The sequence below is a fragment of the Taudactylus pleione genome, unplaced genomic scaffold (assembly GCF_031769625.1).
Source record: "Taudactylus pleione unplaced genomic scaffold, aTauple2 ptg000140l, whole genome shotgun sequence".
Classification (NCBI taxonomy): Eukaryota; Metazoa; Chordata; class Amphibia; order Anura; family Myobatrachidae; genus Taudactylus; species Taudactylus pleione.
The window spans coordinates 2505651-2649829 of NW_028284542.1; the positions used below are offsets into that span (position 1 = coordinate 2505651).

The following is a 144179-nucleotide window of genomic DNA, read 5'->3' on the forward strand; positions in this document are numbered from 1 at the left end:
ATTATGATGAGTACCCACGAGATGAAGCACAATGCACAGGAGCAGACAGCGCCTTAGTCAGTAACCCTCCCATGGCAGTGTAAGCTGTGTGGCGGCTACACAGCAGATGATGTCACTGAGCAGTGAGACAACGCTGGACCTCTCCGGTCTCGGTCGGACAGGAAAGTGATGGTAAATACAGGCAGCATATTCAGAAGGATCACAGTGATACTCAATAGAATCTATATAGCCAGCAATTAGTGTCATCATTATATTGCGCCCTGTATAGTGTAGGCATGCATCCGGTGACACTATTCCGCATATTCAGTTGTGTGCGAGAATAACCAAAAACCTCCACCTGCGAGGTTTTTCCTGCAGGTGCGGTTTTTTTGCTATTCTATTAGGTGCGTGGTTTTTTAAAAAACATGCACCGGGAGTTTTTTTTTCCACGCACCTCCTGAGCAAGTGTGATTTTTCCTAAAACCGATAATTTAAGGAAAAATCACCGGGACTTGCTCTGACACCCCCGTGGCACCCCCCCCCCCCCCCTGAGGACTAATTAAGCAATTGGAAGTATCCAATTAGTCCTTAATTACTTCTCAGCGCTGTCTTCTGCATCTTCTTCTGCATCCAGCGACGGGAGCCGGGTCTTCTGCAGCAGGGTGAGTATGTCAGTGTGTGCGCTGTATGTGTGTGTGTGTGACCCCCGGTGCAGTGTGTGTGGTCCCCCCGGAATGGGCGCTGGGAGAACTACATCTCCCAGCAGCCCTTGCTCCTCCCATCAGCCCCCAGGACTCCCAGCAGGCCCCTCTCCAGTAAGAAGAGAGAGGGGAAGCCACTTGGAGCCGCGGAGACCCTGGCAGGTAAGTGACTTTTTTTTTTTTTTTTTAAATTTACGCAGCTCGGATTTTCCATTGATGAAAACCCCGCGTCCACTGTTTTTTTAATTGAATCCCGCGGGAATCGGAAGCGCACATACCCGTGGGATTCCGAAATTGGCCGCGAGGCTTTAGCCTCGCTAAACGTCGCGCCCAATTGAGTATACCCCTATATATTTACCCCTATAGGGTAAGTTGGATGCTCAATTGCCTCTGCTATTTATAGTTTTTACATATTTATAGTAAATATAGATAATTACATATTAGCAGCTGGGGGAGGGGATTTTATATTGAAACAAATATGAAAACATGAATTTATTTTAATAGATAAACCCTACAGTTTACAAAATCAATCTGTCTATATCATAATTTCCGGAGATCTGTTCCAGTCACCTCAATTTGTGAGGGAGATAGGACGGATGAATGCTGAGTACACACTGGGCCTGATTCAGAGCCGGACGCTCTGACCAGAGCGCTCGCTCTGAATCAGGGACCTCCTACCTAAACTTGGAGCGGCCTCTTGTACGCTCGCATAGCTGTGGGTTACCACCCACAGCTTATGCGAGCGTCCATGATGATGGTCGCGATGGTCAAGAAGACCATCGGGCTTGCGACGAGACCCTGCGGTAGGGTCTCGTTGCCGCAAGCCCTGGAGTGATTTTGGCTCTATCAGAGCCAAAATCACTCCCACTGACATCACTAGTTCCCATGGGAACGCCTCCGTCTGGCAGCCACGCCCACCAAAGGGGGCGTGCTGTCACTCACCATCGACAGCACGCCCCCTTTGGTGCGAGACCCGGAGCGACGGCTACCCCGTCGCTCGCCGGGTCTCGCGCATGTGCATGATGGAGCTCCCTCCGTCGTGCGCATGCGCATTTGGGTACCATCGACCCACTTGCGGGCGTCCTGCGCTCACGAGTGGGTCTGAATGAGACCCACTGTACGATATGCCATTCAGTGTATCTGCACTTGACATATCTGTTCACAGATATATTACGTCGTTCATAGCAGGACGCCAGATGTGATATAGCCAGGCGCGCCAAGAGCCGCGACGGGCCCCAGTAAAAAAGGGGCGTGGCCTAATCGCGGGAGGCGTGGTCACACCCCCTACGTAAAAAAAAATATAGTTTTGCGCCTCTGCTGTGTGCTGGCGAGGTGGACGCAGTGAGCCCCTTCAGCCCGGCGCATAACCAGTGGGGGGCACGATCAGCTTGTTCGCTCCCATCACAGGCATAGGAGACTGCTGTGGCTACTGCTTAGCAGCCGCGAGCAGTCTCGCAGTGCAGCCCAGCACACAGCAGCGCGTGCTGGGCTGCTGCGATGTAAGAGGGGGTACCCACTCCCCCCCCCCCCCCCTCTCGGCACCCCTGGATATAGCTAGCAGATTTATTGTGCGCATCTGCCAGTGTGTACGGGTGATCGACCCATTATAGCTGTAGGAACCACTGACAAGAATATCACAACTGGGCGGGCAAATTGATATGCCCGCCCAGTTGTAACATCTACCCAGACATACCGATTGGTAAGTGTGTATGCTTGCTAAATCGGTTGCTGGGTTGGCCAGCCGCTGGAAGAGAGGAGGACCGGCCGTTGGGGTAAGTATGGGAGCCGGGGGAAGGGGGGTCCGGATGGAGCCACAATAGAGCGAGGAACAGCAGGGAGGGGACAGGCCAGGCAGGGAGGGGGTGGGCCAGAGCAGGTCCGTTATGCTAGTATAATAATAAAGGAGATTGGGCGTCCTGTCTCCGACATGCTCAGTAGGTGTCAGAACTCTCAGGCAATGACATCACTGATGCTCTTGAGAGCAGTCAGATTTCAGACCCAGTGTCAGTCACTGTAATGTAGCTGTATTATGTTCTACGGCGCTCTGCTGGCGCTGATCAAAAACGCAGATCCGCAAACATCAATAATCAGCGATCCGTCAGCAGATCAGGGGAAAAGCAGCTTGTTAAAAATCCCCGACTCGCCGATTCCGACCATTTTCGGTTTGTAATCGGGGAAACGAGACAACATTTTGGATTTCCTTGATTCCCCAGCGTTGCCAGAACGGGGAATCGGGGCAATCCATTGTAGATGTATTCTGTAATTGTCATAATTATATAAGGAAAAAAAAATTACTGTGAGAATGAATGAATAAAACCCTCTACACAATTTTTTTTCAAATTAAAGCAGCGAAAACGTCTGATGTCACAGACTAAACAGTCTAAAAAATGACATTAGGTTACACTGTGCAATAAAATATACTGTATTATTGCTCTAAGCAGCAGCTTCCCCAAGAGCTGGCCGTAGACATTAAACAAAAGAACAATTAAAAGAAACAAGAGGAAATGAAAAGCGCATAAATATTTTACAAATAACAAAAACAATACATTTTATGTAAATTTTACATACACCCCCCTTCACGTATATTACACAAGTACACAATTCCCCCGTCTACATAAAAATATAACAAAGAAAAAAAAATTAAAACTTTATCTGGCATTGGAATCAAATGTTCTCTATGGTAGATCTAGGCAGCATGTTGCTTGGAGAACTACAAGTACCAGCCAGACATTACCTAAATATGCTTTAAACTGAAAAAAAAAATGAATATAAATAGAACAAATTTCTTTTAAAGGGCTACATACATACATAGAGTGGAAATACAAAAAAATATTAAAGCTTGTATTTAAGACCAGTAGTTGGGATCAAAAATAAAATTTCACCAGAATTAAAGAGGACATTATATGTAAATAGTGGTTGTTATAAATTAAAAAAAAAAAAAAAAAAGGAATATACTAAATAAAACAATTGATAATATCCTTTTTCTCCAATCCCAAATGAGGACCGGGAGTAATTCATAGCAGCAGCATCTTTTGTTCAATTAATATTAATCAGAAAATGAAAGTTAGAAAAGGCTCATTCACCAAGTGCGAAATCCGTGGCCTCCCATTGTTTATTTTTTATGGGTGGGGGGAGTAAATGCATTTAATTGTCTGTCAAAGCAATGTCAAACACATGCTTACTTTCTGGTCATTGATAACTAAGGATGATGCGTTTGGCACTGCGCTTCGGGGTGGCAAACGCCGAGTTGGACGCAAACTGGACATATATGATAGAAAATAAAAGGGCAAGTTAAATGTCGGCATTCTGTGCTTGTAGACCAGGGGTTCCCAACCACGGTCCTCAAGCTACACTAACAGTCCAGGTTTTAGGGATAGCCACACTTGAGCACAAGTGACTTAATTAGAACCTCCGTTATTTTGATTTAACCATCTGTGCACAATCATGGATATCACTAAAACCAGGACTGTTAGTGTGCCTTGAGGACCGAGGTTGGGAATCACTGTTGTAGACATTACAGCAGGGATGGGGAACCTCTGGCTCGCGGGCCGTACGATCAGTTTATCAGGCCCGCTCGCTCCTACCTGTAGCCGGGATCGGTATGAAATACCGCCGGACCTATGTCCGGCAGTTCAAATCCCAACGCTGGAAGACCGGCAGCAGTGAAGATCCTGACAGCTAAAAAGCTAAGTGTAACTAACCCTACCCCTACAGTGTGGGTGACATGTGGGAAGGGGGAGCACAGTGTGGGTGACATGTGGGAAGGAGGAGCACAGTGTGGGTGAGATGAGGGAAGAGGGGAGCACAGTGTGATATGTGGGAAGGGGGAGCACGGTGTGAGTGACATGTGGGAAGGGGGAGCACAGTGTGAGTGACATGTGGGAAGGGGGAGCACGGTGTGGGTGACATGTGGGAAGGGGGAGCACAGTGTGAGTGACATGTGGGAAGGAGGAGCACAGTGTGGGTGACATGTGGGAAGGGGGAGCACAGTGTGAGTGACATGTGGGAAGGGGGAGCACGGTGTGGGTGACATGTGGGAAGGGGGAGCACGGTGTGGGTGAGATGAGGGAAGAGGGGAGCACAGTGTGGGTGACGTGGGAAGGGGGAGCACGGTGTGGGTGACATGTGGGAAGGGGGAGCACAGTGTGGGTGACGTGGGCAGGGGGAGCACAGTGTGGGTGACATGTGGGAAGGGGGAGCACAGTGTGACATGTGGGAAGGGGGAGCACAGAGTGGGTGACATGTGGGAAGGGGGAGCACAGTGTGGGTGACATGTGGGAAGGGGGAGCACAGTGTGGGTGACATGTGGGAAGGGGGAGCACAGTGTGAGTGACATGTGGGAAGGGGGAGCACAGTGTGGGTGACATGCGGGAAGTGGGAGCACAGTGTGAGTGACATGTGGGAAGGGGGAGCACAGTGTGGGTGACATGCGGGAAGTGGGAGCACAGTGTGAGTGACATGTGGGAAGAGGGAGCACAGTGTGAGTGACATGTGGGAAGAGGGTGAACAGTGTGGGTGACATGTGGGAAGGGGGAGCACAGTGTGAGTGACATGTGGGAAGAGGGTGAACAGTGTGATATGTGGGAAGGGGGAGCACGGTGTGGGTGACATGTGGGAAGGGGGAGCACGGTGTGAGTGACATGTGGGAAGGGGGAGCACGGTGTGAGTGACATGTGGGAAGAGGGTGAACAGTGTGGGTGACATGTGGGAAGGGGGAGCACAGTGTGAGTGACATGTGGGAAGGGGGAGCACAGTGTGACATGTGGGAAGGGGGAGCACAGTGTGAGTGACATGTGGGAAGAGGGTGAACAGTGTGACATGTGGGAAGGGGGAGCACGGTGTGGGTGACATGTGGGAAAGGGATGCACGGTGTGACATGTGGGAAGGGGATGCACGGTGTGACATGTGGGAAGGGGGAGCACGGTGTGAGTGACATGTGGGAAGAGGGTGAACAGTGTGGGTGACATGTGGGAAGGGGGAGCACAGTGTGAGTGACATGTGGGAAGGGGGAGCACAGTGTGACATGTGGGAAGGGGGAGCACGGTGTGGGTGACATGTGGGAAGGGGGAGCACGGTGTGAGTGACATGTGGGAAGGGGGAGCACGGTGTGAGTGACATGTGGGAAGAGGGTGAACAGTGTGGGTGACATGTGGGAAGGGGGAGCACAGTGTGAGTGATATGTGGGAAGGGGGAGCACAGTGTGACATGTGGGAAGGGGGAGCACGGTGTGGGTGACGTGGGTTTGGGGAGCACGGTGTGAGTGACATGTGGGAAGGGGGAGCACAGTGTGGGTGACGTGGGAAGGGGGAGCACAGTGTGAGTGACATGTGGGAAGGGGGGAGCACAGTGTGGGTGAAATGTGGGAAAGGGGGACCACAGTATGGGTGACATGAGGGAAGGGGGAGCACAGTGTGGGTGACATGAGGGAAGGGGGAGCATTAGATACATATGAAACATAAAATACATAATCATATAATTAGCAACAAAGAGAATCTCCCATCCTATTGGTTATCCCAATTGAAGATAATTCTTTTATAGCTCTTGCAAATGGATAGAATGATAGATACTTTTCTATATTTGATATAGTTGCTCCTTTATTGTAATGAGCTTTAAAAGGTTCTCTTGATCCAGACCAGGGCCGGCTCTAGGGGTGTTCGACCAGTGCGGTCGCACAAGGGCGCCACCCCTAGAGGGACGGCACCCCTCCCCAGCATCCCGATTTCAGCGGGACAGCACTGTCCCGCTGTTCCACCCGCAGGCCGAAGTGGCCCGCGGGTGGTCAAATCGGGAGGCTGGGGACCCCCACCGCCGCAGCTGTGCGGCGGTGCCGGACCGCCGGAGAGTGAATTGTTGCAAACATTCACTGACAGGAGAGGGCTGGGGGAAGCCCAGCCAGTGACGGAGTGCTGGGCTTTACCCCCAGCCTGCCGTTATTTGAAGGCGTGCCATGCGGGCACGCCTCCAAATAACGTCACATAGGGGGCGTGGCCTATGGTAATTAGGCCACGCCCCCAAATTATTTGCCGCGTGCGATCTTAGGGCGCTCTCTCAGGGTCCGGCACAGGGTGCTCAGAACCCTGGAGCCGGCCCTGATCCAGACGGTATAATGTATTCAGTCCAGCCTTTATTAATCCCTCCAAGATTAATAATATTTTATATGTTTCATATGTATCTAATGTTTTTATGATATTAATGCTATAATTTAGTAAAGATTTTAAAAGATTATTGCGCTCCTTACTACTTGTATCATTTATGCAAATCTATTCTTTGTACATTTTTAAGTTGATAAATGTTATGGCCTGCGAATGATTTTATAAATATCCAAATGGCCCTTGGCAGAAAATAGGTTCCCCACCCCTGGATTACAGTGTCCACATTTTCTAAATTTTAACATTCTGACGACATCCCCGTAAAAAATAGCGTATTCATGCCCATATGCTGAGGGGTACGCATCACAAGATGCGGGCACATCTGCTTCGGCAGCTTATGCGCCCATACATACTGTACGTCAGATACACCTACATACATATTATAAAAGGATTGCTATGTATAATGCTTATGTATTAGCTGATAGATTCGAAATGACATTAAAAACATTTTTTTTCCTAGAATACAGCAGGTAAAATTCTCCATCTTGGTTCCGAAATATAAAAAATTGCTAAAATACGATCCCAAAACCAGTCCAAAGCGCTGGGAACCGCCATCTTCATTGCCCACTGGTACCAGTAATCAGGTAGCCGCAACCGAAATAGCGCTTAGTTGTTTTTGCTGTAATACTTCGGTATTTAGAGTTAAATTGATGCCCAATAGCGAATTTGTTTGTTGAGCATAAAATGGTGCACAACATGGACGTCCGTGTCTGTGAGGTGCCCCTGGCGTGAACCAAGCGTATTATTGCCGGATAGAACGCATCTCGAGTTCTGATTATTGTCGGGAAAACATTATTAATAGGACTGATGAGTTTAGACATGATCAAAGCTGGGCACATCTCTTTTCATGGATGCAAATAGCGAGATTTATCATACAGCGTCTGCGCAGAAGCAAATGTACGCAACGGGTGATTCAGAGTTGGACAGATCATTGCCGGATCTTGCTTTGCGTGGAATGGGAGTTTCGCGGAGGGAACTGGTCATGCATCACGTGACGCATGGAACTGCATGTAGTGGGCGTGTAGCTGGAGTTCAGTGCGATTGTGAGTCATACATACGGAGAAGGGCAGTCCGTCTCTGACGGATCTCTTGCACCTGGCATTGGGCTGGCGCACGTGGCAATACTAGTGATGATGGTTGAAGCTGTCGATGAAAAGCTAGTGGATGGAATGGCTTCTTTAGAGATACTTGTGATAGCCCTAAGGAAACTGGCATTAGTATAAGATAATAATTCAGGCTTCCGTGGCATCATGCAAAAATGGCCACTTTGCGTCCGACTCAAATTATATTCTGCTCATTTTTGAGGCCAACTAAGACATAAGCCCTAAAGTGGGATAAAAGAACCTGGCCTCAATCAGACCATCACTATGGTCAGGGAGTGGGCTGAGGAGAAATACAAGGTCCTCGGCAATATTCAAACAAGCATCGTTGATGGTCATCCTTCAAGTCTAAGGTATGCAGAGCATGACAAGGGACAAGAACGGAGCCAGAAGACCACGAACAGACTGTTTCCTCTTAATGGAGCTCATTGGTATAGGACAGGACTTTTTTGCTCCAATGTGAAGCACTATAGAGACCGCTTTAGTGAAACAATGAAAAGGAAAGCTAAAATCCTGTTTCCAAGATGGATAGAAGGACAACAAGGGAGCCGCTGCAGGGCTGTAAGTAAAATGGGCGAAAAAGGAACGTGTTTGGAAAAACAGTGTATATAGCACTCATACACATAGCTGTACGCATCTTGAGGTCTTGTGCCTGCCTTATGCCTTATACTAGGTTCAAAAGTTAGGCCTCTTACCACTTACACAGTGGTCTCCAAGGGCCACATTTAAGTGAAAGCACCCTCATTGAACGTTGCCTACAGTACGTAGAACGCCCCTTCGCACACCCGTTACGCCTCCCAGGCTGTACATATAGATGCGATCAGTGGGTGCGCTCCTTTTCTGAGCATACACACTGTGAATCCACACAAGGTCAATTACGCAAACGGGCACCTGATCAACTCCACATCAGCCATAAAGTTTCCATCTTGATTAATCTACTGCGATGTGACTAAAAGCTCATACAAGTACTATGTAGCACCTTAGAAACATGACGTTTGGCCACCTCACATACGGGGAAATTTATCTAACTTCATAAAGAGGACAAGGGGAGATGTTTCCCATAGCAACCAATCGTATCCTAGCTATAATTTTAGAGAATGTGCTACAAGACCATAGGAGATCTCACACTGTCATATTACTTGAGTGCTTCATTATTCCAAGGTGTAGGTCTTCTCATCCGTGTTGCTTATAAGGTGTCAACTTCCTCCTGCTCCAGCACTGACATTCATTACCACTGTTGCCCAGTGTGAGCCATTTTGAATTGCCAACACCTTATATGGTGGTTACTGAGCAAAGAGGAGCAGAGAGACTTAACATTGTAGAACCCCGGCAACACTGCAGTGTTGCAGGTCTAGGAATTTTCACACATGCAAAATATCTTCAGGAGATTATAAGGGAACTGGTAAAGTAAATCAAATATTCAGGATACCGTGAAGGTAAAAAAAGTGGCGGAGTCTTAGCATCACTGGCTACCTTAGGAAAACACTGATTACACTTTTGAATTTGGCCAAGGAACTAGGATAGATACTAGCAGCAACACATCAATCAAGATAAGACAGCCAAGCAAAACATTGGTTCAAGTGACACAGAGTGTAAACACAGCAGCCATTTTGTAGGCTAAACCAATCATCATGAGAATGATGAGTTCCTAGTAAAGGGATGGGCCATATTCTCATGAATATTGGTTTGGCTCCAACGATGTGCGAGCAACACGCTAAAATAACAGAATGTCTGTAGTTCAAGTTCCAGGCTCCTATCACAGCAATGAGAGTTGCAGTCCCGCATGGACCTAGTGTGAACGTAGCCACAGGTTGATCATTAGTGGAGCATGGAGTGGAGTATCCGGAAAATCTCTATCTCGGGCAATCACTATATCAAGCAATCTCGGCAGAATCCATATTTTCAGCGTCAGATCTTGCATTTGGGGTGGTTGGGGCACTCCTGTCTTCAGAGACTGACATATCCAGCTCTGTAAAAGAAGAACCAGTCAATGTGCATTCCATTTTATCAGAAAGAATGCCAATATATATATATATACACACACACACTCACTCTAAAAAAAAACAACACATATTATATATATAATACAGTACCTATATTGCGCTACATCGACCAATTTAACTTATAATGCAAATATAAAAAACATTCAGTACGATTCGTTAAAAAGTCTTTTTAATAGAGGCCGCTTCCCCAAGTGTGGACGCTTGCCAGTATGGACCAGAAGGGTTCTAGGGAATGGTGATCTTGCGGAGCGCCAAACTCTAGTTATGCAGGTTAAAATTTTCCCTTGATATTTTCTGTTTTAATGTCCTTTCAAGGGATGAAGATGAAGACAAAGAAGGAATCCACTTTCACTTTCTACAATGATACCCTCAACCAGAGTACCCCCAATGACAATCAATTAGTTTCTGTCTGCTTCGTTTGGTTTTATTTAAAACAAATAAATTGAAAATCTCTAAAAACCTTACATCACACATACAGTATATTGTGGCCATTGTGGGTTAGATGTTGTTAATAAATTCCTGTCACCCCTTAATGTGGGCGAGCTCACTGACAGTTCGCTGAGCCCACTTTTTGGTCACTGAAACAATTTTCTCAACGCGTTTCACCAATAATTACTTCATTCATTCAGTTTAATTCACAGGTTCTCAAACTCGGTCCTCAGGACCCCCAACAGTAAATGTTTTCCAGGTCTCCTCACAGAATCACAAGTGAAAAAATTAGCTCCACCTGTGGATCTTTTAAAATGTGTCAGTGAGTAATTAATTCACCTGTGCACCAATTAGGTGACCTGGAAAAAGTGAACTGTGTGGGGTCCTGTTTTACCCATGCGCAGTAGGAAATCACTGGGAAAATGGCTGCCTTCGCCATTTTCCCTGTGATCTGCGCTTGTGCAGTAGACTCCGGGCACACTCTAGTGCCCGGAGTCTACCATTGCTGTGAGTTCGCTGACGGCAGCCGGGGAGAGAGGAGGGTGCCCCGGACGGGGAGTGAACACGGGCCCTCTCCTCTCTTAATTACGCCTCTGAACCAAAATGTTAACAAAGCAGACAGAAACTGATTGATTGTCATTGAGTGTACTCTGGATGAGGATATCATTGTAGAAACTGAAAGTGCTTCCGCTTACAGTGCATCCGGAAAGTATTCACAGCGCTTCACTTTTTCCACATTTGAAAAAATCTCAAAAAAACTTTTTACAAGTTGTCATTATGGGTTATGGGACCTCATTCAGAGTCGGTCGCGAGCACCGATGCGCTTGTAACCGACTCAATGGTTTGGCCTGCATGTGCGCAAGCCCCGGAGCAACAGAGAAACTCTGTCGCTCCGGAGCTCGTTAACAAAGGGGCGGCTGTTGAAGTCGATCGACAGCTGCCCCCGTTTGGTAGGCGGGCTGGGGGGGGGGGTGGTTTTCCAAAACGGAGGCGTTGAGGAACGCTTGCCGTTTTGTGGGTGGCCGCACTGTCATCATCAGTGAGGTCAGTGGGGAGCTTCCTGCTCCATCAGAGCAAAAAGCTCCCTGGGGCTTACGAGTGCCCAGACCCTACCCTAGGGTCTGGTCATAAGCCCTGATGGTCGCGATGGTGATCACCATCGCGACAATCAACCTGGTCGGTCGTTAAGCTGTGGGTGGTAACCCACAGCTTAACGATCGACAAGGAGGCGGCCATTCGGGATGCAAGCGGCCGCCCTGATTCTGTGCGACCGCTTGCATCTAAGGACCGCTTCTGAATGGGGTCCATTGTGTGTAGAAGTTTGAGGACAAAAATGAATTTATTCCATTTTGGAATAAGGTTGCAACATAACAAAATGTGGAAAAAGTGAAGCGCTGTGAATACTTTCCGGATGCACTGTACAAGGACATTAAAACAGAAAATGTCAAGGGAAAATTTGAACCTGCATAATAGGAGTTTAGCGCTCCCCAAGATCACCAATATATATATATATATATATATATATATATATACACACACACACACACATATATATACACATACATATACACACACACACACAGCGCCTTGCAAAAGTATTCAACCCCCTTTGCATTTTTCATGCTTTCTTGCCTCGCCACCTGCAATTAAAATGGCTTGTGTGAAGGTGTGCATCATTTCATTCACAGAACATGCCTACAACTGTGAAGTTGTTTTTTTTATATATTGTGAAACAAACAACATGTAGGACAACCTAACAGAAAACTTCAACGTGCATAACTTCACCCCCTTAAAGTCAGTACTTTGTCGAGCCACCTTTTGCGGCAATTACAGCTGCAAGTCGCTTTGGATAAGTCTCTATGAGCTTGTCACATCTTGCCACAGGGATTTTTGCCCATTCCTCAAAGCAAAACTGCTCCAGCTCCTTCATGTTGGATGGTTTCCGCTTGTGAACAGCAATCTTCTAGTCTGACCACAGATTCTCAATTGGATTGAGATCTGGTCTTTGACTAGGCCATTCCAACACATTTAAATGTTTCCCGTTAAACCACTCGAGTGTTGCTTTAACAGTATGCTTCAGGTCATTGTCCTGCTGGAAGGTGAACCTCCGTCCCTGTCTCAAATCACAGGCAGACTGAAACAGGTTTTGCTCACGAATATCCCTGTATTTAGCACCATCCATCTTTCCCTCGACTCGAATCAGTTTCCCAGTCCCTGCTGCTGAAAAACATCCCCACAGCTTTATGCTGCCACCACCATGTTTCACTGTGGGGATGGTGTTCTTGGGGTGATGGGATGTGTTGGGTTTGCGCCAGACATAGCGTTTTCCTTGGTGGCCGAAAAGTTAAATTTTAGTCTCATCTGACCAGAGCACCTTCCTCCATACAGTTGGAGAATCGCCCACATGCCTTTTGACAAACTCAAATCGTGACTTCTTATTTTTATCATTACTATTTTTAAGCCCAGCTCTATGGAGTGTACGGCTTATTGTGGTCACATGCACAGATACACCAGTCTCTGCTGTGGAACTCTGCGGCTCCTTCAGGGTTACCTTTGGTCTCTGTGCTGCCTCTCTGATTAATGCCTTCCTTGCCCAGTCTGTGAGTTTTGGTGGGTGGCCCTCTCTTGGCTGGTTTGTCGTGGTACCATGTTCTTTCCATTTGATGATGATGGATTTGATGGTGCTCCGGGGGATCATCAAAGATTTGGATATTTTTTTATAACCCAACCCAGAATTGTACTTCTCAACAACTTTGTCCCTGACCTGTTTGGAGAGCTCCTTGGTCTTCATGGTGTGATGCCTCTTGCCTAGTGGTGTTGCAGCCTCTGGGGCCTCTCAGAAAAGGTGTGTTTATACTGACAGATCATGTGACACTTAGATGTCACACAGGTGGACTTCATTTCACTAATTATGTGACTTCTGAAGGTAATTTTTGAGGGGCTTCATAGCAAAGGGGGGTGAATACTTTAGCAAGGCACTGTATATATATACGCATATATAAGTATGGAGTCTATTTACTAAGCCTTCGATAGAGATAAAGTCAATGGAGATAAGATACCAGCCAACCAGCTCCTAAAGGTGGGCACACACTATACAGATATATCTGCAGATGATGGTCATTCATACACACTGAACGGCCATCATCTGCGTCTGGCTGCGTGTCCCGGCGACCAGGGGGCGTGTCCCAGCGGGCGCGGGGGGGGGATAGTGTGTCTCGTCCCCCTCCTCGCGACTGCCGCTGTGTGTGTACGGGCGGTCTGCAGACATATTTGTCCATCGGCTGCGCGGCACAGCCAATGTGATATGTCGGTGAACGCCGGCGTTCACCGACTTATCGTGAGTACACGCTGGCCAACGGGCAGCAGATATATTGGCCGATCAATTGATTGGCCAATGTATCTGTCAGTGTGTACCCAGCATAACTGTCATTTTTCAAACACAGCCTGTGACATGGCAGTTAGGAGCTGATTGGCTGGTACTTTATCTCCTTCCAAGGCTTTGTAAATAGACCCCTATATCTTTGAAAGGCCATTTTTTGACACTGCGCATGCGTAAAGGTACTCGCAGTGAGATGAACAGGCAGGGAGCGTGGGCTAATAAAGCAGGCGTATCTCCACCGTTTCGAAAGCGGGGTATTTCCCACGCCTGCGATCCCATACGCGGTATACATGACATCTCAGTTAAACCACTGATGGTTTCACCCATTGATGGGCATTCATACTGTGGTCGGCAGCCCAATCGGGAAGGAGGGTGGGACTAAGCAGGGGAGGGCCTGACTGGTGGGACAATCATAAAAGGAGATGGTATTGAGCAGGCCACTGCGTTTGATAAGAAAAAAAAAAAGCTCTTGCATCCTCCTCTGCTATCAATTGCTGAGAACAATCGGCTCTTCGCCACTGATGGCAAAACCATCGACCATCGGTGGCCAACCATCGATGGTCGATTGCCCTTCCCTAGCCTGTTCCAGTCTTTTCTTTTCTCTCCATGTGTAGAGCAGCCAGTTAGGATTGCAGTATGTTACTCATCCTGTTTCTTCATCAATAAAATATTCCTGTCTGTTACCACCACCTCTTGGTGCGTTTCTGCTGAAAAACGTAAGCACCAATGTATGCAGCACAAAATGCAGCAAGTCCTGTCTAGCTGCCTCAACAACAACTGTTTTAATCAGTTTTCTTCTGCAGGGCAAACGACCTTTGCAAATGGTGTTAAAAATAAACACTGGAAAGTACTGTACTGGCGTGCGACAGACCTGTAATTACATCAGCACAGAGTGTACGCTTCCTGCCAGGCACTCGGCAGTCTCCAGATCCAAGCGGACAAGTGAATATTCACCGCGTCCCTACTGAATCCGCTCTGCGGGGCGCAGCATAGCGACTAATAACCAGCCCGCCACTGATGATTGCCCTTTCAAGTGAAAATACTGACACGGCAAGTGCCTCGTCTTTTATAGAAGAAAATATACTTGAGTAAAATGCAGCCAGCATGAATACCTGCTAGGGTTAGGGCCTATTACAGAGGTCACCGAACAACAGCGCACCTAGGGGGGGAGAGTGTTTGTGAGGAATCATCAGAAACATAATTTACTCCCCACCAGCCAGAAAAAGCCAAACTGGCATATGGATGACATACACTTTCTGCAGTTGTCAGTGGGGCTCATTACTCAGTGAACTATAGATGCCATGTTGTTACAGCAGGGCAGGCCCCATGCTCTACGAAGACACCAGTAGGTGTGCCTCGGATTGCGAGGAGGTATACCGGGGTGTAGAACGTTAGGATGTCGCTGTCATGTGACTACCACATGACCTATAATATCATTAGCTAATTACTCCTTGTGGCTACCACTTTCGTGCCTTTCTTATAATCAGGTTCCCAAAACTGTACCCCATATTTAAAATACAATAGTATCTGACTTCTACCATAGTAAAACTGATTACTTATCTTGCATCTGTGCCCCTTTTGTAATGAAACCAGGAGCTTCCACATTTACACTATAAAATTAGATCTCGAGTGCACTAGAGGGGAGAGAGTTTACACGTGTATGATCATGCATTTATATCACTCACCAGTTTTAAATGTGTTGTAAAATCCGCTATCGGGAATCTCGTTACTTTCTGAGCAACACGAGAAGCCTCTCTCTCTCCACCTAGGAGACAAGGAAACAGTCACCCACACAAAGAGAGTGATCCTCCATACGCTTACACCAATCACCTGGTATTTTATTGGGCCTCGCGTGAAGATATAAATGTACATATCACAGGTGTCATAATAGTGCAACTTTAAAATCAGGCCAATCTGCATTTATTTAAAACAAATTGAGACTGACAGATATGTTACACTGACATCAATACAAATTAAATTTTGCTTCCGAACAAATCCAGCTGACATGGCTCCATCTCAGCCATGCAATAATATTCTGCTCTCATTTCCCTTCTCATTTATTTTTTAATTGCATCCACTTGTGATTATGATTATCCTATGTATTTATTCAATATTAATGGAATTATGTTATTATTAAAAATAAATTATTTTAGTATTGATACTTTTAATAACTAAAAGGAGAACTTCCACCACCTTAATATTTAATAATGTCCCCCTCCCATTGCCATACTTAATAATCCAAAGTACACAAACACTGTAATTCTGCGTTCTCAGGCCCTGATTCAGAGGCGCTCGCTAATTGCGAGCGCTCGCTCTGATTCAGGGCAGGACGTTTTTTTTTTTCCCCAGCCTCCAGGCCGCTCGCTAAGCTGTGGGTGACCACCCACAGCTTTAGCGGGCGGCCTGGCGATGGTCGCGACCATCGGGCTTGCGACGAGACCCTTGAGGTAGGGTCTCGTCCACCGCAAGCCCCAGTGAACTTCCTGCTCTAATAGAGCAGGAAGTTCACTACTGACATCACGTGTGATGTCAGTAGGGCCGCCCCCAAACGGCAGGCGGTCCATTCGGGAACGCCTCCGTTTGGCCAGCCACCCCCCCCGACCCGCCTACAAAACGAGGCGAGCTGTCGATCAACATCGACAGCCGCCCCGTTTTGCTGCGAGCCCCGAGCGAGTGAAGTTCTCACTCGCTCAGAGGCTCGCGCATGCGCACTGCCCGGCCATCGACACGCTTGCGAGCACTATTCGCTCACGAGCGGGTCTGAATCAGGCCTTCAGTACCCACCTCCCCTACAGATATGGCCTTATAGACTGCGGCTTCAGTCACTCCCACCAGCCCCCCTTGGCGCGCAAGTTCTGGGTGACTCGGTCGCGCCAAGCGTTTTTCTTGCTGAGAATGTGCATTTCATTCGTATAACTAAAACTGGGAACAACAAAACTGCACTGCTAGCGTACACTGATCAATTTCATGTGCGACACTTGTACTGTGTGCGAATGAGCCCCTAATCTGTAAGCGAAGTGCTACGACGCAGAGGCCGCAACTTTTTCTCACACCAAGTTTCGTTGTGCTTCACCTGCGACTTTGTACGTGTGTAATACCAATTACCGTGCGATTAAAGCCGCACCCTGTCGTCTGGTACACCGTAAGCGGTTTTATCGCTGCGTCTGTTTTTGCGTATAAGATGGAAAATGTAAAGAAAAGTACAATACGCAATTCAGATTGCCTCAGTTTCGCCTGGGCTTCTTGCGCAGTATGGTGTATAGATGCTAGCTGTATGGGGGCACATCTGTACTCTCAGCGCATCGCTTTACACATTTATCCAATTTAAAACACGCAACGCGTCATTTGTTCTTCCCACAATAATCGGTAGTGAGTTTAGCGTCGCTCGCATCAGCTCTGACAAATATATACAGGTTTGCAGCAGAGTAATTAGCTGCCTGCAGATCCCCTCAGCGCGCACAGGGCCGCCGTCAGGCAGGTTACAGATCAGCCGAACTCACCAGTGCAGGAGAAAGATGTTAGCGATCAGCACAGCGGAGACGATATCTGTGAGAATCCACATTAAGCTGTACTGAGCTGGAGTCTGAAAGACAATACAGAGAGGGAACATGTGACTGGACTCGGTGAGAAAGAGCCCCACAGATGACTGATGGGACGCATATCAGTGAGCAGACAGACAGATCAGGACAATCACAGTTCTGTAATGTAATGCAGCGGAGAGAGGTGGCACATTGAGGCGCCAGGGGTACTGTACCAATGATAAGAGCCAGGAGACAAAGGCATATATGTCAGATGGATTGCAGCCGTGAGAAAGGAGAATTTAATACAAAAGAGATATATACAGTCAGGTGCATAAATATTGGGACATTGACAGAATTTTCATATTTTGACCTCTATTCACCACCACAATGGCTTTGAAATGAAACAAACAAGATGTGCTTTAACTGCAGACTTTCAGATTTAATTTGAGGGTAATTATATCCAAATCAGGTGAACGGTGTAGGAATTACAACGGTTTCTATATGTGCCTCCCACTTTTTAAGGGGCCAAAAGTAATGGGACAAACTAAACAATCCTAAATCTAACTTTCACTTTTTAATACTTTGTTGCAAATCCTTTGCAGGCAATTACAGCCTGAAGTCTGGAACGCATAGACATCACAAGACGCTGGGTTTCATCCCTGGTGATGCTCTGCCAGGCCTCTACTGCAAATGTCTTCAGTTCCTACTTGTTTTTGGGGCATTTTCCCTTCAGTTTTGTCTTCATCAAGTGAAATGCATGCTCAATCGGATTCAGGTCAGGGGATTGACTTGGCCATTGCATAGCATTCCACTTTTTAGCCTTAAAAAACTCTTTGGTTGCTTTTACAGTATGCTTCGGGTCATTGTCCATCTGCACTGTGAAGCGCCGTCCAATGAGTTCTGAAGCATTTGACTGAATATGAGCATATAATATTGCCCGAAACACTTCAGAATTCATTCTGCTGCTTTTGTCAGCAGTCACATCATCAATAAATACAAGGGAACCAGTTCCATTGGCAGCCATACATGCCCACGCCATGACACTACCACCACCATGCTTTACTGATGAGGTGGTATGTTTTGGATCATGAGCAGTTCCTTTCCATCTCCATACTCTTCTCTTCCCATCACTCTGGTACAAGTTGATCTTTGTCTCATCTGTCCATAGGATGTTGTTCCAGAACTGTAATGGCTTTTTTAGATGTTGTTTGGCAAACTCTAATCTGGTCTTCCTGTTTTTGAGGCTCACCAATGGTTTACATCTTGTGGTGAACCCTCTATATTCACTCTTGTGAAGTCTTCTCTTGATTGTTGACTTTGACACATATACACCTACCTCCTGGAGAGTGTTCTTGATTTGGCCAACTGTTGTGAAGGGGTTTTTCTTCACCAGGGAAATAATTCTTCTGTCATCCACCACAGTTGTTTTCCGTGGTCTTCTGGGTCTTTTGGTGTTGCTGAGCTCTCCGGTGCGTTCTTTCTTTTTAAGAATGTTCCAAACAGTTGATTTGGCCACACCTAATGTTTTTGCTATCTCTCTGATGGGTTTGTTTTGATTTTTCAGCCTAATGATGGCTTGCTTCACTGATAGTGACAGCTCTTTGGATCTCATATTGAGAGTTGACAGCAACTGATTGCAAATGCAAATGTCACACCTAGAATCAACTCCAGACCTTTTACCTGCTTAATTGATAATGAAATAACGAGGGAATAGCCCACACCTGTCCATGAAATAGCTTTTGAGTTGATAGTCCCATTACTTTTGGCCCCTTAAAAAGTGGGAGGCACATATAGAAACCGTTGTAATTCCTACACCGTTCACCTGATTTGGATGTAATTACCCTCAAATTAAATCTGAAAGTCTGCAGTTAAAGCACATCTTGTTTGTTTCATTTCAAAGCCATTGTGGTGGTGAATAGAGGCCAAAATATTAAAATTCTGTCAATGTCCCAATATTTATGCACCTGACTGTATATATATATATATATATAAATATATATATATATATATATATATATAAATAATATATAACCAATATAATTCTTGCTGTCAGTTTTATAACAGTGTACAGCACTATGCCACCATGTCGCACCTTATACATAGAATAACGACATCATTTTTGCCCCCAAAATCGCTGGCTATTACATCTGGTGATTACGAGGGTAAACCCGGCAGGAAACCAGCTGCGCAGTGTGACACGTGGGTAACAGAATAGCATTATGGCCACGTCAGGTTATTACCAGGAGGAACATGGGCCTGTCCATCTTCTTCAGTGTCTTTACAGAGTTTGTGGTGACGGAATAGGCTCCCGAGCACCAGGCCAGGGAGAAGAGCCACGGCTCGCTGACCACATACAGATTGGTGGTAATATTGGCCGCCGCGTACGTCCTATAATTAACACAAAACAACCAATAAAGTTCCATTTAAGCAACACAAATAACAAGTAAACTTTTGTTGAAGAGAATTAGGTCTGTACAGTTATTACATATTTAAGGTTATTAAAAGTTTAAAAACACAAAATAAAAAAGTGACTTCACCAACAGTAAGAAGCGTGTAACACTAGCAACTAATGATATTTATTTTTTTGACGCAACATTGTTTAGGAACTTCACACCGGTCCCCGCAATGGGTTGGGTATGGGATCGCGACGGTCAGAATCCTGACAGATTTCTGGAAGTATTATGGGCCCTGATTCAGCAACACACGATTATCGTGAATCTGCTTGACAGGCAGAGGCATTTAATGGGCGGTGCGGGGTTGGCCGCCGTTCCCGGAAACGGGGGGCGTGTCCACCCCGTATTCCGGGAGTGGCAAGCCCAGGATCTGCGTCGATCAACGCAGTGTCCTGCGCTCGCAAGCCGGCCAGTCTGAGTAAGCTGAGGCTTACTCAGCTGGTCGAAGGCCCGGCGCCGTTCACCATCACGACCATCGACCCAGTGCCGGGATTGCAAATGCAGCAGGGGGTGTCATACAGGGGGTGTCATACAGGGGGTGTCATACACCTCCTGCTGTATTTGCATTATTGCAAGGACCCAATTGTAAAGCTGCCTCCTTGCTGAATCAGGCTCTATAACCCTCCCCCTAACCCACCACTCATGCAGCCTAGCCCTAACCCTTCCGCCCCTCAGCATAACACTAACCCTACTGACCTGCAGCTTATCCCTAACCCACCCCTCCCTACAACCTAACCTTAACCGTCCCGCAGCCTAATCCTAATCCTCCCGTCCCGCAGCCTAATCCTCCCCCTAGTGCATAACCACCCCCCTAACCCTATCCCCTACTGTCCCGCAGCCTAACCCTAACCCATCCTACCAGCAGCCTAATCCTCCCCTAGTGCCTAACCTGAACCATCCCCCTAATCCTATCCCGCAGCCTAATCCTCCCCTAGTGCCTAACCCTAATCCTCCCCCTGACCCTAATACTTACCTCCACAATCTGTCGGGATTCTGACAGTCGGAAGCCGCTGTTGGTATTGTGACCAACTGACTGAATACACCCCCTGCAACAGGTGAGAGGTTCACAAACCCGCACACAGTAATTGTGTCACAGTTTAAGGGTAAGAGATGTGCGAGTTGTCAGGGCCAGGGAGGAGTTCAAAGACATATAGCATCCACTCAGAGGACGGATAGAGGACCAATATTATTATTATCCTTTATTTCTATGGCGCCACAAGGGTTCCACAGCGTCTCACAAAGTACATAAACAAATAAGGGAACAAGAAACCAGTGACTTACAGTACAGTACAATACAATGCAGGACAAGGACATTGGGCCTGATTCAGACCCACTCGTAAAGGCCAGCCGCTCGCAGGTAATGTGGGCGTTTGTATTTACTTTATTTTTTTTGTCTCCTGCCGCTCGCAAAGCTGTGGGAGCCCACCCACAGCTTGTGCGAGCGGCAAGGAGCCCGTTGCGATAATCGCGACCATCGGCCTTGCAACGAGACCCTGTGATAGGGTCTCGGTTGCCGCAAGGCCGATTGGACTTCCTGCCCATAGTGTATACACATTGTTGCATTAGCAATAATAACACTCAAATAAGCAACAGGGCGTAAGCATCAAGTGTTAGGTACCCGAGTGGGGAGTAAGGAGTAGATGAAAGTATAAGTAAGGAGAAACACATGAGGGAAGAGGGCCCTGCTCGTGAGAACTTACATTCTAATAGCAAGACCGTAACAGACTAGGGTGGTTAAAGGCTTGAACGGCACTAGTGATGGGTAGGACTTCTGTTGACATGGGCCCATGTGCCAGCCTCTAACAGCTTGGGCCCGTGTGTGTCGCACGCTAACACATACACACAATAAATATTGTGGGCACAAGACAATAGAACATGCTGTGCAAATATCCGTTCAGTGCTTGTGTACCGTTATTACTTCTCTCATAGCATCGCATCTTCGCATTTATCCTTTCGGGATCATCGCATTCATCCCTTCGCATGCATGCCGGCGTTAGTAACCGGGATGCATGAAGAACACCGCAAACGCCAAACGCCAGCTCTCTCGGTAAGAGCTGTCCCTTGCGAATGAGGGACTTCGGGGTCTATGGCCCAGAAGTCCCTCTGGCATTTTTCTGCGCATGCGCAGAAGGACACGCGTGTCGCGGGGGATGCTGGATGGGATCCAATTGGATCCCTCTCATGGCACTCTCCCGATAGAAGCCCATAGGCTTCTATAGGGCAACGCCACCAGGAGATGGTGTTACCACCGCAACCAAGCGCCGAAGTGCATCGCGGAGGGTAACGCCAGGCTTGGTGCATATGAGAAATGCGGGTTTGACCGCATTTCTCCCTTTGCTGCATCCCGCCCATAAGGTTTAATGAACCCTAATTGCAGCACTAGTTAAAGTGTATTCACCACAGATCAGAGGAAACAAACGACGGAAGCGGGGTAAATGCATCCCAAGATGAAAAGTCAGAATTATTTCCAATATTTTATAGAGTCATTGCAGTAGTTAGGACTCTGCGATTACAAGTTATACAGCCTAAAGCATGTAGGTTTTCCAGACAAACCCACAATCTTTCAAAAACGGGAGCAGAGTGAGTTTCCCGGTGGGGCAGTTCCCATAAGCAGAATGTGAGCCTGTTCCTATGTATGCCAGGGGGTAGCCCAGCCATATGTACAAAATAAAATGTGCCGCAGAGTCACAATTTTTCCTGTTTGGAAATGAGCCTCTGTGGCTGGAAAAAAAAAGTCAGGAAACCCAAAAAAACATATGAATGCAGGATATAAAAGATGTGTCAGCCTTGTTTGGCTGCACTATCCTGCACTGATGAGTCCCAATCAAAGGCTCGGCAGTCAGTCTGCAGGAGGGCTCGGCAGTCAGTCTGCAGGAGGATATTCTGATTGATGGGCTAAACACCCAGAACGTGGGACATGGAAACTCAGGGCTGCAATGGCATTACCCAGAATTCTCCTCTTCTGATGATTCTCATTTGCATATTGTTTGCAGGCAGTATACTGTGGCATGGAAATCTCCAACCACAGCTTCTGAGAAATATTTACTGAGCAATATAAGAAAAAGCTAAAATAACCCTTTGCAGTGAAAGAAGTGGCAACAAAGGATCATTTGATTTTAAGTAATTAATGTATATATATATATATATATATATATTATGTTTAAATATTACCTGATGTCGTGCTGGGACATCTCGCTGTACGGCAGGTTCAGTTTCACTATGTGATTGCTGACAAGTTCTTCAACGGTTGCTTTGAAACCCAGCGTCTGCTGAAATCCCGGCACCACAGACTGCACAAAGGACCTCAGATCATTTGCCAGCCACAAGACCTGCGAGAGGGACAAGTGATGAGTAGAGACTGAACCCTGGCTGATGATTGGTGTATACTTTGTCTCAGTCATATCATCAATTGTTGTACAAATGACGGTGTTTTAGCGCCCCATACATTATGCAATGCAGATCTTAGTAATGGGAAGGGGGGTGAATTTATAAACATGAGTGCACAGAAAACCTGTTGTGCTGGTAGCCTGATCATCCATTGGGCAATCTAGGCTTCCAATTACCGGCCGTTGGACACTGAGGAGCCTGGATTGCCCTAACACGTTTTTAGTTTTTTATGTATTGTTTCTTAAAAGGAGTAAGTATTTTGCCTATTGGTCCATGCATCCTTAATCCGAAACTGGTTGTGCGAGTAATCAGGTATTTGATTTAATTTTGTCAGTAAAATCTAACAAGTTGTTAAAGGCAACAACGCAGATTTTCCCAGTTGTGCCAGTGTTGTTGTCACCCATAGCAACCGATCAGACGTCACAACTCCCGGACCTAGACTGAACTTGAATCATCAATGCTATTATGTGATTGGCTGCTAAACTTGTAATATTTTAATTCTGCAAGCATAACCTGCAATAGGTATTACCGCATGGCCGGCGGTTCAAATCCCGGCAGCGGAAGGCCGGCAGGGGTGAAGAACTCTATCGCTAATAAGGTAATTATAACTAACCCTATTTTCCTCCCCTAACCCTAACCCTCCCTTAGGGGTGCCTAACCCTTTTCTCCCCCATTGTGCATAACCCTAACCCCCCTCTAAGTGCCTAAACCTAACCCCCCCCGTTCCCGCAGCCTAAACCTAAGTCTGCCGTGTGGGTGCCTAACCCTAACCACCCCCCGGGGGTGCCTAAGCCCCCCTTCCCCTAGCCTAACCCTCCCAGGGGGTGCCTAACCCTAAGTCCTCCCGGGAGCCCTGACACCTAACCCTTCCCCCCAGCGGCTGTCCGCGCCCGGCTTACCTTCCTTTCGGTATTCCGTGCGTCGGGCTCCCGGCGTAGGTCTAATGACAGCCGTCGGGTTTTCGACGCCTGTCATTAGTACCTTGCTGGGATTTGACAGTCGGGAAGCCGGCGGTCGGCATTTAGACAGTCGGCTTCCTGACTACATCCCCACTGCAAGATATACGTTTTCCAAGGTCATTTTATATATGAATATTTTTGTGTAGCTATTATGTGAATGCACTATATCAGCTACAAGGGGGTATATTTACTAAAGTGAGAGTTTTTAGAAGTGGAGATGTTGGCCATAGCAACCAATCAGATTCTACATTAATATAGCACCTTATAAAAGTTAATAGTTAGAACCTGATTGGTTGCTATTGCCATCATCACCACTTCTAAAAACCTGCACTTATTTTGGATATTCCACATAATAGTATATGGACCAGGTGGTTGCCGACACTTTATACAGAGGTCATTTTACTCTCAAATGTATTGTAATATTTTGTATATTTTCACCATATCTCTGACCATAGTGTGATGATTGGTTTGCCTGACCATATTCAGAGCAGAGACACCTACTATGTACTGTAAGTCTTCCTTCACACAACTGGTCAGATATGAAGTTTCCTTGGTCCTATCTAGGCCAGGGCTCACATTCTTTCTTTATGTTGTGTAGCCCTTTTTTGTAGTCCTACATGACCACTTTGGTTGTTTTTTAGTGATTGAGGGCGGGATGCATGACGATCACCGCAAAGGATCACTCTCTCGGTAAGAGCGGCCCCTTTGCGATGGGGTTCCCGACTATAGACAGGCAGTAATTAGTTAGACAATGTCTAGAAAAACACCAGGGGCCAAATGTAATAGGGTGAGAGTTTAGAAAAGTGAGAGTTTCTGACACTTTTTAAACTTTGCCAATGTAATAGAGTCCAAAAACAAAGTAACAGAGCGAACTTGCATGTTTTTTTAGACTTAAAAAGCTCTCAAGATTTAAAATCTCATTCAGATGTTTTCCCATTTTGAAGATAAAACTCAACCAATGTGAGAGTTTACAGCTAAACTCTCACATTTTCTAAACTCTCATCCTATTACATTTAGCCCCAGATGTTAGACAGTCAATAGTTAGGCAAGGATAAAAGTTTGACACGGCCAAAAGTAAGACACACCAAAGTTAGACATGTAAAAAGGTCGACAGGAAAATTATCGACACAAAAATGGTTGACACATTTATTTTTTACATTTTTATAGGGTTAGGTTTAGGGTTAGGCACTTACTGGAGGGTTAGGCACCAGGAGGGAGGGTTAGGGTTAGGCACCAAGAGGGAGAGTTAGGGTGCAGATTAGGGCTAAAAAATTTTTTTACAAAATTGTCAACCATTTTTGTGTCGATCATTTTCATGTCGAACTTTTTACCCTGTCAAACTTTTTACATGTCTAACTTTAGTGATGCCTGTGTCAAACTTTTTTCCCCTGCTATTCACTGTCTAACATCTGGGGCCAAATGTAATAGGGTGAGAGTTTAGAAAAGTGAGAGTTTCTGACACTTTTTAAACTTTGCCAATGTAATAGAGTCCAAAAACAAAGTAACAGAGCGAACTTGCATGTTTTTTTAGACTTAAAAAACTCTCACGATTTAAAATCTCATTCAGATGCTTTCCCATTTTGAAGATAAAACTCAACCAATGTGAGAGGTTACTGCTAAACTCTCACATTTTCTAAACTCTCACCCTATTACATTTGGTCCCTGGTGTCTATCTAGACACTGGGCTGTATTCAATTTGTAGCGAAAAGCCGTCCACGGTGAAACTTTTTCGCCGATGACATCATTTTCGCCGATTCCACTTTTCCCCTTATTCAACTTGGCCGAGTTTTCGACGGTACGAAATGTCAATGCATCGGACCCGACGAAAAAGTATCCCCATTGAATAGGTGGTGAGAAAAAGAGCAGAATTGGGGTTTTGGGGTGCAGACTTCCAGAAAAAAAACCCTGCACCCCTTGGACAGTCCCCTAAAAGTGATCTGTTTCAAAAGTACTTTAGACACCCCAAAAAAGTACTTTCGTTTTGGGGGCGAAATAAAAACAAAGTTGGGGGACAAACTTCTAAACTAGCGAAATAGACTCATGGGGGTGCCCCAGGTGTTTTTTTGATATCAGGTAGTTGCAGCAGGTGGATTTTTCAAGTTTTTTGAAACTACATATTAGCAACTTTAAAATACGCTGGTACCCATTTTCACGTACCCCAAATTTGATGGGACTACTTATTTTGGCAAAAAAAACGTCCTAAATGCTATTCTTCCCCACCTTCTTAAAAACGCAAGACAGCAGCTATTGAGACCGTTTAAAGACCACACATACCTTTAGCAGGGCTATTCGGGGGTACCCATAGGGAACCCCCATGTCAGAGCATCTTTTCGGGGGTGTCGAGCTGAGTTCCCCAAAAATGACAGGACTTTTTCGCTGATTTCATTTTTGCAGATTTGGAATTGAATACGGGGGTTAGCGGGGACGCGCACGATAAACTTTTCGACGGCAAAACCTTCGATGACGGCCATAAGTCCGGCCACCGACTTTTCGCTCCAAATTGAATACGGCCCATTGTCTATCTAATTACTGTCTATCTCTTATACCATACCCTTTGCAATGTAGGGACTTCCGGGTCTATGACCCGGAAGCCCCACTGGTGTCCTTGTGTGCATGAGCAGAAGGACCCCATAGGCTTCTATAGGGTAACGCAACCAGGAAGATATCGTAACCCACTGCAACCAAGTGCACTCTGGGGCTTGGTGCATATGAGAAATGCGGTCAAACCTGCATTTTCAGGGTTTGACCGCATTTCTACCATTGCTGCATCCCGCCCATAGGCTGATGTACTAAAGGAAAAATGTGGTAAAAACCTCATATGGCCGTCCGATTTTTGATGCGGAGGGTAACGCCAGGTTTTTCTGGCGTTATCCTCTAGAAGCCTATGGGCTTCTTACCGTATGCCCCTCCCCGCAGGCGCCCAGCACCTCTCACTGCAGGCACCCCACTCACCTCAGCCTCCTGCGTGCTCCTCCTGGCTCCCCCACCTCCTCTTCTTCTTCCGGGTGCAGGGAGGAGGAGGAGGAACCCAGGACTTCCTGCAGAGGTCACCAGCAGGAAGCTCCCGGGGCTGGGAGAGGGCGGAGACCTGCGGAGACCCCCTCACCCCGCAAAGGGCAGCTCTTATCGCAAGAGCTGTCCTTTGCGATACTAATCGCATATGTTAGTACCTATACGATTAGTATCGGGGCGGTGACTGGCGGGATGTACACCGCGCGGTTAGTACATCCCGCCCATAGTTTTATAATTAGCAAATTGAGTGCCCCATAAAAAGAGAGTACTTTCTATTTTTGCTGCCAATTATTGTCTTGTAAGGTTGTTTCAGGAACATCATTACATCATGGGTTCTATTGTTTCATACCAGTTTTGGATCAATTGTGGTCTCATTGAGGATGACCTCTAGCGTCCGGTTAATCCAGGAGTCTCTGTAGGGGTGATCCTTAGGAGGGCGATAAAGGTCGAAGATGACCGTTTTATTGTTCCGGTCAGCAAGCCTTAGCAAATCGCTCAGTTTGTAAATAGACTGATTGCTCGCCAACTGCTTATCTCCATCTGATAGAGAATCCATGGAGGAAAATGGTGCTTTCTGGGGAACAAACAAAATATACATTTATTTATTGGCCATATTTCTATACCTTATAGTTGTAGGATTCACGTTGCACCGACTCCAGGTCTCCATAACAGATACATTCATTCATTTACAACCATTTCAGAAGAGTGGACCTTCCACAGACCCAACAGGCAGAAGACCATCTATAATAAAGTAGTAGAGTATAATCTGGTCCTGGCAACGCTCATCTCACCCTATAAGTAGAAGTCAAGAAAAATACCTGCGTGAACCACTTCCCGGCATTAAGAGACTCCAGCATGTCCCAGGTTAACATGGCGGCATTGACTTTGGTCAGGTTGGGGAAGACTTCCTGGACGTTCGTAGTTCTCTTTAAAGTGCTGTCATGCATAAGAAAGGGAACGCCATCAAAACTGTAAGAGAAGAAGAAGACACTAGTGTCGGTGTCATTGCCGGCCAATAATGGATACCAAAATTTGTCGCTGGCTGGGAGATGCCAAACTTTCTGTGCAGGGCGACTGTTCTAAAGTGCCAAACAGAAGCATTGGTCCAGCTGCCGACGGGAAGGGATGAGGATGGTGATCTTGGCATGGACTTAGGTAAATGAAGCTGCTTCTGAGTGCTGGACAATAACAATGAGAGACTAGAATTTGGTAGAAGAGAACCTACAGGTCCCTCTAGTCTGTCCTTTTTTTTTAATGAATATTTAATTTTTTTTTTACTTTAAAAAAAAAAAAAAAACTATTTTTTTTTATTATTTTACTTTTACACCTTAATAGACATTTTTTTCTTATGCTGGGAGATTATTTTTCCACGGATCTATCAGCCTTCCAGTAAATCCGTTCTTCCATTACCTTTTTGTCTTCTTCCCAATTTTAATTAACAATTCTGGAAATACCTAGAATACAGTTGAATATTTCTACCATACCTCCTCTGTCTCTTCTTTTCTCAAGTCTGGCCACATATAATAAAGACAAAACAGATATCCCACATTCTCATGGTTTCAAGATGGTGGGGCAGTGGACCTTTACATTATTCTGCCCAGAATGCACAGTGAAAGTAATTACGCTGGGCACCTCCACATAGCGCAGTAGCTCCTGATACTTAAAAAAAAAAAAAAAGATTCCTGCCTAAAACTGGTAGACTCCAACATGGCGGCTGCCGGCATTTCAGAGAGGCGCCGTTTCTCCTTCCGGTCGTGAAAGCCTGCAGACTACCTTATAGCTAAGGCAAGTACAGCAAGCAAGTATCTGCCCCTGTATGCCGTGTAGTCATGCGCCTGAAGGCGAATGCCCAGCCTGCCCGATGTTTGTCCGCCAACAGCCGTTACCATAAATATCGGAGGGATCATTCTGCCTGCTGCTGCAATCTCCGTCCGTGAGCGTATGCATGAAGCGGCACATGTACAGTCGGCAATCTGATTCAGCGGCACGTGTGCCGTTTGCAGATCTCTCCGGGATCCGTACGCATTTCCAGTAGTGCCCAAAATGCTAACTTAAATGATATTAAGGGCATTGTTTTAGGAAGCGTCAGACAAAGTAGAAAGAGCGCAGTTTTGGAGATGTGGCAACTCAAATACGGTTTTATTCAGCGACACTAATGATGTTAGGTTTTCCATAGGTCCGCTTTTAAAAGTGTCTCTCATCCCCATGCATTACTTGCTCCCACTCACGGTTACAGGACTTTCTTTGGGCTGCACCCACTCTATGGAATGCCTTACCACGCACAATACGACTTTCCTCTAGTCTCCAATCTTCAAGCGATCCCTGAAAACTCACCTCTTCAGGCAAGCTTATTAGATCCCAGAACCGCCCACATAACCTTCATAGCTTCCATATCTAATTACATCCCCTTTCACAGTCCACACACAATCTCACACATCGTCTTCCTCTCACATCCTCCTGATATTTGGCCGACATTCCTGTGTGACTGGATCATGCAGCCCACCAAGAAACTCTGCATTCTGGCTGGACCAAAATTGCATTATATAGCACCTATCCTATGTGTATCAATGCCTATTTCCCTATAGATTGTAAGCTTGCGAGCAGGGCCTTCCTACCTATATATCAGTCTGTTATTACCCAGTTTTGTTCTATTAATGTTCCTAATTGTAAAGCGCAACAGAATATGCTGCGCTATATAAGAAACGGTTAATAAATAAATAAAATAAAAACACGGTAGTGGAAAGTTTGTGTACGAAACAAACAAGAGCAACAGGTGGGATAGAATCTTGAAACAATTTATCCCAGAGGGTTTTCCCTCTACTGTATGTTGAAATGTAACTAAATATTGTGATACAAGGCTTTGCTTCTTCCATTTACAATCTTCACTGTTGATTTAAGAACCTTTTTTCACTGTTGATTTAAGAACCTTTTTTTATTAAACAATTACTTCTATTGTTTCCTGGAAACGCCTCAGTTTGGACATAAATTAGGGGGAAAAAATAAACGTATCACCATCCAACTATCCTCTGGTTATATAATCCGCAGCTTTATCTGCCTACAATTAGCTGTAATAATAACGGCCCCTTATCTTTTGCAGTTAATGGAGGGGTTATCAATATAGATCTATAAACATCTAAGAGAGTCATTTGGACGGGGAATACGGCTAGGGGAATCCGATCTTAGAGAGGGACAGTCAGAGCCTTTGCTATTAGATTGTCGCTGTCTAGCCTCCCCTTAGTTCACACGGTGATCCTGGGTCTGGGTAACAGAGTAATGAGGTATCTCTGCTATCTGGGTTGTATATTAATCACTGGCAGGTATCCCATCAGTTCATTTGCAGATAAACCCTACACCGTGTGTAATCAATGCCGGGGATCTGAAGGCTGCAATTCAGGGTTTCAGAACGGTCTATCTGCCCTAAAATCTGACTTATCAATCTCCTCCAGCTGCCTTAGGGGAGACTTGTTGGGCAGCCTTAGCCTTAAGCTTATTGGTGACATATGGGGAAAAGATCATGGGGTCTATTTACTAAGCAGTGTTAGGAGACAGAGTGAAAAGTGATAAGAAAGTGATAAGGTGCCAGCCAATCAGCTCCCAACTGTCATTTTTCAAACACAGCCTGTGAGATGACAGTTGGGAGCTGATTGGCTGGCACCTTATCACTTTCTTATCACTTTTCACTCTGTCTCCTAACACTGCTTAGTAACTAGACCCCCATACCTCATAGTCACATCAGTTTCCAGGCCGTCACCGCCATGTTCAATCGTTTTCTCAAATGACATCTTGGTGTTTTCTGGTGCCAGCTGTGAAGAAGGGGGGGGGGATGAGACAGAAAATATAGATTAATCTCAATATTTAAAAACACAAAAATCGAGAGAACGAGAACCAGATGGATTTGCAAAGAAATATTACATGAAGATAAAATAAATAAAGCGAAGCGATTCATGAGGTTTTGGTTCATAAAAAATTAGAATGACACAAGTAGTAAACATATGGTAAATTAAGCCAGTAGCAGGCACGGACTAGAATTATTAGCTGTTATAAGCCCAACAACTGTTTTTGACCTATTAAAGCCAACATAAATTTGGGCATAGCAACCCTCACACTCTGATAATTGGTGGTGATGCCCACCCGTAGCACCTTATTGGAATAATCCCCCCCCTCCAGATATCTGAGGATGTGATCTCACGGCCATTCCGGGAATTCCCAGCCTCCACGCAGCTGGATTTCTCCATGCAGGAGAAACTTTTTTTTCTATCAGTGCTTCTGACGCGACAAGCTTGTGTCACAGGAGCAGAGTGTCACAGGAGCAGAGTGTCACAGGAGCAGTGTGTCACAGGGGCAGAGTGTCACACGGGCAGAGTGTCACAGGGGCAGAGTGTCACAGGAGCAGAGTGTCACAGGAGCAGAGTGTCACAGGAGCAGAGTGTCACAGGGGCAGAGTGTCACAGGGGCAGAGTGTCACAGGGGCAGAGTGTCACAGGGGCAGAGTGTCACAGGGGCAGTGTGTCACAGGGGCAGAGTGTCACAGGGGCAGAGTGTCACAGGGGCAGAGTGTCACAGGAGCAGAGTGTGACAGGAGCAGAGTGTGACAGGGGCAGAGTGTGACAGGGGCAGAGTGTGACAGGGGCAGAGTGTGACAGGGGCAGAGTGTGACAGGGGCAGTGTGTGACAGGAGCAGAGTGTGACAGGGGCAGAGTGTGACAGGGGCAGAGTGTGACAGGGGCAGAGTGTGACAGGGGCAGAGTGTGACAGGGGCAGAGTGTCACAGGGGCAGAGTGTCACAGGGGCAGAGTGTCACAGGGGCAGAGTGTCACAGGGGCAGTGTGTCACAGGAGCAGAGTGTCACAGGAGCAGAGTGTCACAGGGGCAGAGTGTCACAGGGGCAGAGTGTCACATTCCTCTGGCTGCCTTAGCTGCTACTTTTATTAAATCCAGAACAAAAGACAGCTCGATAGCTATTTCTTGAAAAGTCCGTCATGGCCTCTGACAAGTGCTGATGGCTGCTATCCTAGCAATGTGCAATCGGTGGTCCTCCACCATCAATGGACGAGTGGGAGCCAATGGTTATTTTTTTTTCTTGATGGGATGGAGCTTAGCACCGCCCTCGGTGTCCGCTAAGCCCCACCCCATTTTTGCTCGGCCCGCCGTGCCCCCAGCAGCGGTGGCTATCGAGGAGTACAAACCATCGATGGTTCGCCATAGAACATTTTTGTGTCATTAATGGTAATCAGTGATGGATCCATCGTGGACATCCCACTGATTGCCATTCCTACTAAAGGAGTATTTCTCCTAATGGCTTTGGTTAAAATTGCTGCCGGTTTTGCATCATGGCACACGTGAGAGGGTTACTACTCACCAACTCTGACCAATCAGAGCATAGACATTCATTTAAATAGGACTGACAAGCGCTAAGTCTGTCATTAGGGATGGCCATCGGTGGGGTGTTCATCGATGGTTCCACCAGTGATTATCATCGATGGCACAAAAACCATCTATGGTGAAAAATCAATGGTTCGTACCCTCAATGGCCACCGCTGCTGGGGGGCACGGTAGGCTGCGAGCACCAAGGTGCAAGGCGAAGCTTTGTCCCGTAAAAATTAAAATAAAACATTGTTTCCTGGAGAACCATTGGCTCTCTGCCATCGATAGCAAAACCATAGGCCATTGACTGTTAACCATCGATGATTGCTAACAATCGGTGGTCGATGGGCATCTCTACCAGTCATTCACGGCGAGGTCCCTCACAGGACAAGTTCTGCATTGTTTGAAGTGGTTTTTCTTTTTGCCAAGTACATGTATGCCTACAGGGACCTATGGAATAGGTGAGTATTGAAGTGGAGAACGAGGCTTGGTTATTTCATGTACTGTATGTGTATGATTTTTTTTAACGTGCTTCATTAAATAACGGAGCGCTAAGTAAGCGTGGCGGCCTATAAACCTCAAGGCTGTGATAGGTTATGAGGAAAATGTCATTACTTTGTGTTTTGTTGTGTACGGTGCCAGATTGCTCAGTGTGCTATTGGTATGGGAGTTACTTCTTGCAGTTGTGGTTAGGGCAATCGGCCCATGCAGATGTTGTTTGAAGTGTACTTGCGTTGAGTGGTTCCGCTGAATAGCTGGACCGTTCTTTCCTATGCCACCATAGTAAATTATTATATAATAAAGCAGACTAATTTCATGACACTTATGCCACGTGTCATTATTTATAATTATATATACATTATATATACGGTTATGTATTTGGCTATCATTATTGACTTTGGAGCAGAATCTGTCATCAGCGGCTCCAGCATTTATACAAAGAACAGTGCGGCATGGATGTCAGTGATACGTAAAGCGCTATAGATGCGGTTCAGCGTCGGTTTAGGCATTTTGAAACAGACTGTCATAGACAGCATAGACAGCAACTTCAATTTAGTAAATCCAAATGATTTTTAGAAATCCAGTGGTTTCACCAAATGCCGTAACAGGGCTTTATTATGCCCTGGCCACTAAGCATATGAATTCATGCTGCCCGGGGCATCCTCAGAATCTTCTGGGGGGCTGTACATAGGCAAAAGCAGGGGGGGTTCCGTCTGCCTGGAAACCCCCTCCCCAGCACACACCATGACCACAATAGAAATAGTAATATAATAGAATTTTACTAGTGCTACATGTTCTTCTCAGTATCACAAATGAAATAATTAGCACCACCTGTGGATCTTTTAACATTTATCAGCCAGTAATAAATAACCTGTGCACCAACTAGGAGATCTGGAAAACATGCACTGTTAAGGATGTGCTGCTATAGAGCCCAATATGTACATATACAGTATGTCCAGGGCAGTGCTAGGTTCTTCTGCTGCTCTCACAGACTTGCTCTAATACTCTGGAATGGTGCCCACATCTAAAATAAAACCATTCTGCTCAGGCAGGATGGCCCTACTGCCACATTTAATGGGTTACAGTGATTGCTGGTCCTGTATATGCTGGAATTATGACACACAATACACTATGTATGACACATAATAAAGCTGGATAAGTACTAATTCTGCCCTCTTCATGGACTGGCCACACTCACTCTAAAATCAGGCATTTGGAAACCACCCTCTAGAAATCTTGCGTTTGCCACTGCTGTACACGTTGCAGTATGCATGCCTGGAGCGTGGGGGCACTGTAGGAATAATTCTGGCTGCAGGGTGGTGTTCCAGGCACCCTTCTAGCCAGATGCAGAGGCCATGGGGCAGAAACGGTGCTGCCCAGAGGGCTCTGTGTGGCAATACCCCTCTCTCACCCTTAGTTACGACCCTGGGTGCCACCTTTAAACCGACGTCGGTGCGCGGTGGATCCTGTCAGATTCAATGCACCAGCAAAACCGACGTTTAGTAAATTTTGCCACAGGAACCAAACACTGGTATATAGATGATTCTCTCTGTATAATGTTCTCTCTCTCCCCTCCCTATTGGCATACATTCTCATCAAATTATCGGCCCATTTATATAATTTGCTACAGGTAACCAAGTAGGCGAGGTAGTTTTACCATAACAGCCAATCACAATCTAAGTGTCATTTTTGCAGTAGTGTTTACAGAAAGAAATCAAAGGTCTGATTGGTTGCTAAGCTTAGACCACGTTTCCTTACATAGCTACCTGCTAGGTCAGTGTTGGCTAACCTTGACACTCCAGCTGTTATAGAACTACATAACCCAGCATGCACTGCTACAGTTTTGCTATTAGGGCATGCTAAAACTGTGGCAGGGCATGCTGGGATATATAGTTCCACAACAGCTGGAGTGTCAAGGTTAGCCAACACTGTGCGAGGTCATCTCTTCCTATCCTACCTCCCCGCCACATCTCCTGGAAGCCAGGTGAGAAATGTAGGGGGTTATGAAGAATGATAGAATTAGCTCCATATTGAATTAAATGACAAACAGGTTACAAACAAGTAGTTTAAATTTATTCTTATTGTGTTTCCTCAAAATACTGTAAAACTGGTTCTTAGTGTACAAAAAATTGTTAACGCTGGCAAAATACCATCGATGGGAATGTCATGCGTTTTAAGTGAAATAATAAAACTAATGCAACGAGCCTGGAAGCAAAAGGCGTTTGTGTTGCTTTATTTGTATCTATCTATATTTAGGTAATTTGTGATGTAAAACTTTTTTTTTTTAAAGGAGAAAAACACAAAAACAAGAAAAAGTCATCTAAAGGGTAAATTTTTTAAAGAAAAAAAGTAGTGTAAAAATAAAGCTGTCCAGCATGTGTGGGTTACATGCAAAAGCAGCCAGTATTTACCCTGCATGGAAAAAAAAACTATTTGTCCCCCCCTTGCATTGCAGCATAGTTTGTCGCTGTGCACAGTTACTTGCTTTTTTTCTTGCTTTGCGCTCAAAATATAACTTGGAATATTGTGATTAGGATAAAAAGCAGCTTATGGGCCTGATTCGGAGGCGGACAGTGATGCATGCGGAGCAGCGATATGTTCCGGATTCACAGCTGCGACAATATGCAAGGCTAGCCTCAGACTTCCAGTTGTGTACTTGCGAAAGTCGGACAAAGCGAGTCCTGAGACGCCCACTTTTAATGTCCGTGGATGGTGCAGCTCCACCGGTGGACTCAAACACTCTATCGGCGCATCATCGCCATGACCGTCAACACTTACGACGCTCTTTGGCTGGTGCAGCCTCCTTCTGAACGGTCTCTAAATATGACCTCCGCATCTGCAGCTCTGCGTTTGAGAACGCAGCCGCATTCACTGAACTTTTTGCGCAGGCGCAGTAGCAAATAATCGCTCATCTGCGCAAACATCGGCACCGAGTGCACCTCTGCGTCAGCCCCAATGTGTCAGTTGCTCCTTTTTAATTTGTCTTTGTTTGATTTTTTTTTTTCCTTTTGGTTTTTGGTGCAAGTTTAAAGACCGTTCTATAGGCGAGCGGTGTGACTTTTTGGAATAGGATGCAAAAACAAATGCAGATTTTGTAACTTGCATGTAAGTTGGAGTATGGGAATGCAAGGCCGGAGGGTACAGTGGTGTTCAGTCAAATACAAAATAAAGTGGATTTGTCACTTACTGTTGGCAATCCTCTGTGTCCTATTAGCAGGGGTTTAGCTCCCAATGTCCCCTCCTCTCTGATGCAGGGTGAGTACATTCCCAATGGGATAAAGTACAGGACGAGCAGCACGGCCAGATATGGGCCTATTATCACCGCCTGAGTGACTGTAAATACACAGAAATACCATCAACCTCCCTTAATAAATCAATATAGGGCCGCGCTGTAATTAAAGAAAATAATTCACATGGCCGGATAAGTGGGTACAGTATGAGGTACAATAGGGAAAAGACAAACTAAAAACCATAACAAAAAGTAAAGACAATAATGACTACCCAGAGCTGTAGCCGCCATTTTGTGGACTGACATTGTCAATAATTCACTGAGGTAATTGGATCCTAATGAATGTATAGGCTCCATTTTAATTAATGGTCATGTCACCATTGGCTGCTTCTGCTTATGAGTTTTACTTATACCCCTTTTACACCAGGAGCTAAAACCCGGGTTATTGCAGGGTTAACCCGCGTGGCTCCTTGGGGCAAAAGGGGAAAGGGTTGGATTGCCGGGTCAAGTGACTCGGCAATCCAACCAGGTAACTTGCAGGGTTTAACAAGGGAATAACCCGTGAAACACTGCGGTGTAAGAAGCGCGATCCAGGTCATGATGACCTGGAGCGCGCCGCATCCCGGCCGTCCACCTCCACGCCGGAAGAGCCGGGTCACTGCAGACTCGTCTCCAGTGTGAACGGCGCCGGCTCAGGAATTTCCTGGGTCAGCGCCGGCTAAATTCCGTTTCTGATCCGGTTTGGAACCCTGGGCCTGATTCAGACCCGGATGTAAGCGCTGTGTGCTCGCAACCGGGTCGATGGTGGGCCGGCTCCGTCGCGCGCATGCGCGAGACCCGGATAGCGACGGCTAATCCATCGCTCCGGGTCTCGCTACAAAGGGGGCGTGCGGTCGATGGTGAGTGACAGCACGCCCCCTTTGGTGGGTGTGCCGGGGATGTGGCTGCCCAGACGGAGGCGTTCCCATGGGAACGCCTAACGTCTGGGGCCGGCCCCACTGACATCACAAGTGATGTCAGTGGAAGTGCTCTCGGCTCTGATAGAGCCAAAAGCACTCCAGGGCTTGCGGCAACGAGACCCTACCACAAGGGCCTCGTCGAAAGCCCGATGGTCGCGATGGTCTTGACCATCGCGACCATCTTTTTGGCCGCTCACTATAGCTGTGGGTGGTCACCCACAGCTATACGAGCGGCCAGGAGGCTGCTAAAAAAAAAACAGAGGGACGGCCCTGATTCAGAGCGAGAGCTCTCTCAGAGTGTCCGGCTCTGAATCAGGGCCCCTGTTCCAACCTCCGGGTCAGACCCGGAATTTAGGTATAAAAGCAGCAGGGCCGGCTCTAGGGGTGTTCGACCAGTGCCATAGAGTGCGCACCCCTCCCCAACATCCCAATTTCAGTGGCCCGCGGGTGGTCAAATCAGGAGGTTGGGGACACACACCGCCACAGCTGTGTGGCCGTGTCGGACCCCCGGAGTGTGCATGGATGTCTTGTGCATGTGCGCGGCATCCATTCATTGACGGGAGAGGGCTGGGGGAAGCCCAGCCAGTGACGGAGGGCTGAGCTCTACCCCCAGCCTGACGTTATTTGGAAGCGTATCATGCGGGCACGCCTCCAAATAACGTCACTTAGGGGTCGTGGCCTACGCCTCCAAGTTCGGTCACGCACGGCAAAGCTGCAGGGTGCTACGCACTGAGCTGGCACAGGGTGCTCAGACCCCTGGAGCCAGCCCTTAAAAGCAGTATAAGCTACATTGAGGGCACCCAGAGACGGGTACTGTAGGGGCCCAGGAGGTAAAGGGAAGGTGTAATGTATTACACAGAGGGTCATCGGAGAGAGGGTACAATTACTCGCCCCTCCAGTAACCTCTAACCTGCCAGCATCACATCGGCCTAGTGCTGATGCTACCATGAATGGTTCCGTGGGGCGGTGGGTGGTGCCCATGCACCAGATCTCGTATTCAGGACTGATAGCACATGCATGAAGATGGCGGTGGTGGGACTGGTAAATAACACACAGCGCCATCCTCAGGAGGCGCTGTGTAAGTGGTCATGACGCAGCTTTGTCGGTCTAGTTATTACCAGAAGATGAAGGAGCTGCTGTATAAATCGATGAAGCGGTAACAAACCATTTTTGGGGCAGAAACATTTACCCCCTGCTTCTTAAAATCGGAAAAATAAAAAAATAACCATAGGGGCTGATTCAGCAGCGGGCGCAAAGCCGATATTTACACAGACCCAGCGATTATTTGCGCGTAAGTCGCATGGCACACACGTTGCGATTGATTTGCGATTACATATGAACCGGGGAACCATCGGCAAAGCGAGTGTCATTTGGTCAGCAGTTGGTGGAGGTAATGGGAGGGGGTGGTTAGGTAAACGCAGGCGTGTCTGACCATTTAAACGCCGTTTCATGGGCGTGCATAATTTAGCAACTGCAGTTGTAGCGTGACGGCTCTCTGCGTGTCAGTGGAGCTGCAGTGTTTGCGGCTGGTCAGACTTGCCGTACCTGCTGCGTGATTGATCGATTGTCGTTGATGGTACCGATGTTCATGCAGGAGCGCGACAGATACGAGAAGGCAGCAGTGGGCCTCTTTGTCGACTGAGCGTATTCGCGCAGCTGCGTTGTGTCGGAAATCGCAGCTGCGAGCGCGTTAGAAGCCTCTGCTGAATCAGGCCCACGAGATACAAAAGTGTGGAAAAGAAATATGGGGTCTATTTACTAAGAAGTTAGGAGACAGAGTGAAAAGTGATAAGGTACCAGCCAATCAGCTCCCAACTGTCATTTTTCGAACACAGCCTGTGAGATGACAGTTGGGAGCTGATTGGCTGGCTCCTTATCACTGTCTCCTAACACTGCTTAGTAAATAGACCCCACAGTGTCTGAAATGATCTTTTGTGCTACAATTTCCTGTTTTCCATTGTGTTCTATTTAATAAGAGTTTCCTAATATGTTCCTGGAATTGTGCTAACAACACCCTGCGTGTTGTTAGCGCAATTAGTGTCATTTCTTTAAATTGTGGTTTTCTTTCTTATTATTATTGGGAAAGCCACATGAAGCACAATCGCAGGGCTCTTCCGTACACGCATTAATCTATTGTAATTAATACCAGAACACGCATGTGAGGCGTCATCTCCCCCTATTGTAACACACAATATCGGAATAAATGCGTTTCTTATGCTTGCTGCAGATACTGCTCTCTGTAGGAGAGCATCTATAGCCCTTGTCTCATGGGATTATAATCAGACTGTACTTTGTGATCTAAACCACCAGTAATCTAGAGGAGATATCTCCCCTCACCCAATATTCTGGGTTCCACCAATTTTAAGATCGTAAGAGCCTGATTCAGAGCCGCTCGCTAGCGGCAGTACGCTCGTTCCGAGCGATGTTCGCACATCTGCGCATGCGTACGGTTTTGAGTACGCATGCGCAAACCAGTCAGTGCGGCCGAAAATCGTTTGTACGCTATATAGCGAGTGCCTGCTATTTTGAGTGACAGAATGAGGCGTATGTGGGTGGTAACAGGCGAAGGTGCTTGAAAACCGGGGAGTGGAATTCGAACGCAGGCGTGCTTAAAGGTCAAAATGGGCGTTTTAAGGGAGTGCCTAATTAATACAGCAGCGTCATTGACCACGTCACTTGTTTTTTCTTAACTCAGAACTGCTCGCAAAATAGCGGTTGAAAAAACCACCACAAGAATAGCGAGCAGTTCATACGCTGTACGATGTACTCGATTAATCTAATAAATAGCGGACATGACGTATGGTGCGAGCGGCCAGGGGGCGTTTTTATCAAATAAACGAGCGTATGTTTTGCTCGCTCGTTCAGACTTAGAGGTGTGAACAGACTGCAATTTGCGAACGGATCATTTGAATAGCCACCCCTTGTTTTTGAACGAACGACCGCAAATAGCGAACGGCTCTGAATCAGACCCTAAGTTCCTTGCTAGGTATAAAGATCCCGAATTACATGGACTGTGAGCCTGATTCTCTACGGATCGCTACTGCGATCGCAAAATACGATTACGCGCACGCAGATCTGCGGCGAAAGTATGCCAGTGAATGCTATCGCCAAGCCAGCATAGACCGCTCTCTCACATCCGCAGACCTGCGTATACATCGGTAACATCGGCCCCTCACGCACAAATACAGCAAGTCTGACCTTACTCAGAAATGTTGCACGCAGTGAGCGCTGAAGCTGTGTATGCCGTCGCAGTGGCGCATTCATTTACGCCCATGAAATGGCGTTCAAACGGACAGGCATGCCTGTGTTTCTCCAGCTGCTCCTCCGTCATCATCCCCAAACGCTGACGCCCTGTCCCTCAATCTGCGATGGCTTTGTATCTTGCGGAAGTGATCGCAGTGCTACCTCACGCACGCGCACAGCAGTGCGTGCGAAGTACGCACCATCGGCCGATCTGCGTATATGGTTGAAATTGCGATCCGTGCTTAATCAGGCCCTTTGTCCTGCTACATATTCATCCAAAAAATGCAGACCCTCAGCCCAGATGCTCTTGGTGGGTGGGAGGTGGAACTATCTGGTACACATACATTATATAAACAAATGATTACATATTAATATTTGAAATATTGTTATTAATTTATCATTCGAGAAAGACAATGCTGTAAGGCTTTTGATTAAAAAGTGGCTTGAAGCCTCTGTAAGGAGATAAGGGCCCTGGCTTCCCAGGCTACATTACATTACAGATATATATATATATACACACAAACACAGAACAACGACCATCTTACGTGTTGTGCTCATCCTGACAAAATACAGAACAACCGGCCAGGACAGCAGAGTCATTGCTGCTAGAGAACCAATGTGTAGATATGGAGCCGTCACCTGTAATGTATGGACACAATGGTATAGTAGGCAATAAAATATTATACAAAGAAAACCCTTCACTGAAAGTGGGGGCGGCCATTTTGTTAGCTGGACCCAGGTACACGAGATGGCAGCCGCTTTTCATAGAGCTCCGATATGCCGTGTTACTAAATGATCAAATAAATAAATCAAACTGGCTAGAGCAACAAAAGTATTTTATTTCACTGCAGTGGTGGCGTCACTAGGAGGGTGCCAGCTGCTGTGTTACTTTGGCGTCACCCCCTCAGAGGGTGTCACCAAGCAGCACTGCAGCAGTGATGAATGACGTGCAAATGTGCGTGCCATCCACTGTGCTGGGAGAGGCTGGGGGCTGCCGGGCAGCTCCTGGAGCACTGGGCAAGCCCCAGCGTGATGGGAAGGGTCACAAATTAGGGGTATGGTCTTTTTCATGGACTTCGGCGCGCATGAGGAATCCCTAGGTGCTGCACTGTGTGTCATCACCCATAGTGACGCCACTGACTTACTATCCATCCTATTATAACCATTTCTACAGACTCAACATCTCATCCCTAGAGTGGGATGTAACTAGCCTTGGTGAGCGATCAAGTGGAAATGTTGCCCATAACAACCAATCAGCTTCTAACTGACATTTCATACATTGTGCTATAAAAACGCATGCGCACAGCGTCTATTCTGAGTACGGGGGGAAGCCCAGGGGCTGCCTAGCATCTCGGAGATGCTAGGCACGCCCCATTAGTGACATAAACGGGGGCGTGTCACCTGAACATGCCCCTTTAGGATTAGGCCACACCCCTTTTCTGACGCGCATGCGGGTCCCGAATCCCTCTCACCAGATGTTGGGAGCAATGCTAATGGACAATCACGGATAATTTACAAAAGTAGGGACCAAACACACCCTGCTATCATAAGTAGCGGGATTGCCTCCCCGGGTAAATCCTTCCTCTGCCCCACCGTGTGGATGTGCCATGTCATGCCACCAGTGTAATGCCACCAGTGCCTGCTCATAACACTGGGAGCCCAAACACTGATATATGTATTACCACCTCCTCAGGGTGAAGTGGCATGACGTGCCCATCTCTCTTGGAAGGGACAGTCATGGCTGGATTGAGGTTTGTGGGGTTTTGGATACTGAGGCATGAGGAGAGGATGAGGAGTTCCTGGCAAACTGATAGTCTGCTTTGTGTATATATGTACAAAAGTACTTTAAGAGAAGCATCCCCTTATCCCTCGTGGGTTCCCAGTCATACCTGGAACGAGAGGCGCACGGTCGCCCATTCTTCACCCCATAAATTAGACAGGACAGCAAGTGCAATAATAAAGAGTAGGAGGACAACCAGCGTCCCGGCCTGTCAGTGATAAGAGGGAACAGTCAGACCGGCAGCAAAACAACATCATTCAGGGCCTGTTTCAGCCCGGATCGCAATTGCAACCGCTCACGCAGATCAGCCGATGGTGCGTACTACGCATGTGCGTATGCGTCAAAGTGTGTGTGCGTGATAGGATTGCGATCACACTGCGATCACTCACACAGAAAGAAAGCCACCGTAGTGTGAGTGACATGAGGTCAGCATTTAGGGGTGGTGACGGGGGAGTGGTCGGAGAAACACAGGCGTGCTAGTCCGTTTGAATGCCGTTGCATAGGCGTGCATTAATTAGCCACTGCGACGGCATACGCAGCTTGTGTACTCATTGCGTGCGACGACAGTTGCAATTTCTGAGACAGGTCAGAGCTGCTGTAATTGTGCTTGAGGGTACGATGTTACTCTAGGTTACGGATGTGTAAGCAGGACAGCGAGGTATTACGGATAGGAGATAGCGCTAGCGGGCGTCTGCTGGCTGGGCGAATGCAAACATTAGCATATTTTCGCAGCAGACCTGCGTGCATGATTGCATCTGCGATCGAAATTGCGTTCCGTGCTGAATCAGGCCGTAAGTACGGACTAAAGAACAAACTGCAATGTGCAAATAAGTCACAGAATAAACACAAGAAATGTAATTTACAAACACAGAGAGATACAAATCCCCAACTAAAATGACATTTTCTCTCCTTTCGTCATGTTATTTTTTTTCAACTTTTTCCAACATCACAATAACATATTCCAGCAAACTGATACCCTAGGCGTCCGCGCAGATGAAAGCGTGAAATGGGGATGCGCGCTCCTGTATATGTGCATGGCAGAATATAGTCACCAATTCCTAAATACAGTAACCCCTGGAGCACAACAACTTTAGCAAAACAGACAGTAGGAGAATAGACAGATCTGTCTACAGTAACACAGTGATGACATGAAATAGCGACAAAATATTTATTATGCATAAAGTTTGGGCAATGGCAAGAAAAAAATAGGATGCATCAAACTTCTGCAGAATGTAATAATAATAAAAATCTATATTTACAATAATAGTACAGTAATGTAGAATTTGGCAATATTATTTTTGTCACAGTCAAGGTTTTATGGTGCGTACACACTGGGCGATAAAGTGGACGACTGAACGATAACGATATCGTTATCATTCAGTCGTCCACTTTATCATTCATTTTTAACCCCAAAACGATGAACGATAACGACGATGCGCGTTCCCGCGGGTCGTTCGTCATCATCGTTCATCGGGCTGACATGCAGGCCAACCTGACGATCTCGTCAGGTTGCTGCATGTTGGGGAATGGGGGAGAGAGCCCGGCGCTGAACGATATCGTTAATGATATCGTTCAGCGGCTGTGCTCAATGTCATGAACGACATTGAGCACAGCCTGCCGGGGACACACTACACGATATCGCTCAGGGAGCATATCATCTAGTGTGTACGCACCATTAGAGATTCCTGCCGTCCCCCTCCGGCCATGCCTGCAATCGGGCACAAAGGGGTCTATTTAGTGTTAGGAGACAGAGTGAAAAGTGATAAGGTGCCAGCCAATCAGCTCCCAACTGACAATTTTTCAAACACAGCCTGTGAGATGACAGTTAGGAGCTGATTGGCTGATACCTTATCACTTTTCACTCTGTCTCCTAACACTGCTTAGTAAATAGACCCCAAAGTCCTCTAGCATTACAAGGAATGGCACTGTCATAACTCAGGTTACCTGAGCTGACCATAAAGGGCCATCACTGGCAACAAGAGGGCTATACAGCCAAAGGAAACACTTCAGGCCCACTTGTCATCTGGAGCCAACAGCCAATTATTCCCACCCTCCCATCCCAGCACAGGGACAATGGTCTCACGTCATCTACATTATGAGGTATTACAGTATAGCAAGACGGGTCTCTACAGCAGTATCCGTAGCAATAAGGACAAACCACGAGGGGGCATCAAGGGTGCACATATGTGCCCACCACCACGGTGAAACCAAGAAGCTGTAAATGAGGGCTCGTACTACCAGTGCAGTATGGGGACCGGCAGTCCGCAGAACCGGCTCTACCTGCCCCCACCATAGCTTAGAGCTGTAATGCGTCTAATTTCAATAAAAGCTGTGACCAATCTGTCCCATACACGTCTCTCATGTCATTTATTTCAGGGTGGTAAAAGGGCAAACCATAGCGGGAGTAGAAGTTGTCAGCAATCAGCACCATACGTAATGTTTCCAAACTATACAAACAAAGCATTACTTTAGAGTGAATGTGACTGCGATTTATAACTTATCCAACACGGAAAATAAAATATTATATATAATTATATACTGAATATATATATAATTTTTTTTGAAACACATAACATTAATATAGTTTTTTAACATATCGGCCATCACTATATATATTGGACCATTGATGATTGGACTGTCGCGACTTTGCATTTCCCCAGCGACTTTGCATTACACATTGGGCTTCCCAATTAGCAGACACTGAGGGAGGGTGCAGGGTTGCAGAGGGGCCGGGAGGTCCTTTCGCCCTTGGCGGCTGTTGGAAGATTATCTTCCAGCAGCCGCCCAGTAAGCGTTACTGACTGATCGCATTGTTTGTGACCATGTCAGGTAACGCACAGCCTGGTGTGGTGTCGAACACTGCGACCACACCAGGCAAGTGTTTACGGCTTGAAAATTTAATTTTTATTACATTTGATTTGGAATTTAAAAGGTTACAAGGCACTATGGACATAATCACAATCTCCTTGCAATGCCAGGTATCTCACCTTGTGGCTCCAGTGCAGGTATAGCTGCTGGCCTTCCGAGAGCAGACATACCGCTAAGACCTAAAAATAAAAATCAGATTTGAAAAATAAACAGCGTTGAACATACAGAGTGGCCTCCCCTCATCCGAATTATGTGACCCCCCCCTGAGACGATATTCTTTAGAGAACACACCTGTACTACAGAAATCCTGATGAGGTCCAGAGATGGGGTCATCTTTCTCCCATGCTAGATTCAATAAACTCATTTGAAAGAGAGTCCCGCCCTGATGAGTGCCCTCTTAACACTTATTGGGGTTTATTTAATAAAAAAAATAAAAACACGGCATTAAAAAACAAATCCCGCTTTGCCTAACAAATTACTGCTGTACTTCTATCTTTTGAAGTGACGGGACAGACCGCGCATTCTTTACATCTTTCCCATCTGTAAAAGACGTCTGCATCAACTGCATGCGCCAGTCAGCGTCAACGACGTCAGACTATGGGGTAGATGTAATTAGCCCTTGTAGAGAGATAAAGTGGAGAGAGATAAAGTACCAACCAATCAGCTCCTGTCATGTCATGTGTTTGAAAAATGACAGTTAGGAGTCGATTGGTTGGTACTTTATCTCTCTCCAAGGATTAGTACATAGACCCCCAAGGGGTTGGGTATGAAGCCATCTGACTAAATCCCGACGCCGCAAGCCCGAACGCTGAAGATCCTGACTGGGGTTGGTAAGAACCCTAACCCTCCCCTCCCCCCCTAACCCTCCCTTAGTGGTGCCTAACCCTAACCTCCCCCCTGGTGGTGCCTAACCCCCTTCCCCACACCCTAAACCTAACCCTTCCGGGGTGGTGCTTAAACCTAACCTCCCCCCCAGGGGTGCCTAAACCTAACCCCCCCACCCCCTAAACCTAACCCTCCCGGGGTGGTGCCTAACACTAAATCCCCCCGGATGTCCATAAAAACCTAACCGTCCATCCCCGCGGCTAAGCGCTAACACTGCACGGCTTACCTTCATTCGGGAAGCCGTCTGTCTAGATTCTGGAGTCAAGATATTTCAATGCCTGTCTTTAGTACCGCGTCGGTATTTAGACGCCGGGATTTAGTCAGATGGCTTCCTGACCCGACGGCATTTTGACTGTATCCCCACCCCCACCCCAAGACCGGGGAGCTTGCCATAGGAGCGGCGAAGAGAGAAAGCCCTCCTGATGAGCGGAGAAGAGTGTCAGGTGGGGGAGTGGAGATGAGATAGAGCTGGTCGGGGGAGCAGAGACACAGCCATAGGAGCAGAGAAGAGAGAGAGCCATCCAGGGGAGTGGGAAGCATAGGAGAGAGAGAAAGAAAGACAGCCAAGGAAGTGGGGAGCATAGAAAAGAAATACAGCCAGGGGAGTGCGGAGCATAGAAGAGAGAGAGACAGACAGCCAGGGGAGTAGAGAAACAGAGAAGAGAGAGACATCCTAGGGAGCGGAGAGCCGGCTGGGGAGCAGAGAAGAGAGAGAGCCAGCTGGGGGATAGCAGAGAGGCTTCCTGGTGAGCAGAGAAGAAAGACAGCCAGTTGTGGGAGCAGAGAACTGGCTGGGCGGGCGGAGAAGAGAGAGAGTTGTCTGGGAGAATGAAGGAGAACATGAGCTGGTTCGTGGAGTGGAGGACCGGTCGGGGGAGTGGAGAAGAGAGAGGTGGCTGGGGGAGCGGAGAAGAGAGAGAGTTGGCTGAGGAAGCGAAAAAATATGAAGATAGAAATAGAGATAACAAAGGTAAGTGCTTACCATATCTCATATTTTCTACATCAGGGTCCATAGGGTATCCACAGGATACCTTGGGGATGTCCCAAAGCAGTATCCTTTAAGGGTGGGGACGCTCCTGTGCTGAAAGGAGAATCCGCTGCCCGAAGGAAGCATCCTGAGAGGCAAAGGTGTCAAACGCGTAATACCTCACAAAGGTATGGACCGAGGACCATGTGGCAGCCTTGCAGATCTGGACTGCAGAGGCACCACGTCGAGCAGCCCACGAAGGACCCACAGACCTAGTGGAATGAGCCCTCACAGAGGAAGGAACCGGAAGGCCTTCATGAAGATAAGCTTCTGAAATGGCCATATGAATCCAGCCTGCCAAAGTCTGCTTTGAAGCAGGCCAACCCTTTTTACGGAAACCATAGAGGACAAACAAGGCATCCGACTTCCTAAACGAAGAAGTGCGGTCAACATAAATCCTTAAGGCCCGCACAACATCCAAAGTGGCCTCACCCACTGGAAGATCAGGTGAGTTAAAAGCCGGCACAACGATTTCCACGTTGATGTGAGAACTGGAAACAACTTTAGGAAGGAAACCAGGACGAGTGCGCAGCTCCTCCCTGTTCCTATGAAAAATCAGAAAAGGGGGTCTACAGGAGAGAGCCCCTAAGTCAGAAACACGTCTGGCCGAAGCAATGGCCAGAAGGAAAATTGTTTTAGCTGTCAGCCATTTGGGGTCCACTGAGCCCAGTGGTTCAAACGGCGGTCCCTGGAGAGCCCTCAGACCACAGCTAAATCCCAAGGTGCCACCGATGGAACAAAAGGTGGCTGAATGCGGAGAACACCTTGCAGCAATCCTACGATGGAACCAGACTGACAGGGCAGACACCTGCACCTTCAGAGATGCAAGGCGAAGCCCATGGTCCAGTCCAGCCTGTAGGAAAGCTAACACTCTAGACAGACAGAACTCCCGAGGGTCATAACCTCTCGGTCGACACCACTGGAAGAACGTATGCCACACACGATGGTATATCCTTGCAGAAGATGGTTTCCGAGCATAGTTTGCACTACAGAGCTGGAAAACCCCCTGGACCTTAACATGGCCGTCTCAACAGCCACGCTGTCAAAGACAGCCGAGTCAGGTCTGGGTGAACACAAGGACCCTGTGACAGGAGGTCCAGACGTAACGGCAACCGCAGAGGAATGCCCATGGAAAGTCCCTGGAGGTCTGAGAACCAGTGCCTCCGGGGCCACGCGGGAGCTATCAACAGGAGCGTCCCTCCTTCCTGTTTGAAAAACCCGGATTACCCGCGGAAGAAGGGAAACCGGAGGAAACAGGTAAGCGAACCGGAACGTCCACTGGACGGACAGAGCATCCACCAGAGACGCCTTTTCGTCTCTTGTGCGAGACCCGTACACCGGCAACTTGTTGTTGTGCCGGGACGCAATGAGGTCGATCTCTGGAAGACCCCACCTGTCCACCAGCAGTTGAAAGACGTCCGGGTGCAGAGACCATTCCCCCGGATGAACGTCCTGGCGACTGAGAAAGTCAGCCTCCCAATTCAGCACTCCCGGGATGAATACCGCTGATATGGCCGGGAGATTGCGCTCTGCCCATACCAGGATTCGGGACACCTATACGAGAGCCGCCCGACTTCGGGTTCCTCCCTGCCGATTTATGTAGGCCACGGTGGTAGCGTTGTCTGACTGGACCTGCACTGGGTGACCTCGGAGAACCAGATGTGCCTGCTGGAGAGCATTGAATACCGCGCGGAGCTCCAAAATGTTTATGGGAAGCTCTGCCTCTGTCTGAGTCCACCTGCCCTGGAACAAGTGTGGACCCGAAACTGCTCCCCAGCCCTGAAGACTGGCGTCCGTTGTCAACAGGACCCAATTCGCCAGCCAGAACGGACGACCCTTGTTGAGTTGGGTCGTCTGCAACCACCAGGCTAGGGACAGGCGAACCTCCGGAGTGAGCACCATCGTCTGTGATTTTAGACTCTGAGGCAGTCCATTCCATTTGGACAGGATCAATTGCTACAGAGGTCTGAAGTGAAACTGGGCATATTCCACCATGTCGAATACTGACACCATGGAGCCCAGTAACCTCATCGCCGAGTGCAGAGACACACGACGATTCTGCAGACAACTGCGCACCCTCAACTGCAAGGCAGAGATCTTTTCCTCCATCACAAAGATCCTTTGCTGTCCGGAGTCCAATAAGGCTCTGAGGTGCAGAATCCTCTGAGACGGGATCAGGGTGGACTTCTGCCAGTTTATCAACCAGCCGTGCCGTTGCAGTACCGCAATGGTCAGGTCCAAGTGGCGTAGAAGGAGCTCTGGAGATCCTGTCACCAACAGAAGGTCGTCCAAGTACGGTAACATGCGGACTCCCTGCAGCCGCAGGGAAGCCGCCATGACCGCCATCACCTTGGTGAATACACGTGGTGCTGTCGCCAGCCCAAAAGGTAATGCCCGGAACTGGAAGTGATCGCTGCGGATTGCAAACCTGAGGAACTGTTGATGGCGTAAAAGAATAGGGACATGCAGGTAAGCGTCCTGTATGTCCAACGACACCATGTAATCCCCAGGTTCCAGCGCCAGAATGATGGACCGTAGGGTCTCCATCCGAAACCTCGGCACCCGCAAAGACTTGTTGAGTGCTTTGAGGTTGAGGATCGGACGATACGACCCATTGGGTTTCTGCACCAAAAACAGATTGGAATAGAAACCCTGGCCCCTCTGGGAGAATGGAACAGGCACTATAACTCCAGCCTGGAGCATAGCGTGCAAAACCTTCCGCAGTTCCATGGCTTTGTTCCGGTCTGATGGAAGACCCGTGGTGAAGAATCGGGACTGGGGCCTGTGCCGAAAGGAGAGGGCGTACCCGTGAGAAACCACCTCGTGAACCCAAGTGTCTGTCGTGATAACCGACCAACACTGGGCGAACTGCAGCAGGCGGCCTCCCACTTTGGGATCCCCCAAAGGGAGGCCCGGACCGTCAGGCCGCAGGCTTGTCATCTGGCTTAGGGGCCGGACGTCTGGTACTCCAGGCCTGTTTCCGGGGCTTGACCGATTTCTTGGGGCCAGCCTGTCTGGGAAAAGACTGTGTCTTAGGCCTATCCTGGGCCCTGTAAGGCCGAAAGGATGACGTACCTGAACTGGAAGGAACCGCAGCCGACGGAAGACATGCCGATTTGGCTGCCGCCAGCGTGGCTACGATTTTGTCCAGATCCGGACCAAAGAGGACTTCTCCATTAAATGGCAAAGCTTCCAAGCCCTTCTTGGAATCAGCGTCCGCCTTCCAAGATCGCAACCATAAGGTGCGACGAGCAGCTACAGCTGCCGAAGAAATCCGAGACGCCAGGGTACTGATATCTAAGGCCGCTTCATTGATTTAAGTGGCCGAATCCCGGAGATTGCCTATCAACTCGGTCTGTTCAACCGAACAGTCGGAATCGAAAGACGCCTCCAAACTATCAGCTCAGCACTCCATAGCTCGGGCTACCCAACAAATGGCCATGGCCGGCCTAGCTGCCCCCCCCCCCCCCCCCAGCAAGGGAATAAACGGACTTTAGGCAGATCTCCACCTTACGGTCCGTAGCATCCTTCAAGGAAGACATGGAGGGCATGGGCAATGTGGCACTTCGGACTAGGCGTGTCACATGAGAATCCACCTGTGGAGGGGATTCCCACTTAGAAAAATAATTATCCGCAAACGGATAAGCCACCGCCATGCGTCTCTGAGGCTGATACCGTTTGCCCGGATGTTTCCACGCCTCCTCTAAATGGTCCACTAACTGACCCGAAAGAGGAAACACTGTGGCGTCACCCTTAATATCCTTAAAAAAGGCATATTTAGATTTGGACACCGGAGGATTTTCATCCTCAATCACTAAAGCTGTGCGGGCTGCCCAAATAAGTCCAGGAATATAAACCTTGGACCTAGCGTCTGACTCTTTAGTACGGAGAGGTTCCTGGTCCGAAAGATCCAGAATCTCCCCATCATCAGACGTCACGTCGTCATCCTCATAAGGAGCAGACAGAGACGCCACCGGCCGCTTATCTGGCCCCATAGAGACTCCCCTTGTAACACGTCCGACAAGTGCTGTACAGAACTTGTCAGAGAATTAACCCACGCAGGCTCCTGAGAGACTTGGGGAGGGGAAATAGGGAGACTGTGGGGTACCATCAATTGTCTCGGGAAACCCTGCATGGGTGACGACACAACTGACTGCTGGGACAATCCCATCTGTGTGAACGCAGGCTGCGGAGCTAACTGGCCCACGAGGGTTGTAAGCGATTTGGCGAAACAAGCCCAGGGCGGCTCCTGTACCGAAGCCGTGACAGTAATTGGCCGCGCCAATAAATAACACTGCCGACATAGCCCCTCCGCGCTACCCTCCCCCTCCGCTATTGGTACCTTACACGTAGTGCACATAAGCTGGAGAGGAAAGTCACTCTCAGACATGATGGTAAGTATGTGACCCCTCTCACTGATACTTGTTAGTATAGTGTGAGACCACCCTGCAATCACCGCACCGCAAGGGCTTTAGCAAAAAAAGATCAGGGACAGTGAAATGGCTGACAGTAGAAAGTGAAAGTACAGGCAGCAGACGCTAGCATAGGTCACATACAATGCAAAGAAATCAATTCCTGCACTATCAGCGCTGATCCTCAACTACGCAGACACAGAGTCTGGTAGGACACAGCGCTGCATACACAGACCTGAACCAATGGAGGAGAGGTATGCCGGGGCATCCAGACCGCGATGCCACCGATCAAAAGCTTCCAGCAGCGTTCACCATGCTTCTTGTAAAGATGGCCACCGAGGAGCATAGAGGAGGCCGGCCTGGGGGAGGAGCGCTGCCACAGGGCCAGTCAGCTTAGAGCAGAGAAGGCTGTGTGCAGCGGGGGAGGCGCCGGCTGTGCACAGGGAAGGCACGCTCCCCTGGCATGCAATTAACCCCTGGGACGCCGCAGTGCTACCGCTCAGCCGTGGTCCGCTGTCCCAGGGGGCTAGTGGAAGCGCAGGTTAGGTACCTGGCTCCACGCTGCTGCCAGTCCCCAGGGAGCCCCCTGCCTGGGGACTCTGGACCATGTTTCAGCAGGGTCCCACCGCGGGACCCCGCTGCTTACCTGCTACCCCCTTGGATCCGGCCATGGTCCCAAACATCTGGGGTCACCGCTAGCTGTGATCCCAGATGCTTACCAGCATCCCCGGATCGGTACCGGCGTTCTGGTACCGGCGGGGGTGTAGGGAAGACAGCATGGACGTCAGCACTGAATGTCCATGCTGTACTTCCAGATGTGCAGCCACAGCTGCATTGAAGAAAACTTCAGGTGCTATTCTTAGCCCCCACTCCAACAGGTGCATCCGACTCCGGCCGGGCACCAAACGAAACTGAGATGCCTTGGCTCGGGGGCGGGGTATAGGAGGGGGACCCTAGTACATCCTGGGAGGCTGAAAACTTAACTCTATGGTGCCCGATGCCTGACGTCATCACCTATACCCCAAGGTATCCTGTGGATACCCTATGGACCCTGATGTAGAAAGAGAGAGAGATGGCTCGGAAAGCAGAGAGCTGACTCGCGAGTGGATAAGAGAGGGCCGGCTGTGGGAGCAGAGAAGAGAGAGAGCCGGCTATAGGAGTTGAGAGCTGGCTGGAGGAGCGGAGAAGAGAGAGCGCCGGCTGGGGGAGCACAGAGCTGTCTGGGGAGTGGAGAAGAGAGAGAGCTGGCTGGGGGGAGCGAAAAAGAGAGAGAGAGACAGGCTGTAGGAGTGGAGAGCGGAGAAGAGAGAGCGCCGGCTGGGGGAGCATAGAGGCTGTCTGGGAAGAGAAAGACCTGGCTGGAGGAGTGGAGAAGAGAGAGAACCGGCCGGGGGAGCAGAGAAGAGAAAGACCTGGCTGGGGGAGTGGAGAAGAGAGAAAACCGGCCGGGGGAGCAGAGAAGAGAAAGACCTGGCTGGGGGAGTGGAGAAGAGAGAAAACCGGCCGGGGGAGTGGAGAAGAGAGAGAGCTGGCTGGGGGAGTGGAGAAGAGAGAGAGCTGGCCGGGGGAGTGGAGAAGACAGAGAACTGGCAGGGGGAGTAGAGAAGAGGGAGAACCTGCCGGGGGGAGCGTAAAGTTGGCTGAGGGAGCAGGGGAGAGAGTGACACGTTTTAGGAGCAGGGAGCCGGCCGGGGGAGCGGAGAAGAGAGAGAGAGCCAGCCGCATGTAGCAGAGAGCTGGCTGGGGAGTTGAGAGGAGAGAGACGGGCTGTAGGAGTGGAGAGCCGGCTGGGGGAGTGAGGAAGAGAGAGAGCCAGCTGGGTAAGCTGAGAGCAGGCCGGGGGAGTGGAAAAGAGAGACAGACGACTGGGGGTACAGAGAGCTGGCTGGGGAGTTGAGAAGAGAGAGAGGCAGCCGGGGGAAGCAGAGAAAACCCAGCCACTATAGTAGTTATGTTCTGGTGACTACCACCATACAATAACACCCTATGCTACGGAAAGTGTTAAGGAGTCCAGATATTGGGAAGGTGGTGGTGGGGGTTCTACACGGGTATTCTTGGTTAGATAGAGATAGATAGATAGATAGATAGATAGATAGATAGATAGATAGATAGATAGATACTGTATACATAAATATATTACACCTACACATTCATTTTTAGTTCATGTTTAATACAAAAACACTTGTGCCATTTTGACATTTTACCATTTACACTGCGTTATGCAATGTGAAATGAAATAAGAAATTCACAGTCTTCTGAAATAATAAAAAAGAATAAAAAAAGAAGAACAATGTAGAATTGGTTTGGGTACTACGGTACCTAATTATTACTGATATTGATGCTGGAAGGTCACTTGCCCATAGAGTGTCAAAATATTCCCAGAAGCAAAGGGGTTAGCACATGTCCCGGGCAGAAACAATCCTCTGTAACCAAATTATTAAGTAACGGAGCTGTATACTGTAATGTACTTATCTAGCGGGACACCAGGACTTATTCTGCGTGCATGAAATATTTAAAGAAAATATATATATTTTTTAGGTAGCTACCCCACAGATAATAGGATAATACTTACCACTAATATTCCAATATATGTAAACAAAACAGCCACCACCGCTAGGATTAATATCGACCACAGGAACCAGTATCCTAGACTTCGATACGTGTACCTGGGAAAATAAATCAAGGAAATGGGATTTTGGTGCATAATTCACACAGGACCAGTTTAACAAAAGGGTAGATGAAGCTGTGACAGTGTAGTAAGACCTCTATCCGCGGGAGATGGGCTACAGAAAATTATTTCTCGGTTTATTTGTAAACTAGGAAGATGTATTAATTACATTTAAAGAGGTCATGTCCTAGTTTGTAAAGAACAGGCTTCGAATAACTGGTAGTAAAAAAAAAAAAAAAAAAAAAATACACAACATCCATAACAGCTGTATGAGGCTGAGGGGTCTATTTACTAAGCAGTGTTAGGAGACAGAGTGAAAAGTGATAAGAAAGTGATAAGGTGCCAGCCAATCAGCTCCCAACTGACATTTTTTCAAACACGGCCTGTGAGATGACAGTTGGGAGCTGATTGGCTGGCACCTTATCACTTTTCACTCTGTCTCCCAACACTGCTTAGTAACTAGACCCCTGAGACTCCATCCTTGGACAAGACAGTTGGTCATCTAGCAACCTAATTAGCCCGACCAAGGTGCTAATGACGCTCACTGACACGCCCTTGCTGCAATCTACACCAGTAAGAAACAGGGACTAGCAGTTCAGGGACTGATCACTGCCCAGTATGCTATTAGCTCATTCTCCATCTCCAGGTAAACTAGGGACATTATTTTATGGTACAGGCTTTGATTTGGTTGGAGTAAACAAAGGGAAGCCTTGCTACCCTGGCCCACCATACAGAACAAGAACAGACACTGGGGCAATAGTATCAAGTGGTGATAACCCCTTTTTTCATCATTACCGCAGGAAAAGAGATTATTGCTGCTTCTCCAAAATGTTTACAAATTCAGACCGAGGAGAAATCAGAGATTTATTTTTTCCTCTTAACCCTGCGTCGGGCGCAGCTGGCCTGACAGACGCCACAAAGATGTTCTCGCTCACCTCTCCGCCACAAGGGGCGTCGGGGCCTGCCCCTCCTAGTACCTTCCTATCTCTAGGTGCAGTTTGAAACCCCCCTAGTCAGTTTTCCCGCCGCCTGCCTGGTGTGCAGTAGTGACCTTCCTGGCTTCTCAGGCTCATTGCGCCCAAACTCGTCCGACTTTTGTAGGTACGTATTTCTTTTTTATTTTCACAATTATGTGTATTTTGCTCATTTTATGAATGAAAATTACAAAGGTTGTGGGTATTTTGCGGAAATATGTAGGCTTGTCCAGGATAGCCTCTTAGGCAAACTGCGCCTCTTAAAATTTAGTATTTTTTGTTTTACTTGCTTTTACTTGGTTTTGTGAATCAGATTTCCATATATTCTCTCTTTGTACATCCTAATGAAGGTCACTGATCACTTTAAGAACGTTAGAATTGAGTTAATTAGGTGCTAAAGACGATTTTATAACAGGCGCCTGTCAGGCGCACTGCGCCCGAACCTGGGAGTCCCAGAGGTGCGCCTGATGCAGGGTTAATAATGCCGTTATCACATGGTGGCGAAGCGCGTTGGGAACCTTAGTAGGCAACTAAAAGCTGAGCTGCTCATTGCATGTCTAACTATACATGGCGCCATCTGTGGATGGCAGTATGGTCACTTACATGCCCAGCCGCCGACCTCTGGTCTTCCTGATACATCCGTGGTTATGCTTGCATTAAGGTCTTGCGCATACTCAACGCAACTACGTAGGAGCTATCACGTAATGCCTTAGCAGTAGGCAGATGCAGTACAGAGGGGACAGTGCCCAGCAGAGGGGCGAGTTATGCGACATCTCTTACCATTTCCGTGGTAAGACATCCTGCAATGCTGCAATAAGCAACGATGTAGGACATCACTTAGAGATAAGGAACATGTTGATACATCGCCGCCGTCATACTTTTACCATTTGTATAAAACATCTGGCGTTGCTGGAATCTAAGGGAGTACTCACCAGTCAAAGTCATTGTAGTCGTTCTTTGCTTCACCCCAGAAATACAAGAAGACCAAGGAGAGGCAGAAAGCCGCGATCAGGAGGACAAAGAACAGGGCCTCCTTCTACAAGATGAAAATACAGATACCTGTAACCCGCTCTTGTTACCAGCAATGATAAAGCCATCTCCCTATATTCCCACCAGTCAGATTAAAATCAACGTCCACACGTTATCTCCTTTGAATAATAGCCCCCTTGCAGATTAGTGTGGAGGTATATGTAGCACAAACATAACCGAAATGATTAGAACAATGGTGGTGCTCAAACTTGGGTATATGAATCAGCAAGTCGTAAGGGAACAGTTTAATATGCCATTAAAGTTTTCACATTCGCCTAGGAAAATATTTAACCAACATGCCCCGTCCAGCTATTTGGGAGCTGCTACACAAAAACTGGTTCCTAGTAAGACTGGTTAAACAAATAATTGATCTGACTGGGTAGCATCAGTTTACAGTAAATCTAAAACTCCCATTCTACCACTTCTGTTGGTAGCTTGTGTCAAACAGTGCCCTTGGCTGATGAAACCGGGCTGCTCACTGGAGAAACGCGTTAGTGGTTTAACCTGTTGCCCTAATTTTAACTGGTTAATGGATCATCTTTTAATAATTGTTCTGAGCTCCTGGCTCACAACCAGAATGGAGCAAATACAACTATCACACTGCAGCGTCTACGATTAACCGGCGGCTGGTGAGATACTATCTATTTTTGCCCACCACATAATACACACTTTATATTCCATTTGTAGTGTGCGTGTGCGTTATTTCATCACCTCTGGACAATTAAAATTGAGTCATTGATCATTTATAATACCGGAAGATTTCATTCCAGGGTCCATTTTATTGTGTCGTTTGAAAGTAATACTGTAATACTGATTTATGATTTATAATTATGTAACTCGTCTGATTACTGTTTTGATTATTATATAGAATTTCAAGGAAATATTTATATATTTTTTTTTAGTGTGTGAGTTGGTTCGTTGCTGTAATATAATTCCTGAGGGGGACGAGCGCTCCATTAGTACATATGTACCCTCCAATGGTAGCCTGTGCCAACCTTGGCCTAGTAGCACATGAGTCTGCCTCGGTGCCTCTTACCGTCACGCAGCAGCACTGTCCAGGCTCTGTCTTCTGGCGCTGGTACCGCTTCCATCTGCAGCTGTACAGACCCGCCAGTAGGGAGATGAAGGGCTGATGCTCATAATGCTGCAGGAGGCGCCTACGCACGATTTTCAGCTTCCCCAGCCTGATCCTCCTGAGGTTCTTGAGCGAAGTCCCCATCTGGGGAGTCTTACATCCTCTTCATTTCTGTAGGCAAACACTGGGACAGTGAGCCGTGCAGGAAGCCTACAAAGCGGTGATAAATATAAAGCTACATAGAAAACATAATTTGCATATTACGGTGAGCATGGGAGAATAATTTGTAGACTCCGCCGTCAAAACACTTTTTTTCTTTATTTAACAAAATGTGAATTAGTTTTTTTTAATCGGGACAAATTTCAGCTATTTTGAATCAGGGTTGCATTAAAAAAAAAAAAAAAAAAATTGGATTTAAAAATAAAAAAAAACTGATCTATTTGATTTAAATCAGATTTTATTTTTTGGGGATTTAAATAAAAAAAATTTTTTAATAAAAAATCCTAAGTAAATGTTTTACATTTTTTTACATTTATTTAAAAAAAATGTTTTAATAAAAAAACCTATTTAAATCAAATAAATCCGTTTTTTATTTATTTTTTTTTTAATCCAATTTTATGCAACCCTGTTTTGAATGGAACCAGACTGCCCCCGTCCACTACTTCATGTGTTATGATCTTTGATTTCTAAAAACGGCAACATGTTATGCAGCCTTGTTCGTTGAAAGCGCCACGATACAAACAAATCATGATAAATAATACAATATATAAGTGAAACCTGTCACTGAACACACACAGGAGGGTCGACAATTCTGTGAGCCAAACTAATATTCAGGGGAATAGATCATATTCAAGTCACTAGGAAACATTGCTCAATGAAAACTTCAGGCCTGGTTACAATTAGACAGGGCAGCACAGTTGGCGTAGAGGTAAGCATTGCTGCCTCACAGTCCCGAGGTCTTGAGTTCAAGTCCTGACCGAGGCACAATGTGTGGAGTTTGTATGTTCTCTCTCATGTTTGTCTGGGTTTCCTCCCGGTGCTCAGGCTCCTTCTAATACTCCAAAAACATACTGGTGGTACAGTAGCTTATTTGGTTTGGACCACCAGTCTGGGAACCACTGTGGTAGTGAATATAGATTGTAAGCTCCACTGGGGCAAGGACTTATGTCATTGACTGAAATATTGTCAGGACTGAGCACTCTGGAGAGCCTGGGAGAGACATAGATACCTGCCCACCGGTGGTACGGGAGGTTTGCAGTAGAGATGGTCGTATGTATAATTCCTCCTCATAGATGAATTAATAATGATACGTATACAGCAGGACCGTATTGGAAAGGAAGGTGCATTAAGCAAACAGTAGGACTAGTACTGTAGCAGACACTGGAGCCAGACTGGGGTTGGATAGAAGAGGCACTGGGACCGGATTGGGACTAGACTTGGAGTACACACTGAGGGCCTGATTCAGACCCGCTCGCTATTTGCGGTCGTTCGTTCAAAAACAAGGGGTGGCTATTCAAATGAACCGTTCGCTCAGTGCGGTCTGTTCACGCCTCTAAGTCTGAACGAGCGAGCAAAACTTGCGGTCGAAATTTTGAAAAAGACGCCCCCTGGCCGCTCGCACCATACGTCATGTCCGCTACTTATTAGATTAATCGAGTACATCGAACAGCGTATGAACTGCTCGCTATTCTTGTAGCTGGTTTTCCCTACCACTATATTGCGAGCAGTTCTGCCTATAAAACAACCAAGTGACGTGGTCAATGACGCTGCTGTTTTAATTATGCACACCCATAAAACGCCCGTTTTGACCTTTAAGCACGCCTGCGTTCTGAATTCCACTCCCCGTTTTCAAGCACCTTCCCCTGTTACCACCCACATACGCCTCATTCTGTCACTCAAAGTAGCAGGCATTCGCTATATAGCGAACAAACGACTTTCGGCCGCACTGACTGGTTCGCGCATGCGTATTACAAACCGTACGCATGCGCAGTTGTGCGAACATTGCTCAGTGCGAACGAGCGGCCGCTTACGAGCGGCTCTGAATCAGGCCCTGAGACCGGAGTGGAACCAGACTAAAGACACACATCCACTAGACGATTAAAGTGAGCGATTGAACGATAACGATATCGTTAAATAATCGTTTGCATATCGTTAACAAAAATGTCTAAAACGACCAGCGATGCGCGCTCCTGTTGGTTGTTTAGACGGAATCGGTATGAATTACCGCCGGACGCGACATGGCTGAAAATCCCGATCGTCCCAAGTAAGGATTAACTAACCTAACCTCCCCCCCTAACCCTAACCCTCCTTAGGGGTGCCTAACCCTAACCTTCCCTCCAGTGCCTAACCCTAATACCCCTCTAAGTGCCTAAACATAACCCCCCCCTTCCCTGGAACCTAACCCTAAGTCCCCCCCGGGAGCCCTAAACCTAACTCTCCCCTCCCCCCCCCCCCCCCCGCGGCTGTCCGCAGCGGTGCCCGGCATCACTTCAAACGGGATGCCGGTCTCCCGGCGTCGGTAAAATGACAGGCGTCTAGAAATCTAGACGCCTGTTATTTAACCCTCGCCGGGATAAAGCAGTCGGGAAGCCGGCTGTCGGGATTACGTCCGCTGGCTTCCCGACTGCATAACGTTTAGACATCTATCATCGTACAATTATGTTGTACAACCTGACAATAACGTCAGGTTGAACATGTTTGAAGATGATTTATGAGCCTGCACTGACCGACTGTTCGTTCAGTGTAGGCACATCACAGACTGACAAACGACTGCACGGTTACAATGTCGTAATTGTGCAGTCGTTTTGATGTCTCTTAGTGGATGTGTGCCTTAAGAGCACAGATTGGACCCGGAGTGGGACCGGACTTGAAGCACAAACTGGTTCCGGAGTGGAACCGGACTTTGAGTATACACTGGAGACAAAATGGGACCGGACTAGGAGCAGAGACTGGAGCCGGAGTGGGGCCAGACTTGGAATATACACTTTAGCCGGAGTGGAACTAAAATATAAACATAGACTGAAGCCAGAGTGGGAATTGTCAAGGAGCCTAAGACCACCAGCCGGGAGTAGAGCCTAGGACATGTATTAGCAACGAAGCTGTCAGAGCAGGATACTTAAACCCTGGGTCTCGCAGGGATGGGCTGATGTCGTCAAGTGGACATCGGCCCGGCTTTCACTAGAGACTATCATTCAGCTGACCAGGACCAACATGCCGGTGCCCAGTGTGCCAAGCCGCCGGGAATGCCGCATGAGACTATCACCACGAAGGGAGCCCGACAGCAACGCAGTCAGCTGGATGGGCCCAGTGCCCAGTGTCCAGAGCCAGCGGGAATTCCACCGGAGCACTGGGCCCCTGAGACCACCGCAATGCTGAGGACCCGTCAACAGCGCACTCCGAGAGCTCCCAGGCCGGGACCTCCGCCTGGACAGAGCAGCAGGACCCCGAGCCGAGGGTAAGGACGGTTCCTGACAAATATTCTCTGTAAAGCGCTGCATAATATGTGTGTGCTTTTATAAATGTTGATAAATAAATTAATTAGACCATGCCCCAGTGATGTAAGTGGATCAGCACTGGCTCTACTGCGTATAGTTGACAAGTTCACTTTAAAAGTAATATTTGCATAGGCTCAGATGATAATTTAGGAAAATCCAACACTTTTTTTTTTTTTCTTGAGCAACAGTAAAAGAAAAATGATAATTTAAAAAAAATAGACTTTTAATATCATAGTAGACATAAAAAAAAAACATCTATTACAAATTGTGCCAGCTGCATATTTGCAATAGTTCTCTATCCGGGATATGTAGATGATGTTGGGGCACAGGGCCTGATTCATCAAGGGCCGCAAGGGGGTGAACGCACGCACTCGGTCGCTGCGTGTATATGCTAATCAATGTATACGCACGGCAACCGCAGCACAAGGATGCAGACGCCCAGCAATACACAGTGCCGCCCATCTCCCTCTACTCAATGCTCAATCAGTACGCTGGAAGGCGCAAACATCGGTAACATCGACAACCATCGGACCCAGACGCACAATAGAGGATGACTGGACCTGGCGCAGGACATTGGCCACTTCCTGCGTGCATCGAGTCGTCTGACTGCGTATGACGCCGCACTGCCTTAATTATGCACTCCCCTATAGGCACGTCTGCGTTCGCCCAACCACCCCCCCGTCACCACCCACAAACGCCACTTCCTGTCAATCAATATCGGAAGGGTCTGCGTACACACTGCGTGTAGTCTGCGTACCCTTACCCGATCGCCCTGGCTAGTTCGCGCACGCGCAGTGCGATACATACGCATGCGCAGCGTGAAAACATCGGCCGAGTGCGTGTGGTTCTCTCCCTTGCTGAATCAGGCCCACAGTACACATATCTGAACATTGCCCAGATTGTAACGGATATCTCAGGTCATGCAAGATGACCAGAAACTACCTTGGGGGCTGCCGGAAATCAAAATGTATACGGCACAAGCACAGCATAAAGCACATTCCTGTTTCCTAGTGTGGGCAATGGGGAGCAAACCATGACATAACAGGACTGTCTTGGTGTGGAACTAATGCGTTACGTCAGCCCTGAGGCCTTTACGTAGAGGTGCATGAAAATTCCACACTGCTTCTACAATCTCAAACATTTTCGCAGGACATCGGGCCGTGGACATGAGCAGAACTTAGGGATTAATTCAGACCCGCTCGCAAGCGGGTCGATGTTGGCCAAGTGCGCATGCGCACAACGGAGGCGGCTCCGTCGTGCGCATGTGCGAGACCCGAATAACGACGGCCAAGACGTCGTTATGGGTCTCGCACCAAAGGGGGAGTGCTGTCGATGGTGACAGCACGCCCCCTTTGGTGGGCGTGCCGGGGGCGTGGCTGCCCAGACGGAGGCGTTCCCATGGGAACGCCTACCGTCTGGGGCCGGCCCCACTGACATCACTAGTGATGTCAGTGGGAGTGATTTTGGCTCTGATAGAGCCAAAATCACTCCAGGGCTTGCAGTCACCGAGACCCTACCGCAAGGGTCTCGTCGCAAGCCCAATGGTCGCGATGGTCTTGACCATCACGACCATAATTTTGGCCGCTCGCATAAGCTGTGGGTTACCACCCACAGCTATGCGAGCGGCCAAAAGGCCGCACTATTAAAAATAAAAAAGCGCCCTGATTCAGAGCGGGCGCTCGTTTAGAGCGTCCGGCTCTGAATCAGCAAAATTTGCTGTCTGCGTTTGAAGTTCACTTACAGATGAATGTTTTAAGCTATTTTTATAAACAATAAAATTTATATTTTTAATATGAGTATTTTTAAGTTTTTGGTTTTTTTTTAATCGAGCTATGTTCTCGGTTTGCCTTTTGCAATAAAATGTTATCTAGGGCCTGATCCGGCAGTGATTATAGGGATTCTCCGCCTGCGCAGGACCTGCGTGATCACAGGCTGGCCCTCCTATGCCTCTGCCTGATTGACAGGCAGAGAGGCGCATACGGGGGCGGTGCGAGGGTGGGGACAGTCTGCAGGAGTGGCAAGGCCAGGATCTGCGTTCATGGACCTAGATTCCTGGCCTCGCATGTCGGACAGCCTGCGTAACCTGAGGCTTACTCAGCTGGCCGGCACCGTCCACCATCGCGACCGATAGTCGCGATGGTGACCCCAAGCTGCCACCACGGTCGCAGCGCTGGGATCACAGATGCAGCAGGGGGGAGTCAGACCCCTCCTAATGCGTTAGCATTTTAGCAAGGACGGAATTGCAGAGCTGCTTGTGTGTGGCTTCGCCATCCCGTCCTCTGCAGAATCAGGCACTAGAACACTATTAAGACAGTTATAGAGCTCAAACCTGTCAAGTTAGTAAACTTTTTGATTTCTTTAAAAGGTTTGAGAATCGTAGTGCGACTGGATCGAACGTCACTGCTTAAAAAGTATCGGGCCGTCGGGGCAACCAACAGAACTCTGCCATGCTGAAACATTTTACCAACAAACAATATAAATGCGGAATATTGTGCTAACCTGTATAGATGGAAAACAGAGAAAAATATTCCTACGCCTACGTGCAGTATGTGTGATACTTATCCTCAGTATAGAACTTGCACACGTTTGGTGATAAGAATGCATTTCAGATGCCTGCAATCTGATCTCAAGGTGTTTCTCAGGAGAGAGTTGCCAACTATCTGCAATCACAAGTAAATGGGCAATCGTACAACAGTCCAGCCCTATGTCTGCTATAAAGTGTGTGATACCAGGAAGTAGTGTTCTATCCAGAAATTCCCCAAAGTCGGACAGGGCACCATGAGGCAGCCAGGAAAGGAGAAATGCACACAGGATTCATATACTCTCTGTCACAATCAGGGTTTCTCGGTATGGCGGTCGGCGGGTGATACCTGTGAGGATGCTATGGCGAGGGGCGTCTGGCGGTGGTGCCTGGCGGGGTGCATTGGCTGTGTGTAGTCCTGTGGGGGCATACTGTCACTCTGGTCTGGTTAGGCCTGGTGGTGCTTCCGTTCCGCTCTGGCATGGGCGCCGTCATCTTGCCACCGATCATGTGACCTAGTCGCCCTATCCTGGTGTGTCACATGCTCCTCTCTGACCAGTCACGGCTGAGCACTGGGGATTTAATTTAAGGGAGTTCAGAGCTCCCTTGCATTGCCAGTGCAACGTGTTTCTCAGTGGCAGCTGAGAGAGAGTTCCTGAGCTCGTTACCTGCCTCCTTGGAAAAGCTACCTAAGCCTGTTTCACCTAACCTGCTCCTTACCCTGCTGGATTCCCCTGCCTCCCCCAATTACCTCTCCCATTGCCTGAGTACCTGTGTCAGCTGTTACCCTGCACCCTGCCTCCACTTGCATTTCCTCTGGACATTAATCACCTCAGCCTGCAAATTCATTCAGCCTCACAAAACCTGCATCCTGGACTGTTCCTGCCTGTCACTGTCTGGACATTCTCCCATTAGCTTCACTACAGTTCTCAAGTGCACTTCAGTGCTATACCTGGACTTTTTCTTTTGCCATTTCCATGTCTACTAAGCCACTCATTAAAAGTTCCTCATTTTCATTTAAATCTGCTTCAGTGTCTGCTCCTATCACCACCCCGGGTCCACAACAAAACCAGAACCTCACAGTTTGCACTGGCCCCATGGACCCGGCCACGGGACAGGAGTCTGGAGCGTATTTATTCCGAAGTATTGCAGGCCGTTTGGAAAACCTGGGAGCCATGTAGCACCAAAAGCTCAGTTTAAGCAAGAAATAACTAAAAAACAGGATTTAATTCTGAGCATAACAACTCGCTTGGAGAGTGTGGAGACTATGCAGCGACAGATGGCACAGTTTGTGCAGGACATTGCACGCCGTCTGGATACTGTACAAGCTACTTCAACGGCTCCTAGTGTGCTTGCAGCTACTCCTATCCCCACTCCTGTGATATCTTCCTCTGGATCTACTCCTCGTTTGTATCTTCCCACACCCGATAAGTTTGATGGTACTCCAAAACTGTGTTGTGGATTTCTCAATCAGTGCGATGTGCACTTTACTTTGCAACCCTCTAATTTCCCTGCTCCTAAAACCAAAGTGGCTTACATTGTGTCCTTGTTATCCGGCTCTGCCCTAGAATGGGTTTTTCCGCTCTGGGAGCGTTCAGATCCACTTCTGGACAATTACCCAGAGTTTCTAGCAACATTCAGGAGGATTTTTGACGAGCCTGGAAGAACTTCCCTCTGCTTCCTCCAGTATCATGAAGTTAAAACAAGGGACCCGTCCTGTCAGCCAGTACGTCATTCAGTTTCCGACGTTGGCATCTGAACTCAAGTGGAACGAAGAAGCTTTAACATTGGTCTTTTGGCAAGGTCTATCAGATCGTTTAAAGGATGATCTAGTGACTTGTGAATTACCCTCTAGTCTTATTGATCTCATTTCCCTTTGTAATAAAGTTGATATACGCTTTAGAGAGCGCCAAGATGAAAAGCACAGAGCTAAGCGTCTCCCTTCCCCTACACGTTCCACTCCCTCCCTTTCCGAGGAAGAACCCATGCAGGTAAATCATACCCGTCTCTCTAAGAAGAACGACAGAGACGCTTTAAAGAGAACCTTTGTCTATACTGTGGAGACGCGGGTCACCTGGTGGCTTCCTGTACCTGCAAGCCGGGGAGCGTCCCGTTTCTAGCTAGTTCTGGGTGCACTCGGTTAGGAGCAATTCTTCCAACCTCTAAACATATTGGCTATGGGCCTGATTCAGACCCACTCGCGAGCGGCTGTACGCTCGCAAGTGGGTCGATGGTCTGCACTTAGCATGCGCACGACGGAGGGAGCTCCGTCGTGCGCATGCGCCAGACACGACGAGCGAAGGACTTTCCTTCGCTCGTTGTGTCTGATCAAAGGGGGCGTGCTGTCGATGTTGATTGACAGCACGCCCCCTTTGGTGGGCGTGCCGGGGGTGTGCCTCCCTGACGGGGGCGTTCCCACGGGAACGCCTCCCGTCAGAAGCCGGCCCACTGACATCACTAGTGATGTCAGTGGGAGTGATTTTGGCTCTGATAGAGCCAAAATCACTCCGGAGCTTGCGGTTGAAAACCTCAACCGCAGGCTCCGGCTCGCAATTTCGATGGTCGCGATGGTCACGACCATCGCGGCCATCAAAATGCACGCTCGTATAGCCTGTGGGTGGTGACCCACAGCTATACGAGCGTCCAGGAGGACGCTCCATGAAAAAGGAGCCCGGCCCTCATGCAGAGCGTGCGCTCTGCTCAGAGCGTACGGCTCTGAATGAGGGCCTATGTCTTGTCCATAGCCTTAGACATTAATTCTAGTCCTGTGTTTGTGTCTACCCTTTTGGATTCAGGGGCAGCAGGGAATTTCATGTCATCACGGTTGGCAGATAAACTACAAATTCCCTGCAGCACCTTGGATCATACTGTCTCCTGGACCTCTATTGATGGAAAATCTCTTTCTAATGGAACTGTGTCTAAGAAAACTCAACCTGTTTTAGTTCGTGTTGGAGCCCTCCATGTTGAATATATCAGTTTTATCATCATACCCAAGGCTTCCCATGAAGTCATACTTGGATACCCGTGGCTGCGTAAGCACAACCCCAGAATTGATTGGAACACTATGCAAGTTCTGTCATGGAGTGTGGAATGTTAAGGGTCTTGCCTTCAGAAGACCGACGCCTTGTCATGGTCACTATCCCCTGATAGTGGTCTAGAGACACTACGGAATACACCCGTGCTTGGGGCAAAAGTTTTGACAACGATACAACTGCAACCACCTGTTGGGAAGTCCTTTGTAGCCCCAGGAGGGGTAATCCAAGGCCTCAACCCCAGAGGATGTCTCTAAGGTCTCAACCTCAACGGGGGTCTCCAGAGCCCCATAGGGGATTTCCGAGTATCCAGCCCCAGGACGGGGTTTTCAGTCCCATACCTCGAGAGGAGGGTTCAAGTTTTGTACCCCAGGAGGGGGTTTCCAGTTCCTGTTCCTGTTGGACCAAAGCTGAGGATGTCCACACTTCCTGTCCTGTCAACAAAGTCCACTTGGCTCACCCTGTAATGCCGAGAAGGTGTCCTGAGGCCACCCCTAAAGGGGGGGGTACTGTCACGACCAGGGTTTCTCGGCATGGCGGTCGGCGGGTGATACCTGTGAGGACGCTATGGCGAGGGGCGTCTGGCGGTGGCGTTGGTGCCTGGCGGGGTGCATTGGCTGTGTGTAGTCCTTTGGGGGCATACTGTCACTCTGGTCTGGTTAGGCCTGGTGGTGCTTCCGTTCCGCTCTGGCATGGGCGCCGCCATCTTGCCACCGATCATGTGACCTAGTCGCCCTATCCTGGTGTGTCACATGCTCCTCTCTGACCAGTCACGGCTGAGCACTGGGGATTTAAGGGAGTTCAGAGCTCCCTTGCATGGCCAGTGCAACGTGTTTCTCAGTGGCAGCTGAGAGAGAGTTCCTGAGCTCGTTACCTGCCTCCTTGGAAAAGCTACCTAAGCCTGTTTCACCTAACCTGCTCCTTACCCTGCTGGATTCCCCTGCCTTCTCCAATTACCTCTCCCATTGCCTGAGTACCTGTGTCAGCTATTACCCTGCACCTTGCCTCCACTTGCATTTCCTCTGGACATTATTCACCTCAGCCTGCAAATTCTCTTCAGCCTCACAAAACCTGCATCCTGGACTGTTCCTGCCTGTCACTGTCTGGACATTCTCCCATTAGCTTCACTACAGATCCCAAGTGCACTTCAGTGCTATGGACTTTTTCTTTTGCCATTTCCATGTCTACTAAGCCACTCATTAAAAGTTCCTCATTTTCATTTAAATCTGCTTCAGTGTCTGCTCCTATCACCACCCCGGGTCCACAACCTCACACTCTCTCTGTACCCTAAATAAGCCTTAACCCTAGTCCGATCTCAGCTGTATAAAATAAAGTGTGGCCCCCAGATCAACTGTACTATTGCTTAATTAGTCTTAATTAATGCTCATCCCCCCCACCCCTCCCCCCACGCATTTAGCTCTATCTCAATTATCCCACTCAGAAGTGCAAAAACAGTTTGTGAAGTCATGGCTTACGTGAAGCAATTAGAAAAAAAAATATTTCTTAAACCACTGCACCGGCTCTTCCTATGCTGTGAGTGGTTACGGGGGTCGGATCGACCTGGGATACCCGTTCACACTGCATAGCGAGCCGGGTAATTATAACCTGGCCCATTCACACTGCACAGTAACCCTGGTTGCTGCGCTTTCACGTACAATAACCTGCGTTATTGCTTGTAGTGTGATGGTGGTCTCTCCTTCACTGTGAAAATGCCGCAGGCTCTTATTGGGAAGCTTTAGCCTCACCTTTATAGGCGAGTTTAATAACACAGGTCTGCGATGAAAAAGCTTTTTAAAGGAATTTATGTGATACTTATAGATTTTTGGCTTCTAAACACGAAAATGACTCCCGATTTTGCATATCACATCACGTTTTTCTGCAAAACGTGTATTTATGAATAAGTCATATATTTTTTTCCTTTTCTTTAAAGTAATAAATGTATTCTGCCTACATTTATTATAAAACATTGGGGTCTATTTACTAAGCAGTGTTAGGAGTGAAAAGTGATAAGTCAGTGATAAGGTGCCAGCCAATCAGCTCCCAACTGTCATCTCACAGGCTGTGTTTGAAAAATGACAGTTGGGAGCTGATTGGCTGGCACCTTATCACCGACTTATCACTTTTCACTCTGTCTCCTAACAATGCTTAGTAAATAGACCCCATGGTCTTAAATTAATTCAGTCTGTTGTATAGAACGTTGCAATTCAGTTCTCGTCATAAAATTACCCCCCGCCCAGTGCCCGATTAAGGTCCACATGGGCCTGGAGCTGAAATTTACAAAAGGGCCTAAACCCCATACTGTCTAAAGGAACATTACACACACACACACACAACAACTACTACTACAACTACAAGGTGAGCTGGCGGAGATGGAACCAAATACAACAGATGCAACACAGTTTTGCCCTGTGACGGCTCATCTTAACCCCTGCCTACCACCACATACACACACACATACACAGTAAATATACAGTACACACCACTCATACAGTACAAGTGATTTAAAAATTTTTAGGCAATGTCAAGGATCCAAACTACAAATAAATTGTCAGGGAAATGCTTAATAGTTACAGAAACCTCGGCTGCAATGTGAGTTTGAATTCCCATATTGAGCATTTCCCAAATAATCTCGGAGACTACAGTGAAGAACAGGGTGAACGGTTCCACCAAGACGTTAAAGATGTAGAAAGAAGATACCAGGGTCGTTGGGGCGTCAGCATGATGGCTGACTGCTGCTGGATGATACACAGAGACAACACAGAAAAAGCTTATAAGCGAAAAGCAACAAAACGAAGTTTGAAGACAAAAAAAATATATTAAACGATTTTTTTCAATAATTATGGTTTTGTTTTCTATTATTGTTTGATTTTGTTATTTTATTATGTAATTAAGACAAAAACACAGTGATATCATCTACACTTCTTCGCATTTCACAATAAATAATGTCAAAAACAATGAAACTTCTTGTTTTTTCTTAAAAATGTATGTAACCCCCTTATAGGTAAATGTGATGTGGTAATTTTTTTTAATATACTATTTCTTGATGTTCACAGGGGTATAATTAAGAATATAAAAGTATTATTAAAAAACTTTCAATACCTTAAATTTCACAGACCTGTGTAATTAGCCACTTTTACTTAAAAACCCAGGATCCCTATGTAATATTTATTCTGGGTACATTTGGAGAGAGACTGAAGAAGACTCGGGCCAGGCATTCATTCCCTGCATATACAGAGGAAGGGGGTTTAGGCTACTAGTTAGTAGGTAGTTCCGTGCGTCACGGAGGTGTGGCCTTGCATTACGCCCCGTCTTCGCATGGCTCTCCTAGTGTGCTGCTGCGGGACATGACATCATGACATCAAGTCTTGCTTGCAAATTAGAGATAGCCTACTGGCTGAGCAGAGCACCGGGAAGCGGAGCTGCTCAGCCTGACCTCCAGGCGGCTAGACTGGCCCATCAGGCCATCGGTCCTTCTGGCTTTTGCCAAAATTGCCAGATGGCCAATCCATCCTGGACTGAAGTATCAGGTAGAGAAAAGGGTGAAAATTTCACAAGACACTATTGATTAATTTATAAGAATTAATCTGACCTATAATGAGACGGGCGGTTTAAAGTTTTATCACCCCATCTCACGTTACTGAACGCACCATGCCATATTCTTTTAATGTGTTCTTTGGGTTCCATCTGCACTGGGTCTTCTGCAAGTGAAATAATTTTCCAGATACATATCTACATTTAGCCATGTAGGTGCCACACCAGAAATCAAAGTGTTTCCGCCTCCAGCCGATGCCGGAGTATATAACTAGAGACAATGCTAAGTATTTCACCAAAGCACTGCAAATATGTTGTTTCTGCCTCTAGCTAAACGGCAGATGATGATAATGATTCTATAATTACAAAAGAGTGGTAAGAACAGGTTTGCTAGCAAATAGGACTGTACATTCAGTACTAAGCTCATTTGGGGCCTATTCATCATCGATGGCCATATGGCCTCCGATGATTAAGTATCCAACTCGCAGCGGGGTATAGCTTACACCGGAGCAATTCATCATTGCTCCGTTGCGGGGAAAGCTGCTCGGAAAAGCAGCTGTCCCCTCAGTTAGTATCGAAGCTACAAAAGTGGCTGCATTACTTACCTCCTCCACCGTCATGCGCACAACCGCCAGGGAGTCAGTGAGAAAGTGGCGGAAGGATCCGCTCAGATCCCTCTTTGCATCCCCGGAACTCCTTCCCACATTAAGGAGCGGGGCTACGAGAGCAAGCGCCCTAAAGATGGCGTAACATGGGTGGGGCAGGTGGGGCATATACCCTGGGTGCCGGGTTAAGGAGGTGTTTTGTCAACTAATTGAGTGAAATAGAATTGCCACCTGTCTGGCCAGACTCCATAGGTACTGGTTATGCCGTGCGATCTCACCTGTGCGGTTATAATGTGCAGCAAACCACAAGGCAGAGGGAGGGAAGGATCACTGGACAATGACTATCGACTTAATTGTACTGATCTGAAAGCATCAACGTTAGTATTTATTGGTCTACTATGGAGGACATCACTTACAAGGTGAAACCCAGAGAAATAATAATAACGAAAAAATGTTTTCTTGGTGCAATTAATATTCCTGACAGGAAGTATGGAGGCGCTCCCATATTCCAGATACTTGGTGGGGCGCATGCAAACAAAATAAATGCATGTCCTAATAATGTGGCACTCTCCGATATTATTGTAAGTAAAAAAAGATTCAAACCTTGAGGCTCCTTATACACACACACACAGTATGTGTGTGTAATGTGTAATATATATATATATATATATATATATATATATATTATACACACAATGAGGCCTCGGGGTGTCTGGACAAATTAAGGTTTGTCCCACGTCTTCTTCAGGCGTTTAAGATCTACAAAAGCTTCAACACCAAACTAACGGTGACAGATTTGTAACTGATTAGGTTCCCCATCGTGAAAAGGGATCTTCATGGTCAGTCAAAGAGGCAATAAGAATATGGATTGCTAAGAGGCAATATCTCAGTTAAGGGAAGGGCTGTCTAATGGTGCGTACACACGTAGCGAATTGCCTGCGATACGATATCGCTGGCAGATCCTTATGCGCCCTCCCTGGTATGCTGGATGATCAATATCGATCATCCATCACACCACCAACTTACCGACGACTATAGCGACCCGCGACCGTCAATCGCGGGTCCCTATAGTAACTTGCTCAATATCGAGCAAGTTGACCAGCATGCACGGACGATGGCCGAAATCGCTGTCGTCCATACGCGGCCGCGCATCGCTGGTAAGTTGGTAGGGACCTTTTAAATTAGCTATTTCAACGATAACGGTAACGATATCGTTCAAATCGCTCTTTAAAATCGCTACGTGTGTACGCACCTTAAGCAAATCTGACACATTAACAAACAAGTAGACACTAACATACAGCGCAAATGATTTCAATGAAAGCCGAAACCTGATCGGCTATGATGGGAGTCACCAATACTAATCAACTCTTCCAGTCGCAGGCAGCAGCAGCAGCGGCTATGGACGGTCGTCCGCCTGAGACTTTATGCAAATGCGACTACAAACTCCCTCCCTGGTGTACATCCGTGCGGCCAAATGTGCAAGGACTGAGACGCCCGCTGTTCGCCTCCGTGCACGCTGTAATACTGATCAATGTGTCCTTATACGACACCATCAGTCGCACAATTGAAACATGCACCAGCCCTATGGCAGTCTCAGATTGGCCATGGCCTCTTATGTCTGCTGCTTGCATTGACATGCTCGCGACACGTCCACTGAAGGGACCATTTTTGTGGGCACTCCTAGCCAACGCCCAGGAACGCCCATCACTTTATACCGTCTCCCTCAATCGCCACAGCTGCTCTGTGCGTCCGCTCTGTGTAACGCATGCGCCACCGGGATTTTTTATTAATTTGGACGCGTATGCGCAGTTGCAAACAAAACGCTACATGAACATCAGCATTGCGTGCGGGTTGTACGCGGCTCGGAATAAGGCCCTTCAGGTCCCCCTAACTACCGAGGTCATTGTCCGGTGTGACCAAACCACATCCCATATCTCAAACCCTAGCCATCATTCCAAGCCATCTTCACAAGTGATGTCAGTGGGGCCGCCCCCAAACGGAGGCGTTCACATGGGAACGCCTCCGTCTGGACAGCCACCCCCCCGACCCGCCTACGAAAGGGGGCGTACTGTCACTCAACATCGACAGCACGCCCCCTTTGGTATGAGACCCGGAGCAACGGATCGCCCGTCGCTATCCGGGTCTCACGCATGAGCCGGCTCCGTCGTGCGCATGCGCTCTGGGCCACCATCGACTCGGTTGCGAGCGCTCAGCGGTTGCGATCGGGTCTGAATCAGGCCCTTAGTTCACGAAATTTAGTTTTGTCTACTTACCAAGCCAGGCAGTAGGGGGTAGCAGCAGTTCCCCTTCTAAAGATGCACACTCTATTAGTTCAAATCCCGAGGCCACGTTTTGCCCACCACTTAAACCGACTGCCATATGCTGTAGCTCCGTGGCCCTAATATCCAGAACATCCCACTTACCACCGGTTTAAAAGAAATAAACTAATTATCTCACTAATTAAAATGACCATTTTCTATGTTGGCATGGTTATCAAAGTACAAGAAAATGTAATTAAACGAGCGAACACGAGTCAGCCGACCACCTCCACAATTCTGAGGCCAAAGTCTTTGGCGGCTGTCCAGAATTTTAATAAACAAGGGTTACCCTTACCTGGCAGGTAAAAATACAAAAGGGCGCCAATTTACTTAGGAAGAAATAGAACAGATATAGGAAGGCAGCTAATTTACCTATACATACAGTAGATATATACTGTATATATAATCAGGATGACTATAATACTATAGCAACGTGAGCAGTTACCTAACTTTCTATAAATGAATGGGGTTTCCCTTCTGTTTAGCACAATAGTCAGACCACAGAACAGATTTTCTCAACGACTGTGAATAAGAGGATATATGTGTTAATCAGCCAGATCCGGCCAATAATTTCATTCCATCAAGTGCAGTAAATTGTATTTTGAACTGGCTTAGGCCCAGAGAAAATCTATAATAATTACATAAAGTGGGTCACTCAAATCATTGCGGCCGGTGCCATGGCCCCCATAAACGTTCCCAGAGGGAAAATTAACAAGTCTACCAGCAATAAAATACAAATACTCTATACTACCAGCCTCTTGAATAACTCAGTGCAGAAATTCCATTCAATTTGGTCACCCTGGTACTCCTCTCAAGCAATTCCTCTTCCAGGTCTTTCATGAATCGCATCCTCTATATCTATTCCCGATGTTTTCATTTATTTATTTATTTATTTAATATTTATTTATTTATTTTTTCGTACGTTACCCCGACTCGCTTACACACTCCCCCCCTCGCTTTTTTTAATTTTTTTTTATACTTTCCCTTCTTCCCAAATATCCTTCACCTGAATTTAAATTTTTATTTTCTTACCACATTCTACCAATGTTGTTATAACTATTTAAGATAATATTTTTCTCAATTTCAAATTAGTTGAAGAAATTTTTCTATTGCAACATTACCGGTGTATTTTTTCTATATGATTATATATATATTGTTTTCGAAGAATAGATTTACTGTGACACCAAATTGTACTGTTGTTTACCTTTAATTCTAATAAACGATTTAAAAAAAATAAAATACAAATACTCTTATTAGTGAGAGTAGATAAAATACTCTGCAGTTCAGGACGTTTCATTTGAGTTACATCAGTATCTGTTTCACAAACTAAAGTCGGTTAAGTACAGCTTTAGTGGCAACTGAAGATGCTTTGGGGTCTATTCCTATAGCGATGAAAAGCTTTGTCTAATAGAGCACTTCATACACAGGACTCTTCGCTGCTTCCTCGTATTCAAGATGGGGTCTAAGATTTCTCCAGCGGTGCCCCCCGAGTACTGTTACACTAGTATGGGGAGAGCGATTCAGAGAAGAACGGAAACGTCATATTTACGTTTAGCTTCTCCATTTCAGTTCGCCATCCGGAGATGGCAAGATGAGCTGAAGTGCACTTCGGTAGTGTGAAGATCACTGCGCCTGCTCCTTCTCTGTCACTCCGCCCCCTTGTGTCTACAATAACAAATTACTGACAGCGGCATCCCGGTGCTCAGTATCCCGACAGGGGTACGAAACTATACGAACCCTCCCCCTTCTGCCTCTAACCCTAACCCTCCCTTCTTGAACCCTAATGGTGCATACACACGGTCAGATTTCTTATCAGATATGAACGATAACGATTGTAAAAATCATTCAATCGTTCATATCTTTGACACGTAGGGCATGCATCGACGAACGATGCGCGTTTCCGCATGTCAGATAACGAACTCTGACTTCGTCTGTGTTGCAGTCAGATTTTGACAATTTCATTCATTTTAATACTGTCAGAAATCGTTCAATCGTTCATCAAATCTGACCGTGTGTATGCACCATTGCCATCCCCGTTAGTGTCTAAACCTAACCCTCCCCCCCGATGCCTGAACATAACCTTCCCCCCTTAGTGCCTAAAATTAACCCCCCCCAGTGTGCCTAAACCTAACCCCCCCCAGTGTGCCTAAACCTAACCCCCCCCTGTCCTTAGCCTAACCCTAACCTCCTCTCCCCCGGAGCCTAACCTTAACCCCCCGTGGTGCCTGAACCTAACCCTCCGCCCCCCCCCCCCCCCCCCCGCGGCTAACACCTAACCCAGCTCGCTATAATTATATTCGGAATGCCGGTGTCTAAACCGGCATCGGGATTTAGGCACCTATGTTTAGTCCTGGGTCAGGATTCCGACACCGGGATTTCAACAGCCGGCATCCCGTCCGTCGGCACGGTAACTACGTCCCGAGCTTAGAGTAGGTTGCGCTGCCTCAGCTCTCCTAGCAATAGATCCTAGTAACAACTATAGACCTGGCAGGGGTGTACCCTGCAGTGGTGCTCAATCCCCCTCTCATTATATACAGTCATAGGACATATAGGATATATTCATTATATATACAGAGGAAATACTCATTACCACAGTCACAGGGCATAGAGGATTTACTCGGGATGTAGTTAATATACCTACATGTGGCATCGCAGCTGACGAAATCCCGGCGCGGAATGCCACTCCCAAGGGCAAGTGCTACCATTAGGCAGCTTTAGGCAGCCGCCTAAGGGCGCAGGCCACTGGAGGGCGCCGTTGAGTCCACAGAAATAAATGTAATTGCATAATTCATGACTCTGCGGCATATTATTAATTTGCGGCAGTGTTATGAGGTGCGTTATGACATTGATGCTCTGCTGTGTAGAATATTCTATATAGTATATTATGAATTTGGCACACTGCTGTGATTATTATAAACTGGGGAGACCAATGCGTGGCATATTATGAATTGGAGGGAGCAGGGGCGGTTGGTGAAATCTTGCCTAAGGCGCCTGGAAACTTTGCACCGGCCCTGCCACTACCCGGCCAGAAAACCGGCGCCGGAATGCCAACAGTAGGTGACATGCCGACGCCGGAATCCCGACAGCCGGGATGCCGAACTTAAGTATAGCGGGCTTGTTAGGTCTTAGCAGTGGGGGTTAGGTTTAGCCGTCACGGGAAGGGGGGGTTAGGGTTAGGCTAGGGGAGGGGGAGGTTAGGGTTAGGCACCACTGGGGGGGTTAGTTTTAGGCACCAAGGGTGGAGGGTTAGGATGGGGTGGTGGGGGGTTACGGTTAGGATGTAGGAACAGAGAGTTAGGAGGAGAAGGGGGGGTTACTATACTTACCTGACCCTTGTCGGGATACTGAGCAACGGGATGCCGCTGTCGGTATATTGACAGCAGGCATCTCGATTGCTGGGATTTCATACCCATTCCGATTTACTCTTATATAGTCAGGGTACACAGAGGATGTACTCATTATATACAGTCATCGGACATATAGGAAACACTTATTATATAGTCAGGGGACATAGAGGATATACTCATTAGATACAGTCAGCGGACATAGAGGATATACTCATTATATACAGTTATCGGACATATAGGAAACACTTATTATATAGTCAGGGGACATAGAGGTTATACTCATTATATACACTCAGGGGACATAGAGGTTATACTCATTATATACACTCAGGGGACATAGAGGTTATACTCATTATATACAGTCAGGGGACATAGAGGATGTACTCATTATATACAGTCATAGGACATATAGGAAACACTTATTATATAGTCAGGGGACATAGAGGATGTACTCATTATATACAGTCAGGGGACATACAGTATGTACTCATTATATACAGTCATAGGATATATAGGATATAGTCATTATATACAGTCAGGGGACATAGAGGTTATACTCATTATATACAGTCAGGGGACATAGAGGTTGTACTTATTATATAGTCGGGACATAGAGGATATACTCATTATATACAGTCAGGGGACATAGAGGATATACTCATTATATACAGTCAGGGGACATAGAGGTTGTACTTATTATATAGTCGGGACATAGAGGATATACTCATTATATACAGTCAGGGGACATAGAGGATGTAGTCATTATATACAGTCAGGGGACATAGAAGATGTACTCATTATATACAGTCATAGGACATATAGGAAACACTTATATAGTCAGGGGACATAGAGGATATACTCATTATATACAGTCAGGGGACATAGAGGATATAGTCATTATATACAGTCAGGGGACATAGAAGATGTACTCATTATATACAGTTATAGGACATATAGGAAACACTTATATAGTCAGGGGACATAGAGGTTATACTCATTATATACAGTCAGGGGACATAGAAGATGTACTCATTATATACAGTCATAGGACATATAGGAAACACTTATTATATAGTCAGGGGACATAGAGGATATACTCATTAGATACAGTCAGCGGACATAGAGGATATACTCATTATATACAGTCATCGGACATATAGGAAACACTTATTATATAGTCAGGGGACATAGAGGTTATACTCATTATATACACTCAGGGGACATAGAGGTTATACTCATTATATACACTCAGGGGACATAGAGGTTATACTCATTATATACAGTCAGGGGACATAGAGGATGTACTCATTATATACAGTCATAGGACATATAGGAAACACTTATTATATAGTCAGGGGACATAGAGGATGTACTCATTATATACAGTCAGGGGACATACAGTATGTACTCATTATATACAGTCATAGGATATATAGGATATAGTCATTATATACAGTCAGGGGACATAGAGGTTATACTCATTATATACAGTCAGGGGACATAGAGGTTGTACTTATTATATAGTCGGGACATAGAGGATATACTCATTATATACAGTCAGGGGACATAGAGGATATACTCATTATATACAGTCAGGGGACATAGAGGTTGTACTTATTATATAGTCGGGACATAGAGGATATACTCATTATATACAGTCAGGGGACATAGAGGATGTAGTCATTATTTACAGTCAGGGGACATAGAAGATGTACTCATTATATACAGTCATAGGACATATAGGAAACACTTATATAGTCAGGGGACATAGAGGATATACTCATTATATACAGTCAGGGGACATAGAGGATATAGTCATTATATACAGTCAGGGGACATAGAAGATGTACTCATTATATACAGTTATAGGACATATAGGAAACACTTATATAGTCAGGGGACATAGAGGTTATACTCATTATATACAGTCAGGGGACATAGAAGATGTACTCATTATATACAGTCATAGGACATATAGGAAACACTTATTATATAGTCAGGGGACATAGAGGATATACTCATTATATACAGTCATAGGATATAGTCATTATATACAGTCAGGGGACATAGAGGTTGTACTTATTATATAGTCGGGACATAGAGGATATACTCATTATATACAGTCAGGGGACATAGAGGATGTAGTCATTATATACAGTCAGGGGACATAGAAGATGTACTCATTATATACAGTCATAGGACATATAGGAAACACTTATATAGTCAGGGGACATAGAGGATATACTCATTATATACAGTCAGGGGACATAGAGGATATGGTCATTATATACAGTCAGGGGACATAGAAGATGTACTCATTATATACAGTTATAGGACATATAGGAAACACTTATATAGTCAGGGGACATAGAGGTTATACTCATTATATATAGTCAGGGGACATAGAGGATGTACTCATTATATACAGTCAGGGGACATACAGTATGTACTCATTATATACAGTCATAGGATATATAGGATATAGTCATTATATACAGTCAGGGGACATAGAGGTTATACTCATTATATACAGTCAGGGGACATAGAGGTTGTACTTATTATATAGTCAGAGGACATAGAGGATATACTCATTATATACAGTCAGGGGACATAAAGGATATAGTCATTATGTACAGTCAGGGGACATAGAGGATATACTCATTATATACAGTCAGGGGACATAAAGGATATAGTCATTATGTACAGTCAGGGGACATAGAGGATGTACTCATTATATACAGTCAGGGAACATAAAGGATATACTCATTATATACAGTCAGGGAACATAGAGGTTATACTCATTATATACAGTCAGGGGACATAGAGGATGTACTCATTAAATACAGTCATAGGACATATAGGAAACACTTATTATATAGTCAGGGGACATAGAGGATATACTCATTATATACAGTCATAGGATATAGTCATTATATACAGTCAGGGAACATAGAGGTTGTACTTATTATATAGTCAGAGGACATAGAGGATATACTCATTATATACAGTCAGGGGACATAAAGGATATAGTCATTATGTACAGTCAGGGGACATAGAGGATGTACTCATTATTTACAATTAGGGGACATAAAGGATATAGTCATTATGTACAGTCAGGGGACATAAAGGATATAGTCATTATTTACAGTCAGGGGACATAAAGGATATAGTCATTATATACAGTCAGGGGACATAGAGGATGTAGTCATTACATACAGTCAGGGGACATAGAGGAAGTAGTCGTAATATAGAGTCAGGGGACATAGAGGATGTAGTCATTATATATAGCCAGGGGACATAGAGGATGTACTCATTATATACAGTCATGGGACATAGAGGATGTACTCATTATATACAGTCAGGGGACATAGAGGATGTAGTCAGTATATACAGTCAGGGGACATAGAGGATATACTCATTATATACAGTCAGGGGACATAGAGGTTGTACTCAATATATACAGTCAGGGGACATAGAGGATGTAGTCATTATTGCAAAGATTATGACCTTAACTAGAAAGCTAACTATCTCTTCATGTATTGATGTGCTTAGTGTTGTGGGGGAGATTGAAATGACAGCAGTTTGCAGAGACAGATTAGTGAAATGCGATAAGGGGTGGAGAGGTCTGGTTATTGTTTTGCTATGTGTTTTCCAGGGGTGAATTTGATTTTTGCAGCAGCTCCAAACTGGCAGGGATGGAATCTCATCCAATGGTTCTAATGGGATGCATTTTACACCTTCCACTCTCACTACGCATTTCTCCAATAATCTAATATATGTAAAATGAGTTGGACTGACTCATCAATGGCCCCCAAACCCCTGGACCTAGAAACATGAAAATCGTGGGAGTATATTCCTTCCATGACATAGGTGCCCACTAAGAAGGGATTTTTCGAAATTCGACTCCAAAGGAAGTAAAAAGGGCTATTATATTTCCTCCCCCTGTGCAGTGGCAGTGTCCTGCCTGACTGTCTCATCCTGGCTGTAGCACAGTTCATATTCAAACACCAACTGTCACCCCAAGTGCTGCCAAACATCACTGGCAATTGGTGTGGCTCCACTATTTGAATAGTGAGGGAAGGGAATGTGTTACTACAGAGGTGAGCGAGGATAATGTGTTACTACACAGGTGAGGGAGGGGAATGTCAAATGTGTTACTACGGAGTTGAAAAAGGGAATGTGTTACAACATGAGCAAAGGGAGGGGAATGTGTTACTAAAGGGGTGAGCGGGGGTAATTTGTTACTACAGAGGTGAGCGGGGTAATGTGTTACTACAGAGGTGAGGGGACAGGGGTGAGCGAGGGTAATGTGTTACTACAGAGGTGAGGAAGGGGAATGTGTTATTCCAAAGGTGAGGGAGAGGAATAAGTTACTACAGGTGTGAGTGAGAGTAATGTGTTACTACAGGTGAGAGGGAGGGATTGTATTTCTACACAGGTGAGGGAGGGGAATGTCGAATGTGTTACAACATGGGCGAGGGAGGGAAATGTGTTACTACAGAGATGAGGGAGTGGAATGTGTTAGTACACAGGTGAGGGAAGGTAATGTCTTACTATAGCAGTGATGCATTACTATAGAGGTAAAGGATTAATGGGTTATTGGAGTGGTAAAATGGAAATGGAAACAGTAAATATCTAAGGTCTACTCGGGTGAAACAGAGTACATCAGCTAGTACCTTTATAACCGCAAAAGTGAGACATGTAATAACGAGAGTTGTAAACGAATATAGAGTACAGTCTATTTCAGAAGCCAAACTGTAAAATGTAATTTAAAGAAACAGTGGTTGTAAAGTGATGTGACAGCGGTCTGTAACAGTGGGCCTGATTCAGAGCCGGGCGCCTCTTGGCCGCTCGCATAGCTGTGGGTTACCACCCACAGCTTATGCGAGCGGCCATGATGATGGTCGCCATGGTCAAGACCATCGCGACCATCGGGCTTGCAACGAGACCCTTGCCGTAGGGTCTCGTTTCCGCAAGCCGAAGAGTGCTTTTGGCTCTAACAGAGCCAAAAGCACTCCCACTGACATCACTTGTGATGCCAGTGGGCCCCCAGACGGGAGGCGTTCCCATGGGAACGCCTCCGTCTGGGCAGCCACGCCCCCGGCCCGCCCACCAAAGGGGGTGTGCTGTCACTCAACATCGACAGCACGCCCCCTTTGGTACGAGACCCGGAGCGACGGCTTGGCCGTCGCTATCCGGGTCTCGCGCATGCGTGTGATGGGTGTATTAATAAAACATAAGAGGGGTTGAGGATTATAGCCAGAAGTGACATGTCAGTATTAGTCAGTCAACTTTAGCTAAATCAAACTAGTATGAATTCTGCGAAAGCTTCTTTTTTACACCCTGTAATTTGCTACCAGACCACGGATACCTCACTTTAAACATATTTCCAAAAATCTTTTTGAAAAACAAATTCCACTACATTTTATTTTATTTTTTTAATGTATCTATGACACTGTCACATGTCTGAGATTATTAGTCTAGTCCAACTGATCAGCGACCTGGGGCTTCCGTCATCAAATTAATTTGCCTGGCAGGGAGGGGGGAGGGCAAGCTGGTACTTGTAGTTCCAAAGAAAAGAGCAGCAGGTTGCCAAAAATCATTCTTGCTGTAGCAACAGGTCCTGGTCTGGGTATTCAGAAATACTATTTATTTCTGCTTACATTAAGAACAACAGGTCCTGGTCTGGGTAATCAGAAACACTATTTATTTGTGCTTACATGAAGAACAGATGCTGCTCTGGGCATTCAGAAATACTATGTATACTGTAAAATGCAAATACTCCTTAAACTGGAATTTTTTTTTTTTTTTTAAAAACAGTCTCCTGATGGGTGAACCACAGAGTAACCAAACCAAAAACAAAATATCCTCTTACAGACAGGTACTTTCCATGTAATGCCAGTGGCTTAGCTGCGTTTACCCAGCACGGCCAGGCGGGGGCGCTGCAATGGACACTCAGTCTGACAATAGTTTAACCACTTCACTGCGCAATGCAAAATGCAGCCCTATGAGGTCCAGAATAGGTTAATGGTGAAACAGCAACTCAGGGGTTAACCTTGAGACATGGAAGCAGGAAAACAACACATATTCCTAAACAGCAGAGGACAGGGGTGTAACTAATGTCCAGTCATCATACATGTCCAATCACACACACATATATATATGTTCCTGACCTGGGTCCTGGAGCTGGGGGTCCACTGCTCTGCAATCAACTGCCCTCTGCAGGCTGGAGAGAGCCCAGTGAATGGTGCATGAGCGGTAATTGCAGAGGGTAATGTACAATCAATGCTGCAACTGGGTCCATCCCACAGAGGGAGGCGCCTCAGGCTCCTGCTGCTGGGGGTGAGAAGATCTCTCCTTTCTTTGGCACTGTGTGTAGACTGAGTATTGGATGTAACATGTACATCCTCCTAGTCTGTTCCCTTTCCCAGACCAGTCTATTTACAGCTGGCAGTGGGTGGGGGGTAATGTGTGTGCCATGCACTGTGCTGCCCCAACACTGATGCTGTGACATTATACAGCTGCTGCAGAACATCTTGGAGAGAGAGACAGGCCCCTGCCACAAGGAAGTATTTACGGTATAACTGTGATTGGCAGCCGCATGTTATTTTTGACAGCAGACGTGCCAGGGTTATTAGCTGGCAGAATAGTTACTGACTGTGATAAGTAAAATGATACCTTAATCCTTCCGGGAGGGGAAAGCAAAAATCAGTACACAGAAATACCACCCCAATGGATGGATATGAGTGCTGGAAACCCCTGACTGACCCCCACCCCCAAATTATGCTGCTTATGTGACAGGTGGCTGTAATAACGGTTCAGTAATTAGGAATGGGTATGTAGTGCCGGCTGTCGGGATGCCTACTGTCAAAATACGGACAGCGGCATCCCGATGGTTGGTATCCCGACAGGGGTACCCTTCCTCCTTCTCCCCCTAACCCTCCCTTCTTGTAGCCTAACGTTCCCCGTTACTGCCTAAACATAAATCTCCCCTCTTTGTGCCTAAACCTAACCCTCCCCCCTTAGTCCCTAACCCTGCCCCCAGTGGTGCCTATCCCCCCCAGGGGTGCCTAACCCTAACCTCCCCCCCCCCAAAACCTAACACTAACCCCGCTATGCTACCTAAACCTAACCCTCCCCCCGGCGCGGTTAACGCTATGGGCGCCGCGAACTTACCTCGTTCGGGCAGCCGTCCTTCTGTATTTCGGAGTCGATATTAAGATAGGCGTCAGTATTTCAACGCCTATTTTAACTCCCTTGTCGGTCTTCCCCTGTCAGGATTTAGACCGGCGGCATTGCGGCCACCGGTCTCTTATCTACATCTCCAGTAATTATATTGCACGTCAATAGTTCGGTCTGTATAAAATTATCAGTAACTGAGAGGCGGAGGTATCGCGTGCCGGTAGTGACCGCTGCGGCGAAAGACTATACTGATGGGTTGTGTGTTGGTAGTGGTCCTGCCCCTGCTTTGGCGTGGTGGTACTCAGGGATACACAGTACCCGCAACACTTTTTGGGTATAATTTTGAATTCTTATAACTAGTTCCAGAAACAGGAAGAAATCATCTAATTCACTTCAGAAATGACTGAAATAAGCATCTGCACACTTTTACCCAGGCCGTGCTGTACATCCTGTATGAGTACTGGTCCTTATTTCATAGAAAGCACTGGGTACCGGCACTTCCGCGGCCTGAGGTAATTTTTTGCCTACTTTTGAAAAATTATTTCAGGGTGATGACTTGCAGGGTAATGATCGCGCCGCACGCCGTCGAGAGTGTGTGTCCTGCTCTGCCCTGTCATACTTAACTATTTACACCGATAAGATCGTCAGTTGCTTTTGAGACATTATGGGCCTATTTATTAACGAGTTTTATCATACGCAACGAGTTTTAAAACTTGTTGCATGTGATAATGGTGCTGATTGGCTGGAGCACCAATTATCATAGGCAACGAGTTTCAAAACATGTGCGTATGATAAAACTCATTGATAAATGGTCCCCAAATTATTCTCAATATACGTATTTTTCATCCTCTAAATGACCTATTAACACTTACTTTATATTATTTATTCTACATGGTCCAAACCAAACTTCATCAATCATGTTTTTACTCATTTGATCACTATTATGTGTGTTTATTATGTCTTTTAGCATGAATTAAATACCCACATTTATTATTAGGGTGCTAACCTGCATCCTGGTGCCCACCCCACACCAATATTATGTATATTGGGCAGCACAGATGGTATAATGATTAGCATTACCGCCTCACAGTGCTGAAGTCATGGGTTCGATTCCCACCATGGCCCTAACTGTGTGGAGTTTGTATATTCTCCCTGTGCTTGCGTGGGTTTCCTCTGGGTACTCCGGTTTCCTCCCACACTCCAAAAATATACTGGTAGGTTAATTGGCTCCCAACACAAATTACCCCTAGTGTGTATGTGTGTGATCATGTGATAAGGAACATAGAGTGTAAGCTCCACTGGGGCAGAGACTGATGTGAATGGTCAACTATTCTCTGTAAAGCGCTGCGGAATATGTGTGCGCTATATTAATAACTGGTAATAAATAAATAAATATGCTGTGCCGTGTTCCTGCCTTACTGTTTGTTGGTAATATAAGCCGTCAGCCTGGTTGCCCAGGTGAGGACTGTCAGCAGCTGTCAGCCAGGGATTCCTAATGCTTCTTGTGTGAGACTACAGCTGCCCAGGAAGCCCCACGTTGGCTGGCCGCCGCCTTCTTTATGTCACATTAGTGACGTCATGGTGTTCATACTCCTGTAGCGCGCAGAATCGGCAAAGTGAAGGGTGATAGCCGGAATCAGGGATATTAGCCTAACCTCCCAAGCCAGGAGGAGATTTCCCATTGTCCCATAGTTTTCCGGACTAACCGGGTGGGTAGGCCATTGGAGTCAACTTTACAAAGTGATTGGGGGTGTCCATCCTTATAACTGAAAAGTGGCATGAAAAGACATGGATAGCGGCAGCACGGATATTGGGGTGCACATTCGTTCGCAGAGCTGGCTCCGATAAATGGGTTAAACATAGCAGATATCTGCGATATAATTGACATTGGAATGGGTATGCAATGCCGGCTGTCGGGATGCCTCCTGTCACAATACCGACAGCGGCATCCCGATGGTTGGTATCCCGGCATGGGTCAGGTAAGTATACTTACCTTCCCCCTTCTCTCCCTAACCTTCCCTTCTTGTAGCCTAACCCTCCCCACCCTGCACCCTAACCCTCCCCGTTAGTTCCTAAACCTAAGTCCCCCTCCTTCGTGCCTAACCCTCCCGCCTTAGTGCCTAAACCCAACCCCCCAGTGGTGCCTGACCCTAACCCTCCCCCCTAGGAGTGCCTAACCCCCCCTCAAAACCTAAAGCTAACCCCGCTAAGTGACCTAAACCTAAACCCCTCCCCCCGCGGCTAACACTACGGGCAACCCGGCTTACCTTCGTTCAGTTACGCATCCTCCTGGATTCCGGCGTCAGGTTTAAGATAGATGTCGGTATTTTGACGCCTATCTTAACTCCCTTGTGGGGATTCCAGCGTCGGGATAGAGCCCGGCGTCCTTGCAGCCACCGATCTCTTAACTACATCCCAATGACATTACCTAAACGTGAGTAATTCACACTGAAACAGCCGCTCCCACATACATTTCTGGGAAATAAGTTTCATAAATAAGCCCCTTAAACAGAGACTGTGCCAATGTTCCCACACAGCATCACGATTAATCATGTCCTAAATGAGGCTCACCTGAGTATTATTTTAGGAAAAAATTCACACATTTGAGTTAATGATACAAGTAAGGGGTACACAGTTGGGGGTAAATTTACTAAGATGGGAGTTCTATTTAAGAAGTGATGTTGCCCATAGCAACCAGTCAGATTCCAGGTATTATCTTCTAGAAGGTGCTAGATAAATGAGAAGTAGAATCTGATTGGTTGCCGGACTCTGACCTGACGTTTGCATGTTTGCACCGTGTGTCTTTGAAAACCCAGGCGCTCTTCTGACTGGCAGAGAACAGGTGTTTTTGTCAAGTTTGCTGGACTCAGTGTCCTTACGTATTTCTGCAAAACTTTTGTGAATGGGGCCCCCTGTGGGATGGGGCCACTGTAAGAGGTAAAATAATGACCAAACGCTGTCTGTGATCACTGATCAGGCCAAGAATGGAGGTTTGGGTATAGGGGACTGGCCTTATGGGTTACTCCAGGGTCTCCTGCTCCTGCAGTGAGCATGCACCAATCTTTCTGGAACGGATGGACCAATATCGCCAGGACCACTCGCCGCAGTCGTTACGTCACTGACCTTGAGTAGTGTATGACTGTAAGAGAGCAGAACTGTTTCTATATAACACTATTAGCACAAGACTTTGTGCTCAACACACACAGCACTCATCCCAGCATATTCCTATATACACCTTATTTACATACATTTTTACATAATTGCCTCTATTTCACTGCAGTTTGCCGAAACACTTTTCCCAGGATGGGCGCGTGAATGTACACTACAGTATGTCTCATTTCCTGCCATCTAAGTGAATGGCATATACTGTACACATACACACAGACTATAAGGCACATACAGGGAATAATTACTTCTAGAATAAAATAAATGAGTGTTGCTGTGCAATTACCCGTACAGGGAGACGTCATACAGAATACATGATAATGGAGGAATTACTGTGCAGGTTTCTATACAAGGAGAATGGAAACCTGCATAGAAGGTGGGTGGTGGGCCTCCAGAAAGTCTGCAACTATGGTGCAGATCTGTGTCTTCGAAGACAGTCACAGTGTCCCCTAAGCCGCAGCACAATTTGGGGGTGGGGAAGGGGCGGCGGGCGACATGGAGCGTCCCAGATAACAGGGTTGTGTCTGCCCTAAAGCAGTGTGCGTGTCACTGGCCCCAGCACCGTGATTTACCCCTAAGTAACCTGAGGGTCACTCATGTCCGATGGTCACACAGTTGATCCAATTCTGGGGACGTAGTATCGGATCAGAGAAGTCGGCAGGGGGCATCTAATTACTTAAGACGCCTCCTCCTAGCTCTGGGTCTGTGGTGGGTAGGAAAAAGCAACTGGGTGGCACTTATGACATCTGTCAAATTTAGAATTGAGCCACCAGATATATATATATAGCGCCCATCCTATATACAGGAGCAGTATTGCATCGCATTTTGCTGAAATCTGGCGCTATATAAGTAACTGTGAATAAATATATATATAAAATAAATATTGATGTTTTCTGTAACATTGGAAATCGATGCCCTTCCCTGTGTCTGGGGTATGAATGAGCAGAATGTTGCTCATCTTTATGTAACAAGGAAGCGGTACTGCGCAATTTATTAATCTTAACAAAGGGCTTTACTGCAGTCTATAGCAAATGGTATAAAACACAGGACAGACAGACTCTATAGCAAATTGTATAAAACACAGGACAGACAGACTCTATAGCAAATGGTATAAAACACAGGACAGACAGACTCTATAGCAAATGGTATAAAACACAGGACAGACAGACCTGATGGCTCAAAAACTTTTTTGTTTTCTAACAGAGACAACTTTTTTTTCCCGCAAATTAGAGCTACCGCACATGTGCAACATCTCCTTAGCGCTGCTCCTCCCATGTCTTTGCGGAGCGTCCAGTCTCCTCCTTCCAGCCTCAGTCGACTGCTGGTTCGAGCGGTGCCAGAGGTGAGAAATAAAGGATTGTTCACTTAAGCTGGCCACACACTAGACCAACTTTCATCCAACCATCCAATTAGTTGATTGGTTGGAATAAAAATCTGGTAAGGAATGGGAGTAACTGATGATCAGCAATTTGCTCCTAAATGCCAGAAAACAGATGAAAATGGACGTTCAGAGAAGTTTGTTAAATGTTTGATCTAAACAATTTGTTCAAACAACAATTTTTGGCCATTTTCCGGCATTTGGGAGCAAATTGCTGATTGTCATTTGCTTTCATACCTTACCAGATTTTCATTCCAACCAATCAACTAGTTGGATGGTTGGATGTAAGTTGGTCTAGTGTGTGGCCAGCTTTAGGCGCTGAGGATGATAGAGACATGCACAAAAACCCAGGATGGTGGATCAAGGATTTACATAAAGTGATATCCCACTTCCTTAGAGTATTGAGCTCAGATTCCTACTAAAAAATAATAATGTCCCATAGAGTCCCACATTAGGGAAAACACGATATCCTTCTCTTTTTCTAAATATCTGAAGCTGTCCAGGTGGTCAATAACTTTCAATGGAGAAACTGTATGAGCTCACTAATCCTCTTTTCCACCAAAAACCCAGGTCCGACCTTGGTTTTTGGACATGGTTCCAACCCTGGTCAGACCCATTTACACTGCACCTTTGATCTGGGTTACTCCCAGGTCAGCCCTGTTCACACTGAACTCAGGTCTGCCCTGCTAAACCTCTGAGGTCATAAAAAGTGGGAGGTGAATGCTCGACAACCACCAATCCGCTCATTTTAGGCATGATCTAGGTCAGATAACCTGGGTTGCACCGTTTACACTGCACCATTACCTGGGTCCATCCTGGGTCCAACCCTGGTAGCTACCTGGGTTGGATTGCAGGGTCACTTGACCCAGGTTATTTTTCAGGGACCCTTTTACACTGAGCTGCGACCTGGGTAGACCCAGCAAAAACCCAGGTTTTTGCTCTGGTGTAAAAGGGGTATAACAGAAAGAAAAGACCACAGTGCAGACAAACCTCCAGATAAAAAAGGTTTAATTATAACATTGCTCTCACATTTCATAAAAACAAATATGCATATTGGGATTGGCAGGAAATCCAGACCGGCAACAGAAGATCCCGACAGGTGAGTATTTTTACTATTACTAACCCTACCCCCCCTCCCAACCCTCCCTTAGGGGTGCCTAAACCTAACCTCCCCACCAAGTGCCCAACCCTAACCCCTCCTGCAAGTGCCTAAACCTAACCCCCCCTTCCCCGCAGCCTAAACCTAAGTCTCCTGGGGTGTGCCTATCCCTAACCTCCCCCTGGGGGTGCCTAACCCTAAGCCCCCCTTACCCTAGCCTAACCCTCCCGGTGGGGTGCCTATCCCTAACCTCCCGCTGGGGGTGCCTAACCATAATCCCCCTTACCCTAGCCTAACCCTCCCAGGGGGGGGTGCCTAACCGTAACCTCCCATCGGGGGTGCCTAACCCCCCCTTACGCTAGCATAATCTTAACCCTCCCAGAGGGGAGTGCCTAACCCTAAGTCCCCCGCGGGAGCACCTAACCTAATAAACCCCCCCCGCGCGCGCGCGGCTGTCCGTGCCTGGCTTACCTTTGTTCGGTATGACAGGTGTCGGGCTCCTGGTGTAGGGATAATGATAGGTGTTGGGATTTCGACGCCTATCATTAGACCCCTGCCGGGATTAGAAGTCGGGAAGCCGGCGGTCGGCATTTCGACCGTCGGCTTCCTGACTGCATCCCGGCATCCCGGCATATCACCACGATGGTCTCTGGTAATTCAAGCATGCTTCTGACGAAGAACCCAGGAGGTTTGAAATGCATTAAGCAAGTTACTGGACTTAGGGGCCTATTCATCAACACCAGCACTAAAATAACGTTTTTAAGGACATTTTCCTTAATTAACGTTATTTTGGTGTTCATGAACACACTTAGCACAGGAGATAGCACTGATATCTCCTTGCTAGTCCTCCTGCGTTAATTTCCACACTCCCCATACATTAGTACATTAGAATAGGGATATGGAAATTATGCTATTCATCAAATTCCGAAAATTATGTATTTTCGGAATTTGATGGAGTTGCCACTGTGAGGTGGCGAATAGCAAGTGACACTTACCTGCTTCCAGCTGGTGAGGTCCCCCGGCGTCTTCCTTGGTGCTCTGGTCCATCATCTGGCTCCTGGGGCTGTGCAGACACGTGTTCTCCCAGCAGAACACAATAAATGTTTTTTTTTCTAAACTGTACTGTGTGCTGCTGGGAGACCACGTGACAGCACAGCCACCGCAGCCGGAGGCACTGCAGCGGGCAGGTAAGTGCGGGGACGGGGGGGGGAGGTGAGCGGGGGGGTTGGGGGGGTACACAAACTTACCGCCTCTGTAGGCAGTGCTGGCTTTACAAATGTAACAGCGCATGTGCAGAACGGATTCCAGCTGCGGTAAGTTAGTGTAGACAGAGATAACTATCTATTTCCCGTAAAGCTGTCATCGCAAAAATGACAGCTTTTCGGAATAGATAGTTATAGAGAAGAGGAATGATGAATTCCTCCGGTAATTATGTAGAACTCCATGCGAGCTCTAAACCTAATTGCCTCCAGAGAGTTTTAAGGTATATTAAACCTTTTTGGACCTGGTAGTCGTTTTGGAACCAGCTGGAACTTGTTGAAGCCTTTTTCTTGGGACTTATGGTAACCGGGAACCACTTTGTACCTATGATCACTCTCCCTTTCCAAAGGAGGATTAAGGACATGTTCAAGCCCATCCATTGAATTACCAGAGAGACCATCCTGTGGTGATATGCCTATTTGTTTTTATTACATGTGAGAGCAATGTTATAATTAAACCTTTTTTATCTGGAGGTTTGTCTGCACTCTGGTCTTTTCTTTCTGTTTGTCAGCTCATACAGTTTCTCCATTGAAAGTTACTGACCACCAGGAAAGCTTCAGATATTTGGAAAAAGAGAAGGATATGGTGTTTTCCCTAATGTGGGACTCTATGGGACATTATTATTTTTGAGTAAGAATCTGAGCTCAATACTATAAGGAAGTGGGATATCACTCTATGTAAATCTTTGATCCACCATCCTGGTTTTTTTTATGCATGTCTCTATCATCCTCAGCGCCTAAGTGAACAATCCTTTATTTCTCAACGTTCTATTTCAGGGAATTGGGTGAACTTTCCCTATTTTTGTCTCCCTGGCAGCTCGCTTTTAGTTAATTGCGCACTGATTGGTATTTGTTCTTTCACTGGTACCAGAGGTGAGTCACCCTATAATTGAAGTTGGAGAGTGTGTATGTGGATGGGCAGTAGGTGTGTCTGTGCTGGGGAGACAGTTTGCAGTTCCGATATATGGAACCCCCCTTACAAACCCTGCGTTTGCCCCTGTGCACGTTGCATTTTCAGTGCATTAAATACTACTCAGTGGCCACTTAAACTCTCTATCGGCCGATGCATTCACACTCCACACACACAAGTGCCTATCTAAAATCAAGACACGATAACTGAAGTTGGAGTGAAAAGGGGTCAGCTTTTATTGAAAGGGACTTTGACCTAAAACTATTTATTTATTTAATTGAATTAAACTGAAAGGTATGGTGGCAAGGAAAGAACGGCCTAGAGTAAGCAATACTAAATAAAATAACAAAAACAATGAGAACGACAAGGGCCATCTGCCCTTCAGACAAAGATGAGGCCAACTGCCAACATCCCTGTCCAGCAACTCACAAGGGTGAGCGGGCCATCTGCCCTCATCCCTTGCGGGGAAAACTTACCATAACCAAAAGCAGCCAACTGCTGCCATATCCATCAACTTGAAGCACCAACCCAACCCACAGAGAAGGTAAAGGACCCACCAGGACTGGTGGTCCTCTCGTTCAACACTGTTATCCACATCTATTCGCCATGGCATGAGTCGTGCCCCAGGGCTTCAACCAGCAAAAAACGTAATCAAGCAAATACCGTTCTGCCACTGCCCACCTAAAGGTTCCCTAAAAGCCGCCCACGCCACCATACCAAAAAACAAACTGCTCTCAAACCCTCAAACATCCGAAATAAACAGAACCATCCCGGCCTCAGAAAGGTGCACCCCATCATCTCTGAACAAATGCCTGTCCCTGAAGGATATCCTAGAATGACCAGTGACACCCCCTCCTTGCGCTATAACTGCTCTGGACACTATCGTATTCACCCTACGTCTAGCCAAGTCTACTGCCCCAGGCCTCACAGCATCCCGACAAACTAAACGAGGTATAATCTCGGACCAAAAGATCCTGCAAAAAGGCCAAGCTTTGATCAATTCCAGCAACTCTCTGCGAATCGTGCATCTTAGTTCCAGAGATGACACCGACGTCAAGTCATTTCCTCCAAAGTGAACAATGAAGAACAACGGTACCCAAAATCAAATACAGTCTGCTGCAATAATCTCGAAAGGCAACCCAGCGCATGCCACGATGCCCTGTCCACCTAACCAACCTACTCTCTGGATACGCCCTAACGTCCACAGCAATACTTGAACGCGCTGCCCAAAAAATAAAGGAATGCCCAAACACCCAAATAAAGGTAATATCCAGCCGAGAACCTGTCAAAAAGCAATAGAGAAACATTAATAATGATGTTAAATCAAGCCACCTAAAATGGCCAATCGGAACAACCTCAGCAAAGCCATTTAAGTAAAACTACTGCTAAAGCATGTGCACAAAAGAAAAAAGGGGAGGGCGAGAGGGGCTAAATTGCCTCCAAAACCGTGATGGAAGGGGGAGGGGCTAAAAATGGGCTTAAACTAAGGAGGGGAAAGGGAATCCCAACTTGACCTGAGGCAAAACACAAAACTTCCACAAGCCGCGGTTAACACTGTTGGTAAAACAAAATTCCTCAAGACCTCCACCCAATACCGTGACGAGTAGCTACTTCCCAAGCTGCAATTAATAGTCAGACCGAAGTGTCCGACGTATCTCTGGTACCCCCCAGACTTCCATCTGCCTAACGCCCGAATTTCGCTCACCGACCACCCTGCCACAGCAGCATCTGTTGCAGCACCGATGAGAAAGGTGTGCGTGCCGTAATCAGACGGCAATAAACCTAACTCCGAAACACAACTCTTCAAAATCCAGACAAACTGGAAGTGCGTGACTGGTGACGCATCCAGATGCCGCAACCAAGTACCCACTCCACCAGGCCGAGAACGCAAGTAAGCCAATGCCAGTATGACGGGACAAATGCTCTCATCCTGCAACGACCCAGCGATACCCAACGACCCCTGCTGATCCTGATTTTTTGAACGACGAATCAAGCACAGCACAGCCTCGGAAATGACCGAGATGTGCGAGCGAAGCATAGGCGAATCAGCCGTCCTGGAAGGGGTGACCAATTCCCCTACCCTAAACGTCCCATGATACGCCATCACAAAACCCAGTCTAAATAGACCCAGCTCGTATGATGACGAGCACATACACGCCATTACTTGCAAAAGGCGACTCAACAAACCCCCGTCAATTGGCGGTCCGGTAGAGCAGGGGCTACTCTAGCCCAACCCTTCAGGACACGCGACAGAAAAAATGACTTAGTCATGTTGTGTTCGCCCCGAAGACGAAGGAAATAGGAAATCCCGGCTAGCAATTTCCCAACGTACGACCGAGACTTGCCCGACGAATATAGGTGTCAAACTCCATCAGTCCAAACCCCAACCCTGGCGCTCCAAAATGACCCGGTTTCTCCAAAAGTGCTCGAGCGCAGCCGAGCACCTCTGGAGGAAATCTCGCTCTCTGGCGGACTTCCTTCACTTCAAGTTTGTCCTCTCTTCATACAACTCGGCCCTCTCTCACCAAGCAATCCTTCTTCCAGTTTGCTTCAACTCTCAGTCCTCCAATCCCCGCCGCCTTTTTGGTACTTTCAACTCGTCCCACCCCTCCAATCCTCCCTCACTGCATTTGACTTTGCCTCTTTCGTCTCTTCCAAAATTGAGGCAATTCGTCACAGTATTTCCTTCAATCTCCTTGCTGCAACCCCATCTCCCCCACCATCTGTACCTCCCGGCCACCCCACCTTGTGCTCCTTCGGCCCCACCACGGGCGATGAGGTCCACTCCCTCATCTTGTCCTCTCCCCCTACCACCTGCCCCCTCCCTTCTCAACTTCTACGCTCCCTCTCCACCGCCTGCTCCCACCTTGCTCACTTTTTCAACTTATCTCTCTCCACCGCCATATTTCCCTCCTCATTCAAGCATGCTCTAGTCACACCTATTCTTAAAAAACCTAACCTCGACCTGTCCTCATCCGCCAATTACCGCCCCATTTTTCTTCTCCCTCTTGCCTCCGAACTACTTGAGTGGCTTGTCTACAGCCGCATCACCAGCTATCTCTCTGACAACTCCATCCTTGATCCTCTTCAATCTGGCTTTCGCCCACTTCACCCCACTGAAACTGCCCTGGCCAAAGTCACCAATGACCTGCTTGCAGCCAAATCCAGGGGCCACTTCTCTCTGCTCATCCTCCTGGACCTCTCTGCAGCCTACGAAAATGTGGATCATACTCTCTTCCTCCGCACCCTTCAGACCTTTGGCATCTCTAACACCATCCATGCCTGGTTCACCTCTTACCTCACCAACCGCTCCTTCTCTGTGCCTGCCTCTGGCTCCACCTCCCCCCCTTCCCATTGGTGTCCCGCAGGGTTCTGTCCTGGGCCCGCTGCTCTTCTCCCTGTACACCTCTACACTAGGAGAACTCATCAGCTCCTTTGGCCTCCAATACCACCTCTATGCCGATGACACGCAACTATACCTTTCTTCTCCTGAGCTCTCCACTTCTGTCCTCTCAGGTATCCAGCTACCTCTCTGCCATCTCTTCCTGGATGTCCGAGCGCTCTCTGAAGCTCAACATGGACAAAACCGAACTCATCATCTTTCCCCCTAATAGAGTCTCAACTCCAACCAATCTCACTATCACTGTTGACAACACCATCATCTCCCCTGTCCCCCAACTTCGCTGTTTGGGTGTTACCCTTGACTCCACACTCTCCTTCACCCCCACATTTAACCTCTGTCGGTTCCAGCTACGCAACATCGCTGGCATTAGGCCTTTCCTCTCCCAGAATGCTGCCATACTGATTATTTATTCATTAATAATTTCTCGGCTTGACTACTGCAACCTTCTCCTTACTGGCCTCCCACATTGCCATCTTGCCCCCCTCCAGTCTGTTCTCAATGCTACAGCTAGACTTATCTTCCTCTCCCGCCGTTCCACTTCTGCTGCTCTCTTCTGCCAAAACCTGCACTGGCTCCCATTCCCCTTCAGAATGCTCTTCAAACTCCTCACCTTCACATACAAGGCCCTCTCTAACTCTACTGCTCCCTACATCTCCATCCTCATCTCCTTACATACTCCCTCTCTCCCTCTCCGGTCGGCCAATGAGTGTTACCTATCCTCCACCCTGATTACTTCATCTCATGCTCGTGTCCAATATTTTGCCCGTGCAGCCCCCCTCCACTGGAATGAGCTTCCTCGCTCGATCAGGCTCTCCCCGACCTTGCAGAGCTCCAAACGTGCACCGAAAACCCACCTGTTCACCAAAGCATACCGTTCCACCAAATAACCATGTTACCAGGTCTCTGTCCCTCCCCCCTCAGCCATCTCTACCTTGCTTACTTCCTGCACTCAGGTCCCCCTCTGCACACTCATGCCTCATGTCATCTGTCTGTCTCCCCTAGATTGTTAGCTCCTAGGAGCAGGGTCCTCCTCCCCACTGTCTCACAGCTTTCTACTCTAGCACTTCGATGACAGCCTTCACCTTCAGAGCTGTACTGTGTATGGAGAATTGTGTTGCTAATTGTTACTTGTGTTCTGTTTATATTTTGGTTACTGTATTGTAATGTACTGTTCTGTGTACCCTTTACTGTATGTACGGCGTTGCGGACCACTTGTGGCGCCCTATAAATAAAATGTAATAATAATAACAAAGGCAAGCATCATTGAATTAGAACGCTTACCTCTGTTCTACCTATGCAACTGGAATGTATTCCATTGCTCCCAAGCAGAAAGATAGACAAGGTGAGTAGCCGGTGCCAACGACCGCCGTGCTAATCCCTCCATGTCAGCCGGATCACCTGCCATAAATAAAACGGGCATAATTCACCTATTTCATCAGCATGAGGTGCTAACTGCCTAAACTTCACTCACTCGAAACGCGATAGAGCATCTGCAATGGCATTATCCACCCCCGGAACATGCTCAGCCCGCAGCAAAATGTTACCCTCTAGACACCGTAATAGGCGGATAGCCGGCAAGCACGAGGACTTTTGCCTATTAATGGCTTGTACCACCCCAAGGTTATCGCACCAGAAAATCACAGCCCGGTCCTTCAAGAATCCACTCCACAGCTCCAAAGCCACCATTATAGGAAATAGCTCAAGCAATATCAAATTCCTCGTCAAACCTTCAGTAACCCACTCAAACGGCCAAGGTGCAGCACACCATTCAACATTAAAATATGCTCCGAAACCACCGGAGCCGGCCGCATCTGTAAACAATTGAAACACCGGGCTGGCAACTGGGAGCGAAACCCAAATCCTAACCCTATTAAATTTCCGCAAAAATGCCTCCCGCACAAGCAAATCGCTACAAACGGGGCGGCTGTCGATGTTGATCGACAGCTCGCCCCATTTTGTAGGCGGAGTGGGGGGGTGGCCGGACAAACGCAGGCGTTCCTGAAGGAATGCCTGCCGTTTGTAGGCGGACCTACTGACATCACCAGTGATGTCAGTAGGGAGCTTCCTGCTCTGTTAGAGCAGGAAGCTACCTGGAGCTTCCGGTAGATGAGACCCTACCACAAGGGTCTCGTCGCAAGCCCCGACGTCTCGACTATCGCGACTATCACCTGGTCACTCGCTAAAGCTGTGGGTGGCAACCCACAGCTTATCGAGTGGCCAGGAGGCCGGCTTTCAAAACAAAAGCGGCTGCCCTCATTCAGAGCGAGCGCTCGTTTTTTGCGAGCGGCTCTGAATGAGGGCCTATGTCCAGGGCAGCGTCCAAAGATTGATACACCACCCTGTACAAGTGCTCAGGTATGGCGTTGTTTACAGAGGAACCAACGGGGCAATGTATGTACAGTCAGGTGCATAAATATTGGGGCATTGACAGAATTTTCATATTTTGGCCTCTATTCACCACCACAATGGCTTTGAAATGAAACAAACAAGATGTGCTTTAACTGCAGACTTTCAGATTTAATTTGAGGGTAATTACATCCAAATCAGGTGAACGTTGTAGGAAATTCAACGGTTTCTATATGTGCCTCCCACTTTTTAAGGGGCCAAAAGTAATGGGACTATCAACTCAAAAGCTATTCATGGACAGGTGTGGGCTATTCCTTCATTATTTCATTATCAATTAAGCAGGTAAAAGGTCTGGAGTTGATTCTAGGTGTGACATTTGCATTTGGAATCAGTTGCTGTCGACTCTCAATGAGATCTAAAGAGCTGTCACTATTAGTGAAGCAAGCCATCATTAGGCTGAAAAATCAAAACAGACCCATCAGAGAGATAGCAAAAACATTAGGTGTGGCCAAATCAACTGTTTGGAACATTCTTAAAAAGAAAGAACGCACCGGAGAGCTCAGCAACACCAAAAGACGTGGAAGACCACAGAAAACAACTGTGGTGGATGACAGAAGAATTATTTCCCTGGTGAAGAAAAACCCCTTCACAACAGTTGGCCAAATCAAGAACACTCTCCAGGAGGTAGGTGTATATGTGTCAAAGTCAACAATCAAGAGAAGACTTCACAAGACTGAATATAGAGGGTTCACCACAAGATGTAAACCATTGGTGAGCCACAAAAACAGGAAGACCAGATTAGAGTTTGCCAAACAACATCTAAAAAAGCCATTACAGTTCTGGGACAACATCCTATGGACAGATGAAACAAAGATCAACTTGTACCAGAGTGATGGGAAGAGAAGAGTATGGAAAAGGAAAGGAACTGCTCATGATCCAAAACATACCACCTCATCAGTGAAGCATGGTGGTGGTAGTGTCATGGCGTGGGCATGTATGGCTGCCAATGGAACTGGTTCCCTTGTATTCATTGATGATGTGACTGCTGACAAAAGCAGCAGAATGAATTCTGAAGTGTTTCAGGCAATATTATATGCTCATATTCAGTCAAATGCTTCAGAACTCATTGGACAGCGCTTCACAGTGCAGATGGACAATGACCCGAAGCATACTGCAAAAGCAACCAAAGAGTTTTTTAAGGCTAAAAAGTGGAATGTTATGCAATGGCCAAGTCAATCCCCTGACCTGAATCCGATTGAGCATGCATTTCACTTGATGAAGACAAAACTGAAGGGAAAATGCCCCAAGAACAAGCAGGAACTGAAGACATTTGCAGTAGAGGCCTGGCAGAGCATCACCAGGGATGAAACCCAGCGTCTGGTGATGTCTATGTGTTCCAGACTTCAGGCTGTAATTGCCTGCAAAGGATTTGCAACAAAGTATTAAAAAGTGAAAGTTAGATTTAGGATTGTTTAGTTTGTCCCATTACTTTTGGCCCCTTAAAAAGTGGGAGGCACATATAGAAAACCGTTGTAATTCCTACACCGTTCACCTGATTTGGATGTAATTACCCTCAAATTTAATCTGAAAGTCTGCAGTTAAAGCACATCTTGTTTGTTTCATTTCAAAGCCACTGTGGTGGTGAATAGAGGACAAAATATGAAAATTCTGTCAATGTCCCAATATTTATGCACCTTACTGTATGTAATAAAACTTTATCTTAAATATACGTGGAACCTCACGTCATTTTTTTTCAATGTATATTTAAAGCCAGCTCTGTCTCTGCTGCCTGGTGCAGGTTCTTAATTTACAGTGGAACCCCACACATTTTTTTCCCTGTAAATTTAAGAACTAGGACAGGCTGGAAAGTCCGGGGCTGGTTAGTCTTTTGGGGGGTCATTTTTTGAAACACAAAAACACGTTTTTTACAGGTGCAACACAAGCATCCAGCACATATCTCACTGATATGTGCAGGCTGCTAGCTCGAGAGATAGATTTGCAGAGAGAAAACACTGCAATCTTGGGGGAGAAATCTCATCTTTACTAGCAACTCGGGGGAGAATTCTCGATTTGCTTCACCATCGAAAAACTCACTTTCAGCTAAACTCACTTCTTAGTAAATTTGCAAACCAAAAAAAAAAAAACTCACTCGAGTTTTGGCGATGCAAATCGAGTTTAAAAAAAATAAAAAAACTCAACCAAACTCGAATCTTAAGGTGCACATACACGAGACGATTTTTAACCTGATTTTGTCAGTTTCTACAGGTTGATCAGACCAATCGTTTGAAAATAGATGTATTTTGAGTCTTTTGCGAACCCGATGCGCGTCCCCGCAGTGGTCTAGTTGGATCGCAGATCAGATGGTTTTGCAGAGAGATTCCAGCTGATCGTGTACGATGTGACACACTTTTATGCATCTTATCCTATGATCGTAACGATCAGTCGTACACCATTTGACCACATCTTATGAAAAATTTGAAGGGTAGAATTTCAAGGGCAATCGTCCAACTCATCTTACCAACCTTCAATCTTACTGTGTATGGGGGCCTTTAATAAATTTACCCAAGTCTCAGCTTACACAGGTTGACTGGCTTGTGATGCCAAGAAACTGCATCTGTGGACGCACATCCTGGGCTTGCCACTTACGGAAAACGGGGGGCAGTATGCATTCATGCAGGACCCATTTGGGAATTTGCGTTCAGCATTGCGTGCTGGATTAGGTCCCTAGTTGCGCTCTGCATGTGGGGGAGGGAAAGTAATGTCCATGGGAGTGGAGGCGCCCAGGAAAATATGCTACCAGTGGAATGAAAAAACAAGTCACTTTGCATATCTGGTGGACCTGTCCCAAACTAACTAGTATATGGCAGGAGGTTGTCGATCTCCTCTCGCGCCTCTTTGAGACCACGATTCCCTCTGATCCTCAGCATTTTCTCCTCCCGTTCTATCGGCCCTCCTTATCATGATATCAGAATAAGTTATTCCGACCCTGATCCTTTTCCTATGCAGGTAATATTATCACGGGTCTGGTACGTCTACAAGGTGGAATACATGACTGCTTTATTACGCAACACATCGAAATCTTTTGATAAAGTATGAGCCCCTTGGTTGACACACCAAAACATTCCCTCTCAGTTCAATATTTAACATTTTATTTTTTCTACTACACTTATCTCCTTTATGTTCCCTTGCTTTCTTTACGGCTTTTCTTCTCCTTTTCTTTTCTCTCTATTACTTCTTGACGGGTTGCTGCGAGATATTTTTTCTTCCATCTATACGTTTCTCTTATACTAAAAAATTTAACCACTATATTACTGTTATGAACTGTTACAGCTTACATTTCATATGCATATTTTGTGCTGTAATTTATTTTTGAATATTTGTCTCTATTATTTTATTGTGGTTTGCTCAATAAAAAGAGTATATATAAAAAAAAAAGAAAAAACAAGTCACTATCTCTTACTGAAAAAGAGAATAATAAAAAGCACTGCTGATTGGAGACCCTTTAGCTTAATTATAATAAATACAAATTATTGTCACATACAAATGGCCATATATAAGCACACAAAAATACAAGACAATTTACATAAACGACAGTATGTAAAATTGTTTTCTAAAATATCAGGTTAATATCTGAGCATATAATTATAGAGCAGCCACAAGATAGAGCAGGCCGCCAACACTTCCACATATGTTGCTATATTGTGGAAGTGAATAATATACATATAAATGATACACATAAGGTCGTTCCTCTGGCTAATGTCCCAGAAAAATAACACTTCAAGGTTCCAAGTGTATTCTAATCTATACCCTTTATATTGGGTCAAGGACCAATTGTATAGCAGTACTTTTTGTTCTTGATGGTTGAGAGAGACTTGATAATAGATATGTGTAAATACACGGTCTCATATATCTTCTGTCCATTTAATAGTTGAAAACTTTCTCTTGGAATGATAGGGATCTTCCCATCACCCTTAATGGGATATGGGGCCTAATTCCGACCCGCTCGCGAGAGCTGAGCGCTCGCAAGCGGGTCGATGTTGGCCCAGTGTGCATGCGCACGAGGGAGCCGGCTCCGTCGTGCGCATGCGCGAGATCCGGATAGCGACGACCAAGCCGTCGCTATGGGACTCGCTACAAAGGGGGCGTGCTGTCGATGGTGAGTGACAGCACGCCCCCTTTGGTGGGCATGCCGGGGGCGTGGCTGCCCAGACGGAGGCGTTCCCATGGGAACGCCTACCGTCTGAGGCCGGCCCCACTGACATCACTAGTGATGTCAGTGGGAGTGCTCTCGGCTCTGATAGAGCCGAAAGCACTCCAGGGCTTGCGGCAACGAGACCCTACCACAAGGGTCTCGTCGCAAGCCCGATGGTCGCGATGGTCTTGACCATCGCGACCATCTTTTTGGCTGCTCGCTATAGCTGTGGGTGGTCACCCACAGCTATGCGAGCGGCCAGGAGGCCGCTCTAAAATTAGGAAGGACGGCCCTGATTCAGAGCGAGCGCTCTGTCAAAGCGTCTGGCTCTGAATCAGGGCCATAGTGTCCAGCCAGGTAGGCGTAATATCAGCTATCATTCATCCGCTTTGCATGCAGAAATAATTGGCAAAAGTCTTATTATTGCCCAGATAGCGGTATTCACTGAGAGCTGTTTTTAGTTGTTTTTAAGATTACTCACAGTAAAGCTGATCCAACAGAGCGTCCTGTATTGGTGGATGATAATGTGGAGCTGAAGTCTGTAACACGTTTCCCTGCCTTGTGGTATACATCAGCGGCTTCCTCAGACTATCTCTTACTGGCCCACTCCTATACAGCAGCTGTGTGCAAGATTTTTTTCTGCAACTTTGCTTCACTAAAATAGTCACTCCTCGGCTCCCCTTTGTCACAGATTAATGCTTCACAACTAAACCTTGCTCAACCAATGCTGTATAGAATCGTGAAAACCCATCAAAATCCGTCCAGTGGTTCAAGAGATTAGCCCGAATGAACAGACAGACCCTTAAACAGGGGACTTTGGAGCTCATTCAGAGCCACTCGCAAGCGGCCGCTCACTCGTTCGCAGCCGATGGTAAGCGACTGCACATGCGTACGCTTCGTTCTGCGCATGCGCAAACCACTCGGAGCAATTGGAATCCGCTCGCTTGCCCAGCAAAGACAGCCCAGTGTAATGAGTGACAGGAGAGGCCGTTTGTGGGTGGTAACAGGGGCAGGACACTAATACCGGGGGAGTGGAGGTGCGAACGCAGGCGTTGCCTGAGTGTTTCAACGTCGTTTCATAGGCGTGCATAATTAACAGCCAGCGTCATAGTACACGTCACATGCCTGTTTTTTACACTGAAGTCCTCGCAGTGCTTGCGGTAGGGTAAGGCAACCACAAGCGCTGCGATCGCTTCGGATTGTCCTCGATGTACCAATGTTTTAATACACTTCCTGGAGATGACGTGCGCTAGTGGGCGTCTCCTCATAAGCTAACGAGCGTTTCTAGACACAAAGTGATCACTCGCCAAAACAAAGTGGGCGTGCTTATGCCTTTCCGAGCGAGCGACTGCCTTGCTGTCACTTAGCCGAATTTGCATGCGCTGGGTGCGAGCGATTGCATCTAGCGAGCGGGTCTGAATCAGATCCTTTATCTTATATACATAGAGTAGAGATATCATTACACCCACAGTGCATTGCAACGTGCACTAGTGTTAGGTACAAACAGCACTTGCTCACCACTGCTCTGCCGGTGAAGGGGACACGGCTGTTGGAGGCGGCACAGTCCCCTTAAAATTGGACTGTCCTATCTAAATCAAGTCAGGAAATAAAGTTCATATTTGAGTGTTGCACTGTTATGAACCTCATACCAATTACTAAGCCTCTTCCTTATGTGTGAGATCTCCACATGTTTTAAATTAATAACAGCATTTTTATTGCATGTTCTGTGGAAAATTAGATCGCTTTTTTGAACCCTGCTCAAACAATGAGCTGTTTAATGTCACTGTAATGTGTGTAAGCTGCGTTTTACGTCCAATTGAGAGTAATCCAGGCAGGCCGTGCTATAACTCTGAAGGTCTGTCATGAATCACAGCTTGTGGGTTAGATAAACAGTTGTTTTTTCTCTCTGATTTCCCACGATGCTGCAATTGATTTGGAAATGTCATTCCTTAGTGGCTCATTCCACAGCATAACGCAGTGCGTTCGGCCTCTGCAACAGTAAAGTGCCAAATAATAATTCCTGATTAATTGTGAAAATGTGTAGCCGTTTAGGCCTGATTTCCCCCTTATTTTAACAACACAAAAATAAAATTTTTCACTATTGCCGGTAAATCCGTACTGTATGTTTTTCTGTTGTCAACTAGTACAAAAAGATTAAATAGAACTGCCACCAATCCAACTACTATTATAACACAATAATCAATACGATTAAGCAGAAAGTGTTAGTAGTGTAGTGCACTACTGTGCAGTCTCCAGCAAAATGGCTCCTCCAGGAAAGCTTCATTCAATAACCAAGATGGCTGCCGGTAGTGTATCTGGTCATGCGCAGACATCGTAGAGGACTGATGTCTTCCTCTTAGCTACAGAGACACGAGACATCACCCCGCTGCATCAATCGTTCCAGACACTGCACAGTTACCCTCAGAGAGGTGAGTCACCGATTGGTGAGCTCTCTGCACCCCTGGTCCGCTCCATTGCTAAATATATAACAGTGAGTACGGCTGTACATTAACTTTATACCAATAAACAGAGCCTGGTTAAGTTACCTGACTGGTCACTGCCTACACAATTAACCACAGGTGTGTACAGTATTCTGTTTTTTATCAAGGCTGCGCACACTTCCCCAACAGAAAGGACATAGAATTGACAAAGTAAAAGTTAAAAAAAACGAAAATAATTTTGAAGTGAAGCTCGTATGCTCACCCTTACCCCTTACTGACAAAAAATGATAAGATTATACACTGCACATTAATACTGGGCAAACTATTGTTACTTTGACCCCCCTCCCTTTCCCCCACAAGCTTCCAGGGAATCCTGATAGACCGAGAAGCTGACAATTTATTACTTGCCTGAATCTCTGGGAACTTGTTGCTAACCATGAATTTTCCAAAACAATTGGCTCATAGCTGGAGAGAGGCTATGCCGATTCAGATTCCTACCAGGCTTAATTATTCTTTTAGCAAGTTTATTCCAAAAATCCAATATGGTTTAGTTCAGAGGCTTAACATGAAGCCAAAATGCCTTTGACCCAGTTCAGTGTCCAGGGCCGGCTCCAGGGCTAATAGCGCTCTGCGCGCGACCGAATTGAGGTGTGGCCTCATTACCATAGGCCACACCTCATTATGTGATGTTATCTGAGGGGCGTGCCCACATGGCACGCCTCCAAATAACGTTAGGCTGGGGGGAGCCTCACTAGCTGGGCTTCCCTCAGCCCTCTCATGCATGCGCTCAGCATCCATTCAGACTCCGGGGTCCTGGCACCGGCGCGCCGGTAGGGGTCCCCAACCCCCCGATTTGACCACCCGCGGGCCACTTTGGCAGTACTGTCCCGCTGAAATCTGGGGAAGGGTGCGCCCTCTATGGGTGGCGCCCCTGTTCGACCGCTCAGGTCGAACACCCCTAGAACTTGTCAGTGTCTCATCAAGCCCCATTTGAAACATCAATAAAAACCCAAATGGGGAACTGGTTGGCAGACGGATTGTCTTGTGGGAACCCCAGGGGCAACTAACTTGTGGTGGCCGCGACCGATACAATGGGCAAAATAAATATACTGGTGGATTTATTAAAAAAGTAAACTGTATAAATACTCCCAGCACCCCAAATGTGTTGGAACACACTGTAGTGCCCCCCAGTTCATATTGCCCCCAGTTCACATTGTGCCACACAGTACTGCACAGGAAAAGCCATTAGGGAAAATACTCACACCTATACAATTTAGAAAATGTCAGTCAAAGTATATAATGATAATTTATTATGTATTATCCGGGATAGGCATGGTTATTACGATGCTCACATTTATAAGTAATATTTTTGTTTTTATTGAGCAGTTCACCTGCATTGGCCCATCGGTAGCTAATGCCATCTCCAGATGGTGTGAAGTGATCACAGTAGCTATCGGAGCCCCTGTCCCTGCCTGTGTTTTTGGATACGTTAGGGCAAACCTTAATTTCTTATTGCATGTGATAAGCGTCAATAAGAAATTCTCATTAGCATGATTGCTCCCGCCCACAGGCAGAGAAGACAGCGAGCAGTCTTCCACTGCAGCCCACCACACAGCAGCATGTGCTGGGCTGCTGACAAGTAAGGGAGGGGGGGGGCGTCGGACCCTGGCCCTCGCCGGGCCCCTCCAACAAGCCCAAGTGATTAGTACCCGCTCCCCCCACCGCCCTCTCGGCGCCCCTGGTTGTGTGGGAAGCTGTGAGGTACTTAAATGTGCTCATGTGTAATGAACATTTATTTTATTGATAAATGGAGAGAGGAACGGAAAAGCAAAAAGAGCTTGTGGTGAGGAAGAATTAAGAAGAAAAAAAAAGAGATTGATACTGTTAGAAGAGCATTTTGGCTTCGTTTGAGCTGTTCTCTGTGTAACTTCCCGATTCAAGATGGCCGCTGTGGAAGGCAAATCACAACCATAAGTTCCACCGTGAGACAATTGTCTAGAAATGTGTGTCTTTGTTTGGCTTGTAGAATTCGATGCTTTTTATTTTATCATGGGACTGCCTCAGGCTCCAGGATATGCATGACCCTGGTGATGTGTGGGAGCCCCAGCGTACGTTCCCACACTGGCTGCTCTAGTTGGTCTAAACTGGTGGTCTTCAGAAGGGTTTACATACCACCTGGATAAGATCTAATATGATTATTGCTTAATGGTGGCACATCTTGAGATCAGTTTTACTTATGACTGGAGTGTGGGTCAGTAACCAGCTCCTTTTTCTGAGCTCCAAAATATGGTGGCTGTGATTGGCCAGTGACCCAAAGGAGATATGAACACAGGCCCTGATTCAGAGCCAGACGCTATTTGCGGTCGTTCGTTCACAAAAAAGGGGTGGCTATTCAAATGAACCGTTCGCTCTTTGCGGTCTGTTGACGCCTCTATGTCTGAACGAGCGAACAAAACTTGCGGTCGTAAAATTGAAAATACGCCCCCTGGCCGCTCGCATCATATGTCATGTCCGCTATTTATTAGATTAATCGAGTACATCGAACAGCGTATGAACTGCTCGCTATTCTTGTGGTTGGTTTTTCCTACCGCTATCTTGCGAGCAGTTCTGACTATAAAACAGCCAAGTGACGTGGTCAATGACGCTGCTGTACTAATTATGCACACCCTTAAAACGCCCGTTTTGACCTTTAAGCACGCCTGCGTTCTGAATTCCACTCCCCGTTTTCAAGCACCTTCCCCTGTTACCACCCACATACGCCTCCTCCTGTCACTCAAAATGGCAGGCATTCGCTATTTAGCGAACAAACGATTTTCGGCCGCACTGACTGGTTCGCGCATGCGTATTACAATCCGTACGCATGCGCAGATGAGCGAACATCGCTCATAACGAACGAGCGGCCGCTTACGAGCGGCTCTGAATGAGGGCCACAATCCAGAGATTGCACCGTGACCACTGCGAGAGTTTTCACAAGAGGTGGAAGAGTAATTGAGGGGTCTATTTACTAAGCCTTGGATGGAGATAAAGTGAAGGGAAATAAAGTACCAGCCAATCAGCTCCTAACTGCCATGTCACAGGCTGTGTTTGAAAAATGTGTTTGAAAAATGACAGGAGCTGGTTGGCTGGGAGTTTGGACCTCATTCAGAGTCGGTCGTTGCGGCCGCACGGTCGTAGGGGAAAGGGGCCGGATATGCAAATGAAGCGATCACAAGTTGCGGTCCTAAGATGAGATCGTTAGCTGAACGACCGAGGGTAAGAAGCGGCCGTAAGACTACATCACGCCCCCTTCTCGTTCACCACACACGTCATCTCCTGGGATATAAGGATTAATCGAGACCATCGGAATCCATCGGAACTGGTCGTAGAGCTAAAGGTTGACCATACCCTCTCTTAAGCTCTACGATCATGTCAGTGTAAACCCTCCTGTCACGTGTGCCATGACACTACTTTGTTAATTATGCACTCCCATAAAACGCCGTTCGCATAATTAGGCACGCCTGCGTTCGGATCTCCACACCCCCGTTTTCAAGCACCTTCTCGTTACCACCCACAAATGCCTCATTCTGTCACTCAAACTACCGACCTGGCGGTGTTCAAGGAGAGAGAAATTTCTGATCGTAGCCGCTAGTTTGCGCCTGCGCATTGCGAACTTTACGCATGCGCAGTTTAGCGAACATCAGTGGCGTACGACCGTGCGGCCGCAACGACCGACTCTGAATGAGGTCCTTTATCTCCAGCCAAGGTTAAGTAAATCCCTAAAGTGTATTAGCTGGATATATACGGGTAGCATTAACTTTTAACAGAGGCAGTTTGGTCAATCTTCATAACTGTAGAGAAGACAGATTTCCTCCTAACTATAATCACAAAGTCTGTTATCCCTGAGATTATTTGATTATTTTACAACACAAAGGAATGTGCCAAAAGAACAAGAGTCCAAAGCATTGTAATCCTCTTCCACAATCAGCAAAACCCTGGGGGGGGTTTATACTTTATGCAAGTAAACAACAATTAGAACAAGCAGTTTTTTAGTAGAGATGAGTGGTTTCGGAGATCTGAAATCCGAACCCCCCGATCCGAGCCGGATACGAGTCAGGTTCGAGTTTTCCCACCTGACTCGGATCTGAAATCGAGACAAAACGTCATCGTCCCGCTGTCGGATTCTCGCGGGTTTTGGATTCTATAAAAAGTACCCGCGTCGGCGCCATTTTTCACTCCGGCTGTGGACAGTGAAGAGGGAGGGTGGGAGTTGTGCTGCTGTTGTCGTCCATAGGGGCTGTGTCCACTCCAAAGTCCATAGGGGCTGGCTGGGCTGTGTTGTGCTGCTGTTGTCCATAGGCGCTGGCTGGGCTGTGTTGTGCAGTGTCCCATAAAGGCTGTAGTCCTAAAGGGGTGCTGTAGTGTTGTCCAAAGGGTGCTCTGTCCATCAAGGGTGCTCCCCCAAAGTGCAAAAAAATATATATTTTTCTGTTTGTGCGCGCTGTAGCCGAACGTGCATCAACAAAGTAGCGCCAAGCGTGCGCATGTGTCATAAGTAAAGGGCTGGCTGGCTCGTCTGTTGAAGGGTGGTGTAAACCCCAAAATGGAGGAATTTATTTTTTTGTGTGTTTGTGACTTGTGTGCGCTGTAGCCGCACGTGCATCAAAAAAGTAGCGCCAAGCGTGCGCCTGTGTCATAAGTCAAGGGCTGACTGGCTCGTCTGTTGAAGGGTGGTGTAACCCTCAAAGTGCGCTCCAGAAAAACCCCAAAAAACCTTTTTCTGTGTTTGTGACTTGTGTGCGCTGTAGCCGCACATGCATCAACAAAGTAGCGCCAAGCGTGCGCCTGTGTCATAAGTCAAGAGCCAGCTGGCTCGTCTGTTGAAGGGTGGTGTAACCTCCAAAGTGCCGGAAAATATTATTTTTTCAACCCGCTGGCGGTGATGCAGGGCAGACAGGAACAAGTTTGGACATCTGGTCCGGACTGAAGGACCTGCCAACAATTTTTGACATGTCTACTGTCACTGCATATGATACTGTCACCATTGACAGAATGGTGGAGGATTACATCGGTGACAGCATCCAAGTAGGGATGTCAGACAGTCCGTACCTGTACTGGCAGGAAAAAGAGGCAATTTGGAGGCCCCTGTACAAACTGGCTCTATTTTACTTAAGTTGCCCCCCCTCCAGTGTATACTCCGAAAGAGTGTTTAGTGCAGCCGGGAACCTTGTCAGCGAAAGGCGTAGGAGGTTGCTTCCACAAAATGTGGAGAAGATGATGTTCTTCAAAATGAATGGTCAATTCTTCCAGGGAGACCAGCCTCCAGAACGTACAGAGGGACCTGTGGTGGTGGATTCCAGCAGGGACGAATGAATACTCTGTGAGGATGAGGACAACACTGAAGAGGGTGAGGAATCGGTGGATGAGGAGGATGAGGATGACATCTTGCCTCTATAGAGCCGGTTTGTGCAGGGACAGATTAATTGCCAGCTTGTTTTATGGGAGCCCAAACGAACCAATCATTTCAGCCACAGTCGTGTGGCAGACCCTGGCGCTGAAATGATTGGTTTGTTAAAGTGTGCATGTCCTGTTTATTCAACATAAGGGTGGGAGGGCCCAAGGACAATTCCATCTTGCACCTCTTTTTTTTCTTTGCATTATGTACTATTTGGGGCCTAGTTTTTTAAACTGCCATCCTGTCTGCCACTGCAGTGTCACTCCTAGATGGGCCACGTGTTTGTGCCACCCACTCGTGTCGCTTAGCATAGTCATCCAGCTACCTCGGTGCAACCTTTTGGCCTAAAAACAATATTGTGAGGTGTGAGGTGTTCAGAATAGACTGGAAATGAGTGGAAATGAATGTTATTGAGGTTAATAATAGCATAGGAGCAGAAAAACCTACAAATTCTGTGATGTTAGCTGTTTTTATGCTTTTTTTCAAAAAAATACAGATCCAAAACACAAAACCCAGAACCCAAAACACGGAAGGGTGGTTTTGGCAAAACCAATCCAGATCCAAAACACGAAGAAAGATTCAGATCCAAAACCAAAGCACAAAAAGTGGCCGGTGCACACCCCTATTTGCAAAATACATATTTATTAATATTCAATTTGAATATATAACTTTACAGCTGCAAATATATACAGGTGTGTCCAAATATACCTATCCCTAAATCGCTCCAATTAGCCCTGTTCGGCGTACCATGAAAAATGTGACTAAGCCGCGCCATGTGTCTTCTTCACCCAATAATTTACTCACTTTGCATCTTTTTCGAACCAGTAATGTCACCAAAGCACTTGCTACACTTTCCCTGTACACGTCTACTGGAATTGCATGCAATAGTAGCGCGAAAAATACATTAATATGAGAATAAAGGCAAGACCGATGCAACAGAGCAGCGCCACTTGTCCCGCCATGCAGCATTGTGCGAGGTTACACTGCCAGGTTTGCGAGAAATTGCGAATCCTAAGTCCCCACTACAAGTATGTTTGTCTGCGGCTGTAATGCAACAAAGTCGCTAAAATGCGAAAGCACAAGTCCCGCTATCAGTGGTGCTGCGGCTAAGTTGCGCCAGACGTCTCGCATCATATGGCGCAAAAGTTGCTAGATAAATGAGGACACATCTGTATATACAAACAGCTCTTTTTCTGATGTTACTCAATGGTACACAGTACACTATAGTACACGTCTGATTGTCTACGGCTGTGATGCGAAAAAGATGCTAGAAAGTGAAACTATGAATCCTACTATCAATGGTGCTGCATCTAAGTCGTGCCATGCGTCTCGCTTTATATGGTGCAAAAACGCTGGGTGAAAGAGGATACACCAGTATACATATAAACTGCTTTTTTCTGATGGTACTCAATGGTCACAGTACCGACAGCTTTTTTTGTATAATTTTTTTATAAGTAGTTCTGGAAACAGGGACAAGTCTGTGAAAATATAAAATAATTGTCTGAAGACTTGTCCCGAGAATGGAAGCTACTATAACTATTGCATCTGTTGAGAGAGAACGCCCTGCGACACACTTTGTATGGCAAGCTAGTTGTATGCAAAAATATAAAAAAATATAGATAGGATGCTGTCTATATCTCAGCAATTGACTTCAGTAGGTATCCAAGTGGAGGATAAAGAGGTTGCAGTGGTGATGCTGCAAAACCTTACGCCAGTTTATGATTTTCTTGTAGTAGCTTTGGAGTCATGAGCTGCTAAGCTATCAATGGAGATTGAATGGGCCAAACAACTGCAGTTTCAAGAACCCATATCCCTGAGACAAATGCTTAGAATTCCACTGTTAAACGGCATGAAACTTAATAGGCCCAAGTACAAGTGCTTCAAGTGTCACAAAATGGGACATAAGGCCTCGGAATGTAAAGCAAGTGAATCAAGTGGTAATTCATCATGCATGACCGAAAGAGTGAGTCAGCATTAAATCTAGCCAACAGTCAATGCAAAGATTGCTGGTACATGGACTCTGTAATGAAGGTTGGTTCATTTCACTTAAGTCATGTGATTCTGTAAATGTTAGAGTCCACAAGCCACGAAAGTCGGGACAATTACTGTATAGACAGTGCTCTAAAGGAGTGTATATACAACGGTATGGTATACAGATAAGTATGGTAAAAAGCAAATGTACCCCCCTACCACCTTCAAGCTACATGTAGCCTAAAGCCACACCGAGCCTACCCGCCTACCCCCACGCCACACAAAGCCTACCCCTCCATGCCACACGGAGCCTACTGCCTCCCTCCCTGCCCCTGATTACTCATCTGACCTCCCGATTCCGGTAGAGCTGCTCCAGAGTCCCCTCAGCAGCATTAGGAAGCAATTCTAAACAAACCTGGTTTATTCCTATTGCTGTTTTAGAACTAGCAGTCAAAGCTGCAGATGATTGGCAGCTTTGGCAAACCACTCTGTAGTAAATCTACCCTCTACTGGGCTCTTATCGCAGCGATAAGCTTCATACAGACATCTGCCTGATCGCCAGAGAGATAGAGGCTTATTTATAAATAGGCCCCTGATTTTCAATTTTGCAAGTCACGGCAGGATTCTCTTCCCTTATGTCTGCTCTGTGCTTGACAATAATATCAGGCTCTTTCCCCTCTGACCTTTTCTGGGCAGGATTCTAGGGGTAGAGGATCATTAAGCTGAAGTGCGATGCTGATGTTCATGTAGTTCAGCGCTTTTATGCAACTGCGCGTGGGCGGAAATTCCTGCTGGAAAAGTGAGGTGCATTCCTGGGCGGTGACTGGGAGGAGGCTAGAAATTTGTGCAAAACTGGTCTGTTGAATGGGCGTGTTTTGGGAGTGTCGCGGTCGTTTTAGTGAAAGTGGCTGAGGTAGGTATAGGAGGCGGGGGTATATCTATAATGGGTGCAGGGTGTGCGGTGCATACAGGCCTCTGGGTCCAAGGGGGGCCCACACACCCTGCACCCATGCTCTTTAATACTTACCTCTCCGAAGTCCCCCATCGGCTGTAGAGGTGCTACACAAAATGCCTGGAAAATGGCCACCGTGGCCATTTTCCCGGTGTTCTGCGCATGCGCAGTAGGGAAATCACTGGGAAAATGGCTGCCGCGTAATTTCCCCGGTGACCTGCACATGCGCAGTAGACTCCGGGCACAGACCACTGCCCAGAGCCTGCTGAGGCTTAGTGTGCGGCGGCCTCCAGACAGAGAGAAGGGGGCCCTGAACGGGGAGTGACCACGGGCCCCCTCCTCTCTTCATACGCCCTTGATAGGAGGCTGTATTCAGACGGAGAATCTGCACCTGCTAGAGGGCTGGCACAAATTTCGATGGTGCGACTACCATTCGGATGTACCCAAGGTAAGGACTTTGTAGTGCCATTTGCATAATGTCGCAGACAGAGGACTGCCAATAGATGCTGCTGCGGCGGATTCTGCGTCCATCTCTGAATCACGCCCTTGTTTACTTGCAGCACAGAAAGAGCCTCAGTCACCCTTATAGCACAAATATTAGATGGGCCGGCGGTGGGGGCAATCGTATATTCTGAGGGGAAATGGCTTTCCCGTTACTTTTTCTTTTTCTGATTTATGCGTAAAAGCATTTTCCAAAAGCCATTTCCTCTTCCTGAGTGAATGAGCGGCCAATTAATGCAAACATATTGCCCCTGGTAATGGCCGTATCATTTACATTTAGCTGCCTGAGCAACAGAATTCGTTCATCAAAAAATGACATTGAATTTTAATATATGAAAGAACAAAGCGGCAACAATGGAGAAGTAGATTCCATCAAAGTGTCCAGGAAATGTCATCCATAACAAGGCTGTGGCCCCACCCCTCGCTTTCCAATGCCTGTAATCGCCAGAAAGGCGGGAATGATGCACAGAATGTACCTGTGTGTGTTTGTGTATGAGTGCGCTTAGCATGGACAGAATAACCCGTATGTGTGTGTGTCACGACCCTGTCTAGTTGTCACCTTTTTGCCCTGGGACTTACCCCTGTCAGCTCCCCCATGGATCTGTGTGTGTAATTTGCCTGGAGGATTTGCTCTGATTATTGCACCTGGCCTCTTCTCTGTCTGTGAGCACTGCTAGCCCTGATTGGAATCACAGGTGTGGTTCTGATTCTCAGAGCTGCAGAGATGAATACTCCCTCTGCATGTTGTGCCTTCCACCACTCAGAATACTACTACCAGACCACCTGTCCGTATCCACCAATTGCTGCCAGACCCATGGTATATATATCCTCTCCTGATAGCATTCTGGGCCTGAACATCTCGTCTTCCCGTGGTGTATGGTTCATGCTGTTCCTGCATTCAAGTATTCAAGTATATCACTGAAACCTGCTACAGCAATCCCTGGCGCTATCCAGAAAACCTGTTTCAGCTGTACCTGGCAATCCAGTAAATCTGCTGGCAGCAACCCCCTGGTGCTTCCAGAAAACCTGTTACAGCCAAACCTGGCAATCCAGTAAGCCTGCTGACAGCAACCCCTGGTGCATCCCGAAAACCTGCTACAGTAATACCTGTCATCCAGACATCCTGTTACAGCAATACCTGGCCTGTGCTCTGCTGCTAGTCCTACTCCTGGTTGGTTCCTGGCACTCTGTAAACCTGCATCGTGTCACCCTGCCTAGCTTCCTGCTGTGGATCAACTCCTGCCCCTTTTACCTACCTACTCCCTCCCTGAACCTAAAATTCCCAAACCTACCCATTCCTTCCTGAAACCTGTTATTCCCAATTATCCAATCCAGCCTGCACCTGAGTTCCAGTCTTTGTCATAGAAATTCCAGATTACCCTGTTTAGCCCTCATCTCAGCATTACCTGACTTCCCTTCAGCCATCCACGTTGTTCCAGTCCAGTGTCAAGCTCATCAGTTCAGTCCACGTTGTTCCAGTCCAGAGTCAAGTTCTTAGTTCATCAGTTCAATTCAACAAGTCTTCCTGCCGGTCCCAGTCTGGTCTCTCCAGTTCCTGTCATTTATCATCAAAGGCAGTTTTCACTGCTACACAAGTCTTATAAATAGAGCTATCTACATTATCTGTGATTCCAGTCATGCCGGCCTCCGTTGAAACCCGATCACCACCTGAGACGGGTAACTCGCGGACACCAATTGTGACAGTGTATGAGTGTGCCAAGTATGGACAGAATAACCCGTATGTGTGTGTGTGAGTATGAGTGTGCTAAGCATGGACAGTATTACCCGTTTGTGTATGAGTGTCCTAAGCATGGATAGAATGAACTTATGTGTGCAAGTATTAGTGTGATAAATATGTACAGAATGTACCCATGTATGTATGTGCTAAGCATGTACAGAATGAACCCAAGTGTGTGAGTATGAGTGTGCTAACTATGGACAGAATGTACCTGTGTGAGTATGAGTGTGCTAAGCATGGACAGAATTAACGTGTGTGTGAGCAGGGCCGTAGCTAGGGTAGTGCGGCTGCTGCCATCGCACAGGGCACCACAGGTCAGGGGGCACGGTTTGGGCCTGTCACATTTCTGTTATCCTTCTTGCTTGTAGCTTCCTCTTATTTCATCCCCAGCATCTCCTGGCCTCCCCTATCTCTTCCCTGGCCCTTCCCCATGAGGCCATGGCCCTTTTTTGGGTGCATTATGTCCCTTTGAAAAATGAGGGGGGCACCAATGCTCTTTCTGGCAAATGGCACCAAAAAGTCTAGTTACGGCTCTGTGTATGAGTGTTAAGTATGGATAGAATAACCCGTGTGTGAGTATGAGTGTGCTAAGTATGGACAGAATGAACCCGTGTGTGTGAGTGTGCTAAGCATGGACAGAATGAACCTGTGTATGTGTGAGTATGTGTGCTCAGGCCCTGATTCAGACCCGAAGGCAGCTCGCAGGTCTGAAGGGCGTTTGTTTTTTTTTTGGGGGGGGGGAGTCCGGCCTTCTGGCCGCTCGCTAAGCTGTGGGTGACCACCCACAGCTATTGCAAGTGGCCAGGTAATGGTCGCGACCATCGGGGCTTGCGACGAGACCCTTGTGGTAGGGTCTCGTCTGCCGCAAGCCCCAGTAAGCTTCCCGGCTGCGGGCTCTTGATCACTGTGGGTCCCACCCCCAAATGGCAGGCGTTCCTTCGAGAAGGCCTCCGTTTGGCAAGCCTCCCCGCCTACAAAACTGTACGAGCTGTCGGTCAACATCGACAGCCGCCCTGTTTGTAGCGAGCCCCAGAGCGAGAGAATTTCTCTCTCGTTACGGGACTTGCGCACGCACTGTGCACATACGGTGTGTGCAAACATCCCGTCCATTGACCCGCTTGTGAGCGCATAGCGCTTGCGAGCAGGTCTAAATCAGGCCCTAAGTGTGGATAAAATAACCCGTGTGCGTGAGTATGTGTGCTGGGAGTGTCAGAATGTGGTGCTGGAGGTGTCAGAAAATGGGGTGCTGTGGAGATGGCCGGGGGTATCATAGAATGGGCATAGGAGAGATGGCTGGGGTTGTCAGAGAATGGGGTGATAAGAGATGTCTGGGGAGCCAGAGAATGGGGCACTGGGGAGATGGCTGGTGGTGTCGGAATGGGGTGATGAGAAGGCTGTGGGTGTCAGAGAATGGGGTGCTAAGAGATGGCTGGGGTGTCAGAATGGGATGCTGGAGAGATGGCAGGGGGGGTCAGAGAATGGGATGATGGCTGGGGGTGTCAGATAATGTGGTGCTGGAGCGATGGCTGGGGGGTGTCAGAGAATGGGGTGCTCAGAGATGTCTGGTGTCAGTGGTTTGAGGACTCAGATTAAATAGTAAAAAAAAAACCCTGTCCATAAAAATGTCCCCCTCCTACCCAAACAGGTCCCATCTTAGTACCTGTTTCCTGCAGACCATGCTTCCTGCCCACCTTACACCCATCTCCGGCATTTCAGGCAAAAGAAAGCGCAGGTCAGAGAGCAACAGGAGAGGAGAGTCACGTGGCCACCACAGGTGGGTTGGAGCAGCAGAGAGGGCCAGCTTGGGAGGCACTGACAGTGACATCACTGGCGTCGTGCCCCACCTTGAGAATCCCGGACAGCACTGTCTGGCGGAATCCCAGCTAAAGTTACTACTGGTAACCATAACCACATCAGGCTGGGCTCCCTTCCCAAGCCAGGTGGCACAGCTGTCAACAGACCAACCAAGGCCACCCGGCTGCGGGCTCTTGATCACTGTGGGTCCCAGTGCAGTGCACCAGCTGCATTCTGATTGGTTACTATGGGCAACACCTCTAATTGCCCTCTTTAGAAGGTTTAATAAATCTCCCCCAAATCATCATCTACACTGTCCTAGAAATAGGAGCCCCATACTTAGTTGCTGCCCTGGGTAATTCTTTTTCCATAAACAGCCCCGTGTAATATTCTTTGCAAAGAAAACACTGTTAATCACATGACAACGATGGCCTGACCGAGCACCTGCCAGTTATCATAGTATTGTATAGATAAGCTTTTGTATTGCACACGTGACTCATGATGTCATGTGTGTAACTGACTTACTGGGGTGCTTATGTGTTCTTAGTCTCGTATTCTCTCCTGTGCCCTCTGTACACGGGAGCGGCACTCCAACCACCATTAGTGTTAAACATTAACGGGACATCACTGTAAACAAGTCAGAAAGAATTTTTCGATCTCTTATTAACAGCGTTTCCTCTCAGACGATAACTTAATGGTTGTTTGATATTAAAAAAATAAAAAAGTACCATATCCAGGGGATGTGCCTTTAAGGTAGCTGCCTCAGGCATCAGATTTCATGGGTCAACAAAATGTCATTTATTTATTTTTGTAAATTTTTATTTGAGGCATTAGAATGCACAGAAACATAAAGTACTGGGCAATAAAACATTGCAGATACTGTATCAGAAAAGAAGAAGAGGTGACGCAATAAATTTTCTAACCATTACCCAGTAATACAATAATATAGTATTACAGATAAACAGAAAGGAGCTAAGATCAACAGTAGAATCTGAAATACACATTTGTTGTAAAAACAAACAAATTCTGTAGTGCAATTAGAATAACTAACTCAATGAGGAATCGGTATGTAATGCAGACGCCGGAAGCCGAACGCTCTACATCCTGACTGGGGCTGGTAAGTACCATAACCCTCCACTGTCCCCCACTAACCCTAACCCTCCCTTAGTGGTGCCTAACCGTAACCCCCCCCCCCCCCCCTTCCCGCACCCTAACTTTCCCGGGGCAGAGGGGTGTCTAACCCTAACCTCCCCCTGGTGGTGCCTAAGTCCCCCTTTCCATAGCCTAATCCTAATCTCCCCCGGGGGTCCCTAAACCCAACCCACGGCTAACACCTAACATACCCCGCTTACCTTCGTTCGGGATCTCAGCGTTGGGCTAAAGATAGGCGTCGGGATTTAGACTCCCAAGTCGGGGCTTTCCACGTCGGAGTTCTGGCGGCCGACATTCTGGACACCGGTAAATTAACTACATCCACTCAATAATCCTGGGGGGGGGGGGAGGCAGCAGTTAAACAATTTGTCTCTAGAAATGAATAGGGGGATCCTGCGCTACAATTCGAGTGAGGTACAAAGTGGTCTGGTGTAAGCTATTATGAATTTGCTGTTTAGTTGTGAGTGGTAAGGTATCAATATTAGATTCCCATAATGTAAAAAACCGGCCTGCCTGTCCCTCCTTATCCTCCTTATTACATAATGAGGTAAATCCAAATATACACGATGGACTTGCGAGGTCATCGCGGGAATGGCCGCACTTGACGGCAGGCTGAACTCGCTCAAAACTGTGCGCAGCACCATAGGGTGGCGTACAAAATTGAGCACGTTGAGCCTTGAAGAGGGCAGCGAGATGCGGTGCCGTTGCCGGCGTTTGAATGCAGTGGCAACGGCAAATCTCACTCGATTCGCACCACTCGTGGCTAATTGGATTGCCCCCAATGTTTCTACTCAGTCCATTCTGAGCAAAAGATGCAGTTTGTCCAAAAACAAAAAGGTAATTGTGGTGACATGTTGTGCTACCCCGACCACTAGGATTGAATTGTGTAATAAGGTGTGGATTTCTTACCAAATACAGGCCCTGATTCAGAGCCGGACGCTATTTGCGCTCGCTCGTTCAGAAAAAAGGGTTGGCTATTCAAATGAACCGTTCGCTCTTTGCGGTCTGTTGACGCCTCCATGTCTGAACGAGCGAACAAAACATGCGGTCATTTTTTGGAAAAATACGCCCCCTGGCCGCTCGCATCCTACGTCATGTCCATATTTAATAGATTAATCGAGTACATCGAACAGCGTATGAACTGCTCGCTATTCTTGTGGCTGGTTTTTCCTACCGCAATCTTGCGAGCAGTTCTGGCTATAAAATAACCAAGTGACGTGGTCGATGACGCTGCTGTTTTAATTATGCACACCCATAAAACGCCCGTTTTGACCTTTAAGCACGCCTGCGTTCTGATTTCCACTCCCTGTTTTCAAGCACCTTCCCCTGTTAGCACCCACATACGCCTCCTCCTGTCACTCAAAATAGCAGGCATTCGCTATTTAGCGAACTAACTATTTTCGGCCGCACTGACTGGTCCACGCATGCGTATTACAAACTGTACGCATGCGCAGATGTGTGAACATCGCTCGGAACGAGCGAACGGCCGCTTACGAGCGGCTCTGAATGAGACCCACAGTTCCTGGTTCGTCTGTTAAGGTGCATACACACACGATTTTTTGAACGATTATCGTTAAACGATATTGTTTAACGATAATCGTTTGAAAAAATCGTTCACTTTCTGAGTCAAGCAATGAACGATTGTCGTTCATCCGCGTTCACGTTTGTAGTTCAGTCAGACTTGTCAACTGAACGATTTTCATTAAGGGAATATGCAAAAATCGTTTGTAGTTCAAAAAAATCGTTCATTACACTTTAAAAAAATCTGACAGATAATCTGACAGAAAATCGTTCATAAAAATCGTTCATAAAATCGTTGGTAACAAAATCGTTGTGTGTGTATGCAGCTTAATGGAGCATACACACGGTCAGACTTGTCAGACTTGTCAGATGAACGATTGAACGATTAAACGATTTGAACGATTTTACCAAAGTTTTGAACGATTGAACGATTTTTGACTGCATTAAAATGAATGGAATCGTCCAAGTCTGACTGCAAACCCATCAGATGTCAGATATCGTTATCTGACAAACGGGAACGCGCATCGTTGATCGTCCATCGTTCAGGCATGTCAGATATGAACGATTTTCCTTCAGATATGAACGACTGAACGATTTTTAAATCGTTATCGTTCATATCTGAAGGAAAAATCTGATCGTGTGTATGCACCATAAGTCTTCCAAATTATTCAAAACAAATATCAACAATACATTTAATTTATTCGCACATAACCATTTCACAAAACAGCAAAGTGGTGCAAGACAAAGTTGAAACAACAATTCACATTAAAACAATGTATACATGCATAAGACTACAGGAAAGACACTCGGATCCTTGAGTAATTTTATTTAACAGGAACACTTCGTTCTTGTGCTGCAAGGTAGAGGGGTTAGCAATACACTATTTTACCCACACCCCATATAATAATACCATTAACCGTTTGTATAAAACAATATTTGCAACATAGTGAACATTTTGTCCCTGAATATCTGGCCAGAACCCCTTGTGTTGGTGCACTTTTCAATAACCAAGGCTTTAAAGCTATGTTGCTAGGATATCTGAAGTTATCTGTGAATGCTACACTGCCACTGATGGTAATACTGTCGCTGGCCCTTGAATGCTGCAAGCCCGGGCTTGGAACCTCTTTAATACCCCTTTTTACACCAGAGCAAAAACCTGGGTTTTTGCTGGGTCTACCCGGGTCGCAGCTCAGTGTAAAAGGGTCCCTGAAAAATAACCTGGGTCAAGTGACCCTGCAATCCAACCCAGGTAGCTACCAGGGTTGGACCCAGGATGGACCCAGGTAATGGTGCAATGTAAACAGTGCAACCCAGGTTATCTGATCTGGATCATGCCTAAAATGAGCGGATTGGTGGTTGTGGAGCATTCACCTCCCACTTTTTATGACCTCACAGGTTTAGCAGGGCAGACCTGAGTTCAGTGTGAACAGGGCTGACCTGGGAGTAACCCAGATCAAAGGTGCAGTGTAAATGGGTCTGACCAGGGTTGGAACCATGTCCAAAAACCCAGGTCGGACCTGGGTTTTTGGTGGAAAAGAGATATTAGATAGCCTGTAGCTGTCCCTGAAGAAAGCTGCCTTTGCCTAAAATGAGTATACTCCGGTGGTTCTATTCACGGGTGTTAGTAACATGACTTAAGGACTTGAATAGATCCTGCAAACTTTCCTCTCCTCACTTTTTACTGTCCTGGTTCAGGAAGTGTCCCGTTTAGCGAGGTAAGGGTTAAATCTTCTCAGAATAGATAACACAGTTGTCAATTGCAATCTAACTGGCTGGCCACAATAATATTATTGGCTGTATCCAATTGTATCAATGTTGACATGTAGTGTAGCAATTGTTGCAAAGGGAAAGTATGTGCAGCATAAATAACTTTTATCAGGCTTAATGTAGTCCGAAAATTGGACACTTCCTGCAGACAAGTCTAATTTGCTATACAACTATCTCCATCTGTTGCTATATGCGGGAGCTGATGATCCTGACATTAGGAGATGCTGCCAGACCATAAGCCAGTGGGCTGCAACTGTGTTTAATCTCCTATACTGAACAGAAGCTGTTCTTATTAAATGGTCTTTACTATTAAAATTGCAACTCTTCTGGACTCACTTTTATTTTCCTTTAGGTGATTAACAAGTTCCTTTTTAATGTAGGAGCTGTGAGGCGTGTTGCCCTGCTAGCATGGGTTAAGGGGTCTGTGTTGGGTGCTGGGTCTGACCACTACTCCACTGCAGAAAGGATAATTATCGATCCCAGACTCTTTCTTTTTAATGTACTCTCACTGCCTGATTTACTATAGCTGAACTGGCAGGCATAAGGGTCTATTTACTAAGCAGTGTTAGGAGAAGTGAAGAGTGAAAAGTGATAAGAAAGTGATAAGGTGCCAGCTAATCAGCTCCTAACTGCCATCTCACAGGCTGTGTTTGAAAAATGACAGTTGGGAGCTGATTGGCTGGCACCTTATCACTTTTCACTCTTCACTTCTCCTAAAACTGCTTAATAAACAGACCCCTTAGTCTCTGTCCCTATTTGGTTAAATGTTCAGTTAACCTAGTGCAGTATAGCACCACTTTAATGGGGGATGATGTTATATGCTCCTTATCTTACAGACCTATCTGGCAGCTTGTACAGGCGATGGGAGGGAGTCTCCACCTCCGACACACCTCTTTCCTTTGAGTCAGCCTCCGACACCTCCTGCCTCTCACTACCCGCCTCCGCTTCACTCCGGCTCGCCCACTCTTCCCAGCAAGCACCGGACGTCCTGTCACCCCATTGGGTGGGGGAATCTTAAGCATCGGCAGGGTTGGACTGGCCCACAGGGGAACAGGGAAAATCCCCGGTGGGCGCCACTGCCTGACGGCCCACCCACTCCTCTAGGTGCCAGGTTCCAGACCTCAAACCATACATTGTTACTCTATTAGATGGTCAGTTACCTGGTGGAGTAGTACCATTGATCATGGGTGATTGGTTCCTTTCTATAGATACTACACCAGATTTGCTTACTGGTTAACCAAGTATTTGTGGTGGCTGGCCACACCCCTTAACCATGGGCCCCTTACACTGCATTCCCCTGGTGGGCCCTTCATGTTCCAGTCCGACACTGAACAGCGGACCAGCTCTCCCAGCTCCCGCGACTCCTGTCAATGATCCACCGGGCTCCATGGTAAGCACGCAGACCCTGCGCTAACTTTGCTCCCTCAGGACTCCCTGCCAGTCAGCTGGGCAGCTCCTCTTAAAGGCTCTGTCCAGATCCTTGACACGCGCTGCCTCTGTTCCCGCTGGGTGCGTGTGCTACATTACAGTCACAATAGCCATATATCACTGTAGGAGGGCGAGATTGGCTCCCCCTCAAGTCCAGTGGGGCAGTCCAGACCCGGCGCCACCCCACCATTAACAGTCCATGGCTGTGGACAGTTCATAATCCCGGGGGAGGGGGGGTAAAGGGGAATAGAGACAGTCCAGCGTGCATAATATAAGGCATACAAATGCCAGTGTCCAGTACATAAATAATACACATCACAGCCCTAGGGCATCATGCAGACCCAAATAAATATTAGACACATCTATCCCACATAAACCAGACATCTTATTAGTGATATTCCCAGAATTGGGGGTATCACAATGTCATGGATCCAACCTCGCAATATGGTCTTTCGACCAGCTGCACTAAGAGCTAGGAACAATTTTTTGCCTCCCAGGATTATTCATTGCTTGGAGTCAAATATCCCTAAAAGAGACCATTCCGGGGTGAAGGGAACATGATGGACAAGTTTTCCCACAGCATATTGCCGTACGAGGTTCCAAAAGTATTTAATAATAGGGCAAGCCCATAAACAATGGTACATACCTGCCTCTCCCTGGTGCCAGATAAGCATGATGATATGTGTTGAGGAAAAGTTATGTACATATACATATATGCTAGCTGAAAATGCTTTCCTTGAAAAGCGTTGGGATATCTAGAGAGGGAAAGTATGTCAGCCATTTAGCCATACCTCGCAGACATCTTGGAATAGTCCAAGATATCTTGGAATAGTCCAAGATATCTCGAAGGAATGTGTAATGGGTTGAAATAGCTCTGTACCTGGGGGGACGGCATAACAGTAATTTATCGAGTGAACTATCCCAATTCCCTTCTGAGAAATGTCTGATAACATGGTTTACATAGAATTGGGACTGGAGGAACGCTAGAGGGTACGGTCTAACCGTCTCACACGCATGGGCAATTCTGAGGAGGGTAAGTGCGAGTGGCAGGTGGCGCGGCAGTCTCACTGCTCTAGCACCGCTGACTATTTTATGGAATCAGCGGTGGCAGTGACGTCATGCGTCGTCAGCGGGAGGGGAGGACTCGCTCAGTCTGGTCTGCAGTGCACTCTGCAGAGGCACCTCCCTCATCTGAGGAGAAGTTGTCCCCAGCACAGTCATTGCTGCAGGACAATGTAGTGTCAGGTGGCTTCTGTGGAGGGTCCTGCTTGGAAATGACACTGGAAGTACTGTAGCAAAGTCCAAGGTCGGCATCACTGCCCACCCTGCCCCATACAGGCGGAGCAGAGGGGACCTGGGTAAGTCACTGGCCAGCTGAGGTACGTGACTGCTGTAGATGCAGCTCATCCTGAAAGATGAATAGGCAATCTGTAGTCCCACCACCTAGTCTTCCACAGCCTTCCTCTCCCTCTGTCCCTTCTTCATAGCTTAAAAAATATAAAAAAAATTGGCAATTTGCTATTTTATGTTGATTTAGTTCTGGAAAATAAATTGTCTATGACAAACAGCCCTAGCCCACCCACATTACAATTTCATTGCAAAAGCAAAAAATCTGCAAGTTTTCCCCACATGTCTCCATGGTACCAGCCAATGGGGTCCTAGTGCTCCCCTGTTTGTTTGGGGATTAGCCTGTTGATATGCCTGCCCACAGTGCCAGATTAAGGTCTACATGGGCCTGGAGCTGAAATTTATGAAGGGGGTGACTAGCGCCTACCTTCAAAAACCCTCAATCTCCCTCCGCTCTTTGCTTAATGTGATAGTAAATATGAAACCCCTCAATTATGTGGGTCACCTAGTGATGTCATGAATGGGAAATCCCTGTATATGCAAAAAGAGAGACCTTACCTTACTTTTCTGTCCAACCATCCAACTAGTTGATTGGTTGGAATGAATATCTGGTAACGTATGGGAGTAACGGATGATCAGCAATTTGCTCCTAAATGCCAGAAAACAGATGAAAATGGTCGTCAGACAAGTTTGTTAAATGTTTGATCTAAACAATTTGTTCAAACAACAGTTTTTGTCTATTTTCCGGCATGTAGGAGCAAATTACTGATTGTCATTTGCTTCCATACATTACCAGGTTTTCATTCCAACCAGTCAACTAGTTGGATGGTTGGACAGAAAATCTCTACGTGTATATGCAGCATAAGACTCCAAATTGTGGCAATAGAGATTCTTGTTCCGCTCGGATGTATCCATTTTAATCACTAGGACAAGGCCGTGCTGACGATGAGAAAGTATTAAAGTAAACGTATCCGCAATCACTTTACTTCTATCTACGGACCCCCTTGTGACTACTGGAAAGCCGCACATGCACAGTAGTTGCAAAGGTGCTGTAGATAGAAGCAGGGCTGCCATCAGATATTGTGGGGCCCAGGACTGACAAAATCGGCAGGGCCCCCCTCCCCTGCTACCTTATTCCTACGGAAAAAAAATTTGGCCAAAAATATCAAGCCTGCCCTCTTCTGTGTCCAGCCAGCCCCTCCCCTTGTCTGTCCAACCAGCGTCTGGCCAGCTCCCCTTAAGTGTCTAGCCATCCCCCTTATGTGCGTCCAACCAGCCCCCCTTATGTGTCCAGCAAGGCCCCCTTATCTGTGTGTCCAGCCAACCCCTCTTATATATCCAGCCAGACCCCCATCTGTGTATGTCCAGTAAGGCCCCCTTATGTGTCCAGCCAGCCCCCCTTCTCTGTGTATTCAGCCAGCCCCCTTGTATGTCCAGCCAGCTCCCTTGTGTGTCCAGCCAGGTCCCCTTGTGTGTCCAGCCAGGTCCCCTTGTGTATCCAGCCAGGCCCCCTTGTGTATCCAGCCAGGCCCCCTTGTGTATCCAGCCAGGCCCCTTGTGTGTCCAGCCAGGCCCCTTGTGTGTCCAGCCAGGCCCCTTGTGTGTCCAGCCAGGCCCCCTTGTGTGTCCAGCCAGGCCCCCTTGTGTGTCCAGCCAGGCCCCCTTGTGTGTCCAGCCAGGCCCCCTTGTGTATCCAGCCAGGCCCCCTTGTGTATCCAGCCAGGCCCCCTTGTGTATCCAGCCAGGCCCCCTTGTGTATCCAGCCAGGCCCCCTTGTGTATCCAGCAAGGCCCCCTTGTGTATCCAGCAAGGCCCCCTTGTGTATCCAGCCAGTCCCCCTTGTGTATCCATCCAGTCCCCCTTGTGTATCCATCCAGTCCCCTTGTGTGTTCCCCTCCCGTCCCTTCCCCTCCCTCATACAGCACAGCGCAGCGCATGTTTCTTACCGGCTTCGCGACGCGTGCCACCCACTGCTGTTTGTCTCCTCTCCGTCCCAGGCATTGACGCGCATGCGCAGTCGTTGCTGGACGACCTGGCATGTTAGAGCCGCAGCGGGTCCTAGTGCCCGCCGGCTCATTCTTATCTACTGGAGCCAGCAGCAGCAGTGCTGCTGCGCTCCATAAAAAAAGTCCGAAACTACAGGGGTAGGAGCGGCCCGGGCCCCCCCCTTTCTGCTAAGTGTCCGGGCCCGGGACTCCAGTCCCGACAGTCCCCCCCTGATGGCGGCCCTGGATAGAAGTGATGTGATTGTTGATGCAAAGCACTTTGGGACGTCCTGTAGCCCACCAGAGAGGGAATGCAAAATCCCTTTTCAGCAGGACAGTCCTATAGCAGGTAAAGATGGTGTTAGCCCATGCAAACCAGATCTACAAAGCTTTCTTGATCTTGGTAAATACCGTCCCCATGTAAATCTATGGTGATGGAGTGAGCAGGTGGATGGAAAACAGGAGATATCTCCAATATCTCCTGCTTTCCTCTTTCGGCAAAATTTGCAAAGCGTTTTGGGACGTCCTGCACCAGAGAGGGGTTGCAAGATCTCTCTTTAGCAGGGCATCCCCATAGCAGGACGGGGCGGTTGCTGCAGAAGTAAGCAGATTGAGATATCTCCTCCATTCTCCTTCGGAATATAATATATATATATATATATACATACATACATACAACAGAAGGGTGAGAGCAGCACTCTGGACGCATAGAAGATGTTCATAAAATCAGGCCTGACAAAAGAAAAGTAAAAGTTCTCTGAAAAGTTCAACTTATGAGGTTACTGTTTAAATAATTGTTATGTGTCCAGAGTGCCTGTCTCAGCCTCCTGTTGCTTGTACCATTGGTAATATATAAAAACTTTATAATATAAAAGCAATCAGTTAAATACATTCAAAGTTTAAAATAAGCAGCATGGGACAAGCTTGGTGCAGTCGCTGATCTCCAAGGACCCATTAGCACAGTTTCCCAAAAGGACTCCTGTAACGCTCTGTGGGCCTAATTCAGACCCGCTCACGAGCGCTTAGCGAGCTATGCGAGCTGCCAGGAGGCCATTCAGAAAAACCAGAGGGCCGGCCCTGATTCAGAGCGAGCGCTCTGTCAGAGCGTCCGGTTGTGAATTAGGGCCTGTGTTCCGGAGTCCCTGCCGGTTAACTGAACACAGAGAGTAACTGATTGCTTTTATACTATAAAGTGTTTATACACTTTACAATTGTGTTCTGCTTTTCTGTTCCTAGAATGCACAATTCCGGGCTGGGTGAAGCTTTTAAGAGAAGCGGCCCTTTTAAAGAATGGAAGTCATAGACTAAGCACAAGTGGACTCAGGGCCTGATTCAGACCCGCTCACGAGCGCATAGCGCTTGCAAGTGGGTCGATGGTGGGCCAATGCGCACGCACGGAGTGCACACTGCGAGTGCGCGAGCCACAGAGCAGGTGAGGACTTCACTCGCTTCGGGGCTCGCTACAAGACGGGGCGGCTGTCGATGTTGATCGACAGCTCGCCTCGTTTTGTAGGCTGGTAGGGGGGGTGGCTGGACAAACGGAGGCATTCCCGAAGGAACATCTGCCATTTTTGGGGGCGGCCCTACTGACATCACTCTATTAGAGCAGGAAGTCCACTCGGGCTCGCAAGCCGGATGGTCGCAATAATCGCGACCATCGCCAGACGGCCCGCAAAAGCTGTGGGTGGTCACCCACAGCTTAGCGAGCGGCCTGGAGGCCGGGTTAAAAAAAAAAACGCCCTGATTCAGAGAGTGTGCTCGCAAATAGCAAGCAGCTGAATCAGGGCCTCATTGCACAATTATTCAATATATATATATATATATATATATATACATACACACACAGACACAATATATATACTACAAATACTGCATGGTATATATAGGTATATATATAATATATATATATACTACATATACACATACATATATATGTGTGTGTGTATATATACCTGCTAACTGATTGTCAGCAGCACTGCAGCAGCCAGCAAGACTTATGAGGCTTCTGTTCCCGATCACCAGCAGCCAGCAGGACCGACTGACCCAGTCTGACATGACACCTCAGAGGGACAGTCCCTGGCCGTCGAGCAGCCCCTCAGAGATCACCGATAGTACATGGCCGACTGCTTCTTTCTGGGCACCGCCGCGGACCGTACACAGGGTGGAACTTAAGTGATGTCGCACGTCGTGACGTCACAAGGCGCGGGACTCTGTATGCGGTGCAGGGAAGGCTAGTGAAGCATTTCTCTGCGCCGCGATGTAATGAATTTGTCAGTATTTGATCCCGGGGTGGGAGGGGGAATCGCGGCTCGCGGTTGGGGGGGAGGAGTCTTGGATGCCCGCTAGCAGGCTGCTGTAGCAGGAAAAAAAATTCCTGTCTACAGCAGAACGGAAGATGCTGTGGGCCTATTTTAATGAGGGGCCTGGAGCTGAAGCTCCATCCGCCCCATTGTTAATCCGGCCCTGCCTGCCCACCCAAGTTGAATTACCCAATACATAAACTCACTGATCTGTTATGCAACCCGTCGGCCAGTGTGTACCCGCAATATGTCTGAACGTCATCATTCACAGAGATATCACATTGGCTGCGCTGCACAGCCGATGGACAGATATGTCTGCAGACATATCTGTCCTTCGCCAAGTGTGTACGGGCGGTCTGCAGACCGCCCGTACACACACAGCGGCAGCCGCAGGGAGGGGCACGCCCCCAACCCAGCCGCTGGGACCCACAGCCAGACACATATGATGGCCTTTCAGTGTGTATGAACGACCATCATCTGCAGATATATCTGTATAGTGTGTACCCACCATCACATTGCATCAGTGAGATAATGAGGATAATGCAATACGTCTCTATCAGATCTACCCCAAGGTCAAATAGGGCATAGCAACCATCCAAGTCACAGTAACAAGGGAAATGGAATTTTGTGCAGCAACAGAGCTCCCTGTTATATTAATGTTCTGCAGATCTCTCTCAAAAACAAAGAGAAAGGGAGATAGATAAACTGATAATCTGCTAATTATATGTATAGCGTAGAAGGACTCAGAAGATGAATAAGGAGAATTCAGACGGTTGGAGTTCATGGGTCCGTATGGTAAAATTAATAAGTCTAGTTTTGGATTATTTATTGGGCAATTCGTTAATTATTCAATAGTGAATAGTTGGTGCTGCCTCACATTAGTCCTGGACATTTTTATAAATACCCACCATGTAGCTCAGTGATGGTAATATTTAATATTACCTATTAACATATAATGAAAGAGTGACTATTACATCCCTGATCTCATGGGTGTAGTAGTTATTACCGCCAGCCGCATGTTCAAATCCCGAGAGCGGAAGCCCGGCAGGGGTGAAGGTCCCGATCGCTAATTAAGGTAAGTATCGCTAACCTAATTCCCTACCCTAACCCTCCTTTAGGAGTGCCTAACCCTAGTGCCGGGCGTCGGGCTCCCAGCGTCGGTCTAATGACAGGTCGCACATCGCATCGTCAGATCTGCCATGCAGTAGGGCAGATCTGACAATCTGGGACACAATGCACTGGGGAAAAAAAAAGTTAAGATGCGCGATAGATCTTAAGTCAGATTGGATGCTTCTTACTCCAAATCATGTGTAGAGCTGCCGGGGGAGAGTTCAGGGGAAATCGCACACATTGTGGGATCGTGTGCAGATCGCTATGTGTGTGGGCACCTTCAGAGTATAAATCGATCAGCGCACTTATTCCCCAAATTTATGGAAGGGATGTTAATTCCTAAATGTAAAATCGATAAATTATTAAAATGGAAATAAAACCTTAATTTGTACTGAAATATTACCCTCAGTATCTGCAGTCTGGGGCTGTGATGATACTTCTCATAGTGGATTGGAGCGGGAGGGTTACTGTATATACTGAGAGCATGGGGTGGAATCTTAGAAAGATATGGCAGCAATCAATGAGTAATTTGTGAATGATTCTCTGAACAAACAGATGCTCTGGCAGCCAAATGAACCTACATTGTACCCTCATGTATAACTTGAAATATTATTACATCAGTAACTGATATGCAAAGTTTCTGCTGTTGAAACTACACCAAGATTTCCCTAATTGTTAGCCAAATGTCTGTGATGGCTTACCACACCCCCTCTGGTGGCTGACCACACCCCCTCTGGTGGCTGACCACACCCCTCAAACACTGGCCCCTATCATTGCATACCCCCTGTGAGCCCTTCATGCCCCAGGCCGACAATGGGGTAAGCAGCCATGCCGTTCAGAAAATTAGGACTATGGATGAGGGCAGGGCTGTCTTAACCACAGTGTGGGCCCTGGGCAAAGCAATGCGCTAGGACCCCTACCCACCCATTATATATATCCAAAAGATTATACAATACAGGTATTGTGAAAGGTGGCACTTGCAGGACTTGTTTGATACGGTGGGTGATGGAAACACATACTAGACATCAGGGCCATAGCTAGGGTAGTGCGGCAGGTGCCATCGCACAGGGCACCACAGGTCAGGGGGCGCTGTTTGGGCATGTCCAATTTCTGTTTATTATCATTCTCACTTGTAGCTTCCTCTAATTTCATCCCCAGCATCTCCTGGCCTCCCCTATCTCTTCCCTGGCCCTTCCCCATGAAGCCATTCCACTTTTTTGGGTGCATTATGGCCCTTTGAAAAATGAGGGGGGCGCCAATGCTCTTTCTGACACAGGGCACCAAAAAGTCTAGTTACGGCTCTGCTAGACAGTGACACACATCATGCAGTTCAGTTTAATAACTGGATAACAGGTATAAAACATAGACGCTGGAGCGCTGGTGGTTGCTCCTGGTAACTAGAGGAGTGGAGTTGCAGTCAAATCATGTACCTGCAAATTTTTTGTCCCCACAAGTAAATAAATATCCCACAGCAGCTGCAGCACTGGAGATAGGCCGCCATGTATGAGTAGTCATGTCTCTCATACTGCCCCCGGGGGCTTATTGCTGCAATAATACCATATCATACTATGATATTGTATTATACTATTTCATAGTATGATATGGTATTCTTGCAGCAATAAGCCCCGTCATAGTGAGATTTTGTCTAGTTATAATTATAGTATTGCGCAGTGATTTGATTCATGCTGCATAGCTCAGCCCTTACCTTTGTGGTGTGGGTGGTGCGCTTGTGGCCGGGTCGGAAGTCGCTGGGACAGAGGCAGTGCCTGGCAGAGGAGTCTCCTGAGGAGACTGAGACGGTGACGATAGGCTGAGCGGGACACACAGCAGGAGCCAGCAGCAACTCTCAAGGCAAGGCCACGCCCAAACTGCCTGGCCTGGGAGTAGCTGCTGCTGATTGCGCATCAACCAGTCAGCAGTCGGGACTGAAGACGAGGTGAGTACTCGTCACCAGGGGAAGGGGGATCGGAATACAGTGCGGCGGCGGCCGGCTTTTAAAAATATTAAAAAAATCACCAACTGGCCGCGGCTGCAGGGGGGCGGGTTGGCGGGCACCTTGAAGCTTTGGGCCCTTGGGCAACTGCCCAACAAGCCCAATGGAAGAGACGGCCCTGGATGAAGGGTTAGAAGGAGAGAGTGAAAGACATTGAGTCAGTGACGGGCTGGGCCGGGGGGCAGGGTGCCATGTGCCCCCCGGGCCACGGGCCGTTGCAGTCTGTGTCACTGTGACACAGACTGCACCACGTGTGTAGCGCTGACCGGACGGAGTTTTTATTTTGTTTTTTATATTATGTGTGTCGGGGGGGGGGGTCTGGCACTACTGGGGGCACTACTACTACTGGGGGCATTACAAGGGGGGTGGGGGTCTACAACTACTGGGGGCACTACAAGGGGGGGACTACTACTACTGGGGGCACTACAAGGGGGAGGGGACTACTACTACTGGGGGCACTACAAGGGGGAGGGGACTACTACTACTGGGGGCACTACAAGGGGGAGGGGACTACTACTACTGGGGACTACTACTGGGGGCACTATAAGGGGACTACTACTACTACTACTGGGGGCACTACAAGGGGGGTGGGGGACTACTACTACTGGGGACACTATAAGGGGGGGACTACTACTACTGGGGGCACTACAAGGGGGAGGGGACTACTACTACTGGGAACTACTACTACTGGGGGCACTATAAGGGGACTACTACTACTACTACTGGGGGCACTACAAGGGGGGGGACTACTACTACTGGGGACTACTACTACTGGGGACACTACAAGGGGGGGACTACTACTACTGGGGACACTACAAGGGGAGGACTACTACTGGGGGCACTACAAGGGGGGGACTACTACTACTGGGGACACTACAAGGGGGGGACTACTACTACTGGGGACACTACAAGGGGGGGACTACTACTGGGGGCACTACAGGGGGGGGACTACTACTACTGGGGGCACTACAAGGGGGGGACTACTACTAATGGGGGCACTACAAAGGGGGGGACTACTACTACTGGGGGCACTGCAAAGGGGGGGACTACTACTACTGGGGGCACTACAAAGGGGGGGACTACTACTACTACTACTGGGGGCACTACAAGGGGGGGGACTACTACTGGGGGGACTACTGGAGGCCTGCATAAGGGTGTTCTCTCCTGTGGCACACGGGGGCACTGCATATGGGCACTACGACAGGGGGCTGCCCTAATCTTTATTTTTACCTTACATTAATCCCATATGGACCCGCCTCCTCCCTGGAACACTTGAGGGGGGGGCGCCGTAGCACGCATATTCTTCGGACACCGTGGCTACACGCTACTCCTCTGCCAGAGCCGTCTGCATGCATTTGCCCCCCAGGCTAAAAGTTGCCAGCCAGCCCCTGCATTGAGTCCTGCCTTATGACGCACTATGTGCCAAAGTTTTCGTGTTGTCCTCAGAAGTGGATTAGCTTTATTAGATTCCAATATCTCCTGGTCAAGCTGGTGAAGGAAACAAACCAAAGCAGTGTCCCCACAGAAAGCCCTGTTCTAAAAGTGCATTATACCCCTTTCTGACATACCGAGAATCCCGAGAATTTGGCCTGCCTCAGCCAAATTCCCGGGTTACCACGTATGTCTGAAAGGTACCTACCCGGGAACACAAAATTACCCTGCTTATGTCTAAATGGTGCTACCCGGGAATTTACTACTCCCGGGCTGCACCAAGCAGCTTTTACATTGAGTTGGCAGCACAGAGTGTCCTATAGGACGCTCAGCACTGCTGCTCACCACCCCCCGCGCCAGTGGCTGTGTTGCTGTAGATCGAGTCAGCGACACAGGACCCCAGCCAGCTGCCGGGGGCACCCGCCTGCGCTGGAGACCGCCGAGTGGTCTCAGCCATAGCGGGCCACCCGCACTCCCGCTGGACCACCAGGGCAATAAAAGAAATAAAACAAATAATTTAATAATAAAATAAAATAAAAATGCTGCATTTTGATTGGCCGGGGGATAGGCTAGGAGGAGCAGACGGCAGAGGAAAGGCAGGCAGTGGCATAACTAGGGCAGGGCGAGCGGGGCACGTGCGGGGGGGCGGCGGCCACGGTACCGGCCCGCCCTAGTTAGCCAGTGTAGTGCCGACCGCAGTGTGTGCGGTCAGCACTACGCATTTACACGCATTTACTCCTGTGCTGCACAGCTGAGCCCCTTCCCTCCCCCTGAGTGCTTGCCCAATAGCGCCAGGAGGAGGGTGGCAGGCGGGCGAGCTCAGGCTGTGCTGACACACACATCGCCGCCAGCACTGGTGGCGATGTATGTGTTAACCAGCAGCCAATGAGAGTCAGACGACTCTCATTGGCTGCTGCTGCTACTGCATACACATCACTGCCGAGCGGCAGAGATGTGTGTGTGAATCAGCAGCCAATGAGGTCAGACAGACTCTCAGATAGACGCTCATTGACTGCTGCAGCCGCAGCGCCCACTGCAAGAGCCGGCTCCCTTCCGGCTCCTGCAGTGGGTAATGGGAGAGACGTCATGAGCGCCGGGAGGACTGACGTGCGGACAGCAGCGTGGATTCAGGTAAGAATTTTTACTTTATTTATTGTTTCATTTCAGTGTGTATTTATCGGGGGGTCTAAGGAGCGGACTACTACTGGGGGCACTGCTTCGGGGGGGGGATACTACTGGGGGCACCGCTTCGGGGGGGACCACTACTGGGGTCTACTACAGGGGGGGGACTATTACTAAGGAGGGGACTACTACTGGGGCACGGCTTCGAGGGGGGGCACGGGACCACTACTGGGGGCTACTACTGGGGGGATACTACTGGGGGCACTGCATTGGGGGGGACCACTACTGGGGTCTACTACAGGGGTACTGCATTAAGGGGGACTCCTACTGGGACCACTATAAAGGGCACTGTGTAGGGGGGACTACTACTGGGTGCACTTCATTGGGGGGGACAACTACTATTGGGGGCACTGCATCAAGGGGGACTCCTATTGAGGCACTATATAAGGGGCTTACTACTGGGGGCACTGCACAGGGGGGACCACTACAGGGGGCACTGAAAAGGGAGTACCACTACAGGGGGCACTGCATAGGGGGGACAACTACTAGGGGCCTGGCGGGCTGCAAAAGGGGGACTACTACAGGGGAACTGTGTAAGGGGCACTGCATATGGGGGATCACTACTGGGGGCCTGTATAAGGTGAACTAATTGGGGACTGCATTAGGGGGACCACTACTGGGGGAACTGTATAAGGGACACTACTGGGGGCCTGCATAAGAGGGACCACTACTGGGGGCATTGTATACTGGGGGTACTATATAAGAGGGACCACTACTGGGGGCACTGTATACTGGGGGTACTATATAAGGGGGACCACTACTAGGTGCACTGCATAGGGGGGGACTGTATAAGGGGCACTGCATTAAGGTGCAAATTTTCCCTCGGCTCCAAATACCCTAGTTACGCCACTGGAGGCAGGTAAGCAGAAAAACTTGCCTTATGTCTGAAAGGGGTCTACCTGGGAATTTCCCGGGATGTAGTGTGAAAGGGGTGTCTCGACCAAATACCCGGGAATTTGCACAGGAGAAATTCCCGTGTCTGAGCAGGAAATTTCCCGGGTCGTATGTCTGAAAGGGGTATTAGTAAGCTATGTATTATGCAGCAAGTCCCGTAGATGTCGCAACAACGCTTCATAGTTATAAGTCACTATGGGGCAGATGTACTAAGCTCTGGAAATTGATAATTTGGAGAGTGATAAACTACCAGCCACTCAGCTCCTAACTGTCATTTTTCAAACAAAGGCTGTAACATGACAGGAGCTGAGTGGCTGGTCATTTATCACTCTCCAATTTATCACTTTCCAGAGCTTGGTACAACTCCCCCTACATTTGGAAAGTTTATACCTACCATTTGGATTCAGGCTGGGAGAGTTTACGCAGGGCAATGCGAGATCTACCACCTTTCCAAATAACTTTGCATAATAGAGCGCTGACCGTTGGACATCTGCTTTAGTTAAAATATTTGGAAAGGATTGGAAATTATATATTAAGCAAGAAATTGAGGACTATTTAAGCAGGTTAGCTTGGCCGAGGTAGGTCGAGCGTAAGGCCTTCCCATCTCTGTATATCATGTTAAAGATTGGACGGCTTTACCTACATTTAATGTGTAGAGTTCAGAGGGGTTCTTAAGTAGGGTAATTCCTAGGTAGGGCAATTCTGTTTTGGCCCACTGCAACGGAAGGTGAGCAGCCCACTGTGGACGGACAGAGCGGGCAAAATTTACTAAGCGGCGGTTTGACAGTGGTTTCTATTCTGTTCTAAACCCCGGCAGTTTGGTGGCGATTTCTATTCTGTTCTAAACCCCGGGGGTTTGGTGATGGTTTTGCAGTGGTTTCTAAATGACAACCCTGTTCTATTCTATTCTAAAATGTGTTTTGATGGCAGTTTTACAGCGGTTTTGGCCTTAGTAAATCTGCAGATAGCAAAACCGTCACCAAACCACAGTCAAAACACATTTTAGAATAGAACAGGGCTGTCATTTAGAAACCGCTGCAAAACCGCCACCAAACCCCCGGGGTTTAGAACAGAATAGAACCCGCCACCAAACCGCCGGGGTTTAGAACAGAATAGAACCCGCCACCAAACCGCTAGGGTTTAGAAGAGAATAGAACCCGCCACCAAACCGCCGTGGTTTAGAATAGAATAGAAACCGCCGTCAAACCGCCGCTTAGTAAATTTTGCCCAGAGCGACCCTGAATAAATAGTGCAGTGGATTTATCAACATTAATCTGGAAGCCGGCTACAGCGCCAAAGCAGGCAATCCTATTCTATATTCCTGAGAGTGATTGCATGGGGTTGGCTACAAAGAGAAGAAGGTCATCTGCAAAGACCGTTAAGTTTATTTCCCGCCGGCCAGTTGTAATTCCCTGAAACAACAGCCAAATTTGAAGCAGTTGTAGCAGGGGGTCTAATGCCAGATTAAATAATAGGGGGGAAAGGGGGCAGCCCTGACATGTAACCCTCTCCAGATGAAACCGAGCCCCCCACTGTACCAGGGCCGGATTAGTAATGGGGCTGATGGAGCTACAGCTCCAGGCCTACAATCAGAATAGGCCCACAGCCCTCTGATGCGTGTCTGCTGCTGTATAAAGGAAATTTTATTTCCTTCTGCAGCAGCCTCAGGGCCGACCACGCCCCCCCCGCTGGCCGCGCATAACACTCCCCCCCCTCGCGGCTGTGACACCGGAATGCCGGGGAACAAAAATACTGTAAGGGCAGGCAGCGCAATGGAGGGCTTCTCTAGCCCTCCAAGCGCAGCGAATAGGCAGCGGCGGAGCCTGCCCGTCATGTGACATCACTGCGTGTGACGTCACATAGGTTCCACCCACCGCCGCCACCACCACCGCACCGCGTCCACATGTAACCCGTCCCAGGCTGTGCACCGTCCCTCTGCAGCAGCCTGTGGGCCGACCACACCCCACCCCCGGCCGTGCACCGACCACTGGCAGCAACTGTCTCAGACGCACGACAGCAGCAGCTTGATCTGCAGGGTCCTGTTTAGTCCCCCAAAGGTGAGCAGAGCTGGGTTTCAGTCCTCAATTCCATGCTGCTGCTGTGTACTGTATATGTATTGATATGTATGCATATCAATCATATACATATCCATACATAATATTAAATTCTTAAATATCCTTAAAAATATGTTTATAAACATATATATTGTGTGTACAAAGTATATTGCAAAGAAAAGACCATGCATACAAGCTATGTGCGTGTGTGTGTGTATGTATGTGTGTATATATATATATATATATATATATATATATATAGTATATATACACACATATAACTGTATGTGTGTGTATATATATACATTATATATACTGTTTATATCTATATATGTACTGTGTGTGTGTGTATGTATATATATATATATATATATATATACATATACATACACTGTATATATAGAGATATATATATATATATATATATAAAACTAAGGCCCATATTCAATTTGAAGCGTTAAGTCCGGATCCGCGTTAAGTTACCACCGATGACGTCATTATCGCCTGTTTTGGTTTTAAATTTGAAAGACTTTCCGCCTCAATGCAATGTAATAGGCGGTAAAGTATCGCCTATGAATAGCAGGCCGAAAAAAGTACAGAATTGGGGTTTTGGGGTGCAAACTTTCGGGAACCCCCGTGCAGCCTTCAGACAGTCCCCCAAAGGTAATCTGTGTAAAAAAAAAAAAAAACTTAAGGACACCCCAAAAATTTACTTTGAAAAAGGGGGCAAAAAAAAAAAATGTTGGGGTACAAACTTAAAAACTAGCAAACTTGCCTCTGGGGGGGTCCCCAAGTATGCCCAAGGTGGTTTTTTGATTGCAGGTGTTTGCGGCAGGTGGATTTTTCAAAAAATTTTCAAGTTCACTTTTTCAACTTTAAATATGCTGACCCCCATTTTCAAGTACCCCAAATTTGCTGGGATAACTTATTTTCTGGAAAAAATACTCCTAAATACTATTCTGCATCAGGTATAGAATAACGCTATTTAGCAGCTATTGATCCCATTTAAAAACACCAAATACCTTCAGCGAGCCAAATCGGGGGGTACCATAGTGAACCCCCATGTCAGATCATCATTTGGGGGGTGACAGGTTGATTTCCCCCAAAATTACAGTACTTTCCGCTAGTTACAGTATCACCGGGTGCCGTTTACACATACTTTCAAATTGAATACGGGGTAAAGCGTGCACGCGTGCGATACTTTAACGCCTACAAAACAGGCGAAGTCGCCGTTAAATCCGGGCCGTGTTAACTTAACTCGGCTCAAATTGAATACGGCTCCATATGTGTGTGTAGATATATATATATATATATTTTTTTTTTTATATATATATATAGATAGATAGATAGATATTCACACATACATACACATTGGCGGTGCCCTCACAACAAAAGCAAAACATGTAGTAGAGTAAGGTGCGGCACTCGGTGCAATAGCAGGCATTGACAATCGGATGTAATCAACGTTTCAGTGTTAGCAGGGCCGGATTAACAATGGGGCGGGTGGAGCTTCTGCTCCAGGCCGCCAATCAAAATAGGCCCACAGCATGCAGCTACACTGCTGTAGACAGGATTTTTTTTTCCTGTTACAGCAGCCTGACAGTAGCCTCCTGAGGCCCCGCCCCCCACCGCAAGCCGCGACCATCCCACCCCACGGCCGTGGGGGATCAAACACCAGCATCTGCTTTTAATACACACACAGATTAATAGGCGCAGTAGAAGGCTTCTGTAGTCCTCCCTGCGCCACTTACGCACTGTGTCTCGCCACCTCCGCCATGCCGAGTGACGTCATAACGCATGACATCACTTAGATACCCACTCTTTGCCAGTCCGCGCCGAGAAGAAGCAGTTGCCCTTCTCCAAAGAAACAACTCAGACTGAGCTCCATGAAGGCTGGGTAAGTAATTGATCCACCAGAAAGTTGTCAGGGAGGCTCAGTGCTGCGAGGCTGCTGCTGATCAGCAAAATGTGGCTGGCTGATCACATATGTTAATTGAAAATAAATATGCATGTGTATATTCATAGATGTGTGAGTGTATATGTGAATATATGTATACAGTATATGAATATATATTATATATATATATATATATACTGTGTGTGTGTGTGTGTGTGTGTGTGTGTGTGTGTGTGTGTGTGTGTGTGTGTGTGTGTGTGTGTGTGTGTGTGTGTGTGTGTGTGTGTGTGTGTGTGTGTGTGTGTGTAATGCTCTGATCAGTCGGTATGTCACAGACCACTCTCCGGCAACTTTCAGTGTTGGATACTGGCAAGGACTCCTAAATGCCGCTGGTTGGAGTAGCATAGAAGGCATGTAAGCAGTGTGGGGAGAAAAGCCTAGGGGGAACCCAACCACTCAGGGAGCACTAAACTCGCCCCCAGAGTGACAAATACAGGACACGTCCCTCACCTGCGGTCAAAGGTAGACGGGTAGCTTTGCCCTCCATGTTGCTAGCCACACCCAGTGGCACAGGCCACACCCTCTCATCAGTAGGTACCCACCCACTGTGCTAGTCCCACCTCCTGTGGCAGCACTCAGTAGGCCCTTCAAAATTTCAGCTCCAGGCCCAGGTGGACCTTAATCTGGCACTGCACTGTACCACTCACCAGCAGGAAGGTATATGGGTCGTGATAAAGATATCGTATAAGAGTAATAAGATCAGTCTCAAATCCTCCTATCTCCAGTATTTTGAACAAATGAGGCCACAAAACCATATGAAATGCTTTGTGGGCGTCTAAACTCAGTAGCGTATTTTGGGAAGTAGGAAAATGATGGGAGGCTGTCAGAGCCGCAAGTGCGGTACGTGTGCCCTTCACAGCATGGCGCCAATTCACAAAGCCAAGCTGATTGGTCGGTTAGGATTGAGGGAAGAATCGTCTGGAGTCTGGTGGCTAAAATCTCGGCTAACAGTTTATAGTCTACGTTTAACAAGCTAATAGGTCTATAGGAAGACGGTAGACTGGGATCTTTTCCAGGTTTCATAATTAGTGTCGTATGTGCTTCAGCAGCGTCCCTCCCCGTGGTGACACCAATTCCATCAATAAGTTGTCGATACGAGAAAAAGAGCTATGGGCCGTAGAGTGGAAAGTGCACGTTCTGTCTGTGGGGTCCAACAATCTCCAGGAATCTGATAAACTTTAATTTGTTTTAAGGGAGTGAAGGGACCAATTTAAATAAAAAAAAAATAATCTTATAGCAAAATAATATATTAGTGATATTAACATTGGGATCTAATAATGCATAACAATTGCAGTATTCTTATTTTAAAGTGCACACCATGAATATACAAATGTTTATGGGAGTTTGTCTAATAGACGGGAAGTAGGGCCAGATATAAGCCTTTGAAGGGCCCAGGGCACCCCTAATGCCCCCTTCTCCACTCCCTCTTGTAAGCACCGCTCCCCTGGCTGTTCTGGCTGTTCCTGCTGTGAACCACAACCCTCCCCCCCCACACACACACACCTCCATGAGGCAGCAGCAGCAGTAGCAGTGCAGGTGCCACCTGCAGTGGGGACAGACTCTGGATCCTCCTGTCAGGCAGCGTGCTCATTATCGATTCCCTTCTTCCCCCCCAGCTCTGACGCTGATGTCCAAGGACCGATTCTGCTTGTCTCTAGCCTCCGAGACCAGCAGCACCTCTCCCGGCCACACTGCGAGTGAGAGAGCTGCTGCTGACGTGCTGAGGCTGGAGACTAGCAGAACCGTCCATGGATAGCCGCACCAGATTTGGGGTACACCAGCTCCGGCCTGGGTGGTGGCACCTGAGAGTATCTGACCCACCTCCTTCTACGGGACTGCCCCAAACTTCCCTACTGTCCAGAATTGGCCGGGAGGCTCCCGAAAATCGGTTGACGCTCCTAGCCACCTGGAAAAGTGGTCAAGTCTACCGCAGCACCCTCCACCTGCCCGCACCCTCCTGGCACCGGCTGATCTATTTTTTTTAAAGAATATTTTCCCACTGTTTTGTCGACAATCACAATGTCGACAGTCATTATCTAGACACCATACGTCGACAGGCACAACAGACAAAATGTCGACATGTTGAGAACGTCAGAAAACACATTGTCGACTTGCAATATGACAACATCGACAAAATGCTGACAGGGTGCATAATGTCCACACCCAATTTAAAGCCTAAAATTTCTATTGTTGACATTTTGAGTATCAACATTTCACATGTTGAATTTGTTTTTACTGTGTCAGCATTTCACGTGACAACATTTTGACTGTGCCAACATTTTGCAGGTGTCAACATTTTGACTGTTGACATTGTGATTGCCGACATGGTGACTACATCCCGCTCACGGGACAGTATTGCCGTCACAGCTGAGTATCGCCAGATGTCCCAGCAATATTTTTTCAGAAATACAGTTGAAAAGAGAGAAAAGAAAACATATTGCTGCAGAAAGGGGTTTGTGGGTCCCTAAGTCCTTGTGATCAGGTCGGATGCTGGTACTATGTAGGTGATATGGACACTTTTGGACGCTTTGTGCTTGCAAATTCTCTGTCTATATTTACATTCCTCAGCACATTCATATCTAGACTACCTGGAATTTCATATAATGCTGAACATTCGGACAGTGCATCGCTGGCACGTGGGCTGTATCTGCCGAGTGAGAAACATCTAATTATAAGCACAATCTGTCTTTTTTTTTCATGTAAATTCTATTATGCAACGTTAATGAAAAGGCGTCTTTGTGTCTGCTGTCTGTTCTGGGGCCGGGACCATCGCTGTGCGTTTCTTTCAAAGAAAAAAAAAGACGGTACGAGACAAATAATTCCCTAGTGGCAATAAAATATATCCTATGTTTCCTATAAGTCGTCCAGTATTATAGCTGTTACTGCTGCAAGTAATAGCCTGACAGATCTGTTATTTTATTGTCTGTAAACAATAATGTCACACTGGTTCCCTGTATTACAGAGTTGTCTTTTTATATTTGAATGCATTATTTGTAAAATTCACAGTGTAATGATAAACCTGAAGCTTTAGGCCCTAATGCAAAATAGGCCCGTAATGCTCTCACTTTTGGGACGGTTTTAAAGTTGGACGCATATTGATCCCTGAACGTACCCATAACAAATGTTAGATGGGAATTCCGAACTGATGCAACTACCTCAAAACACAGCAGTATCTCTCCATCAGGTGTGCACTTAAGGGGGGTTTCCTGTTGCTCAAAACTAAGGACATGCTTGCAGTTCATGACCAGCACACCACTCTAGCAGTAAGACTGCTCTCCGTTATACCAGTTCTACAGTCTTGATTTCCGCCTCACTCGGTTACTCTGGAGCATGTTGTCACTCATTGAAATCTGTGGGGGACATGGCAGAACCTCTGTGGGATTGTATAAATGGAGCCAGTCAGTGGGAGTGGGTTGGGCATTACCTAGCTCAGGTGCCCTTCCACCTGCAGCTCAGAACAGGTGAGAGATCTGGTGGCTCACACTGGCATCCTGACACGTAAAGCTGCGTACACACCATACGATATACTGTATCAATATATATAACAAAACACTGTATCGTACACATTACAGTGTACGCCCGATCCGTCGTTCATGACGGTCATTCATTGCATCGTCCCATCTGCTGTTCTGCACAGCAGATGGGATGATTGAAAAGCACTGCAGCCTTGCGGCTTTGGACTGACCGAAATTAAAAAAAAAGGTGGGGGGGGGGGAAATCAATAGAAAATAATTGTGAAAGGTAGAAATAAGGATGGGGAAGGGTTAAGGCTGGGGATGAGAATAGAAAGAGGGAAATGCCAGAGAATTAAACACAATGGGTCATATGACCACAATGGTTATAGCCTCTTAGGGACTGGTTGGGGGGCCAGTTGCCGGTATGGTCCGGTGTTGTGGAAGCGCTGTCCCTAACTTACCCTATGCTGGTCTAGGACAGCTTCATTCCTCTGCAGGGTGATGTCCTGCAAGGAAGCGGTAATGCTTTAGCCGCGGCGGGTGCTGATGACATCAGACACCGCGAGTGTTGTGGTGTCTGGTTCCCGTTGCCTTGCTTCCAGCCTCTGTGTGGCCTCTTCTTCTGCATCCAACGCGCTTCAAATCAATAGATGCTTTCTCAAGGATGGCGCTTGTTTGTTTACATGTATTTTTATACTGTAAAACTTTATTGAAAAAAAAAAATGGAAGTGCCCAGAACCGGAAGTCATTTTCTTTTCTTTTTTTTTTTTCTTTTTTATTAATCTTTTTACTGAATACATAAAAAAAAAAACCATGCAAGAATAATCAGCCAATGTAAACAATAAAAGGCATCTGACATTGGCAAGGCAATATCAGGCGTTACTGCCTCACAGCACTGAGGTCGTGGGTTCGATTCCCAAAACCGCCCTAACTGTGTGGAGTTTGTATATTCTCCCTGTGCTTGCGTGGGTTTCTTCCGGGTTCTCCGATTTTCTCCCACACTCCAAAAATATACTGGTAGGATAATTGGCTCCAAAATATAAAATTAACCCGTGTGTGTGTGTGTGTGCATGTGATAGGGAACATAGATTGTAAGCTCCACTGGGGCAGGGACTGATGTGAATGGCCAACTATTCTCTGTTAAGCGCTGCGGAATATGTGTGCGCTATATAAATAACTGGTAATAAATAAATAAATAAATATGTGTACAAAATTATCAAATGACCATGAAAAGTACATAAAATAGCCAAATATACATTAATAACGAGATCAAGAACACCAGTACAGAAAGCTTATACAATAAAAACAGAAAAAAAGGGGGAGAGGAAAAAGAGGGAGGAGGGAGAAGGGGAGGATAGCAGGGACAATTGGAAACAAAAATTAAGAACAACACCAGAGTGCAGTAAAAATATACAACATACATGTGATCACGTAATTCTAGTAATAGAATGTAAAAAAAAAACGGCATAGGGGTTACCGAAAGCCCTAAAAAAAAACATATAAATAAGTAAATGAAAATAAAAGACTCACAGATAACATAAGAAGTATAATTTGTTCATTTAAGACAAATTACGGTGTAAATACCAGGTAGTAGTTTAGAATACTTGAAAAATCTTGGTTTGGACAGAGGAGTCATGTGATTCAACAAATGGACCCCATTTCTTATAAAAAGAAACCACCAGGAAAAGCCGGGAAAAGGGCCTGACGATCATAGTAAATTGTTTTGAGCCACTTAACTGTTTGGAAGTCCATTTTTTAGTGGTAACCACATGTTGGTTGGGTTCCATGGGCTCTCAGTGGGAGTTAAAAGGATCATTAAATGTTCATTCTCATGTTGCTTTTCACATAGGGAGAGGAAACTTCAGAGGAAATAGAAACTAAAGATTAAAAGTGAATATAAATAAACTGAATAAAATAAAATAAAAAATGTAATTAAAAATTGTAAATAAAAAAATAAATAATACCGTATATACTCGAGTATAAGTCGACCCGAACATAAGCCGAGGTACCTAATTTTACCACAAAAAACTGGGAAAACTTATCGACTCGAGTATAAGCCTAGGGTGGGAAATGCAGCAGCTGGTAGTGCCCCCACTAGTAATCCACCCTGGTAGTGCCCCCAGAAGTAATTCCCCCTGGTAGTGCCCCCAGTAGTAATCCCCCCTGTAGTGCCCCCAGAATTCCCCCTGGTAGTGCCCCCAGTAGTAATCCCCCCTGGTAGTGCCCCCAGAAGTAATTCCCCCTGGTAGTGCCCCCAGTAGTAATCCCCCCTGGTAGTGCCCCCAGAAGTAATTCCCCCTGGTAGTGCCCCCAGTAGTAATCCCCCCTGGTAGTGCCCCCAGAAGTAATTCCCCCTGGTAGTGCCCCCAGTAGTAATCCCCCCTGGTAGTGCCCCCAGTAGTAATCCCCCCTGGTAGTGCCCCCAGTAGTAATCCCCCTGGTAGTGCCCCCAGAAGTAATTGCCCCTGGTAGTGCCCCCAGTAGTAATCCCCCCCTGGTAGTGCCCCCAGAAGTAATCCCCCCCTGGTAGTGTCCCCAGAAGTAATCCCCCCTGGTAGTGCCCCCAGTAGTCCTAATAAAAATAATAAAAAAAAACACTTACCTGAAACCCCGCTCCTGGTCCCGCCGCTGCTATCAGCTCCTCCGGCCACTTTGCATTATGGGAGAGACGTCGTCATGACGTCTCTCCCATTACCCACTGCGGGAGCCGGAAGATGGCTCCCGCAGTGGGAGCAGCAGCAGCCGATGAGAGTCTGACAGACTCTCAGTGGCTGCTGATTACACCAAACACGCAGCTGCCGGCTTCGGCGGCTGTGTGTTTGGCAGTGTGTAGTGCTGACCGAACTCCGTCCGGTCAGCGCTACACACGCGGTGCAGCTGTGTCACAGAGACACAGTCTGCACCGCG

The 144179-nt window shown here is 47.2% G+C and overlaps 1 protein-coding gene and 1 pseudogene across 2 annotated transcripts; both read right to left on the reverse strand.

Annotated features, from left to right (window-relative positions):
* Nucleotides 1–3604: 3604 nt before the first annotated feature.
* Nucleotides 3605–82195, reverse strand: GDPD4 (glycerophosphodiester phosphodiesterase domain containing 4). 2 transcript variants are annotated; one of them, XM_088473797.1, is made up of 16 exons: nucleotides 82108–82195; nucleotides 57048–57257; nucleotides 55915–56018; nucleotides 53913–54006; nucleotides 45136–45195; nucleotides 42258–42356; nucleotides 40914–41007; nucleotides 36125–36270; nucleotides 30793–30875; nucleotides 27891–28041; nucleotides 27422–27646; nucleotides 22886–23043; nucleotides 19502–19649; nucleotides 17241–17323; nucleotides 15426–15505; nucleotides 3605–9898 (listed from the first exon to the last, which is right to left on the reverse strand). In XM_088473797.1, exons 2-16 carry the CDS (start codon nucleotides 57228–57230, stop codon nucleotides 9804–9806), a joined length of 1803 nt encoding a protein of 600 aa, XP_088329923.1. In that variant the 5' UTR covers nucleotides 57231–57257; nucleotides 82108–82195; the 3' UTR covers nucleotides 3605–9803. The 2 variants fall into 2 exon arrangements, with proteins under 2 accessions (XP_088329923.1, XP_088329922.1); XM_088473796.1 differs by having other exon boundaries at nucleotides 57048–57296; nucleotides 82108–82152.
* Nucleotides 82196–92410: 10215 nt separating this feature from the next.
* On the reverse strand, nucleotides 92411–96016 carry LOC148522746 (uncharacterized; annotated as a pseudogene).
* Between the last annotated feature and the right edge of the window lie 48163 nt (nucleotides 96017–144179).

Bases quoted from the DNA above. Each gene is read 5' to 3' on its own strand.
- GDPD4 (XM_088473797.1), bottom strand. From the start codon at position 57,230: ATGGGGACTTCGCTCAAGAACCTCAGGAGGATCAGGCTGGGGAAGCTG. The intron at 45,196-53,912 runs GTAAGTATTATC...TTTTATTTTTAG, and splicing joins CATATATTGGAATATTAGTG to GTCTTAGCGGTATGTCTGCT. The intron at 17,324-19,501 runs GTAATAACCTGA...ATTGTCTTTCAG, and splicing joins ACAGGCCCATGTTCCTCCTG to ACTCCAGCTCAGTACAGCTT.